Raw genomic sequence first — 144,179 nt, forward strand, 5'->3', positions numbered from 1 at the left:
AGAAGACGGAATCTCACATACCAGGACACACTGGGGAGTCCCAATACCATTTCCAAGTAGCAGAGGGAGGAGATCACTGTGCCCAGGTTTTACTGGCTGACTGGGTCTCAGTTTTCCTGGGGTGTAGGAGGCTTCGACACTATCCAGAGATCCTGAGGGGAGGGCACAGGAAGAGATATTTTCACTTCCCCTAAAATGATGTTCTAGAACTTCAGTGACCTCACTGCCTTCACAGAGCCTAAATTTCATAGTAAAAGTATTACAGAAGGCATTTTCCTTTCTGACATTAACATAATTCTTTTCACAAGGAGCTCTTTAAACTATGAAAGAATATTTCAAGGTAACTATGTCATGGCAGAATTCTGATATGTATTAGGAAGTCTGGACAGGCTTTCAAAATTCTGATCACCTGAAAACCTCGGGAAAATATTCTGAAATCAGATCCCAGGGGCTCCAGGTTTATTTAAAGGGAAAAACAAAAAACAAACACCAGTTAAAATACAGACTAAAATAATAATAACACAATATTATGAATAACTATAAAGTAATAAAATTAACAAAAGAGGTAATAGGAATACATCCTTACAAAAATGTATTGGCAGAATAAGAAATAGAACCCTTACTCTATGTGTATTGACATAAAAAATGTCTACTCCATAGTGACAAAAGCAAGATGCAGAAATATATTTACAGCGTGATGCTAGTTTATGTATTTATAGTGATGCTATTTTTAAAACATTTTTTACATTTATCTTTATTGTTGAAAGTATTATAGATGTCCCCTGTTTGTTTTTTTCTCATTGACCCCTTTCACACGGTACCCACCCCCCCAGGCCTTCACCACTCTATTGTCTGTGTCCATGGGTATGATTATATGCATATAAGTTCCCCAGTTAATCACTCCCCACCTTCCCTCTGAAATTTGTCAGTCTGTTCTATGCTCCTATGTCTCTGGATCTATTTTGTTCATTGCATTCCACATATATTAGATCACGTGATACTTATCTTTCTCTGACTGGCTTATTTCACTTAGCATAATACTCTCCAGGTCCATCCATGCTGTTGCAAATGGTAAGTTATATTTTTACAGCTATATAGTATTCCATTGTGTAGATGTACCACAGCTTTTTAATCCACTCATCTGCTGATGGGCACTTAGGCTGGTTTCAAATCTTAACTATGGTGAATTGTGCCGCTATGAACATAAGGGTGCATATATCCTTTCTGATTGGTGTTTCTGGTTTCTCAGGCTATATTCCTAGAAGTGGGATTACTATGTCAAATGGGAGTTCCATTTTTAGTTTTTTGAGGAAACTCCATACTGTTTTCCACAGTGGCTGCACCAGTCTGCATTCCCACCAGCAGTGCACGAGGGTTCCTTTTTCTCTGCATCCTCGTCAGCACTTGTTGATTTGATGGTAGCCATTCTGACAGGTGTGAATGTCATTGTCATTTTAATTTTCATCTCTCAGATGATTAGTGCCTTTGAGCATTTTTTTATGTCTCTTGGCCTTCTGTATGTCCACTTTGGATAACTGTCTACTTAGGTCCTTTGCCCATTTTTTCATTGGATTGTCTTCCTTTTGTTAAGTTGTGTGAGTTCCTTATATATTTGATATAACTTTTTTTTTTTTTTACAATGGAAAACAGTCTGGAAAACTATATACCAAACTATGAAAGGTAGTTACCTGTGGGGTACTACTTAGAACAGCAATTAAGTCAACTTTACATACTTTGTTGTTTCAAATTCTTACTTTTATTAAAAATACTAGAGGCCCGGTGTACGAAATTCGTGCATGGGGGGGATGTGTCCCTCAGCCCAGCCTGCACCCTCTCCAATCTGGGATCCCTCTCACAATTCAGGACTGCTGGCTCCCAACTGCTCGCCTGCCTGCCTTCCTGATTGCCCCTAACCGCTTCTGCCTGCCAGCCTGATCACCCCCTAACCACTCCCCTGCCAGCCTGATTGATGCCTAACTGCTCCCCTGCCAGCCTGTTTGCCCCTAACTGCCCTCCCCTGCAGGCCTGGTCACCCCCAACTGCCCTCCCCTGCAGGCCTGGTCACCCCTAACTGCTCTCCCCTGCAGGCCTGGTCCCCCCCAACTGCTCTCTCCTGCAGGCCTGGGTCCCCCCAAACTGCCCTTCCCTGCAGGCCCAGTCACCCCCAACTTCCCTCCTCTGCCAGCCTGGTCACCCCTAACTGCCCTCCCCTGCAGGCTTGATTGCCCCCAAATACCCTCCCTTGCAGGCCTGGTCCCTCCCAACTGCCCTCCCCTGCTGGCCTGATCGCCCACAACTGCCGTCCCCTGCTGGCCATTTTGTGTCCTCATGGGGGCAGCCATCTTGTGTTGGAGTGATGGTCAATTTGCATATTACTCTTTTATTAGATAAGATTCGGATGAAAGAAAAACTTGATGAAATGCATGGGCAAATTCAAACCACTGAAATAATCAGAAGAATATAGCTTTCCCCCTAGATACCAAGGAAAGCTTCCAGAAAGTATAGAGCAGAATTGGCTGGATTGAGAATCACACACTTGACAAACTCATGCTTTGACTGTGGAAACAGATGACGTGAGAAGATTTTGGTCCACTCCTGTGATCTGCAAGTGGCTAGAGCCTAGGATCTACCCTGAGTCACAAAACTGGGCAGCCACTGCCCCATGGTGTGGAGACTGCTTTCTCAGGTGGACAGGGATGTAGCCAGCTTCCTCACTTCCATCAACACAAGTTTTTCTATATTCACTTAGAAACAACCCCGATGTACAGCATAAGACCAGGGGTTAAAAAAAAAAACGGGAATGATGCATTGCATCTGGGCATGTGCAGCTTCCTCAAATAAAGCAGTGTGATTGGGGTGGGGGGAGGCTGTGCACAGGAAGAGCTTGCAAGCAGTGCATATTTCATGATCATAATGAGATAAAGAAGAATCGACTGCTTCAGATCTTCTAAGACCGGCATGCTCTTCCCCACAAGAACAATCCAGGAGTGTCCAAAACAATGGACGCTGCAGAGACTGAGCTGTAGAGGCTGGACACACACTACTTCCTTAACTTTACATAATTTTAAAACTGACAGGAAGACTTTACCAGTATTCACAGGGACAATACAAGAGACAGGGCTCAAATCTGGGCACAATAAACTACCATCTAGTTGCTGCTCTAGGAACAGAATTCTCCTATTACTCTGGGTTCCTGTCTAGCATAAGGCACATACAGCACCACTGGGTAAGTACTAGTGTTGATGGAACTCTTGTTCAAAACTGAAGTTAAAAAATAAAATTAATGATGACAATGTAGGGTGTCCAGGAAAAAGAAAACAAAAGAGAAATAGCCCATCATGATGAAGCTTCACAGTTCCCCCTCCTTACTTTGGAGACAGCACAGGTTGACGCTGTGAGCCTGGGGCACCGTTTGCCCCTACTCTTCTAGACCCGGTGCTTCCTGCAGGCAGAGAAAATGTCTCTCCCCCCTTTGTAGCCCAAGCATACCAGCAACACTGAAACTTATCTGTTCAATTTATGTCTTGAACCAAGTTTAAATCCCAAAAACAACAGCATCAGTCTCTTTTCATTGTCTCAAACAAGCTGATAATTCGGTGGTAGGGAAGATGGGTAGTTAGGTCTGGAGATGTGCTAACATGCTCAGAAACTAGAATTTAGAGTTATTATGAGCAGAGGAAATCACATATTCAATTATTATTTGCAAATAAGATGTTAAAAACCTTTTGGTGAGTGTAAGGAAACACATCACTGACTCCTCTCGCTCCCAATGTTTCAGATGTTTAAGGCAGGACTCATTTGCAGAAAACCCCAGGCCAACTTTTGCTCCAGAATCCTCAAGTAGTGAACAGTGCAACCTCTGGAGAGTACTGACTAGCATTTAATAATTGTATGAACAGAGACAAGTCAGCTCATCAATCAAGCCTTCGTTTATCAGGAAAATGGGTTGTTGTGAAACTCAAATACATGTTAAGTGCTTAGCACAGTACCTCGTGCGTAGAGTCCTACATATGTTGTACTGATATACCTGCTTTGATTCTTTGCTTCAAATCATGCCTAAGTTCAAATAGGGCAAACAAATGAGCTGAATTATGTGCATTTATTCACGATTGAACTAGAAAAATCTGTATCTCTCAGTCTTTAGCAAAAAATATACATAAATGTACACATATATACAGCTATATAGAGTAGTTTAAAAAATTGCATACTCATGATTTTGTTTTCTCAGTTGTTTTAACATTATTTAATGAGTTGAGCAGTCTGTATTTCTCCTCTTCGTTCTGTGTTTTAAAGATATCCGAATTGTTGGAATTTGTCAGATCTAAGAATTCCTGACAGTAATGATTGTGCTCATTATTCTTAGTAGCATACATCGGCAGTTCACATAACACACGGTTAGTTACAGACTCATAAATCAAGTTTATAGAAGTGGTAGGTAAACATAGTAAAAAAAAAAAGTACACCACATTCCCAGCACCCAGATACACTAAAGGTGAATCTGACCACTTTCTTAAGTCGGGATGAAATAGAATGACTTCTAATATCATAAAGAGAAATAAGCAATCAAGGCATATCATTCTGGTCTAAAAAATGGATTTATCCTAAATTGGTCAATATCAGCACCCAAAGAAAGCAATTCTACCACTTGCACTTGAAGTAAACCACTCTTTAAAGTACACCATAGTGAGGAGGATCCAAGATGGCAGCGTAGGTAAACACCTAACCTGCTGCCTCGCACAACAATTTCAAAACTACAACTAAAAGACAAAACGTCTATCACCCAGAACCACGGGAAAGCTGGCTGAGTGGAAGTTCTGCAACTAGAAGGAAAGAGCAAACAGCATTGAGGGGTGCACAAGCGCGGAAAAGCTGAGGTACGGAGACGCGTGAATCGGGAGCACTGCTGTTTTCAACCCGAAAGGAGATAAGCTACTGATTACTCCGAACTCGTTCCTGGGGAGACGCGGGGGACCCAAACTCCTACCGGGAGAAGCTGGACTGTCTGCCGTGGGGTCGGAAAGTGAGGGAGGCTTGCTTGCAGGGCTGTGCGCAGGAATAATTGTTTACTGTGCTGGGGCGCGGGACACGGGGACACTGTCGGAGACACAGAGCCTACTTCTGGCAGCCATCGCTGTTTGCCACGCCCTAGCCTAGTGACGCCCTGAGACCCCGCCCCGCACAATCTACAAACCCACCCAAGCTCCAAGCAGCGGCTTTAGCATATGAATGGTCTGCCCTATTGCAGCTTAACCTAGCAAACTTGCAGCCCCGGTCAGACAGCTCCAAAACCTCCAAACCCCAAGCAAAGAGGAGAAAACTGTAGTTCTCGCTGTAGCGCCTGCTGGGTGGCCTCAGACAGTAGCTGACCTGCACCCCATTGGAGATCCAGAAGCCAGTGTACCTAGTGGTCAGAGTGAGACACCAGATTTCAACTCTTCACATCCATAAGTGACACATTCAAGAGGCAGACTCAGTGAGCACCAAAGCCCCACTGAAACAAGTCCTGCACCATAAGCGTGTCTCCAGCGCAGCAGTTCTTCCATTATAGACACAGCGGGTCCTCACAGCCAATTGGCCTGGAGGTCAATTCCTCCCAGTGTACCAACAGCAATCAAGGCTTAACTACACCAAGACTTTGCACTCAGCCCACAAAGGGGTGTACCAAAGGCGTCCACCTCAAGTGATTGGGGAGGCTGAGCTACTGGCCCCTATAGGTCACCTACCACACAAAGCCACTCCATCAACACAGGGAAGCAGCAAAATGCGGAGACAAAGAAACATGTCACGAATGAGAGAAATGGAAGAAAGCAAACTACTGGATGACATAGAATTCAGAACCACATTTATAAGGTTACTCAAGAATCTTCTAAAAACTGCTGAGGAACATGGTGAGACCTTTAAGGATCTTAATGAGAATGCCAAAAAAATGGAAAAGGACCAGTCAGAAATTAAGCATACACTGTCTGAAATAAAGAATATACAGAAACTCAACTGTAGATCAACGTACCCCAAGAATCAAACCAAAGATCTGAAATATGAAGAAACAAAATAACACCCAACCAGAAAAACAAAAAGAAAAAATCCAAAAATATGAGGATAGTGTAAGGAGCCTCTGGGACAACTTTAAGCGTACCAACATCCGAATTTTTGGGGTGCCAGAAGAAGAGAGAGAGCAAAATATTGAAAACCTATTAGAAGAAATAATGACAGAAAACTTTCCCTACCTGGTGAAAGAAATAGACTTACAAGTTCAGGAAGCACACAGAACCCCATACAAGAGGAATCCAAAGAGGACCACACCAAGACACATCATAATTAAAATGCCAAGGGAAAAAGACAAAGAGAGAATCTTGAAAGCAGCAAGAGAAAAACGGTTAGTTACCTACAAGGGAGCACCCATACGACTGTCAGCTGATTTCTCGGCAGAAACTATGCAGGCCAGAAGGGAGTGGCAAGAAATATTCAAAGTGATGAACAGCAAGAACCTACAACCAAGATTACTCTACCCAGCAAAGCTATCATTCAGAGTTGAAGGTCAGATAAAGAGCTTCACAGACAAGAAAAAGCTAAAGGAGTTCATCACCACCAAACCAGGATTACATGAAATGCTGAAGGGTGTTCTTTAAGAAGAGGAAGAAGAAAAAGGTAAAGATAAAAATTATGAACAACAAAATGACATCAAATACATACCTACCAACAAGTGAATCTAAAAATCAAGTGAATAAAAAATCTGAAGAACAAAATGGACTGATGAATAGAATAGAATCAGGGACATAGAAAGGGAGTGGACTGACAACTCTCAGGGGGGAGGGGGTGTGAGGGGTGTGGGAAGAGACTGGACAAAAAGCTTACACCAATGGATGAAGACAGTGGCAGGGGGTAAGGGCATGGGGTGGGGTGGGGAATCAGGTGGAGGGGAGCTATGGGGGAAAAAAAGAGGAACACCTGTAATAATCTGAACAATAAAGATTTATTAAAAAAAATCATGGAAACAGAAAGTCAAGTGGTGGCTACGAGGGGCTGGGAGTTGATGCGTAATGGGTATAGAATTCCAGCTCTGGAGCTCTGTTTCACAGCAATGGGATGACATTACCACCACTGAACTGTACACTCTAAAAAGGTTATGATGATGAATGTTATGTTGTGTTTTTTACCACAATAAAAAAAAAGAGAAAAAGAAAAAAAATAAAGTACACCATGGCTCATTGGAACAAGCGTTTTTTTGAGAGGTATTTGTTTAAGCAGATCCCTTTGTACAAAACTAAAACAAAACAAAACCACTATCCACTACATATCTTGAACTCAGTCAAAGCTCAGATTTCAGGTAAGGGTATCTTCTAATCTCATAACCATGCTAAACTCAGCACTGCTGATCTAAAAACCTAGGCAAGAAAGCAGCTCAACCAGGGATGGGAGATGACAGAGAAATCAGTGGCAAAACTAAGGGAAAGTGACTTTAATGCAGGGAACAAAACAGCTTCTCCGAAAGGTCTACGAATAGAAAGCGAAAGTCTTTATTTATTCGTTGTCTCTCTTTCTTTTATAACCCTAGCAGCCATCATACTGGATATTTCTCAGTAACAGGAACATTTTCAACTTACAACAAGGTGTTAAGATAACACAATGTCTATTTTTTTTTTTAATTAAATAGTGGTTACAATGGAAAATAAACTACTGAGCTAAAACTTTTACATGTCTATAGCAATCTCATAGAAAATAATAATGTTTTTAAAATTACAATATTTTACATATGCTAAGTTGAATGTCAATATTAGATAACATCATCTGCAACTGTGGTGTCAAAAATCTGATAGCAAATTTGCTGCTCCATTCCACTTGTGACATTATATGACTTGATGAAGCATTCCAACCACGGATATGTATCTACAAAAAAAAAAAAAATGTTACTTACCCATTAAAATTAAACAAATAACTCTGGCATATCTAAGCATAATGCTTAGCTAGAAAAATTAACGTATTTAATTTGAAGATAGAAAAGTAAATATACTTATCAAATGTAATGTTATCTACTCCTCCAAATTACATATGTTATTATTGTACAGTGATTCTGACTAATTTGAACTTTTTTCTAATAGGAAAAAGAAATGTGGGATTTTCAGAATGTCTGATAGAGAATGTTATAAACTACCTCATTCCGAATTTTTATTCCTTTTTTTCCTGCTAATTGCTTACTAATCTGTTTTATTTATTTATTTACTCTCTTGGTTGACTGCAAAGAAACAGATCGATCCTGAATTTCTCGAATCAGTTGAACACCTTACATTTATCAAGGTAAAAGTACAGGTACCAGGTACTGAGTCAAGGCAAAGCTGGCAGCCATCGATGCCATTTCCAAGCTTTGGTTATGACCACAACAAGTCTATTTAAACATCTAGAAAAGTTTCTGAAGGTTTCTTCAAATTTGAATTTGAAAGATATTTAACCTAGTCTTCAATATTGGTGAGTGTCAAGCAGGACAGGGACTATAAATAGGTAAAATATTACTGAAAAACAATTTTGAAGTATGTATCAAAAGCCTACCAGACCTGTGATTTTTGAAATGGCAGTTTTATTTCCAGAAATCTATCCAAAAGAATCTAAATAGCCGACAAAAATTAAAACTGCCATAAAATAAAAGTATGTAAGTTAAACTTTGTTACAAATGTATAAAAAACTATCTTTGTAGAATTGCTATAAAATGTGTAGAATAACCAGGGAAAAATAAAGCCTGATTAAAAATAACGTATAAGCCCAGCCGGTGAGGCTCAGGGGTTGAGTGCTGAACTATAAATCAGGAGGTCATGGTTGGGTTCCTGGTGAGGGCATGTGCCTGGGTTGTAGACTCGATCCCCAGTAGGGGCTGTGCAGGTGGCAGCTGATCAATGATTCTCTCTCATCATTGATGTTTCTATCTTTTTCTCCCTCTCCCTTCCTCTCTGAAATCAATAAACATATGTTTTTTTAAAAAACTATAAAAGTTAAATGAACAGTTAAATCTCTAGCTGGTAAAATTTGCTACTGATGGAAAATTATTAGAAGGGTCAAACTGTCTTAATATGATTTAGATTTGCAAGTTTCAATGTAAATACAGATAATGGCCACAAAAGGAACACTCAGTGGCTTTCGGTAAAATAATCTATACAATTTGACCTCAAGATTTGATTGATGAATCAAATGTTAAATCAAAAGCAACTAAAGCTGCTAAAAATAATTAGTAAAATAAAAAACTGTAAAATCTGAAAATAGTTAATACTGAATAGAAAATTTATCAATTAATTAAACTGGCTAAATGGAGTTTGTTATAGAAAATGTTTCTTATAAAAATTTCCTCCCTGTTAATAAAATTTCAAATAAAATATTTGTATGTATAAACAGAGTGTCAAATGTGCTTATGCTCAAAACTGCCTCCCCTTTATTGTATTTCAAAATATTTTAAAAAACTTTTCATTTCAGGAACTATGATTCATACCCATTTTATAGCTGCCACTGTCTTCATCAAAAGGTGGATCATACACTCATCAAGCACTACTTAGTAATTTATTTGGATTCACATTTCAAAGTTTGCATACCTCTAAAAGTTCATAAATTAGATATATGCTGGTGCTATTTTTTTAAAAACAGAATGAATGGCAAATACTATGGCTTACCAATTTTTTTTCCTGGAGGGCAAAGCATATTCATGATCATATCCATACTTTCCTGAAGGTAATCATTGGTTAGGATTTCTGATGCTGGAATATGGAAGAATTTGTCCTTAAAAAATTATAGAAGGAAATGATATCAATCTTTAATTCAAGTTATAATTAATATAAAAAAGGTGGGCAAAAGTAAGTTTACATTTGTACTGACATTCTTTTGAGTTAATAAAGCTATTGTAATAATCATAATCCTGCATATCTTTTTCCATAGGAACTGTAAACCTACTTTTGCCCACCCCTGTATTTTAATACTATCTAATTAAAATAATCTAGACTATGTCACTCTATCAAGATTCCAGAATTCATAAATGACAGTGCTAGTCTGAACTCTAAAATCTGATTTACTTTCATCTAATAACAGATTTGAGATATACAATTGAGTTAAATGGCTCTGACTTAATAATAATCAGAAAACAGGGAGGCTTACTATCCGCTTAATAACATATATTGAGTGCCAAACAACATGTAAGTATTAAGTTTAAGAATATAACATATTTATTTAATTTTTTTCCTCTTCTACTAGAATATAAGGAGGAAAGGGATTTTGCTTGCCTTGCTCACTGCTATGTCTTTACCACAAAGAATAGTACCTGGCACATAGCAAGTGCTCATTAAACATTTATTTAATAAATGGATAAACAAATTGTTTAGGCAGGAGGAAAATTCTCCACCTTACCCCAGATTCTTTCACAATGTGCGTAGTAAAAAAAATGATGTTACCAGCCTCTCCCTTGGCTTCTGCGAGGTCATCTTTAAACCCTGGGATGTCATGCCTGATAGGAGTGCCCTTATTTGCTGGGGACACGGGGTCACACTGGATAGTCTAACAATGTGAGTTTGTGTCATGTAGTATTAGCTTGACCACTGCGGGGGGCTGGAGACTGAGAACAGTCACGTGTACATTCATCCACAACTACGTGATGGGACTCCAGGAAAAACTCTGGACACTAAGGCTCAGTGGAGCTTCTCTGGTTGGCAATACTCCATATGTACCCTTACACATTGTTGCCAGAAAGTAACTCTGTCCGCTGTCTTCTACAACACGAAAGAGGACAAATGAAAGTGCCACATTTGAAACTTTCTTGGATTCTTCCCTATGCACCTCTCCCCTTGGATATTTTAATCTGCATTCTTCAGCTGTAATAAACTATAATGGTGAGTAAAACTAACAAGCAAAATAAAGAGATTCATAGATAGCATGGGGTGGAGGTGGGTGCAGCTGGGTATGGAGTGTGGAGAGATTGAGCAAAAAAGAAAAAAAGATAAAAAACTCATGAACATAGACAACAGTTTGGTGACTACCAGGGGGATGAGGGGAAGGGGAGGTGGAAGAGGGAAAAAAATAGCTTTCAGTAAATTCTGTGGGTCTTTCTAGTGAATTATCAAAACTAATGGTGGTCTTGGGGACCTCTGAACTTGTAACCTGGGTCAGAGTGAGGATGGTCTTGTGGAAAGTTCCCTAGCTTCCCCCATGTAACTATCTCCCTACCAACGTAATTGTGTTCCTCTAATATGAAATGAGGAGGCTTAAGAAGCCTAGAGAATGCTGATAGTTAATGCCTAGAGGGTGTGGCTACACTCTGCCTTTTGCTCCTGGAACAGATTTCTGGGTGGTATAAAAAATGACTCTCCTAAAACTCCTATTCCTCAATTTTTCATTATTTGGACATTAAGATTTATAGTATAATATCAAAAGAGAGATAAACACATAGACAATTTAAGATCTATGCACTCATATTTTTTTCTACATTGCCTTAAATCTTGTTAGTAATAAAGCAGATATGAATAAATATATTAAAATTAAAAAATATATTTTTAGTTAGAAATATCTTCATCACCTGTTACTTACAGAATCCATGAGATAAGCTTCCAATACTCCTGTTCCATCATCAAGAGTGAATGTCATCACAAACACATGTTGAAGGGGTACAATACCCAATACTAGTGAAGGGAAAAATAGATGACATGATATGAATTCGTTTTTGGAGAGTATGTACCTGTTAATTTTGTTTACTGAAATAATTTAAAAGAGAAAGAAAAACATATACATACTATATCTTTTTGTTTTCTAATATCAACATATTAAGCTCATTTTAGAACATTACAATATACCTATATAGAGGCAATGACTTATAAACAACTGTATTTTTTGACTAAATATTAATATACCTTTAAAATGAGTTGATCTTGAAAACATAAAAATTGATTAATGAAATACAATTTATTTCGTTAACCTTATGAAAGACAAAAATAAAGTACCAGAATGCTCTGAAAAATAGCCTGCAGTTCAATATTTATGATTATGTAACATGTCTCTCCCCTTTGTACTACAGGCATAGGGATCACTTATTTTTTAAGAGACATCATCAGGTGAATGGAAAAAAATGTCGGAATCTGAGATTTCATAATTTAGTAAGATGAAGAAATTAATGAAATAATAAATCATATGAAAATTTACAAGTTAAATGAAACTCTTTGTGTTTGGAAATGGAAGACATTCAATGTTTACAGAATGGAATAAACAGAATTAATTAGGGGGGCAACTAAGAACAAATTAGGGCATACAGTTGTGACAGTGATTGTTAATACAGAGAAATTGATTTTTAGGATTTGAGGGGTCTCAATAGGTTAACACTGTGAGCTAAAACCAAGAAATATGAACACAAAACCTACTCTGAGGGACCATACAAACAAACAGACAACTGCATTAGAATAGGATAGGAAGACCACGCTGTCTGGCCAGAAGCTCATGTGAAAGTAACCTGGAATTTCACTGGACCACAAACAAAATAAGAGATAGTAGTATCATATAGCTGAATTAAAAGAGAAGGAAAACAAAACCAAGTATACAAATTAATATAAAAATTAATATCTATACAGTAAGTTCTTAACATTATCAACAGGTTCTTGGAACTGTGGCAAAACAACATATAATAAAACCAATTTTACCAGAGACTAATTGATATAAACAAGAGTTAAGTTCCTTAGGCATCTCCTCAATATTACAAGCAAATGACAATGAACAAAATGATGTTATTCAAGAACTGGCTGTACAATGAAATTTTCCGGCCAGTAGAGAAGCAAAGTGTCCAATTTTAGGGAAATACAAGTTTTGTTTGTATTCTGAATTGGCCAATATCTGCAGCCCTATTTCCAGCTTTGAATGCTAAACTTTGAGGAGAGTATTGGTAAAGTGAAATGTTTACTGAGGAGGAGAAATAAAATACGAAGGGATGTGGGAAAGTAAAGGAAGTGAGATGCTTGCTTGGACAAATAAAGACTAATTGAAGGCTCAACAGATATTTTCAAATGTACAAAGTCTGTTGATCTTTGGAAGAGGGAACAGATATACTCTAATTCTAATAAATAGAATGTGGCCCAGGTTAAAATTATAGGTAGGCACAGTTTGCCTCACTATCAAAAACTGCCTAAAAATTAAGGGAATATGTTGCCTTGCAGTGTAATGAGTCCCCTGTCACTGAAAGAGTTTTAAGCCAAGGCTAGGCGACCACAGTTAAACATGTGAAATAAAAAGATAATTGTTCCAGCTAAAGACTTGTATTGGGCAAAAAGTTGTATTAGCTACCGGTATCTCGAACACTCTTTTAAATTCAAGGTACTATGAGCTGAAGAGATTTTTCAGAAGTTGTATTTGTGATCAATAATTAATACTAAAACCAATTACTGAACATTAAAATAAGAGTAAAAGTTACAAGATACTGGCAGATGCTTGAAAGTTAAGTTTCCAAATATTTTAAGCATTTACTTTATACTTTTATTATAATCACTTTGCTCTGGTTTTACTATAACCACAAATACTGAAATATAATCAGTGAGATCACCTGACACAAAGAGAGTAAAAATTGAAGGACATAGAAATTTAGCTAACCTTCTGCCACAGAAGAAGGAATCCATGATGTTTTATCAACCAGATTATTTAGATTTTGTATTGGTCTCAAACTAGAACACCTTTTACATCTGAAATCAATAAAACAAAAACAAACATTTTAAAATAACTTATTATATTACTTATTACAACTCATTTAATATTATAACATTTTTGCTGTTCGAGTATGCACGTTTTAAAAAATAAACAAAATAGCATTGTCCCTCCTATATTGTGCATATGACAATCAGGATTATTTTAAGAAATAAGCTTTTAACAATAGAAGCAATAAAAAAGAAAGTATAGTTCAGAATCCCATATAATAAAAGCCCAGCGACCAAACTGTGGAACGACCAGAACGACCAGTTGACCAGGTGCTATGACACGCACTGACCACCAGGGGGCAGATGCTCAACGCAGGAGCTGCCCCCTGGTGGTCAGTGTGCTTCCACTGTGGCCGATCCCCGCAGGCCACACCCCCCACCAGTGCATGAATCCTAGGCACTGGGCCTCTATTAAACCAATAAATTGAGAATAAGAGAGGTTGCAGGTCCAGATTATTAATTAATTTGGCTGATTTCCTTATTTGGTAAAACAAAAATGTTTAAAGAGATAATCTTTAAGAACTTTCATTTTATGGCTCTGTGATCAATAAATAATAGCCAAGGTCTTAATATGAGCAAAATATTGTGACTACAGAAGGCTGTATTAGCAACATTTGGGTATTATATTCAGTAAGTACATATTTATAGTTTTATAGTTTGTGATGCCTAATACTATAGTTATTCTTCATAACATAAATCAATTTAAAACTATACAATATTCTAAAATTATACATTATTTAGTATATTTTGTTTACTTATATACAACATATCTAAAGTAATTTTTATTATATAACATCATAAATTTTAGGAGATAAAATATGTATTTAAATTAAAACATAAAAATCAATATTCAAGAGGTTCATGCCTTTTTATTTGCAAGCTGGGGGAAAAGAGAGGGTAACAAATATCACCTCCTACCCTTCAAACAAATCTAAGTTCTATGTTGTTTTTTAACAGAAAAAGGCAATTGAAAGAAATATTATTGCCTTAAAAATGGCAATATTAACTTTAGACATTGATAAAGCATACAAATAAAAAATTAGCATGCAAATGAAAAATTAAGGGTAACAAATAAAAACTAAATAGAGAATTCATTACTTTTGATATAGTGAAAGAGAAAAATGGAGAAAATTAAGAACATTTTTTATAAATCAATTCCATAGAATATTGAAGAAAAAAATAAGTAAAATAATAGGAAAACAGTAATAGTATAGGTGAAAAACAACATAAAATGTAGAAATAAAACCTAATTATATAAAAAATTAACATTTTAAACTCATCTATTTAAAAATAACTAAAATCTACTCATAACTATTTATTCACGAGACCTACTAAAAGATAACAACAAAGGAACATGAAAGCAAAGGGGTGAGAATAAGATACCAAGCAATTACGAACTGAAAAAAATCCTGATACAATAATAAAAATATAATAAAACCCAAAAATCTTAGGGCAAAAAGTCATGAGTAGAGATGAAGACATTACAAAAGGATATACCAAACAACGAATTCACCAGAAGTTTAAACACTGAACCTGAATGATGCTCTCAAATACCTAAAGCACACATTGACAGAATAAAAGGTCACAAACCCACAATCACAGGGTACATTAAGCACACTAAGAAGTGATTAAACAGATAAAATTACAAAGGAAAAATAACACAGTTTTGAATATGATTAGCAAGTCTGTCTAACGAACATGACTACACACTAAACATAACTATTAAAGAATAAAAATTCTCTAAAAGTCTATGTAATATATCCAAAATCTGAATGGACATATTCTAGGGTAAAGCAAAGCTAAACGAATCTCAAAAAATCATTATGAAACGCATCATACTATTTGGTTATAAAGTCATCTAACCAAACTGCAAACAAAAACATGGCACCTGAAATGTGTGTGTAAAATTTTTTAAAGAATTCATGGGCCAAAAATATCATAATGGGAATTATGAAACATTCAGCAGTGACAAGAAAAACACTACTTATGAATCTTGGGTTAAAGCAATGGCTATTTTTTTCCTAGGAGAAAATTATAGACTTAAATATAAATATTAAAAAATACATTAGAATTAATGAATTAAGGTAACTGTTCAATTAAAAACATTTGAAAAAAACAAGGAAACCTAATGAAAGGAAACAAATAAAGAAAAGAACAATAAAAAATAATAGAGAGCAAACAACAGAAACAAGAGCTTGTTGTTTTGGCAAGAAAGGCCAAGAAAAAAAAAGGTGAAAATAATATGAAATGAATTAAAAAATGGGCAAAATGGATATTTAAAAATTATCAGAAAGCACTATGAACAATTGTACGTCAATAAATTTATACTTTAAAAATAAATGAATACTTCTCTAGAAAAATTTAATTAATAAAATAGATTCAGTAAGAAACAAAAATCCTTAAAAGATATGTAACTGTTGAAGACACTCAAGCATTAGTTTAAAAACGCATCAGATCCCGAAATCAAAGTAAAATTTTATAAAGCTAATAAGGTTTTGATAAACATTTTGGTAAACATGACTATATTAATATTTTAAAAATCTGTAAAACAAAAGATACCAGAGTTTAAAAGGTACAAGACAGACCAGAAGTTTCTGAAATAATTAACTGACAAAAGATTAATATCTCTTACACAAAAATAATTCTGAAATCAGTTAAACACACAACCAAAACCGAGACCAGTAACTCAAAAGAAAAACAGGTAATAAAAGATGTAAATATGTAATTCAAAGAATAGAAAACTAAATAGCCGATAAAAAGGAGGGCTGTTTACACTCACTAGTCACCTAGGAAATGCAAATAACAACACCATAGATAAATACTATTTGATGCTCATCAGAATAGCAGAATATCAAGTTAGACCAACACTAAATGTTAGAGAAAACCTGGGGGAAAATGAACATTTTACACACCATTGATGGGACCATAAAATGTTACTATTATTCAAAGAACAATTTGATACCTTCTACTAAAGCAGAAAATATGCATACTACTAATTCCAATTCTAGATAAATTTTCTGGCAAGAACTTACAGTAAGAAATTTATTTTATATCATGACACAGAATACCACATACATGCACAATTGAAACAAAGGTTTAGAAAACAATACTGACTCTTACTATGTAAAAAAGGTCTTCGTTATCCTTCTGACTTATTCCATTTTATACCATACCACACCATACCATTATATCACATCATGTCATTTACAAAAGAAATGCTGACCATCAACAAATGACAAGTGCTGGCAAGGATGTGGAGAAAAGGAAGTGCAGACTGGTGCAGCCACTATGGAAAACAGCATGGTGTTTCCTCAAAAAATTAAACATGGAACTACCATTTGACCCAGTGATCCCACTTCTAGGAATATATCCTAAGAAATCCAAAACACCTATCAAAAAGAATGTATGCACCCCTATGTTTATAACAGTGCAATTTACAATAGCTAAGATCTGGAAACAGCCCAAGTGCCCATCAGTAGACGAGTGAATAAAAAAGCCATGCTACATTTACACAATGGAATACTATGCAGCAGTAAAAAGGAGTATCACTTACCCTTTGAAATAGCATGGAGGGACCTGTAGAGTATTATGCTAAGCGAAATAAGCCAGTCAGAGAAAGGTATCATATGATCTCACTCATATGTGGAATCTAATGAACAAAGTAGATCCAGAGACAAAGAAGCATGGAACAAACTGTCAAATCTCAGTGAGAAGGTGGAGCTTAGGTGGTTGGGTGGGAAGAGATTAACCAAAGAATTTGTACGCATATATGCATAATCCATGGACACAGACAATAGGGTGGTGAAGGCCTGGGACAGGGGGTGGGGCAGACTAGAAGGTGTAAGGGGGGGGGGAAGGGGAACATATGTAATACTTTCAACCAAAAAGATTAAAAAAAAAAAGAAATGCTGGGCATGATCCAACTGATACTATGACAAAGGAAATATGCAAAAAATATATAAAAGGACTTCACGTAACATTTCTGTAAATGTAATACATGAAAATAATATATACCTATTAATAGGAAGATGAGTAATAAACCATAATATATCCCATATGAAATAAAATACCGTATAGATATTAAAATACTTAATCTACATGCATCAATATGGATAAATCTTTCAAATAATATTGAATGGGGAAAAAAAACCAAGTTGCAAAAGGACTGTCATAGTATGAAACAGTTTACATTAATTTTAAAAGCAAAATAATATGCTTATTCCTTACAAGTTCACACATATATTATACTAAGAGAATAAAAACATTGATGAGAGGAACTGACTCCCAAGTTTGGGAAAGTAGCTACTTCTAAAAAGAAAAAGGAAGGAGAAGACCTAAAAAATATGTTAAAGCATTTAGATTTATAAGTGGAGGATATGTAACTGTTTATGATATTTAATTCTTGATATTTTTCTGTAGTTAAAATTATTTTTTCAAAATTAAAAAGAAAAGTCAATAAAAAGATATGTTGGCTTTTGCTGACATCAACCAAAGTAATGGAAAATCTAAAAAAAAATGTCTTACAAGTTAGAATGTAAGCATAATATCCCAGTTTATGCTGAAAATGGGGGAATATTGAAAGCCTTAACAGAACTTTTTATTTTAGAAATCTAGTAAGTGAAGGATATTCCAAAGCTTAATAACTAATATTGTTTTTTCTGGTTCGAAACTGGCCAAAGTGACTGATACTAGGAAGTGTATTAAAAGAGAGGAAGAGGAGAGAAAGAGCAAGCGAATGAGGATGGGCATGTAAAAAAGAAAGAGAAGGCCCATGTTAGTGACTTATTAAAAACAAACAGCCCTAGCTGATTTGGCTCAGTGGATAGAGCGTCGGCCTGCGGACTGAAGGGTTCCAGGTTCGATTCTGGTCAAGGGCACATGCTCGGGTTGCGGGCTCGATTCCCAGTAGGAGTCGTGCAGGAGGCAGCCGCTCAATGATCCTCTCTCATCATTGATGTTTCTCTCTCTCTCCCTTTCCCTTCCTCTCTGAAATCAATAAAAATACATTTAAAAATAAAAGAAACAAAGAAAATTTGATAAACTTTTATTTATTATTATTTTCTAAATCCTTACCCAAGGACATGCTTGAGAGAGAGAGAGAGAGAGAGAGAGAGAGAGAGAGAGAGAGAGAGGAAGAGGAAGAGAGAGTGAGGGAGAAACATCAATGTGAGAGAAAAACATCCATTGGTTGCCTTCTGCACATGCCCCGACCGGGAATTGAACCAGCATCCTTTTGGTGGTGCACAGAATGATGCTCAACCAGCCACTCTGGCTGGGCAATAAACTTTTAGTTTTGAACTAATTGCTGGATAAATCTTGATGAACTTGACTCTGAGGTCATGAGTCCAATGAGAAATATAATTAAAAACACAGGGCACATCAGAGTAAAAATAGCTATAACCCAGGCTTTAACTCAGTGGTACACTAGTTCCAACTTATACCTGAAGTTTGATATTTTGTATATGGAACAGAACCCAGGACAATCTCCACATGCCTACCAATGACTTCAGCAGTCACAATCATAGTGATATCGTGACTGCAGGATGCAGTTTTCAGCTGAAAAATTTACATATTATACCAATGAACAACAATGGCTACAAATACAGGAGTACGCAAGGGGGAGGGCTGGTATACGATGTATTCTATAATTTAAGGTTCTCAAAGCAGAGCATTTCCAAGATGATTGTTTCATCAAGTGAAGGAAAGGAGATGTTATCCTCACTACTTCCTTCCAAAGGTAAAAATCTATTTCGAGTGCCTAATGTATTCTCATATGTTCCAATTACTCAATGGCAACTAATTTGTAACTTTGTGCCACAGAAATTCTGGAATTCAATCACTTAACGTTGACTAGGCTGCAGCTCTGAACCTTTCTCTGTAAGTAGTTAAATCCTTGTGAAAGCAAACAAATGATAATTACTCTTTGGGTAGCCTTATATCTAGCACATTGTAGGCACTCAATATATATGCTATCAAATCAATAAATATGTATGAAAAATCTAGTACATATAAATTGGATAAATTTGTATTCAGTAAGTATCCACTGACTATACAGAAACATGTGGGTAAAATAATAAAAGTAAAAATTACTCTTGAAGTATTTTTAATTTATAAAGTTCCCAGAATTAAAAACATACCCATAGTGATGTATTTTTCCTTGGATAAGGAATGGTACTGAAAGGTCAAGCAGTTCCAGGTCTTCATGGCCAGATCTCACAGGGATTACACTATGAAACTTGTCTGCGAGTTTGTAGATTTCACTTAGTGTACCTCCTATTAAGAGAATAAAAAAACCCTTCAAGTAGCACAAATATAATGTAGGCAAAATGCAAGGTATAATAAAAGAGAAAAAGACAAAGCCATGAATTTAGAGATTTAATACATTTATACATTCATTCTGAGAAATGATTTGTAAACTTAGGTTCCTACACAGAAACCACTGAACAGAAATGCTGAGACTTGAGCAAAATATAAGGCTTGTGAAATTTTAATCATCTTCTTAAATGTATATAAGTTGCTCCTGATGCCAGAAACACTTGGTTTCAAAGAATCAAAAGAATAAAATTGAAAGCCAAAGTACACAGGATTCTCATTATTAAATTTTCTATTACTCCTAATGTTTAGGCAAGTTCAGTCCTGAGTTTGAGATAAATCTTTTAACTTTCAGGTCAACATTACATTTAAGTAAAGATGCATAGTCCATGTAATATGAATTCATGTATAGTGTTGGTTCATTTTTCCTGGGAAAACCATCTCAATTACCTCAATTCTATGACAGGGTGAGCATTAAAACCATCACGTTGGCTGAGAAGAAACAGTATGCCCGATGGTGCACCATTATTACAAGGCAGCATTTTCGGGGAAAACTCACACCTCTTGGTACCTTTTCTGGTGTACTTTTTACTTATATTGATAATTTTCCTCTCTAGGGAAAAAGAATATTATTTATAAAAATACTTTGTGTATTTCCTAAAATCTGAATAAAATCAGTAACATTAAAATTCAATCGTGATGGGAAGCACTTCTGGCATAGCTGACTAAGGATGTCCAAAAATACACTTCTCCATAAAGACAAAATGAACAATGGCAAAACTGTCAAATTCAATTCTTCCAGAGCTCTAGAAATTCACCAAAGGCTCGCAACAATGCAAGGATATTCCCCCATCCCTCTGTCTGCAGCTCTGTGGGAACTGGGAACCACAGCTCTGCCAGGTCACACTGCAGTTAGGTGCTAGCCTCAGGTTAGGCAGGGCTACAATACTCAGAAACATAATAAAATAAAAAATTACATTTTGATGGAACCCTTTTATATCTTAAAGTGCTTTCAACATACACTTTAAATCTTTGTAAGGTAAAGTGCTCTTGCTTTGGATGTACTTATTTACTTAATAAATATTTACCGAGAGCCAGTTATATGCCAGGCATACTATGCCAGGTGCTGAAGATACATAGGTTAAAATAAACATGTATCCTGTCCTTAGGGAGCTTACATTCTAATAAGAAAAAACTTTTATGAACAGACAGATAAAACACAAATATAATACAAGAAGAAAAGTGCTCTACTGGAAATACAAGCAGTATGTAATAAAAACCACTCAAATCTGGCTGGTCAATCGGAAAAAGGGCTTCAAATGTATTAAGTGCTCTTTAAATATTCCAATGAATTGCTAAATAAAGGGAATTATTGAATTTACTTCTGAAGATGTACTAGAGCACAAATTCTCAGAAGAGCAATGGAGTGACAAAAAGGCACAGAGTAATATACAGGGTTTAGGAATTGCCACCAGTTCAGTATGGCTGGAGAGTGGTGGGAGCGGAGACTGAAGGTTTGTGGCTGAGTGGTAAAGATAGGATCAGGAGCTAAAGGGACTTTGTAATTCAAGCTCCCTTTGGCCTTCAAAGCCACCTTGGCTTCAGCACAGAATTGTGGGAGGCAGTGTAACACAGGAGGGCCCTGAGGCACACTGCACACCCTCTAGTTGGCTCTGCAGGACAGTTCTTACAAACCTCATAGGACCACGGCTTTATTTTTATAGCCTACAAATACTCTGACTCCATTTTTTTGCGTGCATGTGTCTGTGTTTTTGTTTTGAAATCTATCTCCTGGTACAGATTAAAATATTGCTAATGGAATAAGATACCACATTTCACTCATCAAAGTAGCCAAATTCTTTAAAGTGCTAGTACATGATCACGTGGGTAGGGAGCAGATAATTGCCTACACCACGCAAGCATATGCAATTAGGATAACTTTACTGAAAAGGAACTGGGCAACATTTACTTAATTACTGTGCCCTCATAATTACACTTTATCCAAAGTTCATCACAGAGTTACTATGCCAAACAACGGAAAACAATTCGGTTCCACCACTTACCACTTACATTGGGAAAAACATTTAACTTCTCCGCAGTTCAGTTTTCTCAAATACAAAAATGCCAGCTTATAATAGTACTAAATGTATAGGATTGTTGTAATGATTTAATTATTACACAGAAATTAAAATAGTTTCTGGTACACTATAAATGTATTAAAATGAGATGCTCAGGAAAATGATAAAATGTGTATTCTAGATATACCTATTTTTCTAAAAGGGTTATGTATTGCTACAAAATAAATGCAAAAATGTCAGTAATAACAATGATCATAACCCACTGTAATAAAGAGCATTCATTTAATGCAACTACAGATTTCTATAATGCAAATTAAAGATGTTTTCCTTTTATTATGGAATATTCTTAAGAAAAAAAAGTCTCAAGGAAAATAATGAAACTTTAAATTTAGCATGGGAAAAAAATCTGTGGTAAATATATTAGATAAAAATAAGACAAAAGTGGAAAAGCAATGCAAAAACAAATAAGACTCAAATTTTCATTTTTTAAAAACATCTTTACTTGTCTCAAGGTCCCGTCTTTGGTTAGATATCAATAGATGATACCTATTTCATTTTACTTTTATGAAGCGATAGTGACACCCAGAGGCCAAGATAACAGCAACTGTACATCACAAGCAGCCTCTCAATTATTACTCACCTTGATAATCAGCTTGGATCTGATTAAAATTACATGCAAAAATTCAACAAAATAAGCAAATGCAAACACCCACGTTTAACGTACAATTTCAAAATGTCATTCAGGTAAGTTTATATATGTGTGTATGTATATATTTGAATCTAGTTGTTATTGATAATATATTCCATTTTATGAAATTTAAATTAACAATATTTTAATATGTCCTCGGTTGCCCCTAAAATATATTTAACAATTAGAGAAAGACATAAGAAAGCTGTAATCTAATAAAACAATAACTTAAATATCTTACCTTCTATCAAAATTAGACAGTCATTTGAAAGTGGGAGAACACCATTATTTTTCACAAAGTGAACAGCTACTTGTCGTTCTCCCTGATCTTTAGTGGTCCAGACTTTCGAATCATATAATAAGGTATTTTGTAGTTTGGTATCAGGAGTTTTAGTTGTGTTCTCTAGCAAAATTCGATCCAAATCACCTTCGTGCAGAACTTCCTGCCTAAAATAATCAACAATGAAAAAACACAAAACATTTGGCATAAGCTTGGAAATTCAAATTTTACAAATTATCCGATCAAAAAATTGTTTATGTGCTAAAGAGCCAGCTACTTATTTTAAAATATGGAGATAATTCACTTTCCTGATTAAAGACTGTTATTCAACAGAAAGATATTTGTATTTCATGGCTAAGTAGCTCCTTATCAATAATTACATTAACCACCAGCAACTTCCTTGCCTAGTTTTGTGATATCCAGGTTTTTAATTGTAATTATTTCTAGCACCAATTTGTTCTCCTTTGTAAGGAATGCTCAACTTCCCCGTGGGATAAGAAAACGCAGCAGTCCCTTCTTGTCTTCAGTCCACTTACCACCTAAGAAATCTCAAAGTCATGCGGTAAAGTATGCCTGAGTAGAAATGGCATGATCTGGAATCAACCAGCTGTGTAACTTTACGTAACACCTCTTAACCTTTGTGAGGCAATTTCCTTATTTGTGTAAAAAAAAAAAATGATCAGAGAGGAGGATTTTGTTTCACAAAGTTAAGCGATTTTACAGAATTTGACAAACTATCATTTGATAATGTTTCAAGAACTATCTAAAATCTGTTTGATATTTTAATTCCATCTATTATTTAAAATTCAAATGGGCAGAAAACAGTCCCCCCTGTCAGTTAAGAAGACATGATAAAAAATCTCTACAAATAGTATTACATTTAGATTTTAGAGGCGACTATACATATATTAGTGTTCACGGAGGCATACTAGTGAACACAAACAATATATAAACACACAAATATAATTGAGATGCGTATAGTATTTATACATCATATATTTAGAGGGAAGATTGTTGAGCTAATAAGTACACATTCATTCTAATGTGTTACACATTTATATGTTTATCTATATATATAAAAATCTAATATGCAAATAGACCAAACAGTGGAACAACCGATCGCCATGACGTGCACTGACCACCAGGGGGCGCACATGGAACATGGCAGGCATTGACCATGGCGGGATGGTGGAGCAGGTGAGTGGGGGCGCCAGACCAAGGCAGGGCACTGGGCACTGTCATTGGGGCGAGCCTATGGTGGTTACTGAAAATTCTTTGCTCCCATGTGCTGTGGTCCCACCCGGCGCTCGCACCTGCTGCTGGCACCTGCCACTGGTCTCAATTGCTCAGCATCATCAGCAGGTATGAGCCACGGCTTCCAGCCCCAATCACCCCTGAGGGTTTCTCCACCTCTCCCTGCTCCTGAGGGGCAACTGGGGCAGCAGCCACTGCTGCTGGCGCCAGCCCCAATCGCTCTGTGCCGTCAGTGCCATAAGTGTCTGGGAACAGCAATGGTGGGACAGGGGCTGCCTGCAGACAGGGGACTGGGTGCCACAGTTGGAGAGGCAGGGCGGGGGCGTGGAGGATGGGCAGAGACCTGCCCCTGTGCCCACCGCAGCCTCATGGCCTACAGTTCCTTTCAAGTGCTCGAATTCATGCACTGGGCCCCTAGTATTATAATAATTGATGTTTAGAATGAAGACTTTAAGGTACTGAAAAATTTTCAATTACTAACAAGAATTTAAATTGCATTTACTATATTGTCATTATTAAACAGGAGAGAAATATTTCCAACAAGACTTCCTATTTTAAAATTTTCAACTAACCAGAAGTCTTTTCTATTTAAGAATTTTAGTTGCTTTGACTATTTGGGGTCTTTTATAAATCTACACAAATGTGATGATTTTTTTTTCTATTTCTTTAAGAAATGTCATTGGGATTTTGACGGAATTACATTAAATCTATATGGGCATTTTAACTATATTGATTCTTACAATCCATGAACATGGAATATCTTTTCAATTCATTGTGTCTTTTTCAATCTCTTTTAATAATGCTCTGTAGTCTTCAAAATATAGGTCTTCCATGTTTTTTGTTAAGTTTATTCCTAGGTATTTTATTTTTTTGTTGCAAATGCAAAATAATTGTTTTTTCCATTTATTTTTCTGAAATTTCATTGTTAGTATATAGGAATGCAGTGGATTTTTGTACACTGACTTTGTATCCTGCAACTTTACTGTATTTAAGTATTGTTTCTAATAGTTATTTGGTGGAGTCTTTAGCGTTTTCTAAGTAAAGAATCATAAAATCATTTATTTTAATAACAATGTCATCCTAATAAATTTAATTTAAATAAATAAAAAGAATTGTAGTAGTTAATGGTTTATTTTTAAGAATATTTTTGTGACCAATGAGTAAGTCTCCCCAAATATTTTAATAGTTTATTATTTGTCTGCATTTGACAGAGCTACTAAATTGAATTTCACATCTAAAAATAGCCCCTACTTTTATTTGTTATTACTAAGAAATATCAGAAGGATTTACCTTCTAAAAATTTAGTATTTTCTCTTTAAAAATGTTAGCAATCTATCAAATATAATGCAGAGAATCACAATTTACTCATTTCCAGGACTTAAACTGACATATATGAAAACATATATACATAAACATTATGAAATGAAACTTGTGTTATTATGGAAGATACTTACATTGACTGACAGTTAGGACAATAAAGTTTAACAGACTGAAAGAGTCTTCTGGGTTTATACGATCTCAATTTTGCTCGGATGCGATATCGTTGGGGAGCTTTTTGTTTCAAAATAGCACATAGTGGGGTGTTCTCCAAATATTGATGATCTGTAAGTACTATAAAGAAATTTCAGATTAAGGTAGAATAATCTATGAGAATAGTAAGTATATCCATGATATGAATCTCATTGAAAATATATCCAAAAAATCCAATTAAATTGTATTGTTTGTCAACCTTGATAAGATTTTTCCACATTTATCATCATCTCCATCTGTCTTTATCTCTGTCTCTCCACATATACAGGGTGTCCCCCCCAAAATGTATGCACATTCTAACAGTTGATATTGTGTGCATACATTTTTCGGGGGACACCCTATATCTTACAGATACATAATTCATTTATATGTGTGTGTATATATATGAATCCTTAGAGAATAATTTCCAGGCATCACACCCCTTTATCCCTAAATATTTCAGTGTGTATTTCACAAAAACAAGACTTCATTTACACAATACAACAGACTTTATTCAAACTTCTCCAATGGTCCGCTCATAATGTTCTTATTCAGCATTTTATTTCTGGGTTGAGAATCCAATCATGAGCCATGCATTTCATTTACTTTTCAAATCTCTTTAGACTCCTATCATGGTGAAGAATGGTTCCTCAGCTTTTTTCTGTCTTTTATGACATTGATGTATTTGAGAAGAGGCCATTTATTTGGTTGTGCCTGCCTTTTCTCATGATCAGATACAAAATATGCATTTTTGGCAGGAATATTACTATACAAATAATATTGTGACCTTCCTTCTCAATGTATCACATCAAGAGGCATAGGATATCAGTGGTTTCTTTCCTGGGGATTTAATTTTGTTGGTTAAGGTGGGGTTCAACAGATTTCTTGACTATAAATTTATTTTTCCCCTTTTTAATTAATAAGAAAGTAATTGGGAAAATACAAACATCCCAATCTTATTAAACATTAAAGATTCCACTAGTTTAGGACACACTGGCGATTCACAAATAAATCAATTACTATCATGGTTGCAAAATGGTGTTTGTTTGTTTTTCCTAGCTTCATCATTCCTTTTATGTTCATTAGTTGCCATTCTATTTTTAATAAGAGCTTCCAGACCTGGTTGGTGCTGCTCAGTGATGAGAGTGTCATCCCCTGCACCGAAGAGTATTGGGTTCGATTCCTAGTCAAGGGCACATACCTGGTAGGTTTGATCCCTGGCCCTGGCCAGGGTTCCTGTGGGAGGCAACCAATCAATGGGTCTCTCTCACACAGATGTTTCTCTCTCTTTTTCTCCCCCTTCCCACCGTCCCTCCCTTCCAGTCTCTAAAAATAAATGGGAAAAAAAAGTTTAAAGAGTTTTCCATTCAACTTAATTTGTTTTGTTCTTTTATTTATTATCCACATGAGCTAGTGGATTCTACTTTACTCAATAAGTTCTATTCCATCACTAGTATGTTTTATTTTGATGCTCAATTTGAACAAGATTTGACATGTTCCATCATTAACTGAGAATTTCTTTTCTGGGTTTCATTTTATGCTAGTTAGGAAGAGGTAGAGGAATAAAAGATAAATATAGATATGTTTTTGCCCTCATGGACATCTGCTCTCAATATTTAATAGAAATGAATTTGTTGATATGTGTAAGGACAGGTTTTAATATGCTCACAATTATGCCGTATTTCAAAAATGAAACATGGTCGTCTTACTTGTAGCTGATAGTTGTTGACATCTTTCTACCTCATACAATGATACTGATCCAGAGCCTATAGGAAGAAAAAGGAATAGGGAATTAAACAGTTTTAAAATCCATTAAAAATTTAATGAGGCATTGAAAACTATAAAACATTGCAGAGAAACTGAAAAAATTTAAACAAATAATAAAATATGCCATGTTAAGGGATGGGAAGTTTCCCAAGTTACTCTGTAGATTCAATATAATCCTAATCAAAATTGCAGATTAACTGTAGAAAGAGACAAGCAGATTCTATTACTTAGGTGGAAATATAAGAATCTAGAACACATCTTGACAAAGAATAAAATTGGAGAACTTATACTCAAGATTTAAAGACTTGCTAAATTAAGACCATATGGTACTGACATAAAGACTGACGAATATATCAACAAAATTAAATAGAAAGCTCAGAAATAAAACCACAGTTACATGATCATTTTATTTTTGATAAAGGCAGCAAAGCAATCCAAAGGGAAAGCACAACTCTTTCAACAAATGAGGCTGCAAGACTGGAAATTAGTGTGAAGAGAAAAATTGCTTTATTTATAATATTAGTAGGCATTGAACAGAAAGCCCAGAAATAAATCCACCTTTATACCATTTGATTTTTGACAAAGATGCCAAAGCTATCTTACAGAAAAACAAGCAGGTGATACAACTGTAAATTTGTATTTTAAAAATGTCTATCTCATATAATACTATTAGCATTAAGAAGGAACAAACTACTGATACATGCAACAATCTATATATATATAAAAGGCTAATATGCAAAGTGTCCCCTCGGGAGTTTGTTTGCTCGCTATGATGTGCGCTGACCACCAGGGGGGCAGCGTAGAATGAAGGAAGGCAATGGCCGGCAGCTGGCAACCAGGGAAGGAAGGCCCCGGCCAACAGCTGGAAGGTCCCGATTGGCCCTGATCACCAGCCAGGCCTTGGGACCCTACCCGTGCATAAATCTAATATGAATATAAAAAACACAGTATATACAGGGTACAAGTAATTCATTTATTTAAAGTTCTAGAAGAGATGCAGTTAATCTAAGGTAGAAAAATAATCAGAAATTCTGGGGTGAGGGTAGTGATGAGGATTCACTGGGAAGAAGCATGAGGGAACTTTCTGTGACAAGGATAATGTTCTAGATTTTAAGAGAGATTAGGTTACACAGATTTGTGTATTACTGAAAAGTCATGAAATCGTACACACAAGGTGTCCATTTCATTGCATATAATTGTACCTCAAAAATAAAAAAAATCCTAAACAAACACTAACTCTAGTTAATGATGTTCATTCTGAAATGTTTAGGAGGTATACTAGGTCTGCAACTTATTTGAATCAAAAAATAATATGGATTGATAGATTAAGAAAGATAAATGACAGAGCACATAGAGTAAAAGGTTAACTTGAGAAACAGGTTATGAGAATATGAGTGCTCATTGTAAATTGTTTCAACTTTTCTGTATGTTTAAAAATTTCATTATTTTGGAAAAATACAATGTGAAGGAAATAAAGGGAAAGGTGGATAAAATAATAAACTTACTAAATTTAATAGGATGACTTGGTGAGCACCATAAAATAGAATTTTAATTCAACAAGAAAGCAAAAGTAGTGAACAGAGCAATAAATTTGAATTTTAATAATACTTTCTAAAATGAAGAATTTAACACTTCAAAAAGTACCTATATTTTGTAATTACTCTTCCTTACATTCTATTATATAAAACCAGAGGCCCGACGCATGAAATTTGTGCACGGGTATGGTCCCTAAGTCTGGCCTGAAATCAGGGCCATCTTCCCAGGCTGCCTCAGCCAGCCCCACCCCCCTCCGCCACCCACCCCTGGTTCCCTATTCACCATTGGGCAATCGGAGTCTGCAGGCCAGGGAAAGGGACCAAACGGCTGGCCTGCAGCTCCTGCGTTGAGCATCTGCCCTCTGGTGGTCAGTGCACATCATAGCGACCAGTTGTTCCACCATTCGGTCGATTTGCATATTACCCTTTATTATATAGGATAGTATATTATGTTATTATAATTTAGGGTCATCATGTATAATACTTGTCCTTCTTCCTCAGCATTACTAATAAATTACATAAGAATCCATGACAAAAGAACTTGAATGGACATGCTAAACTGGGAAAGTATAATTTCAATGAATCTTACCTGATTTCTTAATAAATGCCATTCTGCATGAAGTAAAAACAATGGCTAAAACCTTAAAAGTAGTCAAGTAATGAGAAAATCTGTGTAAAATACATACATGGTCTCTCATAAACAAAAATGATAAAGAATACATAAAGAATCCAACAGGAAATCCGATAAGGGATAAGAGCTGACAATTCAAAGAGGGAGTAAAAAGGGCCATTAAGTATATGATAAACTTTTACGTGTCCGGGTTCAAGATGGCTGTGGAGTAGATGAAAGCAACACACACCTCCTTCTGACACTAAACTGGATTTACAGCTAAAATTTAGAACCATCAACCTGAATAAACAACTGAAGGGCACTTGAACAGGAGTATAACATCCAAGGATTGAAAAAAATAAGCTACACTGAGTCTGTTAAGAAAGGTGGAGACACGGAGAAGGCTGGTCCCTACACCCAGGTGCAGGGGCTGAGAAGTTGGAGGGATATCGTGGCTGCAAAAGTCTCCCCTGAGGAAAGTGGGGTCTCAACACCGCACCAGGACCCCAAACCAGAGCACCAGGGCCAGGAAGAAGAGCCTACATAGTATCTGGCAGCAAAAATAAGCAGGGACTTTGTCCGCTGAAAAGAGTGGGGAGGTTTGCTAGAATACCAGGGCCAATGCACTGGGGCTCACTCTTTGGCACTCACCCAGGGCTCTGATAGAGGGAAGGAGACTCAAGGCATAGGGAAGCCATAAAGAGAAGATCTGGGGGGCACAGCTATGGAGATCTGGAAGGTTGGCTACTGAGGTGCGGGTCCTGAATCAATATCCCACACCACCCTCAGGCGCCATCTTCCAAGGTCGAGCACTTATATTCTTAGAGCACCAGCTGGAAAAAGTGCACAACCCCATCCTCCAAATACTGGTGACACCACCCTGCCAAGACTGAGTCCAGGAGAAAGGACTGTTGGCTGCATCCAACAGGGACCCGAGGTGCACTCTTCTTCTGGAGACACTATAAACTGACTCAGACAATCATTGAACTGAGTGGCTTTGAAACAAGGGCCAATCTTTCCCCCTTCCCACAGGTTAGGCAGGCGCCACCCCCAATGGAAGACTCCCATGCCAGGGTCACAGGCAGCAGGCAGCTATGGAGCTAGGGGGAGGCATGCATTTGCAACCCTCTCCCGGTCCTGTGCCACTCCCAACACAGAGCTGCCTTGATCTGCATTCCAAAGTTCTGCTGGACACTGGCCTGCCAAGCACAGTTCTTCAGGGGGAAGGAAGCACAACTCAGAACTGGGACATATGGCTTGACCCCCTCCGAGCCTCCTGTTGGGGTCTCTGGTGGTGTACTGCTGAGCTAAGTGAAGGCAAACAGCGCACTCACTTCCCACGGCACATTGGTGCTATCCCCCACCCCCCACCAAAGGCTTTCTTGATCTCTATGCCCAAGTCCCAGTGACCCTGTTCTGTCCTCCTGAGCTTGATCCTACAGTGAGGACTTCTACGTGAACCTGCAACACACTCCTCGTGGGGGAGCTACAGTTGAAGACTCTGGAAGAGACTGCACAGCATGAGTCTGGAGTAGGGACCACATTCTCCCCATTGAGTGTAGGAGCATGCTACCCCAAACTAGGGGACCCATTAGCCCTGTCCGCCTACCTGGTCACCTCGACCCACCAAGCTTGAGCCCTGTGGAAGGCTCAGTGGGGCATGGCCAGCTTGGGCCCATTCTACAGCCTTTCTGCATAAGACTCTGGAGGAAGTCCAGGCAACCTTGAAGGGGAGCAAATTAGCCAAAGGTAGATGCAGATCTCAGGGAACCTCGACCTTTTATTTATCTGACCCCAGCTCAGAGCTCCAGGAAGCTGACCCGTTTATACAGATTAGCCCTCTCTGGCAACCCAGGTCCAGTAGATGCAGACGCAAACAGTAAACAGCCTGGTAGCACTAGACAGGCAGACCAAAACCAGTTACATACAATGTCTGATAGTGACCTGTACCTGAATACCACTCAAGTGGACCTAGAACCAACACAGCCAGTGGTGGGATTCAGACAACACCAGAGTTCAACTCAACCAGCCACACAAGAAACACACCCAAAGGAAGATTCTGGCAGGCACTAGACCCTGCTGGGAACAACTCTGCCTCAGAGGGCAGCCCTATACAATGTCTCACACAATGATTGAGGTTAACCCTTAGAGCCACCCAGCCTGAGGGGTTAACTCCACCCACTAAAGGGCCAACAGCAGTCATCAAGATGCAACTAAAACAGGGATGCATATAACCCATAAGAAACATTCCTAGAGCACTTAGCACAGGTGATCTGGAAGACTGTGCCTCTGAGCCCAACAAGACACCTCGAGACTATACCTGCACAGCAGCTTACACACCATGGTCAGGGCCAAGCCTCAGTTAGCCAGCCTGAGGGTCGATCCCACACATGAACGTGCCAAAAACAATCAAGACCTAATTACAAAAAGAGGGCCCAAATAACCCACACAAGAGACATTCCTAGAGTGCCCAGCTCAGGAGATCAAGGAGAGTGCATCATGGGGTCCCACAGCACACCTACTACAGAAGGCCACTACACCAAGACTGGGAGTCATAGCAGTTCTATATACTATATAAAACAAACACAAAGAGACAGCCAAACTGGGGAGACAAAGAAAAAAACCCTAAGTAAAAGAAAAGAAAAAAATCAAGAAAAAGAGCTAAATGAAATGAAGGCAAGCAATTAATGAGATATAGATTTCAAAGTAGCTATAAGGATGCTTAACAGCATGAAAAATGACATAGAAACCATGAAAAACAATCAGGCAGAAATGAAAAATACCATAGCTGATATAAAGAATACATTAAAAGAAATAAACAACAGGTTTGACAAAGCAGAGGATCAAATCAGCAATTTGGAAAACAAAGTAGAAAAAAATCATCCATTTAGAGCAGCAAAAAGAAAAAAGAATTAGAGAAAGAGGATACTTTAAGGGAACTTAGGGAAAACATGAAACTTAACATATGCATCATAGGGCTTCCAGAAGAAGAAAGCAAGCCAGGGATAGAGAATCTATTTGAAAAAATAATGACTGAAAATTTCCCTAACCTGCTGAAGGAAAAAGTCATGCAAGTTCAGGAAGCACAGAGTCCCAAACAAGATGAAATCAAAGATATGCGCACCAAGACACATCATAATTAAAATGGCCAAGATTAAAGACAAAGAGAGAATCTTAAAGGCAGCAAGAGAAAGACAATTAGTTACCTACAAGCAAGTTCCCATAGGCTGTTAGCAGATTTCTCAACAGAAACACTTCAGGCCAGAAGGGAGTGGCATAAAGTATTCAAAGCAATGAAAAGTAATGACATGAAACCAAGATTGCTCTATCCAGCATGCTATCTCTTACTAGTAAATTCAAAAGCAAAATAAAGAGCTTTCCTGACAAAAAAAGGCTAAGGGAGCTCAGTACCACCAAACCAGCGTTGCATGACATGCTATAGAAACTGCTTTAAGAAGAAAAAGAAATAGAGAGAAGAGGAACATAAGCATAAAGAAAAAAATGGCAATAAATAAGTACCTACCAATAATAACTTTAAATGTGAACTTATTAAAAGCTCTAATCGAAAGACAAAGTAGCTGAATGGATAAGAAAACTTGACCCATATATATGCTGTCTACAAGAGACACAACTCAGAACAAAAGATTCACAACATAGGCTGACTGTGAAGGGATGGGAAAAAATATTCCATGCAAATAAAAACAAAATAAAGCCAAAACCGGTTTGGCTCAGTGGATAGAGCATCAGCCTGCGGACTGAAAGGTCCCAGGTTCGATTCCGGTCAAGGGCATGTAACTTGGTTGCGGGCACATCCCCAGTGGGAGGTGTGCAGGAGGCAGCTGGTCGATGTTTCTCTCTCATCGATGTTTCTGACTATCTATCACTCTTCCTTCCTCTCTGTAAAAAATCAATAAAATATATTTAAAAAAATAAATAAATAAAGCTGGGGTAGCAAAACTTATTTTTGACAAAATAGACTTTCAAACAAAGGCCATAACAACAGACAAAGAGGTTCACTACATAATACTAAAGGGATCAATCCAGCAAGAGAATATAACCCTTATAAATATATATGTACCTAATATAGGAGCACCTAAATATATTTTTAAAAACTGGTGGTAGACTTTAAGGGATAGATCAACAGCAAAACAGTCACAGTAGGGGATTTTAATACCTCACTGTCATCAATGCATAGATCAACAAGGAAACAGTGACCTTAAATGGAACACAGGATCAGATGGATTTAATTGATATTTATAGAACATTTCATCTCAAAGCAGTAGAATATACATTCTTCTCAAGTACACATGGAATATTCTCAAAGATAGACCACATGCTAGGACACAAAATAAGTTGGGGCATTTGTAGGAGGAAACCATTCAATGTATTTCTGTCACATCATGTTTCTCTCTCTCCTCTCTCTCTCTCTGCTTGTCTCTCACTCTTCTCTCTCCCCACTCCCCTGCCACTCTTTCTAAAAATCAATGGAAAAAAATATCCTCACTCCTTGGGTGAGGATTAAAACAAAAAAAGAGACAGATATAAGAAGATATTAAAATAGAGGATTAATGTTGATAAAACCATTTTACTTGGCAGAGATTAAACTGTGAACGTTAAAAATTGTCCTTACTTGTTGGAAAGCTGTCCTCACATTCCGATTGATATATACCATCTGAACTCTGATTGGTTGTCAAACTTGCACATTCTAAAGCCCTATAATTGGAAGACTGTACGTTAAAATCACACGAAACAAAGTTAATATGGTCAGTTTAGCTCTACCCATAGAAACCAAGAACTCACTAAAATTGCATAAAAAATTCTGTGTGTGTATGCATTTCTCCGTAGAAGGTCTATATATCTGGAGTTCCAAGGGTCCTCAAAATTTAAAAAAAAACATAAAAAACTGAGTCTAGGAAGATACAAGTCTAACAGTGGGATGGTGAAATATTGTGAACAAAAATAAGTTGGTAATTTAATAGATAACATTCTTAGTCAGAACAATCTCACTCTAGATCCAAGAAAATAAAATATTATAATATGATAAAGTAGTGAAACTCATATAAGATTATTAAAATAGCTAATTTAATTGATTTTAAAGTAATTGCTTTCAATATTTTAATATTTAGAAAATATCTACATCATTTCAATGTACTGATTGGGATATTTTCTATATCTCTTTGAAGATATGCAGATTTACTTTTATTTCTCTAGAATATTGGTCAAGTTTCTGTACAGAGACTAGAAACACATCAGGAAAAAGAACTGCATGTATCTAGCAGGACTTAGGGTACTACTCGCTTTTTGGAAACATCTAAAAGTTTTAAAAATATGATACCCTAAAACACTTCTGTTACCTATTTTATCAGCGACAGGCACTTTAGAAAGGCCATTGTTTTTTTTCATAGCAGGATCAAGTATGTTTAGAATGCTAGATATGTTTGCAATTTTCCAACTTGAGCTAAGCTCCAGTTTCCACTCTTTGTTGCTGTCCTGGGAAAATGTGGCAAATGACAGAAGAGCATATGCGCAAGAATAGACAAATAAAGGTAAGTACATACTTAAGTGGAAACCTTTGACTATATCCCCAGCTCTGCTACTATTTAGTTATTTGAACCTATGATCACTTGATTTATTTCATTTGGTTCATCTCACTAAAAAAATGGATAATGCCACAGAAGGCTATGAGGATCAATTACAAGGAACCTTTTAGATTCCCCCTTACCATCCCAGAACAGTATTATCTTAAAAATCTGCTTATTGATACCTTATTTACAATTTTTAAATAGATGTCTAATAAGCCTACTTTTTCAGTTGATCCACATCAGAGTTGCTTTCTGGCAAGACTCTGATTCCCCGACCATAACTGGTACCTCCATGGAGATGAAACTCTAGAGCTAACAATGTTGCCTGGTTCTTCGAATTCACTGATTGAAGTTTGGTATGAAGGCTATAAATTCTAAGAAAGCTTCCGACCTAAAAAGAGATTATTGATTTTTTTTTTAGAAAATGGAGAAAAATCAAACAATTTCTAGTACTCAAAATATTTAACAACCATATGGGGTACAGACCAACAACCAGGGGCACTTTAAGAAAGGTCAATAATATACCAGAAAAGACACTGGTATGTTATATTGGTAGGCTGTGTACTGAACATCAGCCCCAATGACACCGTATCAAACCCAAAATGTGTGTGTATATAAAGTATGTATAACATATATATGTTGAAAATAAGTCATATTTCTACTTCAGCGATATTAAAGTATGAAAGATTGAGTCTTAGCATTGATAAATGACCTAAATCAAGCCTATGCCCTCTATTTGATTAATAAACCTATCTGATTAAGGCTCCTGAAAATAATTTGTTTTAACTACTTTAATGTAAGATTTAATTAAATCTGATCACTAAAACACTCATTATAAGAATATTATAAAATAATTTAAAATCTGCTACTATATCAAAACAATACATCACCTATTCCACAAGTTCTATGAAAACTTTTAGATTAAACCAATTATAGTTTGGACCTAAATGTTCTATAGTTAATTTCTATGGTTAAGTTTTGTTAAGCATAATCTTAAAAATACCTTCAATTATAGAGTGTTTGCTATGCTTTTAATGTAGAAGACTTAAAATGAGGCAGATGGAGATTGTTTGTCAAAGAAATTGACACCCACCAAAAGAAGAAACTATATAACCTAAATCACATTTATATTTATAAAGAGTTATAAACAAAAGGAGTTACCAAATAGGAAATTTAATTTATTTGCATAAGACAGCACTCTTGATTGCTGATGATTGCAGGAATACAATTCTCTTTTTTTGGTTCAAGTTCAGAATTGAATAACAGTGGTGAAATGCTATGCAACAGCAAAGCTATATAAGGGGGAGTATAAAAAAGATGAAGCCCTGGCCAGGTGGCTCGGTTGGTTGGAGTATCATCCTGTACACCAAAAGGCTGTTGGTTCCATTCCCAGTCAGGGAACATACCTAGGTTGCAGGGTGGATCCCCTATGGGAGACAACTTCTCTCTCTCTCAAAATCAATAATCCTATATAATAAAAGCCTAATATGCAAATCAACTTAACGGCGGAATGATCGGTCACTGTGACGTGCACTGAGCACCAGGGGGCAGACGCTCAATGCAGGAGCTGCCCCCTGGTGGTCAGTGCATGTGGGAGCGCCGCTCAGCCAGAAGCCAGGATCATGGTTGGTGAGTGCAGCAGTGGTGGCAGGAGCCTCTCCCACCTCTGTGCAGGCGGGCGGTAAGGAGCGAGGGGTCCCGGACTGCGAGAGCCCCAGACTGTGAGAGGGATGTCAGGCCTAAGCTGGCAGGAGAACATCCCCCCAGGGGTCCCAGACTGCGAGAGGGCACAGGCCGGGCTGAAGGACCCCTCCACTCCCCAGTGCACAAATCTCGTGCACCGGGCCTCTAGTAAATAAATAAACAAGATGAGATAGTAAACCAATCTCCCATCTCTGCTTACTGCTGTCTCAGTTAATTGTATTTCTCCTCACCACCCTCTGGATTTGATGGAGGGGAGAAGTGGGAGAAAAAAGTAAGGGGGGATAACCCATCCTCCCAGAGGCTACTCCTTCATCCACAAGGGCCTTTTTCCCATCCAATAATGGATTTTGTGAGGAGGAGGTAAGGCAGTTAGTTTTTTCTTCTCTGACTTCTTCTACTAACATCTACATCATGGCAGGGGAACAGGGTGGTCAGAGAAGGAAAACATAAAAAGAAAGAAAAGAAAAAAAACGGAACTGATTTTCCTCATGATATCTAAAGTAAGATACTGAAACAAAATATAAAACAGTCTATTTCTATTTCTTTTTATCTGACTTTTCTGAACATTTATTATAATTGATGGTTCTTTTTTTAATATACATAATACATCAGTACAGTACACGTAAGTCCCACAAAGGACTTAAAGAAGGCCAAAACACAAGGAGGAAGACAGCATATCCATAAATAAAAATTTCTACATTATAAAGATAATTTCTCCTTGATTAAATAAACTTTAAAAATCAATGGAATGTAGATTAAAATCCCTAATGTCTTTTGTGAAATGTAAAAAGCTGCTCTGAAAAATGTATATAAAAGTGAACAGAGAAGTTAATTTTGAAGACAACTGGGAGCGGGGTCTTGACTTATGGAATATCATCCTATCTCAATGGTCAGCAAACTGCGGCTCGCGAGCTGCAGTTTGCCGCTCTGTTGACTAATGAGTTTGCCGACCACTGTCCTATCTAATAAAAGAGTAATATGCAAATTGACTGTCACTCCAAGACACAAGATGGCCGCCCCCATGTGGACACAGATGGCTGCCACAAGATGGCCTGCAGGGGAGGGCAGTTGTGGGCAGTTAGGAGTGACGAGGAGGGCAGTTGGGGCAGACCAGGCCAGCAAGGGAGGGCAGTTGAGAGGGACCCAGGCTTGCAGGGGAGGGCAGTTGGGGGGGACCAGGCCTGCAGGGGAGGGCAGTTAGGGGCGATCAGGCCAGCAGGGAGGGCTGTTAAGGGTGACCGGGCCAGCAGAGGAGGGCAGTTGGGGGAGACCAGGCCAGCAGGGAAAGGCAGTTGGAGAGGGACCAGGCCTGCAGGGGAGGACAGTTGGGGGGGATCAGGACAGCAGGGGAAGGCAGTTGCGGGGGACAAGGCCTGCAGGGGAGGGCAGTTAGGGGTGACTAGACTGGCAGGGGAGGGTAGTTAGGGGCAATCGGGCCAGCCAGGGAGCAGTTAGGCATCAATCAGGCTGGCAGGGGAGTGGGTAGGGGGTGATCAGGCTGGCAGGCAGAGCGGTTAGGGGCGATCAGGCAGAGACAGGTGAGCCGTTGGGAGCCAGAAGTTCTTGATTGTGAGAGGGATGTCTAACCGCCCGTTTAGGCCCCAGTGGGATCGGGCCTAAAGGGGTGGTTGGACATCCCTCAAGGGGTCCCAGATTGGAGAGGGTGCCAACTGGGCTGAGGGACAACCCCCCCCATGCACGAATTTAGTGCACCAGGCCTCTAGTTTTAAAATAAAGGTACAACAATTAAGACAGTCTCATATTAATGCAGGCATACGTATGAACATAGATAAATCCTAAAAATATCATGTCAAAAAAAAACAACAAATTACATAATAATAATATACAATATACACTTTTCAGACAAAAGCATATAAAAGTATAATAAACTTGGGTATTCATGCCTACATGTTAGGATATGTAGAAAGAGAATTTTGAGGAGGAAAAATGAGAATAAACAGAGATACACAGAAGGTTCAGTATGTAGTTTTAGTTCTAGAAAATTCAAAGTACCTAAAATAAGTGTGTCAAAATATTTAGAAATGTTAAGTATGAATGGTAAGCACATCAATGTTTACCATACTATCTTCTCTATTATTATATTTCAAAATAAAACAAAATTTAAAGACCAAGAGAGAATTTATTTATATAAATAAAGATGACAAATTGTCATTTCCAGAAATTCCTTCTGGAGGCAGCATTGTATTTTTATAAGCTTACTAAATATACTAGGAAATATGCCAGATGTCCTATTATTATGGACAAATATTACTTAATCTTGTCGGGAATGTGATAAGATTCCAGAAATACAAGTGATGGTGTCAGAACCAAACAATTATAAAAACTACTTTAAAAATTGTTACAAAAGCCCATTTCAATGCAGAAACATTAAAAATAAAGTAAAGCAAGTACAGGTATTAAGAAATCACTATCCCTTTAGAAATAATTTGAAGATTCCTTATAAACTCTCATGAATTTCACTTTAGGTTTAATATTTTTAAAGATCTGTACATGTCCAAGTTATATCTCTTGAGTCACTGAAGGCTAAACAAAATTATTACTATGTGTTTTATAATTATTTTTAAATTGTGTCAGGATAAGACTGAGGATTGAATAGATACTGTTTTAACTTCCAGATAAAAGGTTTAAAATATCAGTTTGTGTAAAATGCTTAGACAATGAGTTAACCTAAAAACAACATATATGAAAAATGTTATGAGCAACTTATGCTGTAAAAAATGTGTTATAAATAGAAGTCAATTATATTTATTTTACAATTGCTTTAACTGTCCTCTTTATTTAAAAAAAAAGAATAACACATTTTTTTTTTTTTTTTTTTTTTTTTTACTGTACCTAAACAGTAAAAATGTGTTCCATGTATTTCGGTATAGAAATGGAATTTTAAATAGTTATCCCCAAGTGTTGATAAGAATTCATTTGTATCAATGTCATCTGTCTTAATTTCTTAAATTAATCTGAAATGGTTGATATAGAGGTTGTCTCAGAAAAATTTAAATGTGATATAAATGTACATTTATAAAAGCCTAGAGTTACATTACTTATACACAGAAAAATTCTCTTCTTTTTTCTATTACAATGCAGATAAATGTCATATCTTCAAAAAAAAAAAAAAGCGCTCAATATTTAATTGTGTGCTCACAGCACCCTCTAGTGGCTGAGATGAAGCAGACAAAAAGGGAGAGGGAAAAACTGAAAAAAAAAAATTCACATACTCATTCACTCATTTACCAGCAAATACTTTTTTTTTTTTTTTTTTCATTCTTTACTACATGGAAAGCACTGTGCTGGGTGCTGCTCAGGACATGGATAAGGAAGTCAGGACAAGTGAGGGGAAACAGAAAGACATATAGAAGCAGCATAGGGAAAGATAGGGCATTTGAAAACATATCTATAATGTAAATCATTTTCACTTATAAAAGAAATCTATATTTTTAAAAGATTTTAGCACTAGCTTTAACATTACATTTTTTAAAAATAAGCAAATCAATGTAGATAAAATGAGGGAAAAGCATCAAAGATCTATCTCCAACAGTTAATTTTCTCTAATATGTCAGAACATGAATGTATACACATGCATAAAGGAGTAAGAAAGTGCAGTAGTTATCACCATCCTGGACCCTGACTTAATCTAATTTATTGATTTGGGTTGAGTGGGCTTTATTTGTAACACAATGTGCAAATGGAAATATTTCCTCCTCCAAAAACATGTATTTACAAAGGAAAACTGGGCACTAAAATCAGTTCTAAAAATTGCAATTCACTTTTAGTTTTCTTCCTATAAGTCGGCTGTATAACTTTGTGTAAGTAAGCTGTGACCTAACTCCCTAAAGGTGGGATGGGAGCTATTTGCAATAAAGAAAATCATTTCTTTATACTGGTTAAGAGGATTGGCTCTGGAAACAGTATAAATTCAAATACTGGCTTCAACCAAGTAGCTGTGAATTCTTGGGCTTACTCTCTGAGTGTGTCCGTTTTCTCATTTGTAAAATGGAAATGATGACAGTTATCTACTGCACAGGATAAAGCTAAATACAGATGAAGTGCTTAATAAACTGTACTATTATTATTGTTATTATTAATGATGCTATTCTTTGCTGGAAAGAACACTTGCAAATAAGATATAAAAAAAATAAAGAAAAATGTTCCTTAAAATAGATTATTACTAAGCAAAAACTACCATATCTAAACAGTATGTTTTCCTAACCTATGTCCCCAAAACAGTGAGCAAATTCTCATAGCCTGTACAGTATACACACACAAATAGACATTCAATTTATGATGGTAGAGATGGATTAATAATTTCTTAAACTAGTATGTACAAAGACTAGATTTTTTCAAACCGAAAATTAGCAAAGCTTAATGTTTAAATTTACAAATATTTTATAAATTCTGTCATTTTAAAGCAGTACATCGTACACAACAAAATTTTTCTTTACTATTTTCATAGTAATATTGCATATAGATTTAAGATATTCAGGAAACATTCTTTACTTTGAAAAAGCTGATCAAGCCATTATGTTTTAGTACACTAATAATTATTATGAACATATATTTTACAAATTAAATATTAAAAAATATAAATTTGGAGTTAATTTCTAGACCTCAAATATCATCCACAAATGTGATTTACCCCATTTATAAAAATAAAAATAGCAAATAGATCGCTATTCAACATCACCTTTAGAGATTTTGCCACTTGAACATGGTTATCATAGACTAAAATGTCTATTGCCAGGTTCTGCAGCCGACGGATGTGACTTAAATCACCATGAAAAACAAGGTCTTGTACGCAGACTCTCCAGGATGGAAACGGGGTCCTGGTGCCATCCCATACCTGCCGGAAGAGGGGAGAGCAGTTTAATGACCTTTTTGTAAAACCGTGGAGGCTAAAAGAGTTTCACTTGCTGGCAATATAACTTAAAAGTAATTAACTGTATCTTCCCAAATATCTGCTACACTTTAAATATAATGTATACCCTTTTCTGACTGTAAAAGGACTACATATGAAGACGTAAAGAAAAAAGTTCAAACTACTATGACCATAGAAAAAAGGAGTGTTGAACTTTATACTTTTTTCTTCTATGTATTTATGTCTTATTATTATTTTTTAACAAACTAACATTATATTCTGTTTTTCATTTCTTAGTATATTTTTGAGCAATTTATCAGGAAATTTAAATATTCTTCTAAAATATAATTTTCAATGGCTTCACATTATTTCCTGGTATGGATGTACACAAATTTATTAAACCAATAACCCCTTTATTGGTCATTTGAGTCGTTTCAAACCTTTCATACTATTTCAAATAATTTAGCAATAATTATCTTACATATATAAACTTTTATGAGTACCTCTGCTAATATTCTTAAGTATAAATTCCTAGCTTTTAGGAATGTTTGTTCAGTTTGTTTTGATTTGGAAAAGGCCTTTAAATGTACTGACAGGACTATTTTGCTTATGTTAGATGTGATAAATACAAATGAATAAACATCACGGGTGCTGGAAAAGGAAAAGGGATGTTGATTGCTATGTAAGGTGCACTCAGATAACGATGGGAACAGGCCACAGGGCCAGCATGTACTGCCCCATCCTTAAGACAAGAGTCAGCCCGTGCTGTGCTGTAAAAGGGTATGAAGTGGGAATGCCTCTGCATGTCAGGAGTTTGATTTGAATAAAAAACACTATATTTCTAAAGAGATGATGTCTGCCAATGTCAGGTTACCGAGAAAGTACTGAGTAATGCTGGTGACAGTGCAAGTTTCTAATAAACAATTGTGGGTTTGTGTCACTCATTCTGATTTTGTTCCCTAACTAATTCAAAGATGCAGGACAATTACTTGGGGAGCAGTAATATCATATGGCACAAACATTATTCTACATGTGGAATTTGTTCCATTTTGCGTAGACTGTTTTTGTGATTTTAAAATGTCTTTACAGACCAATCCACAAGTCTTTTGAGGGAGGAACTGAGAGGGCACAGTGTTGCTATATTGCTTTTATGCTCTAGTTTTAATTGCCTAGAAATCAGACTTTTAACAACCTTTCTTTACCAATTTGAAATGTTATTTTTATCACATTTTGAATTACTATAGGTAAAAGACCGTTCCTGAGGCTTCTAATCCTTTCCATTGATCAGTCTTACTATAACTGTAACATTTTTAAATATCTGATATAGAGCTCCCATTTAGCTTTCTTTGGCAAGTCTTTCTTGTTTTATTCCTGGTCATTTAATGTTTCTAATAAACTTCAGAATTATAATCAATTTAAAAAAAACAACAATGTGATTTTAATTAAAAATCTTATTTTATTTAAAAACACTTTAGTAGAAAAATCAAAAATCTTTTGTTAGTTCGAGTTTTCTTTAAAGCTCCTCAGTAAAGTTTTCTTCACAGAAATTCAGATATTTCTTACATGAACTTTCTTATTTTACAGTCATTGAGATTTTGAAAGATGTTTTTTAAAAATATATTTTTATTGATTTCAGAAAGGAAGAGAGGGAGAGATAGAAACATCAATGAAAAAGAGAATCAATCAGCTGCCTCCTGCACGCCACCTACTGGGGATCCAGGTGGCCCCAACTTTGGCATGTGCCCTGACCTGAATGGAAATGTGACCTCCTGATTCATAGGTCCATGCTCAATCACTGAGCCACACTGGCAGGACTGAAAGATTTTTGTTCAATTATCTGTTCTATTTATTTTTTTAAATATATTTTTATTGATTTCAGAGACGAAGGAAGAGGGAGAGAGAGATAGAAACATCCATGATGAGAGAGAATCATGGATCGGCTGCCTCCTGCAAGTCTCCCACTGGGGATCGAGCCCACAACCCAGGCATGTGCCCTTGACCGGAATCGAACCTGGGACCTTTCAATTCACAGGCCAACGCTCTATCCACTGAGCCAAACCGGCTAGGGCTATCTGTTCTATTTACTACTGATATGTAGAAGAGCTATATTTTACTAATGTTTTAAACCACTTAGCTCACTGAATAATTTTATTAATGCAAATAGCTTTTTAGTTTATTGTTGGGGTTTTCATATCTTGTGAGTACTAGGCACACATAAATGATATTTGCTTGTGAATACTAAGCCAATAGCATGCATTTACATATTCAGAGCATTTAATGTGTATATAAACATGTGCTATTATCAACTTCAAAAACTTCACATTTTACTCAAAGATTTCTATCTTCACCATTCCTTAATATGGGCAAGGTATAAATGATAATAATGCTTAACCCCAATATTGGTCCAAGAACTACTGCAATCCATTTCCTTCCCTACTGTTCCAAAGAGCCAGAAGCTAAAGTAAACCCACAGGAGTAAGGAAGGCTGAAGCAGTGTTTGTTTAAATGCATCCTGCCTGGGATGGGTAGGTGAGGATAGTATCAGACAACTGCCTTCTTCAAAAGCTATTCATGATTAAACAGGGAGAGTGGCAAACAGAGACTAGATGGGTCTTATGGCACTTTTTTAATTCTGTTGATTTAAAAACGTAAGAAGAGCAACAAACACTTCAACACCATGACCTACCCAGGAAGCAGGCAGAGAAATGACATGAGAAGAGAACGTGACATCAAAGGGACAAGAAAGTAAATGAGAAGGCTACCTTGACAAGGAAGCAGAAATATGCATATGTAGAACTGCAACTAAAAAATAGTAGTATTTTTAGTACTAAAATAAAAATACATATTTTATTAGTACTAAATAAATATAACAAAGTATACTACATTTAAAATGTAGATCTGATAATACTCTTTTTCTCTAGACATACAGGATAAAGAGAAATGCAGGAATAGAGTTGCATGAATATCCAGGCTTATCAGAAATGGTAAGTTAGAGTTAAAGTTCATCATATAACACACAGTATATAATTATTCCATCAGAATGCTAAACCGTAAGTACCTTATAGACATGTAGGTGATACTAATTAATAATTGCAATTATTTAAAAATATCTACCTTTAGAAGAAATGATGCTCCATCCACTTCAGCTTTGCCCAAGAGCTGACAAGTCAGGTCAAAATACTGCATCGACTGAACATCACACAATTTTACTAATGTTGAAGAAGGTGAAATATGAGTAGATGCCCAAGCACGTAAGGTTTCTACCATTTTGTGGTCCTCAGTTGTGAAGTTAAAATACTTGCTCGAAGTACGAGGTATAACAGGAGCCCCCAAAGTTCCCTCAAATGTCAAAGACGCAAAGCCAGAGCTGGTGATACCTTGGGTCTCATTTTTATATACTTGGATCTAAGAAAGGGGGGCAAAGTAGAAAACAAAACAGAAACACATAAACTGCTTACTGATGCAAAACCTGGGAACTGAAAATCTGAAAGATTATAAAGCCTTGTCAGTATAGTTAACAGAGGACATAATTCTTTAGAATTTCATTTAATTAGTATATGAATTTTAAAATCAACTGGGCTCCATCAAGATCCGCAAACACCACGTAAACTGTAAAACACTATGCAAAATATATTTCTATTTTCTACAGGACTAGGTGTTAGACTCCCTAATCCTACCAAGCCTGTACTTTTACATTAGGTTTAAGACAGAATTTACAAGTGCCAGTTATTTATGAGCATAATAGAGAAAACTAGAACACCTAAAATGTAAGTTCGAAGTGAATTAAATGCAACTAAGGCTAAGGTTTCATCAGCCTGAGAGAGCTGAGATATGCCACTTTAGCTTTCTAAATGTTCAAGCTCAGTTATTAGATGCACATGCATTTATGATACATATTTACAAAGTAACCCTTTGGTGACCTTGTGAAATGCTCCCCCATTCTGATCTTTTGTAAACTCTGTTATTAATAGTTATTTTATTTTTTACTTACTATTTGCTTGGTATATCATACCTTTTCTATAGCTCTGCTTCCAACTTGTTTGCATCTTTATTTCTTATAGAGCTATATTTGGTTCCTACTTTTTATCAGTCAATTTTTTTCTTCCACAAGAAAATGTAGTAACTATTGATATGGTTATATTTAAGTCTACTATCTTATTTTCCTTTTACAATTTTTTTCTATTGTTTCTTTCCTGTCTTATTTTGAACAATATGTGTCCCATTGACTTCTCCTTAGCTATGGATGAATCCTAACATCTCAGTCAATTTGAAACACTTTCTCTTTTCCATTTCACACTTCCCACTTGTCCTATCCCATTTTACACTTTTTACTGAAAGTATAATAACCTCTAAAGGTAACAATCTTTCAGTGGCATAATTCCGTTTAACCATCCCACCATCCTTTGTGCTGTTGGTGTCATGTTTTTCTACATGTTTTACACACTTCACCTTCCAAAATAATTGTTTTCCTTTTAAATAGCCATATGTATTTTAAATTATAGGAATACAAAACACTGTCTTTCGTATTTGTTCATTAACCATTTCTTTCTTTTTCATTCCTCTTTGCCCTGAAAACTTTCTTATAGTGAAGACATGCTACCTATGGACCCTCTCAATTTCATTTATATAAAAACTAGAGGCCCGGTGCACGAAATTCGTGCATGGGGGTGTGTGTCCCTCAGCCCAGCCTGCACCTTCTCCAATATGGGACCCCTCGAGGGATGTCCGACTGCCCGTTTAGGCCCGATCCAGGTAGGATCCAGCCTAAACAGGCAATCGGACATCCCTCTCACAATCCAGGACCGCTGGCTCCCAACTGCTTGCCCGCCTGCCTTCCTGATTGCCCCTAACCACTTCTGCCTGCCAGACTGATCACCCCCTAACCACTCCCCTGCCAGCCTGATTGATGCCTAACTGCTCCCCTGCCAGCCCGATTGCCCCCAACTGCCCTCCCCTGCTGGCCCGGTAATCCCCAACTGCCCTCCCTTGCTGGCCCAGTAACCCCCAAATGCCCTCCCCTGCCGGCCTGGTCACCTCCAACTGCCCTCCCCTGCAGACCTGGTTGCCCCCAACTGCCCTCTCCTGCAGTCCTGGTCGCTCCCAACTGCCCTCCCCTACAGGCCTGGTCACCCTTAACTGCCCTCTCCTGCCAGCATGGTCGCCCCCAATTGCCCTCCCCTGCTGGCCTCGTTCCCCCAACTGCCCTCCCTTGCAGGCCTGATCCCTCCCAACTGCCCTCCTCTGCTGGCCTGATCGCCCACAACTGCCCTCCCCTGCCGGCCATCTTGTAGCGGCTATCCTGTGTCCACATGGGGGCAGCCATCTTTGTGTGTTGGAGTGATGGTCAATTTGCATATTACCTCTTTATTACATAGGATTTTTATCTTTATGGACATATTTTTACTATTCATCTATTCTTAGAGAAAAAGTACTGATAGATCAAGAGAAGTAATTCCCACCATACAATATAACACACCTGGAATATTGTGCTCATTTATAGGTATCACATTGACCATGAGGGACACAAACAAACTGAAGAGTTAGAAAAAAAAAGACAAACAAGATAATGAAGGAGTTGCATGGAAACCGATGTAACAGGAGAAAAAGATGAGGGACTAAAATGCTTAAAACCTAAGGGACTGAAAATATTAAAATCCTAAAAAACTGATTTAAAACACACACATACTACTTAATAGCTTTACATCAAAGGTTTTCTTATATTTAATTATTTAACTGTTAGCATAACTTTAAAATTATCTAAGTATCTGTTCACATTTTAACACATTTGATGAACTTGTTTTGATTTTATACTTAATTTCTCAATGCTTTCATTGTACCGGAATTAACACAACAATCAGGAATGAATAATATAATCAATCTCCAAATCTTTGTACACTTTTGTTGTTGTTCACCTAAGACTTTTTAAAACAAAGTTCTGTATTCATGGAAAACATTCAAAATATCGATCTATATTTAGAAGCAAGAAGACAGAGCACAACCAGTAAGAATCATAGCATCTAACACATTTGTATGGAAGAAAGGCAGGCAGCTTGCTCAAATAGAGAGGTTTCCTAATATACATTATTTGAAGTCTGATACAATTTACGTTTCTTCTCATCTCTTGAAAATGCTTGATATCATCTTGTAACAAAGCAACCACATAATTAGTGCTAACTAGTTTTAGTGAATACAGTGCTCTCTTAAAAAATGTAAGTTCTAGACAGTATGAATTATACCTTCAGCCTGTGAAAGCGAACGATATCTCCATTTTTATAAATTATTGGAAGGCTTTCATAATTTCCACTAAAGAGCAGGCAGGTTAACTTTACATTTGTCTGGTCCACAATTGTAACAACCGAACAATAATCTGGAAAACACAAGAATATTTTACCTGACTTTTATTATTTCAAAAGATTTCAGTTCAAAATATCAAACTTTATGCCTTTACATATTCTAAGAATAAGATAAAAACACAGAGGCATTTTCTTTGCTCTCAAAATGCACTACAAAATTATTTTACAAGTGTTTCACAAAAACTAAATTTGGTAAAACAAAAATTAAAATCTTACTTAATATAACTTATCTCAGTGGTTGACAAACCGCGGCTCGCAAGCCACATGCGGCTTGCGAGCCGCAGTTTGCCGCTCTGTTGACTGAGTTTGCCGACCACTGACCTAGACATTTTTTCCATGAACAACTTAGTTGAGAACTAAATTTATTCCAGATGGAAGATGTTTGAGAACCAAGGCCTTTCTGTACCACAATAGGTTAAGCCAGTGGTCGGCAAACTCAGTCAACAAAGCGGCAAACCACGGCTCACGAGCCACCGCAGTTTGCTGACCACTAACTTATCTGGAGTGGCAATAACTTTATATTACGTCCAAATTTAAAATCATGATTCAGATAAAAACATTCAATATAATATAATTTATAAAATAAACAACTATAGAGTGAAAGCAAAAGACTAAAAGATGTTTGCAACAAATCTGAAGATGAGTCAATATACTGCATAAAAGTCCCATGAGAACTGGTTATAAAACCTGGATTTCACAGTAAATATGTAATTCCAATGAACGAACAATACATTGAAAATTATATAACAAACTCAAATGGGAAATGATTAGTTACTTCTAGGAGTTTACACACTACAGCAAGAAATATTTTATATAATTTAAACTGGAAAACAATTAATGATACTTGAGTTGCAATGGAAACAATAACTTCAAATATTGTTGGTAGTAAAATTGCAGCATATGCTGCTTTTTAATATACAAGTTTCAGAAAATTGCACTCAAAAAAATATGTTGACTCGTGTCCTTCGCAAGAGCCTAGTAATTACAATATCCTATCTAATAAAGAGGTGATATGCAAATTGACCATCACTCCAACACACGATGGCCACCCCAATGTGGTCAAAGATGGCCACCCCCATGTGGACACAAGATGGCCACCACAAGATGGCCAGCAGGGGAGGGCAGATGTGGGACCAGCCCTGAAAGAGAGGGCAGTTGGGGGCAATTAGGCCTGCAGGGGAGGGCAGTGAGGGGCAATCGGGCAGGCAGGGAAGGGCAGTTAGGGGGGACCAGGCCTGCAGGGGAGGACAGTTGGGGGGGGGACCAGGCCTGCAGGGGAGGGCAGTTAGGGGCAACCAGGCCTGCAGGGGAGGGCAGTTGGGGAGGGGGGGGGACCAGGCCTGCAGAAGAGGAAAGTTGGGGGGGGGGGGACCAGGCCTGCAGGGGAGGGCAGTTGTGGGGAGGGGACCAGGCCAGCAGGGGAGGGCAGTTGGGGTTGACTAGGCCAGCAGGGGAGGACAGTTAGGGGTGACAGGGGAGAATAGTGGCTACCAGGCTGGCAGGGGAGGGCAGTTAGTGGTGACCAGGTCAATAGGGGAGGGCAGTTAGGAGCAATCAGGCCGGCAGGGGATCAGTTGGGCATCGATCAGGCTGGTAGGGGAGTGGATCTGGCTGGCAGGCAGAAGCAGTTAGGGGAAATCAGGCAAGTGAGTGGTTGGGAGCCAGCAGTCCTGGATTGTGAGAGGGATCGGGCCTAACAGGCAGTCGGACATCCCTTGCGGGGTCCCAGATTGGAGAGGGTGCAGGCTGGGCTGAGGGACACCCCCCATGCATGAATTTCGTGCACTGGGCATCTAGTAGAGATAGAAAAGAATAACCCAGAACAGTGACGGAAAGGGAGAGGAGAAGGAAAGAGAAAAATAAAGGGCAAATAATATCAATATATTTCAGGAAGATGGAAAAATAAGTGGTTAAGGGATAAAATGAACTGGCTATCATCAATAAAACAACAAGTGCTGGCAAGGATGTGAAGAAAAGGGAACCCTTGAGCACTGTTAGAGGGATGCAGATTGGTATAGCCATTATGGAAAGCAATGTGGAGGTTTCTCAAAAAATTAAGTATGGAACTGCCTTGTGATCCAGCCATTCAACTTCTGCAAATTTATTCCAAAACACATAACTGAAAGAATATATGCACCCCTATGTTCATTGCAGCTTTATTTATAACTAGAGGCCTGATGGACGAAATTTGTGCACAGGGGGGAGGGAGGAGGTGTTCCTCAGCCCAGCCTGCACCCTCTCCAATCTGGGATATCCTTCTCACAATCCAGGACTGCTGGCTCCCAACCGCTTGCCTGCTTGCCTGCCTGATTGCCCCTAACCGCTTCTGCCTGCCAGCCTGATCACCCACTAACCACTCCCCTGCCAGCCTGATCGACACCTAACTGCTCCACTGCTGGCCAGATTGCCCCTAACTTCCCTCCCCTGCCACCTGGTTGCCCCTAACTTCCCTCCCCTGTAGGCCTGGTCACCCCCAACTGCCCTCCCCTGCAGGTCTGGTCCCTCCCAACTGCCCTCCCCTGCTGGCCTGATCACCCACAACTGCCCTCCCCTGCCGGCCATCTTGTATCCACATGGGGGCAACCATCTTTGACCACATGAGGGCGGCCATCGTGTGTATTGGAGTGATGGTCAATTTGCATATCACTCTTTTATTATATAGGATAGCCAAGATTATTTGAAAGCAGCCCAAGTGCCCATCAGTAGATGAATGGATAAAAAAGCTGTGTTACATTTACACAATGGAGTACTACTCCACCATGAAAAAGAAAAACGTACCCTTTTGTGACAGCATGGATGGACCTGGATAGCATTATGATAAGTGAAACAAGCCAGTCAGAGAAAGACAAGTACCACATGATTTCACTCAACTGTGGAATCTAATGAACAAAATGAACTAATAAAAAACAGTGACAGACTCAGAGAGCTGGCTGACAGCTGCTGGGGGGCTGGGGTCCAGAGTGGAGAGATTGAGCAAAAAAAGAGAACTCATGGGCAAGGACAACAGTGTGGTGATTGCCAGGGGAAGTGGGGGAGGGAGGGAGATAAATGGTAATGGACAGAGACTTGACTTGGGGTCAAGTCATATTAGTGGGCCCACAGCCTGATAGACAGCTCTCTTCCCACCCAACCTAGGCTGACACTTTCAGTCAATACCCTATGCAAGTACTAACTGTCTCCATCAGATTTCCCATGCAGGAAAGATATCAAGTTAGAAGAATAAGCTACTCATATACAAATGTCTACAACCCCAAATAAACCATATTTAAAATGTAAAGACAGCAATTACCAGAAAACAAAACTGGAAGGAAGAAAGGAAGGAGGGATAAGGGACAGAGAGAGGGAGGGAAAGAGGAAGGGTGAGAAGAAGGGAGGGAAGGACGGAAGGAAGGGAAAGAGGGAAGGAAGGGAAGGAGGAAAGGAAAGGAGGGAAAGAAGGAAGGAAGGGAAGGAGGGAAGGACACTGGGAGGGAGAGATGAGTAGATGAAAGCAAGATTGGAGAGAAAGGGGAAAGAAGTGGAAGGGAAAAGGGGGAAGAAAGGTAAAGAGGGAGGATGAAAAACAGAGAACATAAAAAAAAACTTAAAAATAAAAACAAAACCTTAATTTAAAAAGAAAAAAGATATTATATGTTCATCTCTTGTTATACTAGCAGGATCCACTGAAGCCAAGTATAGTTTCTGAGTTTCCTTTTTTAGTAGTTCCAACAAATGTAAGGAGGTTATTTCATGACATTTTTTTCTATCTTAGCAGTCTGCCAAAGATCACAAAAAAAAGACAAATTTTACTTTTTAAAATAGAAAACACATTCTTGCTTGCCATTGTCATATGGCTCTACCATACCTTTTTAAAATCTAAGATACATATGGGATCTTAGTCATCTGTTCCTTCATGTGAAGTTTGTCAGTATATTAAATCTAACTTTATAACTACTTTCCTTGCAGGTACACACACACACACACACACACACACACACACACACACACACACACACACCAGTTCTATTCAATTACTGAGCTGCAGGCCCGAAAAGACTTACAATAGCAATATTCTTCAAAATATCATCTACCTGCTGCCGAGCACACTCTCTGGGATGGCATAACTAAACATAAGGATGCTCTTAGAATCCCCTAAAGTTATCTATAAAATAATGAGGAGCTTCAAAATAAAATACCATTTTATATACTTTGATTTTGTATTTAAATATGAATATACTTACAAGAAGGAAACAAAATTTCAGATTCAAAAAACAAGTGTCATTTAAAAAAATCTAATAATTTGCTCTCAAGAACAATACAGACAAGTAGCAATCTAAATGAAATATTAGCTTCTGAGTTCTCTCAACGGCGTTAGATCCATGTCATGAGTGGAAAACAAGGTAACCATTTATTTTTGAATATTTTTTACTGACTTTAGAGAGAGAAGGATGGAGAGGAAGAGAGTGATAGAAACAATGATGAGAAAGAAACATCCATCAGCTGCCTCTCACCAGGAATGGAACCAGTGACCTCCTGGTGCATGGATGACATTCAACCAACTGAGCCACACTGGCCGGGCACAAGTTACCCATTTTAACAAACACTAAAAAGGCAAACTACTAAAGTAAGTTCTATTTAACTACTCTAAGAAGTGTTCTACCAAATACAAACATACATACATAATCCTTCAACAATGACTACATAAAATGAGAATATTTATTTCCCAGGATTCACTTTTTACTTAGTCCCAAATGAAGAAAAAATTAACTTGTGGAATTAGAGACAACTTTTACATTTTAATAATAAAGTCAAAAGGCTAAGAAGGTTATAGTCTATTTTCTTGATAGCTAACATCAGCAGGGAAGGTAGAAACAGTAAAAAGACCTTTTAATAAGTATTCTTACTTTACCTAAAGAGTACATAATCTCTAAAAAGATATTCAACCTTTACAGTACTGACTTTAACTACTTTAATGCATTAGTAAGACCTCATATTTAAACTGTTGACAAAGTATTTAACTACTTTAACGCTTAGGTAATACTTCATGTAACTTGATATAAATATGGAAAAGATAACAAATGATAAATTAAGCCCTATGCTCTGCAATCTTGAGCAATTCACCTAATTTCCTCAGTATGATTAAGTGTAAATTGCCTTGGAGTTTTATTATAAGAAAAAGTTGATAGTACATCTAAGCAAGGTCCTTAATCAAAGAATCATCCATGGAAAATTATGTAACCCACATAAAAAATACCTCCTGAAAGCTGCTTCATCATTTTATCTACTATAGCACTGCTTTTAAACTAATCAGTATTTCGGCTACAGCTTTCTGTTCGTATAAAACTTTATTGAAACATTCAAGTAAAAGCTATGATGGCAAATCACTGAATCAAGGTCATATTATATGCTACAATCTTTGTTTCACAAGGAAGCATCATACAACACATATAATAGCACTCCCTTTAGTAGGCTGGTGTGAGGTTATATAATTTCCCTTTGTGTTTTTATTATATTGCAAACGATCATGGGAAGCAGGAAAGAGAAGGAAGCATGATCACTATGATCTTTTGATATATATAGTGAAAGAGATTAAATAAATAGGTATGTAGGTACACAGATAGGTATTCCATGAGTTCATAGTTCATAACCGTTATTCTGAATTACAAAGACGAGCAATGGTCTCTATCTTCACAAAGGTTGTATTTAAAACAAGAAAGACCAAACAACAAAAATATATTTAAGATACCTATAGAAGTATAATGATATTCAGTAATAAAAATTGATACCTGCTACAATATGGATGAACCTCAAATCATATGCTAAGTGAAAGAAGCCAGAAGCAAAGACTATATGTTCTGTGAGTCTTCTATATGAAGTATCCAGAAAGATATACAGACAGAAAGAAAATTAGTGGTTGCCTAGGACTGTGGATGGAAATGAGGATTGACTGCAAACAGAACTGAGACCTTGGGGTATGGTGTTTCTTGTGTATGCTGTCCACATGCATCAAAATAAAATTCAGTCTTCTTGGTTAAATCAATTAGCATCAACCACCCAAATCTCAGCATTGAAGTTTTGCTAGCATATCTTGTTAACTATCATCTCCTCTTCCATTCTATTTGACATTAAAATCAGACCTTTTTTTAAACTTGGAGTTTAACTGTAACTTCAGAGGGAGCAAATATAAACACAGGCACGCTACTGTCTGAATCCTTCTAAAATGTGATGAAAACCATAACCATGAATGAAATCAGAGGTCAGCAAACATGGCCTGTGGGCCAGCTGCCCATTGTTATAAAGTTTTATTGCAATATAGCATAACCTGTACCACTTCTAATTCCACATTTATACAACAGAGAGGATACTACATCACACTTAGGGCATCCTGTAAATATAAACAATAATCAATATGAAAGACATAACAGAATTTAGTAAAAACTAAAATATTATTTAGAGGGTCATGCCCCAGAAGAATACAGGCAATATGAATTACACAGAACAAAATGTTTCATAAACAACTGTAGTTTAGTACTATGTAACATTTCTAAACTCCTTTTAGTCTTAATTTTATATTTTAAAAGTTATCATTAGCAGAAGGTGGGAGTGAAATTAGTCCCTCATAGAGAAAAATCTTCCTCATGACTTTAGAGACTCTCATGGTTTAAAAGTGGTTCAGTGGTTGAACATTGACTTATGAACCAAGAGGTCATGGTTCGATTCCTGGTCAGGGCACATGCCCAGGTTGTAGGCTTGATCCCCTGTGGGGGTTGTGCAGGAGGCAGCTGATCAATGATTCTCTCTCATCATTGATGTTTATATATCTCTCTCCCTCTTCCTTCCTCTCTCTGAAATCAATAAAAACATGTTTTCAAAGTGTCAACAGGTTAAAAATCACCCAGAGAACAAATCTACTGTGGGAAAAGGACAATTAATAAAATTTTCATCAGAACTTCAAAATCATTTGATTTAATTAGTATTTGTACGCATTCACGGCTTTCAGAAAATTTCTCAATAATCTCATAAACATAAATTAAGCTAGACAGCATCTTATTAACAGGCAAATCCAATCAGTTGCTAACTTCCACTGATCTTACTTCCATATCTTATTTTACAATCATACCTTTTTCTTTCTTCTCAATGTCATAGCCCAAGTTCATGCCCTCTTTTTCTTAATCATGTCATTATACTAATTTCTTATTTGTGTTCCTTTATCTCCATTACTTCCTTTCTACAATGCTGTCAACTATTATTTTCTTTCAGTTTTATTATTTTCTTTCAGTTTTGCACTCATCTCCTAAAACATCTCCCGGTACTTTCTATTCATACAGAAAGAAGTATCTAGCCAGGAATGAGACTGAACACACCTTGACACTAATCTATCTCTCCAAATATACTTTCCACAATTACTCTTCAAGTACTTTATATTTCAGACAAAATGAACTTCAAATTCCTGGTAAAAATTCCGCAGTGCCCTATGTATATGCTTTCTTCATACATTGTGTGGCCTGAATTTATTCAAGTCAAATCCTAGCTCTATCACATCAGTGACCTTTAGCAAGCCTCTTAAATTGTCTCAGATTTTTCAACTGTAAAATGGGAGTAACAATAAGAATCTAATACACCAGGGTTTTGTGAAGATTAAATGAGATAATACATTAAAAATACTCTTACAAGTGGTATAATTACATGTAATCTTCAAGGACTCACACATTCAGAAAGTCCCTTCTCTCCAATGCCTTCTCAGATCCCCACAACTACAAGTAATCTTCCCCTTTTGACCTCCGTATTGCACTGCACTTTTATCTTCTCTCACAGCAACACTACTTTCTACCTTGTACGTCTTTTTTAAATATAACTTAAACATAAAGAGTTTAATACACACCTCAGATCCTTTCTCCCTTAAATAGCTTGTAGATAATATTATTCAAATTTCAACATGCCCTATTTCCTTGAAAATGGAAGTAAAAAGTTATAGTGATATACTCAAAGTTCAAATAGTAGATTTACTTTGGTCCAGAATTTATCACAAATTGAAGATAACTTTGTAAGGGTTAATGTGATTCAACCAGCAGAATGTTCTGATTATTAAATTCGTTTTCCTAAGAAAGATGGAGTACATGAACCCCAAAACTCAGACTCTCCTTCCAGTCTTAGGAAGAAATAAAGCAGTAAAAGATAAATCTGCAATTTCTAGTGTAACTACTGTAAGAATCTTTCTTTAAAATTTTCCATAATTATACAAATAACTCTAAAAATAGATAACGGTATGTGAGTTAAATGTTAATTTGTTCACACATTAAACACTGAAGGCCTGATATAAAGATCGTGCCAGAACTATAGCAGGGAGAGAAGCTAGAGTCAAATACGTAATTAAGTCAGTGTGATCAGTGCACTAACAGGTACTTTGGGAGCACACAGAGGAGCATCTAACCCAGAGGCATGCTACACAGGGGTGCATCTAACACAAAGGCATGCTGGGATGGGGTAGGGGTGAATAAAGTATGGTTTAGAGTAGGATTTCTCAACCTCAACAGTACTGACATATTGGGCTGGATAATTAATTCATTGTTGGGTGGGGGGTGTCCCATGCATTAAAATATATTAAGCAGTGTATCTGGTCTCTATCCACTAGATCAGCTGTGGGCAAACTACGGCCCGCGGGCCGGATCCGGCCCATTCAGCTGTTCTATCCGGCCCGCGGAGCCAAAAGAGTGGAGGGTTCTCTTGCTCTCCCCTCCGCTCCTTTACTTTGAATTTATATTAGTTCACACAAACACTCCATCCATGCTTTTGTTCCGGCCCTCGGGTCCAGTTTAAGAACCCATTGTGGCCCTCGAGTCAAAAAGTTTGCCCACCCCTGCACTAGATTATACAGACAGTCCTCAGGTTACATTGGACTCGACGTACGTGGTTACGTCGCCATCTCCCATCCTATCTAATAAAGAGGGAATATGCTAAATGACCCTCACATCATCGCAAAGATGGCGGCGCCCACAGCCAATAAGGAGGGAATATGCTAATTTACTGCCATGCCTTCAAAGATGGTGGCGCCCACAGCCACAAGATGGCAGCACCAAGTCCCCTCAGCCTGCCCCATGCACCTGCCTCCAGAGTACCCCCATCCCCTCAGCCCCCCAGCTGCCCAGGGCTGGCCCAAGGTGCAGGCAAACCTTGGATGGTGGTTGCCCAACCACCTAGGGCTCAGGCAATCCTTGGATGGTGGCTTCCCAGCCGCCCAGGGCTGGCCTGAGGTGCAGGGAAGCCTCAGATGGTGGCTGCCCAGCTGCCCAGGGCCACCCGAGGCTCAGGTAACCAGGGTCAGCTGAGGCTTGCGCTGCCGGCCGTGGCAGCAGCAAAGGTGTGATGGGGCATCACCTTCCCCTAATTGCTGAGTCGCCTCCTGCCCCTGAGGGCTCCCAGACTGTGAGAGGGGGCAGGCTAGGCTGAGGGACCCCCCGCTCCAGTGCATAAATTTTCATGCACCAGGCCTCTAGTTTATTCAAAAAAAAAAGTTCCATCATTTTGTGCTTTATGTTTTTTTATTATTTATTTACCACAAGTAAAGGTCAGGAACTGTCATCTTTCTTTTAAATTCTTTTTACTGTCTCACTTCATTACTGCTGTGTATGTGCTCCACGTGAGTGACATAGATGCTTATGTAGGTGGGTTCCGACTTATGGCGAAAATTGAAAATTACGTTGTGTTTCGCCGTAGGAATGGATCTCCAACATAACCCGAGGACCTACAGTATCTGGTATGTACATAGTACTCAATAAATGTTTGTTAAATAAATTAATGTATTAACAAATAAACAAAAAAAATATCTATGTATTTATTTTTGTTTTAATTGCTATATATTAAATCAAGAATGTCTGTAGTGATTCTGATATTAACTGGCTATTCAAATAAATAAGTATGAACATACTACGGATCAGGAGTTTGTTTGCAATGTGGAACTCAAAGGGTGGGGGACATGAACCTTTGATAGTGTATGCTTAATTTTTATGCATGTATGTGTATTTTTCTAGAATAGGCTCTATAGTTATCATCACATTTTCATAAGGATGCAGGACTGAAAAATGGTTAAAACTGACACTATACTTTCTGTCCGGAAGACAAAACAGGCTGGGTGCTTAATGTGTTAATCCCATTATATTAAACTAGAGGCCCGGTGCACGAAATTCAGGCACTTGGGGGGGGTTGTCTCTCAGCCTGGCCTGTGCCCTCACACAGTCTGGGATCCCTTGGAGGAGAGGCTCCTGCCACTGCCGCTGCATTCACCAGCCATAAGCCTGGCTTCTGGCTGAGCAGCGCTCCCCGTGAAAGTGCACTGACACCAGGGGGCAGCACCTGCGTTGAGCATCTGCCCCCTGGTGGCCAGTGTGCATCATAGTGACCGGTCATTCTGCCATTTGGTCCATTTGCTTATTAGCCTTTTATTATATAGGACTAAAGGCCCAGTGCACAAAATTCGTGCATTGGGAGGGGGTCCCCCCTCAGCCCAGCCTGCACCCTCTCCAATCCAGGACCCCTTAAAGGATGTCCAACTGCTGGTTTAGGCCTGATCCCAGGAATCGGGCCTAAACCAGCAGTTGAACATCCCTCTCACAAATCTGGACTGCTGGCTCCTAATCACTCACCTGCCTGCCTGCCTGCCTGGTCGCCCCTAACTGCCCCCTCCCCCTTGATGGCCTGATCGTCCCTCACTGCCTCTGCGTGCTGGCCTGATCGCCCCTCACTGCCCCCACTGCCAGCCTAATCACCCCCAACTGCCCCCCCGGCCGGCCTAGTCACCCCCAACTGCAACCCCCGGCCGGCCTGGTCTCCCCTAACTGCCCCCCCTGCCAGTCTAGTCGCCTCTTACTGCCCCCCTGTGCCGGCCTAGTCACCCCCAACTGCCACCCCCCGCCGACCTAGTCAACCTTCACTGCCCCCCTGCCAGCCTAATCACCACCAACTACCCCCCCTGCCGGCCTGGTCACCCCCAACTGCACCCCCTCCACACCGGCCTGGTCGCCCCACATGCCCCCTCCCCTGCCAGGCTGGTCACCCCACACAGCTTGCTGTTCAGTCATTTGGTCGTCTGTTAGTAACCCCCTGCCAGCCTGGATGCCCCACGCAGCCTACTCGTTCAGTCGTTTGGTTGTCCCTCACTAACCCCCCTGCTGGCCTGGTCGTAGGCAGCCATCTTGTGAGGGCGTGGGGGTCCATTTGCATATTACCGCTTCATTATATAGGATTACTGATAGAGGATTTACTTCTGCCAATTTGCTCATTGTTTTCAGTCTATCTTGTAGCTCTTTTGTTCCTTGTTTCGTTACAGTCTTCCTTGTGTTTCACCTTATTCCTTTCTCATTTTCTTTTGTGTATCATCTATAGTATTTTCTCTGTGGTTACCAAAAGTTTACATAAAACAATTTATAGTTATAATAATCTATCTTCAGCTGATAAAAAATAAACTTCTATCATATATAAAAACTCTACACTTTTACTCCCCCACATACACACTTGACATTATTGATGCCACAATTTATATCTTTTAATATTGTGTATCCATTAACTTATGTTTACTGGTAATTATTTTTTATACTTTTGCTTTTTAGCTTCTAGGCTAGATTTAAAAGAGATTCACATATCACTGTTACAGTATAATAGTATTTTATATTATCTATATTGATGTTTTTATACTTTCATGTGCTGTCATATTGCTGTTTAGCATCTTCTTCATCTAAAGACCACATTTATTTTATAATTAAAAATAGCAAAAAAAAAATACACGAGTGTTGGTTGGCAATTATAACTTGAGCTTCTAAGGCAGGATACTGAAGCTGTATTCCTGAAATCAATAAAGCAGCGCCAGTCTATTACATTCTTGACCAATTTTAATACCTACCAGTTCCTTTGCTTAGATAAGGAGGCTTAAAGAACTTCACAACACCATAGACATTGACAACCATGCCACCTTTGAGTTCATTCAGCGGTGTGTATGTATAACGTGTTGCTGGAACCTGAAGAAAGACAGTAAATAAGTCAATATTAAGTATTTACATTTTAGAATCATATTATGATCAAAGATGAGTCACCTAACCACATTTTTTTTCTTTTGAGTGTCTGAAAAGAGGCTGAAGCTTGAAAAAGGAAATGTTCAGCTTAAAAGGTTGCTATAAAAACCACTAGTATTCTTAGGAATAACTTTGATCATAAATGTTATAATTTGTACACAATTCTAAGAAATGACATTTAAAAGATTCTGGTTCTGGTTTTTAACCCTAAGTAATATCATTTCAGAACATGTGGGAAATAGATTTTATTTTGGCCTAACTAAAGCCAGGTTTTAATTACAAATGGTGTAAAGACATTAAAAATGGTAATGAACAATGAAATTTTCTGAAATAACTGTATATAAGTTTGGAAAGAAAAGGGAAAGTGATTCCCAAGGATAAGTCTACATATTTGTCAAACAATCCATAATAAAAGAGTTCAAACATCTGGTCCTATTACCCACCCAATATACTATCTTAAGAAATATCTCCCTAATGTATAGATGAATGACAATATCTATTTTGGTCATCTAAGTAATGTATTTGTTAATTCATAGCCAACAAACAACTTAACTATAATCTGGCTTTCCATGTAAATAAGCCATGCATGTAGCTTAGAAAAAACATCAGCAGATCTTCCAGACAACAGAATAACCAGGTATTAATTACTAGGTAAATATATACCTTGAATAGAACATCAGATATCAAAAAAGTAAAGATTATGTTTTCCCACTGTATCAAATACTACTTCAAAGTCAGATTATAAATATACATATATATTCATGTGTGTATCTATAGTTGTGTATATGTGGGTGTATGTACCTGTTCTAAATTAAAGTAAATATCATCTTACCAAAGACATTGACTCTGTAGAAAAATCTATTACAGATTTAACATAAACCTGAAAAGAAAACCAGAAAGGGTTTATTTGTATACAACAACTTTAAATGAGATTACAGACCTTTATTTTATTTATTTATTTATTTATTTTAATATATTTTATTGATTTTTTACAGAGAGGAAGGGAGAGAGATAAAGAGTTAGAAACATTGATGAGAGAGAAACATTGATCAGCTGCCTCCTGCACACTCCCCACTGGGCATGTGCCCGCAACCAAGGTACATGCCCTTGACCGGAATCGAACATGGGACCCTTGAGTCCGCAGGCCAACGCTCTATCCACTGAGCCAAACCGGTTAGGGCTACAGACCTTTAATTGTAGTAAAACTACACACTTTAACTGTATGTAATATTCAAACGCATCACGGTGGCATAAAGTTATGGCTTTTAAATTAATAGTGACATGTGCAAAGTTGTCTAAGCTAAGCTTCAGTCTACTTCATTAATTTTAATATCACAGGACAACTCCTAGCCCAATAATGCCCTGTGCATACTAGAGAGAAACAGGCAGATGTTGGCCTGTAAGCACATGGCTTGACCCAACTCTACATGACAACTTTCCTCAAACAGGTAGTCTGCAAGTGTGTGTGGGGCGTGGAGATGGGTCTGGAGGAGGGAAAAAGTGAAGACAAAGAGAATGAGCACCTTCATAAAAGAATAAAATAGGAGGAAATCAGTTTTACCTAAGAAGGGATACTTGATCAACTTAAAAGTGCAATTCAATAGATCATCAAAGAGGCTGACAATATAATTGCAAAGAATAAGATGAAGTCTAGAGTGCCTGTGGAGTTTCAACATTTTCATCAATAAGTAACTATCTTTAAGGGATTTTTCTTTTCTACATAGAGTCATCTAAACATAAAGTCAGGAAAAAAAATCTATTTTTAAAATTTAAAATATTAAATTAAAATAATTCAGTCAGACTAAACTGCAGATTTATAGAAGCACTACTTCTATTCCATCACCTTGCCTTATTAAAACTATAACTATAACTAAAAGTTACACACTTACATAAACAGTTGACTTGAAGTCCTCAAGTGCTTTCAAAAATAAGCAGTGTTCACCATCTTTGCTTGTCGTAGGTGAAGACAAAACAATAAAACCAGCCACTGCAATGGTATCCTACATTAAAAAAAAAAAGTTTCCATTATCAAAATATCTATAATTTTTTAATTTTTTATTATTTATAAACAGGAATCATTGCTATAAAATGGAAACTGGTTAGCTGGACTTGTTTAATGCTTTCTGAATATAAGACTAAGCCTACCACCTCCTCTAAAAGGGTATCAACAGTATAGCCATAGATGATATAACATCCCACTTCACAGACGAAGAAAACACTTTTATTTATTTAATGGGACTTCAAAAATCAATGTTTATCTCAATTTATGTCAATAAGTTTGTACAAATAAACAAAATGAAGACAAAACACATGATCCAACAGTGTTATGAGTGGAATTTAAATGAAACAATCTCAGACTTGAGAAAGACATCTCAGTACAAAAACTCCACATTGTTTCAAAGCTAATATATGTGCCTACAAATTCAGGGTATGAGACATAAGACATTTCCATTTATAAACTATTACTGTTTATAATAGCAGTAAGAAGTCACTCTCCATTTAGTCCTGCCTACCTTATTCTACAGTTGAATTGTCTTATTTTCCAAATACTAAAACATACATACTCAACAAGTTCTGTCTTGTTGCATTACATATATTTTATTATCTTACTCCTCTAATTTTATCACCCAAATCTTGAAATAAAAAATTCCTGGGCTTTTGGCAGCTTCCTTCAATAATCTTAATCTCTACCAAGTAGAAGCCTTTTGTATAGAAGACTTTAGCTTTGCACATACAAAGTCTGGTTTCAATTCCCAGGATTCTATATTTGGATCCATTAACTAGGCTGTGAGCATCTTGAAGACAGCCTAAATATTTACAGGGCTTGGCACACAGCAGGCCCTCCATAAACAGTTTGTGAGTCAATGAAAGGATCTTATATTGTCTTTCTAAAACCTCTAGTCCTATCCAGATATTTCAATTCTGCAAATTTTCTTCTTACTCTATGTTTCCACCATATTTTAAAGGGGAATAAAATAAACAGTAAGATTGCTTCTGGAACAAATTACTTTTACAAACTGAAAAATATGCAAGGCTTTCAATTTATTATCTCAGACCAGTATGCTCTGATTTAAATGAAAAATTAAGATTTTAGTAAAAGATTTAAAGTTTAATGAAACTTTCTTGGCTCTGAGAGAAACCTTCACCCTTCCTCAGCATGGAAACAGTTAAGAGGCCACCGATGCCCTCTTTCCCTGAAAGAATTCAGAGCCAAGATCCTTGAGGGGATGTGTTAGGCCAGTGGTTGGCAAACTCATTAGTCAACAGAGCGGCAAACCACGGCTCACGAGCTGCATGTGGCTCGCAAGCCACAGTTTGCCAACCACTGGTCTAAATAAATAGGCTATGTTCCCAGCCCCACGTGTGATCCTGAACAATGAGCTCCTGCTCTTGAGATGGTTATTAAAAGTATCATTTTTGCCATGGAGAAGAAATAAAAATAAAGTTTAATCAAACTAACACAGGAAGATAAATAGAAGTAGGTGAATCACTGGCTTACCAGTTCTAAATTCTCTTAAAAGTATAAAAAATAACCTAATTCATGTTATTTTCTATCTTACTTTAAAATGTCTTAAACATAAATACTATATGAAAAGAAATACATTAGATGCAAGTGTTCAAGGTAGAGATGCACATTTTTCTTTCTAGTTTTCTGTATAATCTCAATTTTTAGAATGAGAATTTCTATTATGATGGAGAAAACATTTCAAATGAAGGAAATAAATCACTACAAGCTGAAGATCAGCAGTCATAGGAAATATTTATTATATTTATTATATTTATAAACATCCTATATAATAAATAGGTAATATGCAAATTGACCGTCACTCCAATACACAAGATGGCCACCCCAATGTGGACACAAGCTGGCCGCCACAAGATGGCCAGCAGGGGAGGGCAGTTGTGGGCGATGAGGCCAGCAGGGGAGGACAGTTGGGAGGGACCAGGCCTGCAAGAGAGGGCAGTTGGGGGCGATGAGGCCTGCAGGGGAGGGCAGTTAGGGGTGACCAGGCCGGCAGAGGAGGGCAGTTGGGGGTGACCAGGCTGCAGGGGAGGACAGTTGGGGGGACCCAGCCCTGCAGGGGAGGGCAGTTGGGGGGACCAGGCCTGCAGGGGAGAGCAGTTAGGGGTGACTGGGCCGGCAGAGGAGGGCAATTAGGGGCGAACAGGCCTGCAGGGGAGGGCAGTTGGGGGGGACCAGGCCTGCAGGGGAGAGCAGTTGGAAGGGAAAAGGCCTGCAAGGGAGCGCAGTTTGGGGCAACCAGGCCAGCGGGGTAGGGCAGTTAGGGGTGACTAGGCTGGCAGGAGAGGGCATTTGGGGGGGACCAGGCTTGCAGGGGAGGGCAGTTGGCAGGGACAAGGCCTGCAGGGGAGGGCAGTTTGGGGCAACCAGGCCAGCAGGGTAGGGCAGTTAGGGGTGACCAGGCCGGCAGGGGAGGGCAGTTAGGGGCAATTGGGCCAGCAGGGGAGGGCAGTTAGGGGCGACCAGGCCAGCAGGGGAGGGCAGTTAGGGGCAATTGGGCCAGCAGGGGAGGGCAGTTAGGGGCGACCAGGCCAGCAGGGGAGGGCAGTTAGGGGCAACCAGGCTGGTAGGGGAGGGCAGTTAGGGGCAATCGGGCCGGCAGGGGAGCAGTTAGGCATCGATCAGGCTGGCAGAGGTATGGTTAAGGGGTGATCAGGCTGGCAGGCAGATGCAATTAGGGGCAATCAGGCAGGCAGGCATGCGAGCTGTTGGGAGCCAGCAGTTCTGGATTGTGAGAGGGATTGGGCCTAAACGGGCAGTCGGACATTTCTCGAGGGGTCCCAGATTGGAGAGGGTGCAGGCTGGGCTGAGGGACACCCCCCCCCCCCGTGCACAAATTTCATGCACCAGGCCTCTAGTGAACATATATTTGAATATAACTACATTAGAGGCCCTCAGTGATCTCATTCCAACCGACCTTGCATGCTCTATCTCTATACAGTTCCATTCAATACTACACACATCGGATTCTTTTACATATCTACTGCTTTTTTACATATATTCTTTGCTTATTCTGAGGACCCACAATAATAAATAGAATTTTTCTCCTTTGCAAATACCTGATCCTATTGATCTTTTAAAGTTTGGGCTATAAATGCTTCTTCCCAGTGAGGTCTAGAGTAGATTTTTGTCCCTCTTCCAGAAAAATAATTATTCTCTGAACTCTCCTATGCAGCTTTCAATATTTTTCATTTTGTGTGTTATTTGTAAACTTTTATTATTGTTTTTAATGCCCTTAAAACTCTTTAAGATCCGTGGGACTGCCCTAGCTGGTTTGGCTCAGTGGATAGAGCATCAACCTGCAGACTGGGTTGTGGGCTCGATCCCCAGTAGGGAGTGTGCAGGCGGCAGCCGATCAGTGATTTTCTCTCATCACTGATGTTTCTATCTCTCTCTTTCCCCTCCCTTCCACTCTGAAATCAATAAAAATAAAAATATTTTTTAAAAATCCTTGGGACTAAGAATAATGTACTATCTGTATAAGCCATACTAGTGACTGGCAGAGGCTTCTTTTCTGTTCATAGTCAGTGCTCAACAAATAGCTGCTGAATAAATTAATTAATACTGGTAAAAACTGAAGTACAGATCTAAACAAACAAGAAAAAAAACTGGTTCTTAGGCTTCAGTTCCCATAAACTTACAAATCATAATGGCTTTTAAATTAATTCACATACACAAAGGATAAGAAAGATAAGTATATAATAGGCAGTATTAGTATTATAAACATCATTAGATTGAGTTGAAAATTAATTTAATATGCATTATTTTAAGTTCTAAGCTTCTGAGAAAAGCACACTGAAGCTGTTCAAACAAGAATGGGAATTACAAAGTTCAATGTTAAGAGTATATTCTGTGATATCAGAGTAGATGTTTTCTCAATCTGCTAAAAAAGTATTAGGAAACCAGCCTGAGAAGAATGCCATGCTACTAAAAGTGATAAGGCTTTATCAATATACTAGAGGCCCGATGCACAATTTGTGCACGGGGGGTGGGGGGCCCTCAGCTCGGCCTGCACCCTCTCGAAATTTGGGACCCCTCGGGGGATGTCCGACTGCCTGTTTAGGCCCAATCGGGACTGCTGGCTTCTATCGCTCGCCTGCCTGCATGCCTGATCGCCCCTAACCACTCGCCTGCCTGCTTGATCACCCCTAACCACTCGCCTGCCTGCCTGCCTGATCGCCTCTCAACCACTCACCTGCCTGCCTGATGTCCCCTAACCACTCTGCCTGCCTGCCTGATCACCCCCACCACGGCGGCTTTGTCCAGAAGGACGTCCGGAATGACATCTGGAAGGTCGTTCAGCTGTCTGGCCTAATTAGCATATTACACTTTAATTATTATAGATGTGCATGAATATTATAAAATGTGAAAACATTATCTGGTCTAACTGAACTCTTTGAACTAACATGATACTCATATATCAGCAAATGGATCTTTTCCCATTTGTGTCTGTACTACCCTGTCACAGTGCCTTAGAAAGAGTAAGCCCTTGTCATTAAACAATTTCCTATTTAGGTTAGCCTACAGGAATATTTCTACAGCAAAGCAATCGCAGAGAAAATGAATGAAATCACTACAGGTCTTTTTAACATTAACAGTGTTCTTGAAAAATCAAGAATTAAAAGGCAAAAAATCAGATAACTTATTTCCACATTAACAAATATGGTTTTCACATACTTCCTAATAAAGAATGCATTCAGCAATGAAAATAAAAAGCAAATAAATTCAATAACAAAAATGTAAACAAGACCAGTGTATTAATTTGCTCATTTTCAATAGACGATAAATTAAAAATTCTCAGGCACTCTTAGTGAGGAGGGACAGGACACAGACAATATGAAACAACTAATAACCACCCAACAAAAACACTTATCTGACTTTAACAGGCATTAAGTAATTTTTACTACACTGATCTTGCACGTTGTGTTAGGTTATCATATTTTAAAAGAGAGAAAGTACAAGGACCTGACATCACTGATAGTGTAGTGATTGACAGAAAATGTTTCTCTAATATAAAAGATATATTTCATGAGTATTAGCATTTTTTTTGGATTATGTAACACCAAGGACATAATTGGTATATATGTAATATCACAAAAACCAAAATCTTAAAATGGCCCTCAAATCACTATATAATCTGACTAGAGGCCCGGTGCATGAAAATTCATGCACTGGGGGGAGGGAGGGGTCCCTCAGCCCGGCCTTGCCCCCTCTCACAGTCCGGGAGCCCTCAGGGGTGGGAGGTAACCCGGTGATCAGGGGAAGGCGACGCCCCATCACACCTCTGCTGCTGCCACTGCCGGCAGTGCAAGCCTCGGGCAGTCCTGGGTGGCTGGGCAGCCGCCATCTGAGGCTTGCCTGCACCTTGGGCCGGCCCTGGGCGGCTGAGGGGACTGGGGGACTCCGGAGGCAGGCGTGCGGGGCTGAGGGGGCTGGGTGCCGCCATCTTATGGCTGTGGGCGCCGCCATCTTTGAGGGCGTGGCAGTCAATTAGCATATTCCCTCCTTATTGGCTGTGGGCGCCATCTTTGAGGGCAGGACAGTCAATTAGCATTTCCCTCCTTACTGGCTGTGGGCACCGCCATCTTTGTGATGGTGTGAGGGTCAATTAGTATATTCCCTCTTTATTAGATAGGATGTCCACCCATCTCACTAGCTACATGTTGTGTGTCTCACTCTGGAATTGCACCTTCTCATACTTCTTTAGCATTTCAGGATCCTCACTCAGGGCCTGTACAGTAAATATGCTGTTCTTTCTTTCTTACTGATTTGATCCATTCTCTCAGTACCCCTGCTCTCATTTTTTCTGCTACTTTTCTCATTCTACTCAATCTTCTCAGTTACATATTACATCTTGATAAAATAATTAATTCCATATTATTTAATTCCACTTTTCTCCATTAAACACTGTTCCATAATGGCAAGGTCCATAATTGCCTCATTCAGTTAAGTCTCTGACACTTAGCATAGTAGAGGACAGAAAACATTCAACAAATGTTTAGACAACCAAATGTATTACCAAACATATGAATGTAAATATAAATAGAGAATACCTGTATTAAATCTTCAATAAGCTAAACATACTACCAACCTTACTTCATAGCATCTTAGCATCTTTTTCAGAAAATAAGAACCAAAAAGGATAAATGAGTAGCCTAAGGTCACATACAGCTAATTAATTATAGATCAACACAAAAATCCAGATCTCCTGACTTCCAAGACAGGCACTACTCTACTTCTTCTCTCACAACAAAATCTTACAAGAATGAGAAAAATTGATTAATAAATGTCTACTTTTGACAGTTGTAATAAAATATTTTTAAAACTTTCAAAATACTTTGGAAAAGTCTTTCCTCGTATTTTATATCCACATATTAAATGTTCAAACTTACTTTAAATAAAAGCTAAAACTAGAGAAAAAGAAAAAAGGGGTCTCACACTGAGGAAGGTAAAATGAGAACATATGTATTCCAGCAAAATGTATCATTAGTCTAGCAAAGCAAAAATTAAACTTTTGTTAAAAAATCTTTTTTAATGTTTTAAGATATTTGTTGTATTCACATATAGAGCTAACCTTAAGGGCCGAGCACGAAACAAAGAAAGGTGCAGAAATCAAAACAGAAAATTCATTGTTTTGTGCAGTATGTTTTACCTTTGATTTGCAATAATCTTTAACCTTAATACTATAAGCTCTGAATTAAATAGCCTACTTAGGCCTCCAAAAGGACCAGCATTTGTGGATTTTAAACCAGAAAGAATTTAAAGTAAACTGTGACCTCAGTCTTCTCACCATTATATTTTAAAAAGGAGAAATCTTACTTACCATTGTTAACATCCTCTATTACCTGACAGGTACTAATTAGATAGTATAGTTCTATTCTATTCTAATGAATATCTATTTTTAAAATTTCAATAGAAGAAAACACTTTTCTCATGTTAGGTAAAATACTAATATCTAATATATAGCATATATTTTGCAGATGCATTATACATGTTTTGCTAATTCATTATATTATAACCTTTAATATTATTTCTCAAATAAAAATTTAGTATTAGAATCTTAAAGGATAAAGATGGAAATGTATTTAAAATTAAGCAAACAGATTCCTAACATTCAAAAACATGTAATTACTTTCAAAATCCTCTTCTAAGATATCCAAGATATATTGTGGGAAAAAAAAAGCAATTTATAAAATATGGATAGATGAAGTCACTTGGTAAAATATATACGGATACAAAATTATGTACATATATGCGTATATAGTTATCCATATATATACACACATATTTATAAAAGCTGAAAGGATACCAAAAAAAAAAGAGAGAGAGAGAGAGAGCAGTACAATGGGACGAGGAAATGGGAGTGTGTTCAGAGGTAGCGGGGCAGCGTCTGCTTTTCTGGTTATACCTTTGCACATTGCTTGAATGTTTTCAAAACTATGATCACATAAGAACAATACTTAAGCCAAATATTTTCAAGACCTAATTCAAGTCCACTATATCTCCCTGAGACATGGAAAAAATACATTTATGGAGATAGTTTCTCCACTTACTACAGGTTTTATAGCAAATCTTAGGCTTAGAATGGTTATTTTCAGAACAGTACTAATGACCATCACCACAGGGGATTAATAAAGGTTACTATGTTTATCAAATAATAGACATATGGAAGCACTTTGCAATTTGTGAAATTTCATACAAATGTAATACAATATTCTTAGTAAAAGATTAGAAAAAAAGATGTCATATGTCAAAGATTAGTAATAGAATATTTTTAGTAAAAGATTCGAAAAAAAACTGGTTAAACTGTCCAGTTGGTGTGACTCAGTGATTGAGCATCAACCTATGAACCAGGAGGTCACAGTTAGATTCCTGGTCGGAGCATATGCCCGGATTGTGGGCTCGATCCCCAGTATGGGGTGTGCAAGAGGCAGCGGATCAATGATTCTCTCTCATCATTGATGTTTCTCTCTCTCTCTCCTTCTCCCTTCCTCTCTGAAATCAATAAAAATCTATTTTTTAAAAAATTAACTGCCCACAGATAATGTTTATTTCATAACCCTTAATTCTATTCCATTGATATACATGTCCTTATGCCCCTTCCATACTGTTGATTACAGTATCTCTTAAGTTTTATTAATCATGAAACATGAGTCCTGCGAGTTTATTCTTTTTTTCTAGATTATTTTGGAATTCAGGGTCCCTTGAAACTCATTATGAATTTGAGAACTGACTTTTCCAGTTCTGAACAAAAAAGTCATTGAAATTTTTATAGAAATTGCATTGAATCTATAGATCACTTTAGGTAGTGTTGACAGCTTAATATTAAGTTCTCCTACCCAGGAATGCATGTCTTTCCATTTATACAGGTCTTATTTTATTTTAGCAATGCTTTTTAACTTTCAGTGTACATGTCGTAAATTTATTCCTAGGTATATTATTTTTTTAGATGCAATCATGTATGGAATAATTTTCATAATTTCCTTTCCAGATTGTTTATTGTTAGGTGTATAGAAATCCTACTGAGTTTTGTGTGTTGATCTTACACCCTGAAATACTGCTAACGCATTTATTAGTTTTAACAGCTTTCTTTTGGATCCTTTGGGATTTTCAAACATAGGATCATGTTATGTTGTACTTTTTCCTGTACAATTTAGATGTCTTTTTGTTTTGATTATGAACAGGTGTAGGATTTTATGAAATGCCTTTTCTGCATCAATTAAGATGATCATTTCCTTTTTTCCTTTGTTCTATTAATATGATGTATTGCAATGATTGATTTTCTTATCTTGCACTCCTAGGATAAATACCACTTGGTCTGTGTGTCTTCTCCTTTAATATGCTGCTGGGTTAGTTTTGATAGCATTTTGATGAGGATTTAGCAGGCATGTATTTTTAAAACAATTATAAGAAAATATTATAGCCCTTGCCAGTGAAGCTTGGTGGTTAGAGTGTCAGCCTGCTAACTATAAGGGATGTGGGTTTAATTCTCAGTCAAGGTCACGTACTTGGGTTGTAGGTTTAATCCCTGGCCCTGGTTGGGAAGCATGTGGGAGGCAACCAATTGATGTGTCTCTCTCGCATCAATATTTCTCTCTGTCTCCCTCCCTTCCAAAAATATATTTGGGTGAGGATTAAAAAAAAAACAAAAAAAGAAAGAAAGAAAACATTACAAACATACAGAGAGCTACTGCTCATATTATCACTTAGTAAAAAATTTTTTTTTAATTTGAGGGTAAATGTATATACAGATTTACCCTCAAATTAAAAAAAATACTGAAATACTGCTAACTCATTTATTAGTTTTAATAGCTTTCTTTTGGATCCTTTGGGATTTTCAAATATAGGATCATGTTATCATGTTATACTTTTTCTTTAAGACATTCTATTGAACACTAAAAATTAAAATGAAGTAAAAGGAAAAAATGTCCCTTTTTATGTCAATGCTGAGTTTTACTAATCTTAGGGTTGCTGCGATTTTAAAGATGTTGCTTCTTTAAGTATCATTCTTTTACATACCTGCAAATATGTAATGAATTTCTAAAAAAAAAGTCTACAGGATGAATATAGCATCATCAATAATTCTAAATCCACTTCTAAAATGATAGTAATATGAAAATATTTTACCCCTTCAGAGAAAACTTTTGCACAGTCCTTTGCTAATTTTCCAAAAAATAACACATTGATGGTGTTACTCTCTGAATCTGAATTTTCTTGTTCTAGAGAAAAACACACACAGAAAAACACTTATTTGATATAGCAGTTTTATACACACAAGAAAAGTGATGGCAACTACATTCTAAAAACAATAGTTATGCTCTGACTGGAGTGGCTCAGATACTTGGGCATAGTCCTGTGCACCAAAGGATTGCTGGTTCTATTCTGGGATAGGGCACATACACAGGTTGTGGGCTGGATCCCTGGTAGGGGGCGTTCAGGAAGCAGCCAATAGATGTTAAGCTCTCACATCAGTGTTTCTCCCTCTCTCTACCTTTTCTTTACTGTCTCTCTAAAAATCAGTTAAAAATATTTGAAAAAATAAAAACAATGTAATTATAAAGAATAATTAAAATGTTTACAATTCAATTTTGGTTTACTACTTTCATTTCAAAAACAATGAAGAGAATGCTACTGGGCACAAAAACCAAAACTATAACAAGTTTCAAGTAGAATATGTTCTATAAATTTCTGTAAATATCACATTAATATCTCCTAATGACCACTTTCTATTTAATTTCCCATAATTACAATCAAAAGAAACTGAGCAAGATATTAATTGTTCCATTTTTATACAATATAACAATATCACCCCACAAATATTTACTTAACTTCTAGTAACTACCGTTTCTGGCATATTAAATTTTAATTTAGACAAGTGTGGTCTTCTCCCCCAGCGCCCATATATTGAAGAGTAAAAGAGCTGTGTAAAGACCAAGCTATCTGTAATTTTGAAAATAAAAATTACTTGGGTATAAGAAATAAACATTGTACAAGTCACCTCATTTGGATTTTCTAGGCTTTGGGAAAGAATCTCCAAATCTTCATTCTCTAGGAATCACTTCCTATAACCACTGAAGCAAGGCCAAATGCTAAGACTCAATTATATCACTGTATAAGTAAAATTGCGCTTCTGTGTGTATTTATCTGTGTGTGTACATTTATATACAAAGTTACCCATTTGTATATTACAGGAAAAAAGTTAAATAGAAATGATCTTATATACCTTGTAGTCCAATCTTCAAAATAGGTGTTCTGTTTCCACCATAGGTTAAAGGAGAGATATGTGAAAGTTTTCCCTGAAATGAGAGAAAAAGAATTACACAGAAAAGTCAAAAGAGGTTATTATAACACCAAGATATAAGATTGGAATCATTTTTTAAAGGTAATAGACTTTCATCTTTCAAGAAATCAAAGTACTATGTTTAAGTCAGTATTTTTAAGACATGAAAATGATTTATGTAGAGAAAAATAAGGGCCTAAAAATACTTTCGTTCATAAATTAATTTCTTTTTTTGTTTGTTTTTTATTGTCTTAAGTTTTACATATGTCTCCTTTTTCCCCTGACTGATCCCCCGCCCCCCACAACCATTTCCACCCCTGAGGGCAAGCCCCCACCGCTCCAGTGTCTATGTCCATTGGTTATGCTAATATGCATGCATACAAGTCCTTTGGTTGATCTCTAAACTCCCCAGCCCCCCATAAAGTAATTTCTTAATCCTATTAGTTAAATATTACCAATTCCTCATTTGATATATAAAGATGAACTAGCTCAACTTCAACTTTATTTTAGCCTATAAAACTGTTTTCTACTAACACAAAAGATTAAGAGTTTGCTCCTAGAAAGAAATTAAAACTTATTAAGGAAAAATTTTAAAGTACAAAATGATAATCTCATAAATAAGGACAGTGTAGACAAATCAATGGACTAAGGCACAAATACAGTTTAGTCTTTGTTCTGCTTCTATAACTAAGCAACCCTGTCAGTAAAAAAAAGTTATTTAATCAGAGTTTCAGAAAAATAAATTATTTAATCTGGATAGTTTTTATCATTTCTTCTACCTCTAAAATTTAATGATTCTATGAGCAAATATATTATAGGGCTCTTTGAAAACTTCCACACAGAAATATAATTGATTTAATAAAGTTTAAAAATAGATCCTATCATACATATCTCCTAAACTAATATTCCAACTTTGATATAGCCAACAACAACAAAAACAGCTCTGTTCATAAGTCAATCTTACTTAAAAGCATCAGAAAAAAAAAGAAAATATGACTGTCGGAAGCACAAAATGATTCAGCCAAAGTAAAGGTAAGTAGCTCCACTTAGGAGGTAGAAAGCTGGAAAGAATGAGAAAAAGTGGAACAATGAACAAATTCACAATTTTTCTTGACCCACCAGAGCTGAAAACAGAAAGCAACCAAATAATCAGAAATCTAGGAAAAGAGAAGTACCTCCAATGAGAGATGAGAGGCAAGTATCTATATGGAGAATATTGATTAGAAGGGCAAAACCAAAATGTAGCCTTATTTCTCTTTTCTTTACTCTTGGACTCATAATACTGATAAGCCTCTCACCTACATCTCATCATTTTCTCCTTAGTCCAGCCTTGGGCAAACTACGGCCCACGGGCCGGATCCGGCTGTTCTAGACGGTTCTCTTGCTCTCCCCTCCGCTCCTTTACTTTGAATTTATATTAGTTCACACAAACACTCCATCCATGCTTTTGTTCCGGCCCTCTGGTCCAGTTTAAGAACCCACTGTGGCCCTCGAGTCATAAAGTTTGCCCACTCCTGCCTTAGTCCCTAACTTAAAGGTGCAATAATGAAAATGAAAAATTCACTAAATATGCATAACAGAATATTGGATATGGCAGAAAAAAAGGTTCAGTGAACTTGAAGATAGATCAATAAAAATTACTCAATCTAAAAATCTCTCTCCACCAAAAAAGAAAAAATGCTGAAGAAAAAGAGAACTGTAGGACACCAGCAAATACCCTAATATACATACATGTAATTGACATCCAGAAGAAGAAAAGAGTAATAATGACAGAGGGAAAAAATTCCAAGGAACATCCTATTTAATAAAAGCCTAGCGACCAAATAGCGGAATGACCAGAACGAACTGTCGACCAGTTGCTATGATGTGCACTGACCACCAGGGGGCAGACGCTCAACGCAGGAGCTGCCCTGATGTCAGTGCACTCCCACAGTGGGAGTGCCATTCAGCTGACCGGGATGAGCAGGGCCACAGCTGCTCAGCTGACAGGGATGAGTGGCACTCCCATGGCGGGCCGATCCCCACAGGCCACGTCCCCCACCAGTTCACGAATCCCGTGCACCGAGCCTCTAGTTAGCCAATAATTTCCCTAACTTGATGAAAAACATGACTTATGGATCCAAGTAGCTCAGTTACTAAGAAGCAGGAGAAATTCAAAGAAAAACTACACCTAGACATACAACAGTCTAACTACTAAAAACAAAAGATAACTATTCTGAGTTATGAACATTCTTACCTGGACATATTTCTTGCTATAATCACAACCTAGCTGTAGGGATCTGAAATCTATTTTGTGTAGTTTATTTAGCGACTCAATTTCAGGCACCCCATTGACTTCTTTTATTAATTCCAGTGGCATATCAGATCTGCTTTACAGTGGCATATCAGATCTGCTGTCCAAAGCAAATTCAATCAGGGAAGTTGATATCTTGATGCTGAAAATACAGAGACCAGTGTTTTATACAAAATGTAGTCAATATCTGCTTTAAGCTTTTATGTCTTAGTTTTGCTTTTCTTTTTCTTTTAGTTAGTTGTCACTGTTGGCGGACGAGAGCTAGAGAATGAATTATGCTATAATTTTATTATAAGGATCAATATACATATTCTTCTAAATCATTGAACTTAACCCCCTTCTATTTGCTTTTGTATTTTATTTTTTTAAATTAAATCTTCATTGTTGAAAGTATTACATATGTCCCCTTCCTTTCCTCATTGACTCCGTCTAGCCTGCCCCCACCGCACACCCCAGGCCTACACCACCTGTGCCCATGGGTTATGCATATATGCATACAAGTTCTTTGATCTCTTCCCATCCACCCACCCAGTCTCCCCACATCTTTCCTGAGGTTCCACAGCCATTCCTATGTTCTATGTCTCTGAATCAACCTTGTTCATCAGTTTATTTTGTCCATTAGATTCAACATATGAATGAGATCATGTGATACTTGTTTTTCTTTGACTGGCTTATTTTGCTTAGCATAGTACTCTACAAGTCCCTCCAAAATATCTCAAAGAGTAAGAGATCCTTTTAAACACCTGTATAGTATTCCATGGTATATGTGTACCACAGCTTATTTATCCACTCATCTACTGATGGGCACTTGAGCTGTTTCCAGATCTTAGCTATTGTAAATTGTGCTGCTATGAACATAGGGTGCACACATTCATTCTGATTGGTGTTCTGGGTATCTTAGGATATATTCCTAGAAGTTGGATCATTTAGTCAAATGGGAGTTCAATTTTTGATATTTGAGGAAACTCCATACTGTTTTCCACAGTGGTTGCACCAGTCTGCCTTCCCATCAGCAGTGTATTAGGGTTCCCTTTTCTCCACATCCTTGCCAACACTTGTCATTTGTTTATGATAGCCATTCTTATAGGAGTATGAATTTTAAGTTGTATGAATTCCTTATATATTTTAGATATATATAAGATATATACACTAAGTGGCCAGATTATTATGATCTCTGAACGCATAATAATCTGGCCACTTAGTGTATATCCTATATAATAAAAGGCTAATATGCAAATTGTCCCCTCGACCAGGAGTTTGACCAGCAGGCAGGTCGGCCAATCACCCATGTCCCCTCCCCCTGGCCAGGCTGGCCGGACCCCAGCCATGCACGAATGCATGCACTGGGCCTCTGATATATATACACTGAGTGGCCAGATCCCTCTCACAATCCAGGACTACTGGCTCCCAACTGCTCGCCTGCCTGCCTTCCTAATTGCCCCTAACTGCTTCTGCCTGCAAACCAGATCACCTCCTAACCACTCCCCTGCCAGCCTGATTGATGCCTAACTGCTCCCCTGCCAGCCTGTTTTCCCCTAACTGCCCTCCCCTGCAGGCCTGGTCACCCATAACTGCCCTCCCTTGCAGGCCTGGTCCCTCCCAACTGCCCTTCCCTGCAGGCCTGGGTCCCTCCCAACTGCCTTTCCCTGCAAGCCTGGTCGCCCTCAACTTCCCTCCTCTGCCGGCTTGGTCACCCCTAACTGCCCTCCCTTGCAGGCCTGGTCCCTCCCAACTGCCCTCCCCTGCTGGCCATCTTGTGGCGGCCATCTTGTGTCCACATGGGGGCAGGATCTTTGACCACATGAGGGCAGCCATCTTGTGTGTTGGAGTGATGGTCAATCTGCATATTACTCTTTTATTAGATAGCATAGAGGCCTGGTGCACGGGTGGGGGCCAGCTGGTTTGCCCTGAAGGGTGTCCGGGATCAGGGTGGGGGTTCCCTTGGGGCGTGGGGCGGCCTGGGCAAGGGGCCTGTGGTGGTTTGCAGGCCAGCCACGCCCCCTGGCAACCCAAGCAGAGGCCCTGGTATCTGGGGTTTATCTTCTACAATTGAAACTTTGTAGCCTGAAGCGGAGCCAAGCCTTCTGCTTGCTCCGTGGCGGCAGCCATTTCTCTTGGGATTGATGTATCTTCTATAATTGAAACTTGGTAGCCTTAAGCGGAGGCCTGGGCCGGCCAGGGTGTGCGGAAAGCTTGGCTTCCTCCATCGCCAGTGGAAACCCTAGCCTCCTGCTCTTTCCAGCTCCGTGGCTGCCGCCATTTCTGTTTGGGTTTATGTATCTTCTATCATTGAAACTTTGCAGCCTTGAGTGGAGGCCTAGGCCAGCAAGGGCAGGTGGAAAGCTTGGCTTCCTCTTTTGCCGGGGAAACTTAAGCCTCCCTCCTGGTCTCTGTGGCCGTAGCCATCTTGGTTTGATTCATTTGCATATTCGCTCCTGATTGGCTGGTGGGCGTGGCTTGTGGGTATAACAGAGTGATGGTTAATTTGCATATTACTCTTTTATTAGATAGGATAATAAAGGCCATACTTGACAAACCTACAGCCAACATCATACTCAAGGGGCAAAAACTAAAACCATTTCCCCCTAAGAACAGGAACAAGACAGGGATATCCGCTTTCAGCACTCTTATTCAACACAGTACTGGAAATCCTAGCCACAGGGATCAGACAAGAAGAAGGAATAAAAGGCATCCGAATTGGAAAGGAGAAAGTAAAATTCTAGTTATTCACAGATGACATGATATTGCACATAGAAAAACCATAAAGATTCCACCAAAAACTTCTATATTTAATAAATAAATTTGGCAATATAGCAAGATACAAAATTAGTACCCAGAAATCGATGGCATTTTTATAAACCAATAATGAATTCTCAGAAAGAGAAACTAAACAAATAGCCCCATTTATCATGGCAACACCAACAACAAAAATAAGATACTTAGGAATGAACTTAACCAAGGAAGTAAAAGACTTCTACTCGGAAAACTACATGATATTGAAAAAAGAGATAGCGTAAGATATAAACAAGTAGAATATACCATGTTCATGGATTGGTAGAATCAACATCATTAAAATGTCCATACTACCCAAAGCAATCTATAGATTCAATGCAATCCCCATTAAAATACCAATGGCATATTTCACAGATCTAGAACAAATACTCCAAAATTTTATATGGAACTAAAAAAGACACCGAATAGCTGCAGCAATCTTAAGAAATCACAATACCAGATATCAAGTCATACTACAAAGCCGCTGTAATGAAAACATCCTGGTACTGGCACAAGAACAGGCATATAGATCAATGGAATAGAATAGAGATTTTAGTTTTGTATTTTAAAAAGTACTTCTAAAAGCCAGTTTTAATATCTGTGAAAACTGAGCGAAGAATAGCCTTTACCACCATGCTTTGAAATGTACAAGCTACTGGGCATGGAAAATTTTGGCTTCATTTTTTAAATCCCTTTGACAGTTTTAATAGTGCGTAGGCAAACTGTACTACCAAAAGCAAATTACTCCAAAATATATCTCCAAAATATATCTGTTGGCTCCTCCCCCGCGCCCGTATACAATCAAAAGAAATGACTACTGAACTGATGTTAACGTGTGCACTGTAGGTTCAATCTTATTTCTCAACACTCTTAACTGGGACAGTCACTAGCGTCAATAGTTATAGTTGGTGTGTGCGCGCCACCCTTCCCCCAAGCCAGCAGCGCTCCGTGCGGGCGGGGACAGGGACCAACCCCTGAGCCGCTCCCCAAACCCCTGCGGGATGCTGAGCACCGCAGGCTCACGCAGTGACACGCACCAAGAGCTTGTCTGCAACAACTACGTCACCTCTGGGTCCAAACTAAATCAGCCTCTTTATTATGCCAGTTCAGGTCCCAACCCACCTTGAGCCCACACAACAAACTCCAAACCTACTCAGAAACTTACCGCGTTCCAGAGCAAAACTCAGCGTTGAGACCGGCGCGCCTGTGACGTCACTTGCTCGCCGGCGGCGTAGCTCTCACGCATGCGTGCTCGGGCCCTGGGACTACATCGCCCTTCTCTCCCGCGCCCGCTGAAGACGGCCTGACGGTTCCCAGCGTGTCCGTTGCCCTGGGAGTGTAGCGGAACACGAAACGAGGCATGCGGCCCGCCGGCCGCGAGTTTGACATACTTGGCCCAGAGACCGGGGCGGGGGGGGGGGTTATGGGGGGTTGGGGTGGGAGGGGAGGAGGCCGGACCGTAGCGTCCACTCGGATTCCCGCCTCCTATTAGCTCCGCCTCCCCTTAGCTCCGCCCCCGTCAGTTCTTGCGATCGAGCCGGAAGCGCCCGCCGGGGAGGCGGGAGCTGATTGTAATTCCTGTGACTAATTAAAAACTATTCCAAAACCTGGGCGGGATCAGGAATTCCGTTTGCTGGACTGGAGGCTTCGGTGGGCAGGGCGCTTCTTTTAACAGCCAGTTCTCCCACCCCTACCCCTACCCCCAGTAATGGCCCAAGTGTACATTCTACAAAGAAATCGTTCCAGCAGTAAGGCTGTGTGCAGACAGGCTTGATTGACCTCTTTACTGGTTCAGAGGGCAATGATTTTGTGTAGAATTAATAATTGCTCACCGCAGACCAAAAGCTGGCCAGGTATTCCTTGAGCTAAAAGGACTTATTGGGGAGGGGCAGGAAGAAGTGCAACTTAGTCCAGCATCCAGGACTAGCCACATGCCGAGCTAGACCTTAGGAAGCCCTTTCATGCAGGGGAAGAGCATGTTGCTGGGAGGGAAGTGCAACCATAAAGTTCGGTTAGAACCATAGAGTTCTTCAGGGCATTCAAAACTGGCCTGGGCTGGGAGAGTCCTCCCTCAGGCCCTGCACTTTCCAGCCTTGGTTAAGGTCTCTCATAAATTTTGACAAGATCCTATTAAATGTGAATCTTCTGCCAATTTATGATTCGTGCCTCTGATCACTTCAGTGAAACCAACAAGTGCAAAACAATAATAAAGAATTACATAGCCCTAACTGGTTTGACTCAGTGGATAGAGCGTTGGCCTGCGAGTTACGGAAAACCGAAGAAGAACAAAGCAACACTTAGAGAGATGGAGTTACATTTATTACGCGCGGATCCAGAGGAGAATGTCTCTCAAATTCTGGGCCCCAACATGCAGGAATTATCCCTATTTATATGTTTTTACCTTCTTTGTCTCCCAAATATGGGGTGTTTCCGGCCCCTTTTGCAAGTTCTTAAAGAGCCCGTATGTGCTGGGGCCTCGAGACCTCAACCAGAGGCGTGGCCTGGCACCAGCACTGATAACCTTGTCTGGGGAAGGTTTAATGGCCTCTCTGAAGTGGGAGTAGTCTTAGCAAGCAAGAATTTACAGAAGCCAAATAGCAGGGCTAAAATTTCAAATAGCAGTATTTATATAAGATGGATGCTTCATGCAGACTGAAAGGTCCCAGGTTCAATTCCAGTCAAGGGCATGTACCTTGGTCGCAGGCACATTCCCGGTGGAGGGTGTGCAGGAGGCAGCTGATCGGTGTTTCTCTCTCATTGATGTTTCTAACTCTCTATCCCTCTCCCTTCCTCTCTGTAAAAAATCAATAAAATATATATATATAAAAAGAATTACATAAATATTTTCAAAGCTAATTTGAACTAAAATATCTGCTGTAAATACACATTTGCAGGAGGAAACAGCTTTTAAAGTAATTTTTTTTCAGCAGGAAGCATTAGTTAGGTGTTAAACTATCTCCCCTCCCACCCCTGTATTTATAGACCCTGCATGAATTAGCAGTGACAAGATTTTTTTTAAAAGAGAAAACTATGCTTAGATAAATACTCCTCTTCCTATCCTGGCCTCACTCAGCTTAGAAATAACTGTTCCTCCCTCCTAAGAAAAGACCTCCACGTGGATCTTGATAGTTTCATTTTACCTCCATCATCAATCATATTGTCTTTCAGCATATCTTCAACTGCTTTTTTTTATTCTTTGGCATCAGCATTTAAACACATTCTTCCACAGCCTAAGCTTATTAAAGGGAGAGAGAATTGTTTACTATTATTTGCATAGAGTTTCTGCTGTGCCTGGTACATTGTAGGGCCTAAATATTTTGAAACTGTCCATCAAGATCACTGAAGTGTTTTTATTTTGCTACCACATATTCTTAGTTTCCCTCTTATCCTCTCTCAACTTAATCTTTTAACGTTTTTTCTTTTCCTTTATTTACTCTATAAATGTTCGTGTTCTAGTATAATGAAGACATCTAACAAAAGTGTCTATAACTGCTTTTATTGTGATTATTCTCATTTCTCTAGGACTAAACAATTCTTACACATCCAAGTAAATTTCAATCTTGTTTCTTCTTTAGTCTCCTAATTAGTGGCAGAGGCTGGGATGCATATGGCTCAAGAACCTATATTGCTTTCCCTAAGATTAGCAATTAGTTTGTCCTACAAATAAAGAAAATTGAACATGAATATACAGTACAATTTAAGATAATAAGAGAGGGAAAAAGAGATTGAATCAATTACATAACACATGGAAGCCAAAACAATCCAGTACTGTTTTTCTATATCTATTGAAACAGCATTAGAGTTACTTCAAGACAATGCAGTAACTATTAAAAGTTATAATTTTTAAAGATGTAAAGAAAATCTTGATATAATCTACAATGTAAATAAGTTTAATTTAACAAATAGTTAAAATGAGATTCTCACTGCCCTGGCCAGTTTAGCTAAGTCAGTGGTCGGCAAACTCATTAGTCAACAGAGCGGCAAACCGCAGCTCGCGGGCCACAGTTTGCCGACCACTGAGCTAAGTAGTTAGAGTGGTGGCCCGAAGACCAAAAAGTCATGGGTTCAATTCCCAGCCAAGGGCACATACCTTGGTTGCAGGTTCAGTCCCCAGCCCCAAACCAATCAACATGTCTCTCTCACATTGATGTTTCTCTACCCCTCCGTTCCCTCGCTTTCAACCCCCTCCCCTCTGAAAAAAAAAAAAAAATCGGAAAAATATTCTCAGGTGAGGATTAAAAAAGAGAGCGAGAGATTCTCACTGATAAATAATGAGCACCAGAAGTGCAAAACTTCTCGTTTCCTTCAAATCAAATGTAGCCCTTCCTCAGGAATCCCAGGGGACAAACCAAACACCAGGGGAAGAGTGAATGGTTCTCTGGAAAGAGAAAATAAAAGACTAAAAGCCAACTTAGCATAATAGGGAATCCCAATGCGTAAAGAAAGGCATGGACTAAGAAAGAAGGAACAAGATTTCATTGTGCCATGTGATACCCAAGTGCCTCATAGTTTGTAAAAGGCACAGGGTTGAGATAGGCTGTCTCAACAGAGATAAATTTTGATTAAGTTATATCAAAGATATGTTGAGAAAGAAAAAAATGCATTCACAAACACTACCATAAGTGTTAATTCAGAAAAAGTTTCTCTGACAAGCTTATAGGAAAACATGAAGATCTCCAGGTGCCTATTTAAGAACCACATTGTCTAAGAAAATGGTTGGTTCTTCAGGTTTCTCTTAGAGGTGAGTAAGAGATAAAAATTGAGAAGGAATCATCACAAGGCCAGAGGGTATGCATGATTCTCAGAAGAGATGTCCCTCTCTGATGCCTCTGCTGTTCCATTCACCCATTACAAAAAAAATGTTTTAACAATATAAAGTTATTGTTCTCACAGTAACGAAGTAAGGAACTTGGTTTATGTTCAGATTGATAAAAGAATAATTGAAGTAGCATACACATAGAAGGAGATGAAAAAAATAACAGGAAAAGGCTTGTTGGAAATTAACAGACATGAAGGATAGATTTAACAAAGATGTTTCAGCTTCTTAACACTGTAGACATAGGGGTTTATGTCTTAAGCTTAGAGTCCCTGTTTTCTACATGCCCTACATTTTTAAAAATTATGTTTTTACTAGAGGCCCGGTGCACAAAATTTGTGCACAGGCGGGGTCGTGGTCTCTCAACCCAGCCTGAACCCTCACCAATCTGGGAGGGACCCCTCAAGTGATGTCTGATTGCCCGTTTAGGCTGGATACCAGTGGGATCGGGCCTAAACGGGCAGTCGGACATCCCTCTCACAATCCAGGACTGCTGGCTCCCAACTGCTTGCCTGCCTGCCTGCCTGGTTGCCCCTAACCGCTTCTGCCTGCCAGCCTGATCACCCCTAACCACTCCCCTGCCAGCCTGATGGATGCCGAACTGCTCCCCTGCCGGCCCAATTGCCCCTAACTGCCCTCCCCTGCTGGCCTGGTCACCCCTAACTGCCCTCCCCTGCCAGCCTGGTTTCCCCCAATGGCCCTCCCCTGCAGGCCTGCTCCCCCCCAACTGCCCTCCCCTCCTGGCCTGGTCATCTACAACTGCCCTCCCCTGCAGGCCTGGTCACCCCTAAATGCCCTCCCCTGCCAGCCTGGTTGCCCCCATCTGCCCTCCCCTGCAGGCCTGCTCCCCCCCCAACTGCCTCCTCTGAAGGCCTTGTCTTCCCCAACTGCCCTCCTCTGCCAGCCTGATCACCCCTAACTGCCCTCCCCAAGCAGGCCCGGTCACCCCCAACTGCCATCCCCGGAAGGCCTGGTCACCCCTAACTTCCCTTCCCTCCTGGCCTGGTCCCCCCGCAACTGCCCTTCCCTGCAGGCCTGGTCTCCCCAACTGCCCTCCCCTGCAGGCCTGGTTGTCCCCAACTGCCCTCCCTGGCAGGCCTGGTCCCTCTCAATTGCCTTCCCCTGATGGCCTTATCACCCACAACTGCCCTTCCCTGCTGGCCTTCTTGTGGCGGCCATCTTGTGTCCACATGGGGGCAGTCATCTTTGACCACATGGGGGCAGCCATCTTGTGTGTTGGAGTGATGGTCAATTTGCATATCAGGCTTTTATTATATAGGATTGATTTCAGAAAGAGGGAGGGAGAGAGAGTAACATCAGTGATGAGAGAGAATTGTCAATGGGCTGCCTCTTGACCCCACTGTGGATCAAGCCCGAAACCTTGGCATGTACCCTGACTGGGAATCTAACTGTGACCTCCTGATTCATGAGTCAATGCTCAACCATTGAACCACACCACCCAGGCCATGACCTACATTTAATACCATGAGAATATGTCCAGAAAACTTCATACAAAGAACCTTATTTCTATGTAATCTTAAACTAAAAAATTGTGTTGATGGTTTGGTTGCTTTGAAAAGATGATGGTCCAGCTCTAAAAGATGGAGGGCACACTAGCATATAGCAATTAGTCTGATATTTTTCTCTTTCTTTCCCTTCTTTTTTATGAGAGATCAAAAATAGGCACACTTTAAAACCTTTATAATGAGTAGCTTTAAATAATAGAAAACACATTAGCAGGTTGCATGCTTTTTAAAATTCATCATCATTATTAGAATATTTAAGACCATTTACTTTAAATTCAAAATGCATTTTTAACTCAGAAAGACATTTTGAAACTTTGTTGGGTGGTTTTATTGCTAGTTTAAATAGAATCTGCATTTATTCATTATGTTCATACTAGTACAGTTTTTCAGGAACTGGAAAAGTCAACAGGAAAGAGTTCTCTTGATGAAAATTGAGGGATTTTATACATTTTTCAATTATGTATGGTAACAGTGAAATTTTCTATGTCTAAATGACAGTTTGTCTTTTCTCCCCACAATTGCCCATCAAAGATTGTGTGTTGTTAGAATGATAGGGTTATAGCTACTGGATTAATTAGAGAATAAAACACCATTTGTGTTGGCCCTACTTTTATTTAGTTCTCAATAGTAAAAAATTAGTCCAGGATATTTTTCCTATGATTAAAGCTGAATAGAAATGATTACCATATAATCACATTTGTGAAACTTCATTTTAATTAGGGTATATTCAGCCCAGAGTGCAGTGTCAGAGCCTAGCATAGACTAAGAAATGGAACAGATGTAGAAAAACCCTGCTATTCCTGCTTATTTTCATATTAAGATGGTGTGAAACAGGACTAATGTCTAGGGACATGTTGATTTAACAGAGATTTATGACTCTATTAAAATAAAAGGAAATGGTGAAAAGGAATTTTATTCTATTTTTTCCTGTCATTTATATCTTACCATCAAGAGTTTTTCATGTATGCCAATATCTGCTAATTTTACTCATATTAGACTTACAGATACTAATAACATTAACCTTGATCAATCTCTTCCCTAATTTTCCCTTATATTAGAAATGCCTGTTTTCTTTCCATTTCTCCCAGGTATTCTGTATATCAAACCCTCTATTTCTCCATCAGAAAAATCTTATATTCTTTCCCACAGTTACAGATTTGAGAATGAGCATATGACCAAATGCAAGCTGGGGAGAGGTGAAGAGATATTTGCTGGGTCTTCTGAAAGAGATTCATTCTCTCTCTCTCTCGCTCTCTCTCTCTCTCTCTCTCTCTCCACTTGACAAATCAAGTAAAACAAACAAACAAACAAAAATCATGTAAACCAATTACTCCTGCCAACCACTCTATGACAAAACACACACACACACACACACACAACAACAACAACAACAACAGATTTAAGATGAAGCCAGTCTGTGGTAACTGAGCAAAATGTAAAAAAAAAAAAAAAAAAAAAAATCATTCTCTAGCCAGTTTGGCTCAGTGGATAGAGTGTCGGCCCGAGGACTGAAGTGACCCAGGTTCAATTCTGGTCAAGGGCATATACCTTGGTTGCAGGCTCCTCCCTGACCCCAACTGGGTTGCATGCAAGAGGCAAATAATCCATGTGTCTCTCTCACATGGATGTCTCTCTCTGTCTCTCCCCCTCCCTATCACTCATTTATAAGTACAAGCACACCTAGAAGATATTGTGGGTTCAGTATCAGACTAGCACAATAAGACGAGTATCACAATAAAGTAACACAAATTTTTGGTTTCAAGTGAAAATAATAGTTATGTTTATATTATACTGTAGTCTATTAAGTGTGCAATAGCATTGTCTTAAAAAAACAATGTACATACCTTAATTAAAAATACTGCATTGCTAAAAAGTTCAATATGTAAAAAATGCAATATATGCCCCAGCCCAGTGGTCGGCAAACTGTGGCTCGCGAGCCGTGGTTTGCTGCTCTGTTGACTAATGAGTTTGCTGACCACTGCCCTAGTCAGTTTGGCTCAGTGGATAGAGCGTCAGCCTGTGGACTGAAGGGTCCCAGGTTTGATTCCGGTCGAGGGCACATGTCTGGGTTGTGAGCTAGGTCCCTGGTAGGGAGCATGCAGCAGGCAGCCAATCAATGACTCTCATCATTGATGTTTCTATCTCTCTCTCTCCTTCTCCTTTCCTCTCTGAAAGCAAAAATATATGTGTACTTAAAAAATTCAATATCTGAAAAGTGAAATAAAACGAAGTATGCCTTGATTTCTCTTTTTAGCCAGTTGTATTTTCTGCATCTTAAATCCGCTGGTATCTGACTCTCTTTGCTTTTCCACTTTTCATTTCCAGTTTCCCCCTTCTATTTCAAGGGCAGATATAAACTTAAAATAAGGGACAATTCTCCACATTGAAAATAAGGGAAGAAACTCTCCCTTGCCGCTTTTCTTAGAGAACTTACTTCAGAAAATGTGTAAGTTCTTTCTCTGCCTTTTTGAAATACATATAAATCTTTTTAGAAACTAAATAATCCTCCTAACAGCTTTATGAAGTAGGCATGTCTCTCCAGGAACTGGGAACCATCACTCACCCCTACCTCTCTGTTTCTGTGGGAGGGTTGAAGAAAACTACCTCTAGTCATAAGTATATGAAAGTTTTGTTTTTCCTTTGGTAATTGACATGATTATCTATGGTTAGTTAATTGGCTATATGTTGCCAATTAACTAACCATAGATAATCATGTCAATTACCAGGTAAATTTAAATATGTTTTAATTAGCTTTAGAGAGATAGGAAGGGAGCAAGAGAGAGACTGAAACATTGATGAGAGAGAAACATTGACTGGCTGCCTCCTGCACACCCTGATTGGGGATCAAGCCTGCAACCCAGGCATGTGCCCTGACCAGGCATGGAACTGGCAACTCCTGGATGCATGGGACGCCATTCAATCAACTGAGCTGCTCTAGCTGGGCCATATTTATTAGTTCAGTCTAAACTTTAATAGTTAATTTTGGCAACTATAATGTGGCTGGTAAATTTTAAACCTGCCATTGGCTAGCATTAAAATGGAAACCCAAAATGGCATCACTTATGCTAAAGCTCATGCTAGCTACCAAACCTAGATGTAAAACCTGACCTAATTGCTGCTCCCAGAAACAAAATCTTTGTCAACCAGTCTGGAATTTCTTGGTTAAGTACCAGTAAAGTAATCTATCTATGGGGCCATCTCCATCCCCTTAGAAAGAAGAGGCAATCTGCATGGTAAAAACCTTTGCCACTTTCTTCGCCACAAAAGAAGATGTCCTGGTCAAAAACAATTTTTTTTTTTTTTTGCCCTACCCTATTCCTATAAAATCTGCCCATTTTCTACAACCCCTCCGACAGCCTTCCCAGTTGCTAGATGGGATATTGCCCAATTTATGAATCACTTAATAAAGTTAATTAGATCTTCAGGTTTTCAGAGTTGAATGTTGCTTTTTAACACTGGACCATAGAACCTCTAGTAAAACAAATTCCTCCAGTTTAGACTTGGCATTTCGATGAAAAAAATGTCAACATAGGACTTTGTTTTTTCTGGTTTAATTTTATCTGGATAGGATTAGCTCATTTTTTCTAACAGGTCTTTATGAAGATGTGTTATACAAACTATTAGCTATGCTCTCAGTTCTACATTATTAACAAATTTGATAAGTATGCTATTTTTTAAAATTTTCCTCTGGATGAAAGATTGACTTGTATTAGTTATTCTCTAGAACAATCTAACTTCCATAAAGATAGCAGACATCACATAACTGAAAATGGTTTTTAGCTACACCTGATATAATAACACATTATTATATCAAGTATTTATTGAATTCATATATAGTATATGTTAAAAGCAAGAAAATGAGACAAAAATAAAGTTGCTTATGCTAAGCTCCAAGTCACCAAAATGAAACTTAATCACAGTCTCGGCTCTCCTAGCAATGGGTTCTGAAAACAGTCAATCAGAAATCACCTGATCGGCACTAGTAAACCTCTGCCATCCCCTAAAAGAAAGTAACTGCAATAGTCAATCCACCTTTTGCCTAGTAGAATTTCCTTCGTTCTGCTCCCTTCTGCCTATAAAAGCCTTTTATTTCGCATAGCTCCTCAGAACTTTATTCTGTCTGCTAGATGGGATGCTGCCCAATTATAATTTAATTTTGCTCAAATAAATTTAAAATTTTAATTTGTCTCATTTTTCCTTTTAACAAGTATTTATATGTTCCAGGGATTGTTTTAAAATGGAAATATCAACCCAGTCAACATTTATCATAGCTCTGTGAGGTGGTACCATTACCATTCCATTTATAGGTGACTAAACTGAGGTATAAAATGGTTACATAATTTACCCCAAAAAAGTCTTAGATTGTCAATAGTAAAGCCAAGATTTCAACCTAGAAAAAATCTCACTGCAGACTCTGTGTTTTATAATGAAGTCAAGTCCTGTTCTATCCCAATGTATAACTCTGTAGTTACATTGTAGTTTTATTATATGATAAATGAATTCAATGTTATTATTATTGACTAGTGCCCCAGTGCACTGATTTGTGCACATTGAAGGTGGATGGCAGGGGATGACTGGGCAAGATGGGCTGGACACACCCTGGTGCCAACCTCCCACGGTTTCTCCCCGGCTGGCCACACCTGGGGCAGCACTGCAGCTTGAAGGGCATCTGCAGAGTGAACAGATCCCTCTGGCAGGTGGTGTGCCTTGGGCTGAAATTGGCTCTCTGACATCCCCCAAGGGTTCCCAGATTGCGAGAGGGTGGTTCTTGGGTGACGCACCCTGGACTTGGGCTCCCTCCTCTCTGGTTCTGGGGTGTGTCACCTGAGAACCGCCACTGCCAAGTCACTGCAGCTTGGCAGCTCCTTTGTTGAACATCTGCCCCTGGTGGTCATTGCACATCATAGCTATTGGTCAGATGGTCAGATGGTTGCTTAGCCTTTTATGTGTATACCAGTAGTCCAGTGCATGAAATTCGTGCACGGGGTGTGTGTCCCTCAACCCGGCCTGCACCATCTCCAATCTGGAACCCCTCGGGGATTGGGCCTAAACCAGCAGTCAGACATCCCTCTCGCAATCCAGGACCGCTGGCTCCTAACTGCTCACCTGCCTGCCTGCCTGATCACCCCTAACCACTCTGCCTGCCGGCTGGCTTGCCCCCAACTGCCCCCCCTTGCTGACCTGATTGCCCCCAACTGCTCACCCTGGCTGGCCTGCTCGCCCCCAACTTCCTCCCCTGCCAGCCTCCTTGCCCCCAACTGCCCCCACTGTGGGCCTGCTTGCCCCCAACTGCCCCCCCTTGGCCTGATAACCCCCAACTGTCCTCCCCTCTGGGCCTGATTGCACCTAACCACCTCTGCCTCACCCCGCCACCATGGCTTTGTCTGGAAGGACGTCCGGAAGATCTCCCGGAAAGTCTCCTGGTCTAATTAGTATATTACCCTTTTATTAGTATAGACTAGAGACCTGGTGCACAAATTCGTGCATGGGTGGGGTCCAACCAGCCTGCCCTGATCGAGGCCAATTGAGGTGTGTGTGGGGGGGCTGATTAGGGGTGGGGTGGCTGGGGGGAGGGGCCCTGGGCGGTTGGCGGGCTGGCCCCACCCCCTGGTCAAAGTCCAGTCAAACTCCTGGTCAAGGGGACAATTTGCATATTACCCTTTTATTATATAGGATAGATAACATTTTTGTCCTCATAGTATAATGCTTTATCAGTTTATGCTCAGAAATTTATTTTACTAATTATCTTCATTAGTTCTAGAGAATCCATTTTTTGTTGTTGACATTATTATAGATGTCCCCCATTTACTGCCCCCTCCTTTGCCCACCTCCACCTAGCCCCCCTTCTTTATCCCCTGGTCTTCACCACACTATTGTCTATGTCCATGGGCTATGCATCTATGTTCTTTGGTGAATCTCTCCACCTTCCTTTATTCAGTCCTCAGCCCCCCTCAGATCTGTCAGTCTATTTCATGTATCCATGTCTCTGTATAGTAGTTAAATAGCATAGCGGAACCTACAAAAGATTCTGAGAAGTAAAAAGTGATTTAATTACATTTCTATAATTGGATCTGAGGATTATTGTTTTGGAATAAAACTGCAAGCACTTACATATTTTTAAGTAAACACTTTGTTAAGTTAAGTAGAGGAACTTCCTCCGTCTCTTGGTGTTCCACTGTTCTAGGCTCTGACTTTAAAGCCGCTTACAGGAAGCTGGTGCTTTGTCAGCAGGAAGGCTCTCTGCAACCACAGGGCTAGATGTTTTATATTATTTGATAACTTAAATCTTAGCTTGTGAAAACAGCAACATCTACAGTGAGAAGAGTATTCCCTCCTAATTTGTTCTGTATAACTGAGTTCATGTGAAATTTTAAAGTAAATCAGCTGAGAAGTGAAGATATTTTTAAATAAAAATGTCATATTTATTCTCAGCTCTTATGTTCAACCATTATCTCATACTGATCATCAAAATTTTTGTGTGAATGCACATATTTCGGAAAAACTCAGGTATACTATAATACTAATGAGAATCTATAGAAAATTGAAATATAATAAGTGACAAAAACTTATACATTGTATTTGACATTGTTCTTACAGTTCTGCTAATTTATTAAAAATATTTTAAAGAATTATTTTAGGACTAATTTGTAATTTTTAATGTCTAGGAAATTGTCATCATTTTCAAAATCTCTGTTGAGATGGATCAGAAAATTAACTTTGAATTTGTATCTCTCAAATAGGAGAAATGCAGGTAGTTATACCTTTTCCCTTACCTTAACAAAAAAGTTCTGAGGTAAATATAGTGATGTTTTTTTCTGTCATTTGGGGGGAGAATGGCATTTTTTATTTATCTAACCAAGACACTATTGTATCATATATCTTTTATAAAAATCCTTACATTTATTTTATGGCACTATTGTTATTTGACTTCAAATAACTCAAAGGAAACTCTTAAATAATATCTCTATATAAAAGCCTAAGCAACTGAACAACTGGTCGACTGGTTGCTATGATGTGCACTGACTACCAGAGGACAGACGCTCCATGCATAGGATCGAGCTCCCTTCTGTCTGGATCAGGCCAAAACCGGATATCTGACATCCCTTGAGGGGTACCAGATTGCGAGAGGGCACAGGCCAGGCCGAGGGCAGGCCTCTAGTGGATAATATAAAAACAAATGAGCTACAGAAACAGATATGCTAAAAATAAAAAAATAAAAATCACACACTTTGACCTAAATGTGAAAAATTTTTCCCCATGAAAATAAATGTTCTTTGAAAGTTAACTAACATAATAATAAAACATAATTTCTAAAAATTTTAAAAGATTTAATTATGAGAAAATGAGATTGACATCAATTTAGACATGCAACAGAGTAAAATAAATTTTTATGAAATAAGCTCACACAGCTAAGGCAGGCTATGTCAGCTGTTAATCTTGTTGAGAAAGCATCTGTTTAAAGCTTCATTCTACAATATGGAACCTAAAGAATTATGATTGGGAAAGCAGAGTTTGCCACCCAAATATGCCTCTTTGAGATATTGATTATTTTAAGCTGGTTACTTTTCTTTTTTTCAATCCTCACATGAAGATATCTTTTTATAGATTTTAGAAAGAGAGAAAGAAAGAGAGAGAGAGAGACATTGATGTGAAAGCAAAACTTTGATTGGCTGTCTCCTGTATGCACTGCAACTGGGGATTGAACCTACAACCTTGGTATGTGCCCTGACTGGGAATTGAACCCATGATCTTTTGGTGTATGGGATGATGCTCCAACCAACTGAGCCACACAGGCCAGGGCTAAGCTGGTTACTTAACTTACTTTTTTTTTTTTTAAGGAATTTATTGATTTGTATTAGCAAATATCTACCATAGAAACCCTGAACAATAACAATAACAACAACAAAAACATTAAGGGGGAAAATCACTGGAGAGAGTCAGCATAACAGTGGTTAAAAACATGGGCTCTGGAGCCAAACAATCTCAGCACCATCCTTCCTACCTGTGTCCATAGGTCAGTTTCTCAACATTTCTGCCTCAGGTTCTCCTTTTGTAAAACTGGGATAATAATAGCACCTACCTCATAGAACTAAGTGGATCGAACACATTAATAATCGAAAAGCATTTGAAACAAAGCCTAGCACATGGTAAGTGCTGTTTGTGTTTATAAAACAACAGAAAAATTAAAAATTAGCTGGATTAATTCATTCATGGGTCTTCCCAGTCCTTATCCATATACAATTTTAGATGTTATAGTAGATAAGGATATACAACTCTATGTCCTTGTTATTCCTTCAGCTTATGTACTCTGATGCAGTGTCCATGATTATGACTTATAGTGATTGCTTAAAACAAATTACAAATGAATGTCCAACAATGATGCCCTAGCCTATTTGGCTCAGTGGATAGAGCGTCAGCCTGCAGACTGAAGGGTCCTGGGTTCGATTCCAGCTAAGGGCAGGTACCTAGGTTGCAGGCTCCTCCCCAGCCCGGGCTCTGGTCAGGGCTCGTGCAGAAGGCAACCAATCAATGTCTTTCTCTCACATCGGTGTTTCTCTTTGTCTTTCCCTTTCTCTGAAAATTAATGGGGAAAAAAAATATATCCTCGGGTGAGGTTTAAAAAAAAACAACGAGTAATCCATAGACACAAACACACTGTGTTATTAAATGTCACTTTTTGTCCCAATACATCAGTGGCATTCTTCTAGGAAGTAACCTTTCTACCATTAGTAATCTCATTTACTAATTTGCTAGGTTAATCTCAATCAACAGGAAATATCCCATTCAATGCTACTTTTTTTCTTAAATTTAGACTGAGTATTCCATATTCTATTCCTTAAAAGGCACTCCAAACCTTCCCCTTATAATAGCAAAATCTGTAAAGACTCAGGAAGTTTTGACCTTTCCACTAACTGCCTAAAAGAATTTCGATAGAGGACCTGCTCCAGGAAAGGAGTCATCATAAATAACTATAGTTTAATGTAAACTATGTATGTTAGGGAGGAACCTAGCCAGGCCCATTTGATCCAAGTCCTTTCTGTGACCCACAGTTAAAGATAGACCGGCAAACATTTGCTTTACATCTTTACATGAATTGCCTTCCCGCCCTTTGGAGTCCATCTGAAATCACAATCCTTCTTTCTCCTTAGCTCAAAACAGCAGATAAGCTTCAACTTCCCCATGGTCCTCATATTCCTATAGAACACCCATATGTACATACGAAATTAAGTGTGGTTGGTTTCTCCAGTTAATCTGTCTCGTGTCAATTTGGTTATTAGATCAGCCAGAAGAACTTAGAAGGGTGAATGAAAATTATTTTTTCTCTCCTACAATGCAAAACCAAATATCTATTTTGATAAGTTGGAAGTATGCTTAACTGAGATTAATTTTTACCCCAAACACAAGTTAAAAGATATATAAAATAGAGCAAAATTTTACATTCTGTAGACATATCCATCCGCTCCTGTCAAAATATGGTTACACAATGTGGTTACGCAATGGTCACTACAGTTATGAGGTGTATATCTTAGCAATTGTTCTACTTGATGGAGTAAACTATATCTATAAATTCATACAAATACCAAGCACCTTGTGTATCTTGGTTTCTGCTTATCTTTTTTCCTCAGTAATCCTCATAGACAGTTAATATAAATACCTACTTTCTGACTCTAGCCAGGTTAAAAAAAGGTAATCAAAGCTGTGTGGTTAGAAGATATTTTGGATCTACGTGAAATCATTCATTATTTTGTAAGAAGACCTCTGATTTGTAATAAAAGTTTTGTTGAAATATTTATTTGAAAAGAATCAGTTTTGTTGTTAAAATACTGATTTATTGCTTCTCAAAATGTATTTGACAGCATACAACACAGGAAAAGCTTTCCAGAAACAAAGAGATTTAAAAATTCTTTATTGTTTAAAGTATTACATATGTCTCCTTTTTCCCCCATTGACCTCTCCCCGGCCACTCCCACCCCCAACAAATATATTTTGACAAGAAAATTTGTAATGTTTAAATTTTCAGTGTGAAAATATATCTCTTACCTGAACTTTCAAAAAATACATATGTTTTTATTGAGTTGAGAGAGAGAGAAAAACATCAATGTGAGAGAGAGAGACATCTCTCGCATCCAGACCAAGGGCCAAATCCACAACCTGGGCATGTGCCCCCTGACCAGGAATGGAACCAGCATAGGGTGACGCTCAACCAACTGAGCCACACTGGCCAGGACCATACCTGAACTTTTAAAGTAACATTGTCATCACTGTGAATAAAAGAGCTTTAAAATAAAATATTAGGAGTGTTAATTTTATTGCTTCTTCACTAGAAAATAGAAGATGGATTTCTATTTCAAGAATTAAAAGTAAACATTCTCAAGATTATTGTGGTTTGTTGCATCATTTCTATGCATTAATAATTGAAACTGGGCGCTGGTTTGGCTCAGTGGTTAAAGGGTTGGCTTGCAGACTGAAGGGTTGAATGAAAGATTCTCAGTTAAGGTCATCTATCGCAGTTTCAGGTTCAATTCCTGGCCCCAGCTGGAGTGTGTGGGAGGCAACCAATCAACGTGTCTCTCTCACATTAATGTTTCTCTCTCTCTCTGCACCCTCCCTCTCTTCCACTTTCTCTCTTTAAAAAAAAAATGAAAAAAGAAAATCAATGGAAAAAGTATTCTTGAGTGAGGATTAAAAAAATTGAAGTTGGTGTGTTCCCCATAGCTAATTAATTTTGGAGTAAAATAGTTACAAAATTTCTCTAAACTCTTTTTTTTCCTCTGAGACCTTAGAAACCAATTCTTTAAATCATGCATTGCCATGCTTTATTGCAGTGAGGGAGGGAGAACATTTAGAAATTGCTTGCTACACTAGAACATATCATGTCTTCGTATTTGAATAAATAGCTTTACCTTCAAGTAAATAGAGCCCTGTTTATAATGTAAAATGATGACACTGATTTCTTTTTATTTCAAAATCCATTTGTAAATTAGTCACTTAGAACTTTAAATGCATTTTTCTCCCCTATGTAGATAGTAATACTATAGTGAGTGTTAAGTAACACCCAAGATAAGTCATACATACATGTAATCCAATGTATAACTAACTAATAACAAAATTCATATAATAATTTAAACTATTAAATGGCTACTAACTTATTGCAGTTACCAATATCCTCATTTGGACTACCTAATTTAATCCTGATAATGACTTTGTACATTCAACACATTAAAAATTTAGTGTTTTTATATTAGAATTTAAGACATTCATGTTCTTGTTTCTATAGGAAAATACAGTCCATATTTATACTTTCCCAACTGTATTTGAATTTTTAATCCAGGCCTTTAAAGTTGTCAAACAAAAACAAATCAATATATTTGAATTCTGCTTCTAGCAAAGACTGTAGAAAAATATGTCTATCCTCATAAAAACTTTAAAAAGATGGATACATTGTAGCTAAAAATAATCTATATACATAAACATATGCAATGAACAAAAGAAAATCTAAAGTGTTTTAAAACAACACAATTAACAACACAAGTTGATGCTGTACATCTAGGAGGTGATGATCAAATTTAGAGATGGCGTGCATGCCCAAAGACTTGAGTTTACATGTTCTGGCACAAAAGATGAAACATTTGGGGCATATAAGATATGAATTGGAGCTAAGGCCCTTGTACAAATCTGGAGTCATCTGGTTTTTCACTTTTGGTGAAAAGGGGGTTGCAAAATACTAATCTAAATCAAATCATCATGTGTCTGTTCAGTTCTCTGGGTAGAAAACACAAACATTTCATGCGAATTCACAACCAAGTGTGTGCCATGCCAGGGTTGAAGCCTGATCTAGACTACTTGTTTATATGTGTGAACCTTGTCTGTACGAATCCTGAAATAGAAATGTAAGTATTAATATTGGTACTTGTGTTATAAGGATAGACATATAGGTAAATGGAATAAAAGGAATAGAATTGAAAGTTCAAAAGTAAATCCATAAAATTAAGGACAGTGATTTTTAATGATGGTGTTGTGTTAGTTAGGATTCTCCAGAGAAAAGGAATCAATACTATGTGTATGTATGTGCATGTGTGTGTGTGAGTGTGTGTGTGTGTGTGTGTGTACACAAATATGTGGGGGGGAGGGATGAAAGAGAGAAAGAGAGATTTTTTGTTAATCCTCACCCCAGGATATTTTTTCCATTGATTTTTAGAGAGTGGAAGGGAGGGGGAGAGACAAAGAGAGAAACACTGATGTGAGAGACACATTGGTTGCCTCATGCACCTACCCAGACTGCCCTCCGATCGAGCCTGCAACTGAGGTATGTGCCCTTGACCAGAATTGAACCCATAATCCTTCAGTCCACAGGCTGATGCTCTAATCATTGAGAAAAACCAGCTAGGGCTAGAGAGATTGATTTTAAGGAATTCATTCACACAAGTGTGGAAGCTTGGCAAATCCAAAATTGGTAAGGTAGGTCTCCTACAAACTGGAGATGCAGGGAAAATTGAAGTTTGAGTCTAGGTGCAATCTACTGGTAGAATTCCTTTTTGCTAGAGGGAGATTGTCTTTGCTCTATTCAAACCGTCAACTGATTCGATGAGGTCAATATGAAGTGTAATCTGCTTTACTCAAAGTCAACTGATTTAAAGGTTAATCTCATCCAAAATCTCCTTTACAGAAAAATCCATAATAATATTTTATCAAATATCAGGGCACTGTGGCCCAACCAAGTTGACACATAAACTTAACTGTAATAGGTGTCAAGGCAGTTCAATGGGCAATGAGGAGTATAAAGATATGAACATTAGACTTTGTCAGGTTAGGTTACACATATTAGAAATTTAAGGGGAACCACTAAAATACAAAAAAAATTATAACTTCCAATAATTTAGAGCAGAAAAAATAGAATGAAGGCACTTGTTCAACCCAATTGAGGACAGTAAAGTAGGAAAAAAAAGCACAAAAACACAAAGTGAGGTAGCACAAACAAAAACTGAAAACAGACAATAAGTAATAAACTTGACCATTAAAAGAAGGAAATTCTATGACTGGATTATAAATTTCCAGCTATAAGCTATTATAAAAGGCACATCTAAACTAAATGATATGGTACACGTGAAAGGGTAAGAAAAATTATATCTCTAATAAATATTAACCAAAATAAGCTGGTGTAGCTATATACCCTCAGAAAAAACAGTTTAAGTCAGAAAACAATAAGGTGAAAGAGGGTCACTATAAATGATAAATTTAAAAAGTGCTCACTAGAAAACAATGGTAAGAAAAAAATCTAGAACTCCACTGTTGAGTATTTATGCATGTATAATTCTCAAAATGTTTAAAACTAGAATAGGCCTACTTCAGCAAACTTCTTTTTTTTATTTCTTGACATCTCACCTTGGAAGTTTAGGACATATTTCTTTCACTAAGACTTCCAGTATTGACTTTTCCCAACCCTTTCCACCTTTGCTTTTGCTCTTATACAGTATATTATATATTGAATATGATGGAAAACCTCACAGGAGCTTTGCCTTTTATATGCTTATAAGTGCCATGTATTCTTACAACTATTATAAATAAATAATCATCATAATCTTGGGATGAAAATAAAACATAAAAATGTCAACTTTTCAAACAAAAATGAGTTACCTTCCTCTCTTTAACTATACCTTAGAGACGCATTCTTGTAAAATTCTAGAAACTCGTTCAAGTATATATTTAAGTTAAAAAAAATAATAATGCTATATCAGCCTAGAGTGAACAGCAATAGTTTGCCTTATTTTAGCACTGAAAGTCCTGTTTCCCAGGAAACCCTTCAGTCTCAGGCAAACTGGGATAGTGGGTTGCCCAATAATATCACTCTTCTGTTAAGAAATCTAAAGCACAAACATCTTACACTTTTTATTTAATATTTTATCTAAGTAAAGTTTTAGGCAAAAGATCAAAAGTTAATATCCATAATGAAGAAAAAAACAGTAATTCTCCTTAACTAGAGTTCTTTATTTCTATTGTTAAAAAAGAAAATGTTTACACTTTTGTAGCCTAAGTATCTCTTTATAATTTGATTGAATATAGGGCATCTTATTAAGTAAAAAATTTTCAAAATGGTGGAAAATTGATTTTTCCCTTAAACTAGTATCAGTTGCCAAGAAGTTTCTGGTATTTCTAAAATTTTTATTAAGCATTCTAGAGAAGTACACACTTCTTTTCAGGTACTACAATCTTTGTTAAGTTGAAGAAGGTGAAGGACTTATGAAACTATTCACCAATTCTTAAAAAGAATATTTCAAAAACGTTTCATAGCTTTTGATTTGCTTATATTAAACAGCTAATTATTTTAGCAAGGAAGTGATTGAAATAGACTATGGAATTTACAGTAAAGAGAAATATGTGATTACAATAGGATATATTTCCATAAGCAAATGATATAAATCTCTCTGTTATCTGAATTATAAAGAAGTATATTTTCCATATTGTTGACTTGTAATATTTAAATTTTCTCATGTAGTCAAAATGCTTCTGGGAACCTAATATTTTCTCAAAAATGTTCATCCATTCACAAAATTATGTACTAAGTGTCTGGATTTCCAAAGAGGACCCTACCTTTAAGGGATTCATATTCTGTTTTAACTCGTAAGTAAACATTAATTTATTAAAGTTGAATATAATGCCCTGGCTGGTGTGGCTCAGTTGGTTGGAGCATCGTCCTGTACACCAAAAAATGATGGGTTTGATTTCAAGTCTGGGCACATAGCTTGCAGGTTCAATTCCTGGTTGGGATTATGTAGGAGGCAACTGATAGATATTTCTCCCTCACAACAATGTTTATCTCTCTTCCTCTCTCCCTTTTTTCCTCTAAAATCAATTAAAAACATTTAAAGTTGAATATAATATAGTTTTACATGGAAGGTGTTATCATTATAACAAGAAATAAGTTACTAAGATGTATAGCAAAAACTTCAGAAAGGATTTGATGCTTGAATTAGATTTTGAATTCATTTATTCATCCATGAATGCATTTATCAAAATTATTAAGCAACAATTTTGTTCCAGGCACTGTGCTTAGTGCTGACTATCTATATAATAAAAGCCTAAGCGACCATTATGGCAGAACGACCAGAACAACCAGTCTCTATGATGCTCACTGACCACCAGGGGGCAGACGCTCAATGCAGGAGCTGCCCACTGGTGGTCAGTGCGCTCCCACAGGGGGAGCGCTGCTCAGCCAGAAGCGGAGCTCACGGCTGGCAAACACAGTGGCAATGGTGGGAGCCTCTCCTGCCTCCACGGCAGCGCTAAGGAGCAGTGAGCCAAGTGGTAAGGAGCAGCGAGCAGGCGGGCAGTAAGGAGCAAAGGGTCCCGGACTGCAAGAGCGATGTCCATCTGCTGGCTTAGGCCCGCTTCCTGGCAGGCAGACATCCCCTAAGGGCTCTCGGGCTGTGAGAGGGAGTAGGCCAGGCTGAGGCACCCCACCCCCCGTGCATGAATTTCATGCACCAGGCCACTAGTCTATATATATAAAAAGCTAATATGCAAAGTGTCCCCTTGGGAGTTTGGGAGACCAGGAGTTCGATTGCTCACTATGATGTGCGCTGACCACCAGGGGACAGTGCAGAACAAAGGAAGGCCCAGGTCAGCAGCCAGAAGGCCCTGCCTAGCCATGATTGCCTGCCAGACCTAGGGACACTACCCATGCATGAATTTCATGCACTGGGCCTCTAGTAAATTATAAAAAGGAAAGAGAAGCTCCTAACATTATGCAGCACATATTCTATTAGGAAATAGAGTCAATAAACATGTTCCCAAATAAATAAAATACATTAATAACAGATGGTGGCAAATGTTATCAAAGAAATAAGCAGGTGATATGAGAGAGACAATTTGAGAGAGTTTAGGAATAAATAGGAGTTGTTCGGGCAGATGGGGTGGGATGGACAAGGTCATGCCAAGGAACAGATTCCTTCAAGCTGTCTGGCTTCCTTCTACAACACATATTTGGCACTTCATATCAGTGGTCAGCAATCTTTTTGGATTTCTCTTGGTAACTGACTGCAAAAATAAATCCTAACATTTTATCCACCACATTCTAATTTGTTTGTAACATTTCACTCTTTGACCTCATGTCCTTTTTTCCTGTTTTTTTTTTTTTTTTTTTTTTAATTGCTTTGCTAAACTTTTTATTTAATACCACTTTCCTGCCAGCAACTTTTCCTTGATTCTGATTCCTATTCTTTTCCTGGTATGACCAGAGATAAAGTGAGTCAGAAAGTAAGGGATGAATATCAAACCAAAAGAGCCAAATCTTCTATAATTTCCAGGGTAAAATATGCAGGAGCAGGAAAAGTTAATTAAAATAAAGAACAGATCTGGAGAGAGGTGAGCTTATGTCAGAAGGAGGAAGAGGAAGGGGAGGAAGAAGGAAGAGGAGGAAGGTGAGGGGGAGGAGGAGGAAGAAAAAGAATGGGAAAAAAAGGAAAAGAAGATGGAGAAAAAAAAGAAAAGATCAGAGCAATTATAGATATTTTGTCCAAATCAGGTATGAAACAACCAAAGTTCTACCTTATTGGATATAAGTATGGGAGTGAATGAGCCTCAGACAAAGATCCATAGTTTTTAGAAACCCACCAACTCTTTGGCGTCAACAATACTGCAATGAATTTGGGATTTCGTTTCTGGCTTTATATGGATTATAGAAACGATGAGCCTAAGCATCCTTTACCACAAGAATGCTCTGTCAATGTAGATCTGTGTTTTCTCTCTTTCTTTTAAATGAAAGTTTTTAATGTGGACATTATTGCAGCAGACTTCTCCCAAGATCTGTGCTTTTTCCATGCTTCCTCTGTGAAGTCCACCCAACACATTTATAATCTGCCCCAACAAAAAATAGAGAGGTAGCATGTGCAAAGCATGAGGCTTATATTGCTGTTGCCAAAATGTCTGCTTTATAACCAAGACCTACAGAGAATGATTCTCTTTCACATGGACTCTGCTTGGGCAACTTCTATTAATAGCAGTTGCTTTGACAGAAGAGCTGGCAGTTTGTTGTGTTTTTAATCTTCACCAGAGAATACATTTGCATTTTTTTTATTCTTTTGTGTTTTTGTTGTTGTTGTTGTTTTAGTTGTTGTTTTTAGAGAGAGAGAGGAAGTGTGTGGGGGGGGAGAGAAATATTGATATGAGAAACATTGATTTGTTTTCTCTCATACATGCCCCAACCAGGGATCAAACCCAAAACCTATGTACCTACCCTGACTGGGAATCAAACCCGTGACCTTTCAGTGTATAGGACAATGCTCCAATCAACTGAACCACCGGTCAGGGCAAAAGTTGGCAGGTGTAGACAGTACTTATAAAATCATTATGTTTCAAGGTAATACCATCTTAACTGTTATAAAAAATGGCCTTAAAATGAAAAAACAAAAGCTACTTAAATAGAAGTGCTAAATGTTCCACAGTCTCACTGATGCTTGTACTACTTTTTCACTCTCTTCGCTGTTAGTTTCCTAACTAATGAGGTAGGGGAGAAGTTCATTTGGAAATTGTCATTTCCTTCACATGCTTAAAAGGAACAAAAGTGTCTGTTAAAAATGAGATATCTTGGTTTTGTGCCCAATTATCTCCTCCTTTCACGTAGTGTTAAACTAATTAGTTCAGTACTATTATCCTACTGTCAGATCTAATTTAATTTGATTAATTTCATCTCCACCAACACCTTTCCATAAAATAGCTTATTATTTGTTTTCATCAATAATTTGTCATAGTGACTGCTCTTATATTCAGGTTACTTATATTACTTACCTCGGAAGATTAAAAAAAAAACTGTAAATGAGTTTTTATTACATAACTTTTTGTGTGTCTTCAAGTATATTTCATTTTGACTTTCTAAATGAGGGAAAATAGTATAGATACATGAGATTTTTTTTATTACAAACCTAAAATTGTTTTTAATACATTTCCACTGATCAATTAACATTATAAATATCTATCCTGATTATTTCTTTATATGATATTTAAAAATCACATGTGACTATGTAATCTGAGATATGACAATTTAGTAGCCAATTGAATTTTGAAAATTGGTGTTCTTTTAAAAGTGAAAAAGGCATGGAAGAAGAATTCTGTACTGAGCAATTATGTGGAAATATTTTCAAGGATACTTAGAGTTATTTTTGCGAATGCAATTTACTTCAAATGCTGGCAGAAATACTAATGTGTCTATGTAAAAAGAAATTTATATTTGAAAATATTATCAAAGTTTTTCCTATTTGGTTCAGATCTGTTCCCAAATGTGCCCTAATTCTCTCAGTGCATCTCAATAAAGGCATTTGCCAAAAGGATAAACAGACATGACTCCTAAGACAACTAATTAATTATTTTGGTCCAAAGAGGAATGAAGTTGTTAATCTATCAGTGACTCTTTCTCTGTGTTTGGAGAATTCTTGGCTCTCTTGATTGCTGTAAATGTGCACTCAGGATTGGCTTAATGTAAGAGGAAAGCAGAAGTCTCCCTAGACTACATGGCTTTAAGATATTAATTCTGGTCCAGGCTTAAATATCAAGGACTGAGAAATCAGTCCTTTGTGCCTGAAGAGAATAAAAACAAAGACTGTGATGATGGGATGGAGTCTGTGGGAGTTGAAGAGCATCCAGGTCACCTAAAATGGGGAGGCAATTTGACCAATAACTGGTGAACTTCAAATTTTCTAAACTTATTCAAATTTTGTTGTTGTTTTATTAATTCCCACCCTAGCATGTTTTTTCCACTGACTTTTAGAGAGAGTGGAAGGGAGGGCAGGAGGGAAGAGGAGAGAGAGAAACATTGATGTGAGAGAGACACATCAATTAGTTGCCTCCCAAATGCACCAGCAATTGGACCTGCAACCCAGGTATGTGGCCCTACCAGGAACTGAACCCATGACCCTTTGGTGCATGGGCTGATACTCTAACCACTGAGAAACACGAGCCAGAGCCAGATTTTATTTTAGAATTAATGTTTAACTTTGACAATCAGGACATAGGAAATTCATTAGGGTAAAAGTATGTTTATAAGGAAGACTATAGATTGTAATGCCAGAAAAAATACATCTTGCCCTAAATTGCAGTTTTAGCTTGGAATGACATACTATGTCCTATTCCAATGATTGTTATGTTGTATGGCAAAAAAAAAAAAAGTGTGATTAGTACTTTAGGCATGTAGGAAAGAGCCAGTCTATAGTGAATACTAGTATTCCTAAATGTTCCCAGTGTTCATAGTTTATGGCTTAATTGTTCATAAGATAAAAAACAATGGAAATAACCCAAATGTTCAACTACAAGGTATCTTTTATGGATGAGTATAGACACTAATAAACATGCAATCCTTTGGAAATGTTCTAATATATGAAGTGAAAGATTGAGTTATAAAAGAGTAATTTATAGACATGTCTTAAATACATTATGTAGGTGACATAGGATATGCCACAAGGATTTCCTCTTCAAGGATAGATTTGTTGCTCACAGGGAGCGTGCTTGGCAAACAGCCTCCAGCAGGTCCTTCCTTCATGGTCAGCCCAGCTTCAGAGAGCTGCTTTGCCTGACCTCACGCCCTTCCCGGGCAGCCTACACACAGTTTTTGATGCAGGTCAGGGTATAAAGGACCCAACATAAAACACTATGAAAGGTAAAGTAATACTTGGTCTAGAAATACTTCTAGGTTAGTTGAAGCTTTGTCAGATCTGACAAAGTTTGACTTCTTCCTTTACCGGAACCTGTTTTCCCCTCCCTTTCACTGAAAAACATCTTTCACACCAAACTCAATCTCAACTTCTGGAGAACCCAACTGCGGTAGAACGCCCCCTCCCCCGGAGATGCCATGTTGTAATCCCAGGAACCTGGAAATATGCTACCTTAGGTGGCAAAAGGGATTTTGCAGATGTGATTAAGTTAAGGATCTTGAGAAGATGATTCGGTGAGGGCAATTTAATCACAACAGCCCTTATTAGAGGGAAGGAGAAATATCAGAGTCAGACAAGGAGATAAGACAAAACAAAACAAATCAGAGCAAAACAAAAAGCTGGGGTCAAAGCCAGAGAGAGATTTGAAGATGCTAATCTGCTAGCTTTGAAGACAGAGGGATGGGTCAATGAGCCAAGGAAACCAGACAGCCTCTGGGAGGTGGAAAGGTGAGGAAATGAATTCTTCCCTTGAGCCTCCAGAGGGAGCATGGCCTGGACAACACAATTTCAGCCCACTGAGATCATTTTGAGACTTTTTTGTTGTTGTTAACCTTCACCTGAGGATATTTTTCCATGGATTTTTAGAGAGAGTGGAAGGGAGGGGGAGAGACACAGAGAGAGAAACATGGATGTGAGAGAGACACCTCAATTGGTTGCCTCCCCCCCAGGCCCAGATCAGGGCCAGAATCGAGCCTGCAACCCAGGTACATGCCCTTTACTGGAATCAAACCCAGGACCCATCAGCAGTAGGCTGATACTCTAGTGACTGAGCCAAACTGGCTCCTTTTGAGACTTTTTACTTTCAGAACTGTGAAATTATAAATTTTTCATGGTTTAAGCACTAGCTTTGTGAAAATTTGTTACAGCAGCCATAGGAAACTAATTCACATACAACATTTCATTTTGTTCAATATGATATTTTTTTGGTGAAAAATTATTTTTCACAGGAAAAAATACTGAGAAAGTGTAAGGTATACAGTATTTATTAATGAGTAATATTTTTCCTTATTTTGTTTATATGCTTTTTCAGATTTTCTACAATATATATTTTTTCTGTAATATGTGAATTTTTAAAGAATGGTTTTCATGATTTTAGTCAAAACACTCAAAACACTAATAATATATATTATTATTACTTTTTAGTTAAAAGTAATAATAATATATATGCCAGGTGAAGGAAGGCTTACTCTTGCACGAATTTCGTACATCAGGCCTCTAGTGCTATCATAAATATCCTTGTACCTAGATTCTTATCTACTAGCTCTTTATAGCTTGTAGGATAGATTTTTCAGAGGTAAAATACCTGGGTAAATTCCTGAGTAGATAATTTATATAATTTCATTCCTAATAGGTGTTGTAAGATGCTCTGTTAATGTGGTGTTAAAATTCAAATTTCCATTAGCAATGCACAGGACCACTCATTCCTCCTGGTGCTAGTTTAGATTTTTATAGACTCAGACACAAATGACATGAGGGAGGCTTAGGGACCAGGCAGAACTTGCAGTAATGGTGACTTGAAACTTAACCCAAGATTGTTGTCTGGGAAGTGTTTGTGTATCTCCTATTTCTGATCGAGATTGGTCCTGAGAGCAGGAGGTGGGGCTGAGGCTGTTGGATACTAGCCTGAGCCATATATATGTTGTGCCATCTTTCCAATCCCATCTCCATTTGGTTCCCTCAGCCTTAACTCTGTTGCATAGGGATATACTCCCCTTGTCCTTCTTCAGTTATCCACAGTTTGATTTTCTTCTGTCTGAAATGTTGCCATTATCTATTTTCATATCTGTGAGAAGATGAAATCACAGAATTTTAGGGAAGAGGATATACAACCTTCCACCTAATCCAGTGTTCATTGCTCTTCTCCTTATTTGTCCTTTCAGATCTAAAGTTAAAACTATATTTTCTGGGAAGCCTTTCCTCATTCTTTCAGCTGATGTCATTTTCACTTCTATTGAAATCTTTAATATTTCATTTGTACCTTTTTCCCTCTAATTAGTTTAGTACAGTAAACACCTTACAATTTAGCCAGCTTCTAAATTGTTTGCTGAAAGAATGAGTTGCCCTTATATCCTTTTTATAAAACCCCCATTCTCCTAAAACAGTATTTTATAATGAAAAGAAATGTAAATATTTATTGAATAAAAAGTAAGCCTGTGTATGGTATAAATGTGAAGCCATTTGCAATTAAAGCAAGCAAAATAAACAAAATAACTAAATCCCATTAATATAGACAACAAGATTTGAGAAGTTTTTTGTTTGTTTGTTTGTTTGTTTTAAGTGAGAAACAAAGGCAGAGAAAGCCACTAAACCAAAGCTGCAGGAGCAAGGGTATGTTTATCTAGAGTAAAAAATTCTAATAATTTTGAATAGTCCTAAATTTCTACTAATGATCTTGACTGCCAGCCGTGGGCAAACTACGGCCCGAGGGCTGGATCCGGCTGTTCTATCCGGTTCTCTTGCTCTCCCCTCTGCTCCTTTACTTTGAATTTATATTAGTTCACACAAACACTCCATCCATGCTTTTGTTCCGGCCCTCCGGTCCAGTTTAAGAACCCATTGTGGCCCTCAAGTCAAAAAGTTTGCCCACCCCTGGAACTATTTGTTATGGATTTAATTGTGTCCTCCAACAACAACAAAAAAAATGTTGAAGTCCTAATCCTCAGTACCTTAGAATGTGCCTTTATTTAGATCTAGAGTTGTTATAGATATAATTAATTAACATGTAGTCAGTCATTCGGGAGTAGGGAGGGCTCATAATCCAATAAAAAAGTGTCCTTCTCAGAAGAAGAGAGGCGACAGAGACAGACACACAGGGGGAGCACAGTAGGATGATGGAAGCAGAGATTGCAGTGATGTATTTACAGGCCAAGAAACAGCAAGGATTGCCAGCAGCCACCAGCAGCTGAGAGAGAACATGGAAGCAAGTATTTCCTTCAGGGTCTCCAGTTGGAACTAATGCTATTGACTCCTTGGTTTTGGACTTCTAGCCTCCAGGACTGTGAGAGAAGACATTTGTTTTTTAGAAATCCCTCAGTTTGTGGTCATTTGTTATGCAGCCCTGGAAAACAAATACATCATTCTCCTCCCTTATCTATTTTTTCACAGTGAAAATTTTAAATTCAGTGCTTTTAATAAACTGAGTGACAACTGGTATTTGGGAAAAGCTGAGAAGTGGGAAACCATTATTTGTGATTGCCTCTTCAGGTAGTGGGTGGAGAAGCCCCCACAGAACTATAATGAAGGAAGTAGAACACAGATGAACGTGGCATGTCCAGGCCAGAGAAGGATCTAATGTTGGGTAAGTAGATAAAAGAGACAGAGCCGTGCAGGTGTCTAGGTTCATGTAAGTAACCAGCACCAGGGTGATCCAAAGAAACTGAAGCAGCAGGTAGGAGATGGATTGGCTAAAACATGATGAATCAGAAATCTTAATCAATTGAAGGAGCAAAGCCAATGTAACCTGAGAACAGAGATGCAGAGCCAAAATAATGGAGGGAGGAAAGGAAAAATTCCTGAAGCCGAGGCCTCCCCTCATCCCAGGCAGATTCCTTCATTTTGGTCTCACACAGATGAGTTTCAGTCCTGACTAGCTCTTGCTTGGCTGTCCAGAGGTGTTAGAATCTAAAAGCAAATAGCTGGCTGCTGTGGGATTGCCAGAGCAGGGTGTAGACACAGTTTTCTGGCAGAGGTAGTTCTTATATTGATAATTTAAGCCAGTCTCTTCATAAAATATTAACATTACAAGGCTTAGTGAGAAGATGTTAACTGCTGAGAGCCGCTGGTGAGATCTGAGCTCCTGTTGGACTATAACTCCAACATAATACTTTTCTTTTAAATCAGCAGACACAAAGGTACTGACTACACAGGAAAATTCAGAATGTTATTGTGTAACACCCTGCAGTTACTGCACAGGAAAAAAGTATTTCTCATTTGAGCCTAGCATCTGGAACTCCATGCATATAAAAAAAAGTGGCAATATCTCATGCCTCCAACTTTAATTTTCAGCATTCAGAGCACAGTGAGTGAAGTTTTGCCCAGAGAATACTGTAATTCCAAATGAGAAGAAAATGAGTAGTGCTGTTGGGCATGAACAAAATAGTCCCCCCTCCCTTCCCTGATCTCCAGCTTTTATTTCTGCAGTTTCAGTTACCCACAGTCAACAAATATTAAATAGAAAATTCCAGAAATAAACAATTCATGGGTTTTAAATTGCATGCATTCTGAATAGTGTGATAAAATTTCACGCCGCCCAGCCCTGTTCAGCCCGGGACGTGAATTGTCCTTTGTCATGTGTCTCCACATTGCATATGCTATCTGCCGATTAGTTACTACTTAATAGCCATCTCGGCTATCAGATCCACTGTTGCGGTTTTGCAGTGTTTGTGTTTAAACAGCCCTCATTTTACTTAATAATGTCCCAAAGGCGAGAGTAGTGACACTGACAATTCAGATATGCCAAAGAGAAGCTATAAAGTGCTCCTTTTAAGTGGAAAGGTGAAAGTTCTTGACTTAATAAGGCACTTTATCACCTCACATCATCACAAGAAGAATGGTGAGTACAGTATTGAAAGAGAGACAATATTCACATAACTTTTATTACAGTATATTTTTATCATTGCTCTATTTTATTGTTATTGTTGATATTCTCTAACAGTACCTAATTTATAAACTAAACTTTATCATAGGTATCCTATGTAATAAAAGGCTAATATGCATATTGTCCCTACAGGCAGAAGTTTGACTGACCAGGAGTTAGATGTGCGCTGACCACCAGGGAGCAGCACAGAACATGGCGGGTGTTGGCGAAGCGGTGCTGGCAGTGGGCTGCAGTGGAGGCACTGCAGGCCCCGATGAAACCAGGACCGCAGTGAGATGGTAAGCGGGTAGCATCAGGGTAAGGCGGGTGCAAAGGGAGGCCCCAGCAGGTGGCGGCGGCAAATAGCTGGGGGAAGGGTGGCCCTGGCCGGCAGCCGGCAGCTGCTAGGAACCCTACCCATGCACAAATTTCATGCACTGGGCCTCTAGTATACATATAAGAAAAAACATAGTATGTATAGGGTTAGGTACTATTCACAGTTTCAGGCATCCACTGGGGGTCTTATAAAGTATCTTCTGGGGATAAGGGGGATTATGTATATGTTGCCATAGTCAAGCACCAGGAGATAAATATACAGGGTGAGTCTAAGATGAATTTTTAAAGATATGTTACTGTCCTAGAATAATATTTAGGTGCTCAAATGGCAAAGTAGACATGTGGCAGAGACCCCAAAGTATATTTTCCCCCATTTGTATAAAATCAAAATCAAGGTCTGCAAAGACCTTCTGAGTTTTTTTTTTTTAAATAAAGGATATTTTATGTAACATTCTTTGTGATTTCCTAATCTTCTTATTAATTCATTTAAATCCCATTCACATGTCAAATATAAATGGGTACAAGGTTATTAATATAATTTCTGTACTCTAGGAAGAGACTGGCTTAAATTATATGTATATAGGGAAGAGACAGATGCATAAAAACTATAATTTATGGCAGAATGTGATGAATCAATTCAGAGTCAAACCAAGGTTTATACATGCAAAAGAAAGGATAATTATCACTAGGAAATCAAAGGTGTTTCCTTGAAAGATATGGAACTTGAGCAATTTGACTGATCCTTAAAAGTTAGCTAAGGCTTCAGCAGGCAGAGGCAGAAAGCAAGGAATTCAGGCAGAGAATAGGAGTGAATTGTCAGTTAATGGTAAACCAGGTAAGTTGACTAGAGTGGCTGGAATTTAGGGAACAGGGAGATAAGGCTGGAGAGGCATATGAGATCAAGATCACAGATGTTTTGGAATGCTGATGTTAAAATAGTTGGATGATATTCTTTAGGAAATGCTGAATCATAAAAAAGTTTAGTGGGTAATAAAGTTTTTGTTTATTTTAATACTCACCTGAGGACATGCTTAAAGAGAGGAAGAGGAGAGAGAGAGAGGAGAGAGAGAGAGAGAGAGAGAGAGAGAGAGAGAGAGAGAGAGAGAGAGCCATTGATGTGAGAGAGAAACATCTATTGGTTGCCCAATGTGGATTGAACCTGAAACCTAGGTATGTGCCCTGATTGGGAATTGAACCTGCAAACATTCAGTACACAGGACAATGCTCAACCAACTGAGCCACTAAGGCCAGGCTAGAGTTTTTTGTTTTTTTAAAAAATCCTGTTCTATTAAACTATGTCTACTATACAACTATTTCTACTAGTTGTATGTCTACTAAACAAGTATTTCTTGATCTCATTACCAGGGTAATAGTTTTAGTCTGCTTCCAGAGAATTGCTCTTATTTCCCTGTTCTCTGATAGCTTTTCTCTTTTCACTTTTTACATTTGGTGCATGAGCTTCTGAACTACAGTGTTTGTATTGAATTATTTGATTAAACCATAAACTTGTATTTGTATATCATCAATATTTGTTTCAAATCTTGGCAAAAAAAGCCTATCTTGTGGTAAAAATTTGGCATGAGTGTCATTCCTGTTCCATTAATGTTAACTGAATGCTTCAAAATCAATCTGAGTCACTTTACTTTAACCTGATTTTTAGCATGAGATCCACAGAGATCATTCATCTGGCATCAAAATATGATGTAGCAATAAGATAAATGAATTGACAAGTATTCCTTAGAGCAACTTTATCCACTATTTCTTGAAAATAGTTTTGACAGCTTGTTAAACATTTTCTTTTCAAACAGTCATCATATGACTACCTTCCTCAAACTACCTGTACATTCACATCCATTCAGGCTTAAAACCGAATCAATGTCTCCTCATTTGTTTCTAGTGTTGAGAATAAGAATTGCTCAATTCAGAAAATCCTGAAAGGTGACATGGACTAATGGATTGAGCAACAAAAAGAAAGTTGAAAGCTTGAGCATCTATTTCTTGTTTGTTTCCCATAGATTTGTAATATAACGTTAGAGGCTTTTACTTCACTTCTGTCTATATTCTCTTATCCATCTCCTAAATTTCCTCTGTGGTATTTGCCAACTGTCATTAAGAAGATAATACTGATATATAAATTACAATCTATAGAGGAGAACATTTATAAAATCTGGGGAAAATATTTATTGAAAAAACATTTACCCTATTTGTTTTTCCCTGAAGTTTTAAGTTCTTACATCATGATTCATTGTACAACTCCAAATTAAACAGAGCTCTCATTCACTCTTGTTAATGTACTTGTCACATTTTAGTTTTTAAGGTCTATCAAAGTAAAATGTTCCATGAAGTTCAGTCAAGATGGTAGCATAGTAAACACAGTACTTGCTGCCTCCCAAAACCACATCAAAATTTACAACTAACATACAGAACAACCATCATTCAAAACCACCTGAAATCTAGCTGAACAGAAGTCCTACAACTAGGGAATTAAAGAAGAAGCACAATGAGACTGGTAGGAGGGTTGGAGACCTGGGGCGAATCATAGAACAGGCTGGTTCCACACCCACATGTGGCGGTTTAAAATCAGGAGGATTATCTTGGCTGTGGATTTTCTTTCCCCCACCATGCATCCAGAACAGGATTCCAGTGCCAGGCAGATAAATTCCCACAACTGGTTTTAAAAATCAGCAGGGATTTGGCTGAGTGACACAGAGGCTGTGGGAGTCCCAGGCAGTTCCTCCTAAAGGGCCTGTGCACTGACTTACTCAGACTCACTCTCTCTGAGTCCAGCAATGGAGCAGCAGCTTGAAAGGAAACGGGGACATTTTGGGAGGAACTAACTTGTTTGGAATAAGGGCAAGAGCTGTAGGGGAACCTTTCTACCAAATCAAAGTGCTAGCAGAGGCCAGGGTTCCTTTGCTGAGCCCCCTACCCCCACTCCGCCCTCTCCCAGATGCACTGGCCCCCCGAGCTGACTGACAGGCACCATATTTGAATCTCCATCAATTTGGCTCACAATTTTTGCCTTGCCCTGATGACTCCCTGAGACTCCACCCCTCCCTACTTGCAGGCTCATTCAAGCCATTTCCAGTGGCTTTTCCATACAACTGGCCTATTTTGCCTCATGCTTTGGACTTTCCTAAAATCTCTCAAACAAGCATAAGCTGGCTTCAGCATGCCCTATATGTCTCAATAAGTGGTCCCAGGCCTGGCACTAGTAGCAGCCCACCTGGTTCACAGCTTGGCCTCTCCTGGGCTCATGCTGGGTGGCCCTGGACAGGGCACAGGCATAGACTGACTTTGCAACTCCTGGGATGCTCTAGAGCCAGTGCATCTGGTAGTCAGCTTTGACCACACTGGATTACAACCTTACCACCTCCACAAGTGATACACACAAGGGGCTGACTCAGTGAGCACCAAAACCCCACTGAAGCAAGTCCTGCTCCATAGAGTTGGCTCCTGCACAGTAGCTCTTCAACTGTATTTGCAGTCAATCCTCACAACTTATTGGCCTGGGGGTAAATCCCTCCCAGTGATGCCAATCAAGGCTCAACTACAATAGGACAGTACACACAGCTCACACAGGGGCACATTGGGAGTGTTCAGCTTAGGTGATTTGGAAGGCTGAGCCACTGGGCCCTGCCAAACACCTACTATATAAAGCAACTCTACCAAATCTGAAAGACATAGCATATATACCTAATACAGAGGAACAAATACATGGAAGCAGCCAAAATCTGGAGACAAAGCAACATGTCACAAATGAAAGAACAGAAAAAAAAATCTCCAAACCCCTCCCCCCAAAAACCTAAATGAAATGGAACTAAGAAAACTACCACATACATAGTTCAAAACAATGGTTGTAAGGATGCTCAAAGAACTTAATGAGAACTTCAAGAAACTTAGTGAGAATGTCAATGAACTTAGTGAGAACATTAATAACATAAAAAAGGACCAGTCAGAAATGAAGCAAATACTAACTGAAATAAAGAATAATTTATGGGGAATAAACAGTAGAGTAAAGTATGCCTAGAATCAAACCAAGAATTTGGAATATAAGGGAGCAAAAATCACCCAATCAGGAAAGCAAAAATAAAAAGAATCCCAATATATGAAGATAGTCTAAGGAACCTTTGGAACAACTTCAAGCATACCAACATTTGCATCAGGGGGTACCAGAAGAAGAGAGGAAGCAAGAAATTAAAAACCTATTTGAAAAGATGATATAAAACTTCCCTTACCTGGTGAAAGAAATAGACATAAGAGTCCAGGAAGAACAGAGAATCCCAAACAAGATCAACCCAAAGAGGCCCATAATAAGACACATCAAAATGAAAATGCCAATGGTTAAAGACAAAGAGAGAATCTTAAAAGCAGCAATAGAAAAACAGTTAGTTATCTACAAGGGAGCACCCATAAGACTGTCAGCTGATTTCTCAACAGAAACTTTGCAGGCCAGAAGAAATATTCTAAATGATGAAAAGCAATGACCTACAACCAAGATTACTCTACCCAGCAAAGCTCTCATTTAGAATTGAAGGTCAGATAAAGAGTTTCAGAGACAAGAAAAAGCTCAATGAGTTCATCACCACCAAATCAGTATTGCATGAAATGTTAAAGGATCTTCATGAAGAAGAAGAAGAGAAGAAAAAGAAGAAGAGAAGAAGAAGAAATAAAAGATAAAAAATATGAACAAGAGACTAACCAAAGAACTTATATAACTTATATATGCATTACCTATAGACACAGACAATAGGGTGGTGAAGGCCTGGGTTGGGGCAGGAACCAGTTGGAGGGGGCAATGGGGAAACAAAAGGGGACATCTGTAATACTCTCAACAATAAAGGTTTTAAAAAGTGAAATGTTCCATATGACACATTATTTCATTGAATGTATTGGGGTGACAATTCTTTGAGACAGAAATGAAATCTAAGCTATTTCTAAAGAAAATTGCTTCTACTACTTGCTCTCTCATTCTCTCCAATTCTTTGTCTCTTTCATTCTTGAGAATGATTATAACAATGTTTACTTTCATAATAAAATGACCTTACCCAATTTTGGGGCATATATCTTTTTTACTCTGAATTTTATTGGTGAAATTCTTATTTAGCAGTTCAATTTCAATTTTTGAATATGCATGAAAAATGACAGATTCAAAAGAAATTTTAATACAATTCAATTCTTACTATCATAGGAACAATTTCACTTAAGTTCTACTAGTACATGCATATCAACCTACCTTTTTTGTTGGTTTTAATTATCACCCAAGGATATGTTTTCCATTGATTTTTTTTTTTTTTTTTTTTTTAGAGAAAGAGTGAAAGGGAGGGAGGGAGGGGGAGAGAAAGGAACATTGATGTGAGAGAGACACATCTCTCACATCCATTGGTTGCCTCCTGCATGTATCCCATTGGGGTCGGGAAGCAGGCCTTCAACCCAGGTACGTAGTCTTGACTGGGAATCGAACCCATGACCCTTCAGTGCACTGGTTTACACTCTAACCACTGAACAACACTGGCAAGAGAGCATATCAACCTATCTATAAGAAACAAAATCGCTTATGTTATATCAGTAAAAATTTAAAAAGAATATCTGAAAATAAAATAATTTTTCAATTACATAATGCAATATAAATTTTTATTATTAACTATTATAATTTTAAATAATTTTGTTTCAAGTTTTTTTATTACAGAAATAAATAAGCTTAAAAACTAGCTACCTGCCAGAATTAATTTAAAAACCAGGAAAATAAATAAACAAGAAAACACAAAATGTCACAAGAGTAAAAGGTGGTCAAAAGTAGCCATTTAGTCCTCTCAACTGAATGATAGGTGACCACTGGAAATGGATTTGCAAGCTTTGATGTAATTATTTATGCATTAATTTCATCCTAGCCTTTTAAGAAAACTAATGGCAAATACTCCTTTGCTGTAATAAGTAAATTATTTCTTTCTCATTCCACTTATTCATAAATATATTGAGTCTGTCTACCTGAAGTAATATGATTGACTTTTACATCAACATAGAAAAATTATAACACTTCTGACAGATTTGGCTTATCTTCCTCACGGTGAGCGTTAGAAAACTTAAAAACCAATTCAGTTGCCATCTGGAGAGTAGTTTTCAAAATAGTTTAGACACTGAGATCTTCAGAAAATATTTAATGCTCGGTAACAGAAAAACTCTTGACTTTCTTTGAATTTGAAGTAAGTATCCCAAAAGAAATGGATCGTTCACAAGATTTTGAGCATTTTTTTCTGCATTTTTATTGTATTGTATTATCCTTGCTTGAAAACTTGGTAGCTTGTTCAGATTTCAGAATTTCATCACTATTTTCTTTCAGGGATGGAAATGTATGTCTATCAGCAAATAAAAAAAATAAAACTCTGACAAAAGGTTCGTCACCTCTGAGTATAATTCATTGTCATCTTCTCTCTAAAATCTATGAAAATCCGCCGAAACCGGTTTGGCTCAGTGGATAGAGCGTCGACCTGTGGACTGAAGGGTCCCGGGTTCGATTCCGGTCAAGGGCATGTACCTTGGTTGCGGGCACATCCCCAGTGGGTGGTGTGCAGGAGGCAGCTGATCGTTGTTTCTCTCTCATCGATGTTTCTGACTATCTATCCCTCTCCCTTCCTCTCTGTAAAAAATCAATAAAATATATTTAAAAATAAATAAAAAAAAATAAAATCTATGAAAATCCAACACAAAGATATTATCCTTTTAGAAAATAAAATAATTCATTCTGAAGATGATTCACCTTTATTGTAATTGAAACCTGCTCATTTTTATGTATCCTAGAATAAAAATAATTAGGTTGGTGGAATTCTTTGGATCTCTAATGCTATTCACTTAAGCTGGTCTTTGGATATAAAATTCCTCTATGTTACATTTTCTAAAGTTTTTAAAAAAGAAAGTTCTCACAGGATAAAAGGATGGCATTATAAGTAGAAAGATCAGCATATCATAAAGACAAAAGCACAATACAATGTTATTTAAAGACTTTAATGCCTGTGACAGTACTGCATACACATCAGACACTAGATCAAAGCTTGTTCAACAAATGGATAACCTTTGAATAAAACCTTGTGAAAGGATAAAGTCGGTGATGTGTGGGCAGGCTAAACAGTCACCTCAGATGGTGATGAAAGAAAAATTGAATTTATTTAAAGAAAAAGAAATGGGAGATGGGGATATCCAAAGGGAAGTGCTACACAGAGAAAAGGGGGCCTTTGAGACAGGTTCAGGGGGTTAGCCTGGGACGAGCTGCCGCTGCCTATTGCTCCCCTGGTTGCCAGTCTTGCGGGGTCCCTTAGGGGTTGGTGGATATGTGCCTATGGGGAAATGGCACGGGCTTGCTCCTTGGAGGGATAGCATACATTGGGTCCTTTGTCCTGAGCGTATTTATCTCTTTCTTGCAGGTGGAAATCTTAGGGGAGGTCTTAGATGAGGGTCTTAATAGACTCTTCATTCGCTTTCCAGGTGTGCTCTTTCAGGTTCGTGGTCTCCACTGATTGGTTGGTGCCAGGGCAGGGGGTCATTAGTCAATACCTGCGCCTGAGGCAGCCATGGCACCACTTGTCTGGTTTTGTTGCTTTTCTTGGCCTGGAGCTGAAATACACTGAGGCCTAGATGTTATGTTTAGGGAGGAAAAGGTCAGGGGGTCTAAACCACCTGACCAGTGATATATTAGGGGAGGATAGGTTACCCTGAGGATGAGGTTCTTTTTTCCCAGCTTTGCCCCTTGCTAGGTAGGCATCTGGGGCTTTCTGTCCTGGTGAGTTTCTGCACCTGGCACATTGTCCTTGCTCTGCTCATGTCTAACACTTTGCATTTAATTATTATTTTAAAAAATATATATTTTTATTGATTTCAGAAAGGAAGGGAGAGGGAGAGGGGATAGAAACATCAGTGATGAGAGAGAATCATTATTTGCTGCCTCCTGCATGCCCCCTCCTGGGGAATGAGCCCGCAACCCAGGCATGTGCCCTTGATTGGAATTAAAACCAGGACCCTTGAGTCCACAGGCCGATGCTCAATCCATTGAGCCAACCCGGCTAGAGCTGCGTTTAATTTTTAAAACTTTAGTGTATTTAATGTGATAGTAAATTATTTTATTACATCAGCTGTCCAGATGATTTTATTACTCTGCCGAGGAAAATTTCTCCACAAATAAATTTATTTTATGACATACAGGTTATGAAATGATCATACTTGGAATGTATTAAATACATAGCAATGAAGATGAAAAAACAATAGTCATTTTCTAAAAAAGATCTTTTAAACTAATCCGAATAGTTTCTCTTTAATTTTAATATTTATTTAATATACTATTACAAAAGCTTTACTGGTACTCTAAAGTCTAAATTAGGCAATATTTCTGTTATCTGAATGGATAATCATGACAAAAGTTTAAGATAATAATGATAAAGGAAAATATTATATGTAATAAAGAACCCTTATAATTAGCTAGAATGAAAAGAAGTAACATAACTAAAGGATATAGAAATTATTTTCTATTCATAGATAAAATGTGTTGGCCATGTATTTTTCAATATTATATCCAATTATAGATCCTTTTGTGTCCATGATGTTCTTTTTTACATACCCTTTATTTCAATTATGTTTTATTATATATTCCCATTAACATATAGTCACTTAAAATTTCAGAATAAATTTACCTTTCTTAAAAAAGCTATCAGATTACTCACTTTATAGAACATAACTAAAGCATTTTATAGTTTAATAGGACTTAAACACTATTTAGCTTAACTCCTATATTCTCTCGCCCTTTTCTTCAATCCACAGTTTGCATATAGGTAAATTGAGGATGTATGAAGGTCACACTATGATCAGACCATTCATTCTGTTTCTTTCCAGAATTGGAGCCCTTAAAATATCAGTACTTATGGTGAGATACAAGTCCTCTCCAGTAAAGTTTTTCCATTAGTTCTTTTCAATCTCTGTGTGATTAGGAAATCTGGTTAAGGGGCATCCATAAAATTTAAAGGATATGTTTAGGACTGCACATGTACTATGCTTGTACATGAGGGCCAGGATCATAAATCAAACCTAAGACTCTATATCCAGTACATTTTTCACTGGATCACACAGCTTTTGGTCTAAATGTTCATTCAAGCCAGAGATAATTGGCATGCTGGGCAAAAGGCGAGGGAGGTTATGACCAAAATATGTAAATGAGCACCTGCTGAAGACCACCAGAGCCATCTGCTTCTTGAATTCTCATACCCATTTGCTTGCTTTTTTTTTTTAGGTTAGCTTTTCCCCTCAGTTATTCAGGATGTGGAGGGAGGGCCACATTCTCTAATTAAAGGCTTGAAGGTATTAGCAATTATTGAGATCATATCAAAATGCACTTGTCAAAGAAGTGCCTGCTTGATTTAGTGAACTAGTGTCCTAAAATGCTTGACGTGGGTTATTCTTAAATTGTGACTTATGAAACTAATTCAAGTTGAATTTATAGATTCCAGAGTCATTCTTTCCAGCATTCATTTCAGCATTGGTTATCACTCCGATTTATGATTCTAGACCTCAAATTCCAAGTCAAATCAGTGTATTCAGTCAATACCTTTCCTAGACATTAGTGTCTAAAAACATTCCCTTAGTAGATCATTCAGTTGATATTAACATTATAAAAGTAAAGCATAGTCACATAAAAAATTGGAAATATGCAGAAAAATGGAAATAAAGAACAAAAGACACAAGTAATCACTACCCAGACACTGTTGTTCATTTTAGGTATATATGTTTTCATTGTGTGTGTGCATAATTTGTATATAAATTTAGAAATGTAAATAATATCAGGAGTATATTATTTATTTATATTAAGAACATAGCCTAATAATCTCAGATGTAAACATTTTACCATTTAACAATATACTATGAAAAATGTATCCCATCGTCCATTATTACTCTACAACATAATTTTCTAATGGCTGCATGTGTTTCATTTAACCGATGAGTCATGATTTACTTAACCATTCCCCTTCTGTTTAATATGTAGGTTGCTAACATTATCTTCATCCCAATGAACTTTTATGAAAATCATTACATATAAATCTTGGCATACTTATCTAATTATTTCTTTAGGAAAGCTTCTCAAAGTAGAAATTGCTGGGTCAAAGGAGAGTAAACTTACTCCTAAAAAGATACTTTTAAAGACTTATGTCTGTTAATAAATTTGAGGTGACTTCAAAATTCACCTCATCATAGTCACCATTCTTGAACATTTACTATGTATTCAATACAGCTCATGTGACAAGGATTTAAAAATTTATTTGGCACAACAAAACTTTTAGTGTTTGCTATTATGATTCATAACTTACTGCTTTGGAAGAATATAACAGATTTTAATAATTTATTATATTTTTAATATATTTGATCATGTAAGCAGTATGTATCCTTATCTTTTATGTGAGCTGGTTTCGTAAGCTTTAACTTAATACTGTTAATGCTTTGGAGATCTTTTATTTTCTAACTAGAGGCCCAGTACACGAAATTTGTGCACAGGTAGGCTCCCTAGGCCTGGCTGGCGATCAGGGCCAATCGAGGCCTTCTGGCTGCTGGCTGGGGCCTGCCTTCCAGTTCTGGCCAGGGCCTCCCTTCCCCAGCTGCTGGCTGCTGGCAGCAGCCTTCCTTCATTCCACGACACCCCCTGGTAGTCAGTGTACATCATAGCGAGTGATAGAACTCCCGGTCTCCTGGTCGAGCTCCTGTGGGGACACTTTGTATATTAGCCTTTTATATATAGAGATGTAGAGAGGCACAAACTAGAAAATTATCCTGCCAACTTACTAGTGACAACTTATGACAAGGACCTTCTTTCAAATAAAATTGTGAATACAACTACTTGCTACCATTCTTCGTATTATTACCTTCCTCTTTGGCTATGATCTCTAAGCAAGATGGATAATTCATAGCCACATACTCATTAAGAACTTGTGCATAAAGTCGTTCTCTCTCTGAATCAGACACTTGAAAAACAAAACTGACTTCTAAAGAAAATTGATGAGAATTAATTCTACTTCCAAATAAAAAGTTACTATACAGGAGAATTTTGGGGATGGTTAAGAAGTCGATATAGTTAAAACTAGTCATACTACATAATATATTACATGTGGGGAAAGTAATGTGGTGCATCACATATTCAAGACTATGCAACATCTCATTAGTTGATAATTCTTTTTTGACTAATGATACAGGACTGGACAGAAAAAGAGTTTTGGAAATATGGTGTTTCAATATTAAATTAGTTTATGCAAATCAATTCATTCAATTTTTAGTTTTTATGCTTCTAGTTGAGTCTTTTATTCCTCTGTGTTAGAGTGTTATATTAGATATCTGTGCTTGTCAATGAATGATGATACTTAATAGTGCTGTTGTTTTTACCAATAATAATATTTTAACAAGAATAAAGTAAGTATGCTGCCCTTTCTATACATGGACCAATAATGAGAAACAGATGCAATAGATAAGATTCTTAAGCATATAGCTAAATTATGAAAAACAGGTAAGTTAATTTAAGTCTACATTCTCAAGAATATTATTTATTTACAATTGCAGTTAAAGGGTCACTTTTTAAAGATAATTTGAAAGAGATAAATATATTTTGAAACAATTATCTTGAGATTTTACCTTTAATTAGCATGTTTCTCTAATTTAAAAAAAGGATTTTTACATTTTGGAGCAAGTCTTACATTTTGTAATCCTATATAATAAAGAGGTAATATGCAAATTGACCATCACTCCAACACACAAGATGGCCACCCCCATGTGGTCAAAGATGGCTGCCACAAGATGGTCGGCAGGGGAGGGCAGTTGGGGGAGACAAGGCTTGCAGGGGAGGACAGTTGGGGGGGACTAGGCCTGCAGGGGAGGGCAGTTAGGGGCAATTGGGCCAGCAGGGGAGCAGTCAGGCATCAATCAGGCTGGCAGGGGAGTGGTTAGGGGGTGATCAGGCTGGCAGGTGAGCGGTTGGGAGCCAGCAGTCCTGGATTGTGAGAGGGATCCTAGATTGGAGAGGGTGCAGGCTAGGCTGAGGGACACAAACTCCCCCACCCCCACACGAATTTTGTGCACCAGGCCTCTAGTCCTATATAATAGAAGAGTAATATGTAAATCAACTGAACAGCTGAACAACCAGTCGCTATGATGCTCACTGGCCACCAGGGGGCAAACGCTCAACTTAGGAGCTGCTCCCTGCTGGTCAGTGTGCTCCCACGGGGGGAGTTCCACTCAGCCACAAGCCAGGCTGACAGCTGGCAAGCAAAGTGGTGGTTGCAGGAGCCTAAGCCGCAGTCGGACATCCCCCAAGGACTCCCAGACAGTTGACGGGCACAGGCCAGCTGAGGGACCCCACCCCCCTGAGTGCACGAATGTTGTGCACTGGGCCTCTAGTTTGTAATATTATTTAACTACAAAGTATACTTTTCAGGTTATTTTCAAGACTTTCAATAAAGCTCTAAACTTTTAATAAGAGTAGCTTTTAGTTTGATTATCTAGACTTGTTAACCGACTGGCACTGGCAGTGTAGTGAAAAGCTTTCTAGGCTTGGAGAGGGAAAACATGCTCTTAGGCTCACAAGCCAAGAGACACTTTGGCTCTCATCAAATTGCTTTTTAGAGCGACACTGAAAACAACCAGTTTGCTAGTGTCACAAGCGTAAAAAATCGCATCTTTTAATTCTGCAGTTTAATTTCAGTTTTCCAAAGCGTTCAGTGAACTTTCAGCTTTGTTCAGGCTACCTTTTTATTGTGGAGGGATTTCATCTCTCCCCCTCGCTATTAAAATTTCTCTTGATATGTACAAGCAAGTATGTACAAGCAAATATGATGAGCTCATCTCTTTCCTAAACTACTTTTTCATTACCTTTATAGCATAAAAAACAAAATTCATTTTCACCTTTTATCATATGTGCCACTCATATTTTTAGTTTAGTACTGGAAACCCAGGGGTTTCATCTTATTTTTAACAACACTGATTTTTAAATAATGCCAGACTTATCAAAAGATTTTGGACCTTGTAAAATAGTTCACCAGAATTGCGAACAGCATGCTTTCTACTGAAACCTACTGAGCTTGAAGCATCAGATATACAAGACCTCTTTCATGGAGTGCCAGCTGTGAACCCTATACTTTCATATCCCCAGCAGTTGGTGCAGTCATGGAGAATCACAGAATAGCTAAACTGGGAGGGATTTTAAAAAATCATTTAGTTGCAAACATTTTGGCATAGTACAATGTAACTCTTCCCAACTGCCATCAAACCACAGTTTTAAATTCTCCTAAGTACTAAGCAACCAACAAGACTTATTGAATAAACTAGTTATATTTCTTGTGGGTCTAATTGCTCCTACTGATACTGTTGTAATAGACCCAGTTATTAATTAACTGGAAAGGAGCAAAAAGAAGGCCAAATAGTATAGGCATGTCATTTGTGCAGCTTTGGACGGGGGAGGAAGAGATGCACGCCTAGGAAAGACTGGGTGAAATAGGGAAAGTACTTACCTGTTCATCACACCTGGGAAGAGGTCATTGGCCAGAGCAGGCATGGGCACTGCAAGTAAGGAAAGATTTGAGATGCTTAAGCTCCTAAACAAAGGAGTTTGCTCTCTTGTTTGCTCACTCGTGACTCCTGGCTTGCGGAGATCTCATGCTCCTGCATTAAGCCACAGATAGGTGGACCCCACACACAGTGGGCTAATGGGCTGCAACTAGCCTGATGCTAAACCGACCCAGTTCCACCATGGAAGGAAAACTTTAGATGCTGGCCTTGCTTCTAGCTCTACTGAATCCCCCGCTGTACATCTTCCAGGACTGGATTAAGGGAAATGGGACTTTGGAAACCAAAGGATGAAATTCCACTAAAATAAAGCTTTCTACCACATTCCATCCTTCCATGGGGGCCTCCAGAAATGCTTATTTCAGTGGTACTCTAAGGACCCAACTCCCACCAGCAGTGGAGAAAGGCAATCAGTACATTTCTCCAGTAACACTCCTACTACACTTTTAAATTTTTAAACCACATTATGGCTTCCCTTTGCACTTAGTTTGATATCAAACATTGTTAACATGGCCTGTACACAATTATATGAAGGAGATGATTTGTACCAGCTTGCATGAGTTAAATGTTCAATAATTTTGTGAGCTGGTTATTAAACTCAGACATTATTTTGAAACTTACAGACAGTATTATATAAACTTAAAAATTAAATACATTAGATTTGAAACAAAGGTAATAAAGACTCAAAACTCATCACTTCCTAATTATTTGACTACATTTCACTAGTATTTTGAGGTTTACTCTTATCTTATACCTGTTGTGTCTACATAATGTACCACATAATAATGTGCTACTGTGCAGCTCTTCTCAACTTCACATTTAGTGATGACACGTTGGTAGCTTGAAGTTGGTCATGGTGGAAGTATTACCTTACAGAAATTGGTAAATGCTAGAATCAGGATTAATCAGAATTTGACTTACTATTTTTTTTTATTGTAGAATCTTAAGAAAGTGATAGAAAAAAATGTTAATAATGCAGATTGAAAACTATCATGTATGTAACTGTTACATTTTAAATATCATCACAAATTAGGTAAATATTCTTCAGATTTGGAAAACTAGTAGGTGATTCAACAAAAAAGTCCCTCATGTTATTGACCAACAATTGTGATATCAGAGATATATCTTCATTGTTTCACTTTCATCTTATTTGCTAATAGAAATAAAAATACCAACCAACGTTATGTTGAAGCTATGCTTGTTTGTTAATTGCAACCATAGATTAGCTGTGGACATAAGAGTTCAGCAAAAATCAACAACAAAAGTGTTCTGTGAGAACCAATTGGTTATATGGCATTTATAGCAAACTGCATTTTATATGTTATTATTCTTTGTAAATTGTGTGCATATTTTTAAATTTCTCCCTGGGAGCCAATTCAGAAATCTGGCATATAAGCACAACACTGCCCCTACCTATATTTAGCTCCTTTCTCCTGCTTCCCTCACCAATTTTTAGGCAAATTGGTTAGCTATTTCACTTCTTTAAAAGTACTAAGCCTTTTTTTTGGCCTCAGGCTTATTTTACAAAACCCTCAATCCCATCCCTCCCCTGCCCCCAGAGACTCTTTACTCCTCCATATCTAGCCAACATCCACTCATCCTTAAAGTATCAATTCATATCAGTATAATAACATGCTTTAGCACTTGCAACCTAGAGACAAAAGAAAAAACAAAACTATCCCTTTTCTTGACCTCACTTCCTATTTTAATTGCATCATGTATTTTGGTATCATTGAGAGCAACCCTTATAAATAAAGCTATTTTTTCTGTCTGTATGTCTGACTTCATTCTCACTTCAACCAACTCCACTTGGGCTGTCTTCCCAGTCATCAATGAAATAGATCTTGTATATTTCCCATTCTTGGTAATTCTTCTGTCTTTATCTTATGCCATTTTTTCAGCAGCATTAGATGCAATTAACCAATATTACCTTTTTGAGCCTCTTTATTTTCTTGACTTCCTTGCTACTATACTTCTTTGGTGGCTGCTGCTTCTCCTGTTACTTCTCTGGTGATATCAGAACATTCATGTACCCCAGGTAACAAACTTTAGCCTTTTTCTCTTTTTTCCTTACCCTTTCTCCATAGATACTTTCATCCAGTTTTGTAGCTCTACATACCATCTACATTCAGTTTAACTCTGAATACCACAGACCTCCAGATTATATGGTATGTCCTCTTGCATCTATCAATCTAGATATCTTAATAGGTTTTGCAGGTCTCTATCACACAGTCTTCTTTCTTCTTTTTTTGAATAACTCTTTTAAAAACACCAAAAAACATTGTTAGCTCAAGGGCCAAAAAAAAAAAAGAAAAGAAAAGAAAAGAAAAGCCTGCAATTGGCCTGCCAGCAGGAGTTACCAACCCTGCTTTACAAGAAGCCAAGAAGAGGTGAGAGAATAAACAGAGTCATGAGACCAGATACTAAGACAAGCTGCCCCCAGGTCTGGGGGATGAATCTGCAATCACCCCAATATTTCTGTCACATCATTGCTAGTTTCCCACCCAATATTCATTCTCCTCCTCTTTCCTATTAAGTTAGCATAAATTTCCTCAGCTAAAACAATATGTCCAATGAAAAATACTGGTCTTCTCAGAATCCCATGGAGGTAACATAATCACATACATAGAATTACAAGAAGATATATGGAAAGTATGCAGTGGAATTTCCAGCAATTTTTGTACAGGTATAAGTATAGCAGTCATGCTATGCCTCTGGATTTCCATTTATGTGAGTCAATTATGTCCTTACTGTTTAAGTTTTGCTACTCAAAAAGTGATCCATGAACCAGCTGTGTTAATATTGTCTGAAGCTTATAGACATGAAGAGTCTTAGGCCCCAGCCCAGACCAACTATAGCACAATCAACATTTTATCAGAACTCCAAGGTGATTAATCCTATATAATAAAACCCTAATATACAAATCGACTGACGGGCGGAACGACCAGCGGAATGATTGGCCGCTATGACGTGCACTGACCACCAGGGGCAGACGCTCAACATTGAGTGTCTGTATTGAGTGTCTCCCCCAGCCCCGCCACCAGAGGGAGGCGACCAGCGGCTGTGATGGGGGTGGGGGCGGCCAGCGGGCAGTGCCTAGTGGCCAGCCAAGGCGGTTGCCGGGGGGTCCTCCCCACTGATCGCCCCATCTGCTGGTCACCCCACAGATGGCCCTGACCTGCGGCCAGCCCTAGCAACCCTACTATATATATTGGGAACTGTCTCTTAGATTTAAAAATTAAAACCTGGCAAGGCTACTCTAACACTGAAAAAACAGGATGATGCAGCGATGACATGCATGGACTCTGGCTTGCAGATTTTGTGGTCAGCCCTGATTCTGACACTTATAATGACAAAGCCAATTACTTAACTTCTCTCTGCTTCCATTTTTCCACCCATAAGATGGGGGAAAAGGTACTACTGCCTCAGAGGGATCATGTTATGTACTACTTTTTATAATGAGGGCAAAAAAATGTAGCTGCCCATACACAGCAAGATGCCTTTCACTGTATGAAAAGTATGGTCACTGGTGCATGCAGCGTCCCTGATCGCAAGAGGAATGTCCGACTGTTGGTTTAGGCCCGACATCCCCTGAGGGGTCCCGGATTGGAAATTTACCAGTTTACATTCACTTCTTTCCAGATACTGGTATTGACTTTTATTAGTCTTAGTAATTGATGGTCTAAAAAACATTATTTTCCCCTTTTATTTTCATGAGTATTTGAGTGAAGTTTGGGTATACTTCATGAATATAGATAACTAAATACATTTTTAACTAAAGGTTCTAGGGGCCCTTTATTATTTATCTTTCAATTCTCAGTACCTAGTATACCATTTGTTTCATAATCATTGTTAAAATGAAAAATTTTGAATATAGGCATTGTAACGTCAAATCTGTCTTTTACTACATGGAACTAATATGTTATTAATTTTGAAATCAGTTGAAAATTTTTTTCATGGTTGACATCATATTATCTTACCAGGATCCTCAATTATAATTTGACTTCTAAAGCTTCAAAGAATATTATGAAAAACTTTGTAAAAAATATCGTCTTTTAATATAATAGATATTTACTGTGCATCTAATATATGTGGGGCCTTATGCTGGTTGAATAAGATACAATCCACAATGTCTGCACTCAAAGAGATCCTATTTAGTAGATAAGATGGACATCATAAGCCTATTTTTAAGCATACTTTTTATAAAGGCAGTAGATGTAAAACATGAATGGAGTAATTAACTTTGTGAAGATCAGAGAAGTGGAATTAAAGGATGAGACAAGTGGAAATAGAGGTTATTGTAGGCAAAAGAAAGGCATATTCAAATACACCAGTATTTGATGTACTAGTATTTGGGATTGGGGAGACTGTAAATAGTTTAGAATTGTTTAGCAAAGTGGAAAGGTTAGGAGCGTAGACTAAAGAGAATGCTGAGTCCAGATCAGGAAAGACTGTGTATCATATCAAGGAACTCTGACTTTATTTAGCTATCCAAGTGTTATTTACTTGGACAGGAAATCTACTTCAAAAATACACAAATCCTTTCTGAAACAAGTTGAAATTACAGTAGCTTGTGCATTCCTTCTTCTGTGGAAATCATTTACAAAGACAAAGGGGGTCCTATGAAATGTCTTGCTCAGCACAGAGAAGCATTCTGAGAACAATAAGGAGGTGGATTGGATGACAGATATGAAAGCTATACTTTAGCTGTGTGAATGGGGAGGTGGGCTTGAATGACTTAAGGGCTAGTAAGATCAACAGGACTTCTTTTATAAATCAGGGCTTTGATCTAACTTATTTACTTATATTTAAGAGAAAAGAGGAAGTTTTAAAAATAACTATACCTATCTCTTATGGTTCCATGACATAATCAGTAGAAATTAGATTTGGTCATATGTATTATTTAACTTTACACATGTAAAAGTTATTTATAGTCTCTTTAGTGAATTATACTTATACACATATTAAATAAAAGGGAAAGGGATACTGCCTCACAAACTGACATAATGAATTTATACCTTTTATTGAGACTGAGAAAAGATGCCTGCTTAACTCATTCACTTTATATTCAATGTCATATTCATGTATAGTTTTACACTTTCTGAAATAGTCTAATGTAAATTGGCTCCAATTTTATACAGATCATATTAAATTAGTTTTGGGGCTCTAAAAGACTTTTTAGAACTTGACTGAGACCTTTACCTGCTTTTCTTCTGATCTTTATCTATTTACCTACATTGTAATATTTACAGTTTTGATTTTATAACTTGGCTGGTTGGTTAGAGAAATACTTCCCAGTATCTTTTACATGATGGCATACCTAGAAAATGATATATGTATATAGACAGTACATAACAGCTGCTTGATTTAGGAGACCACAAGTCAGGTGCTCAGCCTACATACCCTATCACACCACTCTGAAGCTAGAGAAAATTGCTATCTCCTCACATCCCCACAGCTCATTCATACTCGTTGGAATTCTCTGAGTTATGAAATGGAACTTAAAGAAGCCATGCTTATGGGATCGACTCCTGTATTGTTCAGTAAGTATTTTGATAGTATTTGGCATAGCATATAGCAAAAATGCCAATTGGCTCAAGGAATTGATGCTAGGGGTCACATGGGGATCTTGCAACATGGTATACATAACTCAGAACAACCTACAATCATTATAGAGAGCATGGCTGAAAGCACATGTTTCATTGATGAAGATTCAGAAGTCTTTGATAGGATATTATAAATATCCAATCCTACCATTTCATAAATAAGAATACTTGAGATTAAAGAAATTGTGTGTCTTGACTAGAAAGTAAATGACTTGAAGAGAGGTTAAATGACTAGACTGTAAACTTTATGAACTGCTTGGTAGAGTGCATAGCACATGGCATAAGTTTTTTTTTTTTTTTAATTTTGTTGAGTGCATGAATGAATTGGCCAGAGTCACACAGGTAATGGCAGAGTCAAAGGAGAATTACAGTCTTCCACCTCCCAGCACAATGACTTGATTCACTGTGTATAGACAGTATGTCACATTATTATCAATGTTCTGTGAATGAATAATTCACCATGTGGCACAAGGCACACAAGGTCATGAACGTATGCTAGAATTGAATATTTTAAGGATTTTTCTTTCCTTCTGTTTTGTAGCTGTTCCTATCCATCATATTCATAAGTCAAATGTGAAATATTTGTGTTGCTATAAAGCTATATTTATCTTAATATACTTTTGTAAATATAGGCAATTTGAAAATCAGCAAAGTTTACCCTATATGAGCTTTCACAAAATTTTTTCTCTGCCAGTTACAGTATTTTGTAATTTTCTTCAGTAATAGAATGTATTCAGGTTTGTCTTTATTTCCCATTAATTAAATGATGAAAGATAAAAGTTTAAATAATTAATAACTGATGTATCCTATATGCAAGCATTCAAATCGGAAAGAGCACTGTCACTGAAAGGTTATGTCACTCAGAATTTATTAAATATTCATTAGCCTCACCTTAGTGAAAGGTGTCTTTGTTTACATATTTGCAGATTTGCATACACATGCCCTGAACAAGATTTCAAAAATGTTGTGATCCTATGGCCACTTTAATTATGAATAGATTAGAGGCCTGGTGCACGAAATTCATGCATGGGGAGGGGGTGTGTCCCTCAGCCCAGCCTGCACCCTCTCCAACTGGGATGCCTCGAGGGCAGTCGGACATCCCTCTCACAATCCAGGACTATTGGCTCCCAATCGTTCCCCTGCCTGCCTGCCTGATTGCCCCTAACCACTTCTGCCTGTCAGCCTGATCACCCCCTAACCATTCCCCTGCCAGCCTGATCAACACCTAACTGCTCCCCTGCTGGCCCGATTGCCCCTAACTGCCCTCCCCTGTAGGCCTGGTCACCCCAATTGCCCTGCTGGCCCGGTCACCCCTAACTGCCCTCCCTTGCCAGCCTGGTTGCCCCTAACTGTCCTCCCCTGCAGGCCTGGTTGCCCTCAACTGCCCTCCCTGCAGGCCTGGTCCCCCCAACTGTCCTCCCTTGCAGACCTGGTCACCCCAACTGCCCTGCTGGTCCAGTCATGCCTAACTGCCCTCCCCTGCCAGACTGGTTGCCCCCAACTGCCCTACCCTGCAGACCTGGTCTCCCTAACTGCCCTCTCCTGCTGGCCTGGTCACCCCTAACTGCTCTCCCCTGCTGGCCTGGTTCCCCCCAACTGCCCTACCCTGCAGGCCTGGGTCCTCCCCAACTGTACTCCCCTGCAGGCATGGTCGCTCCCAACTACCCTCTTCTGCCGGCCCTGTCACCCCTAACTGCCCTGCCCTGCAGGCCTGGTTGCCCCCAATTGCTCCCCCTTGCAGGCCTGGTCCCCCCCAACTGTCTTCCCCTGCAGGTGTGGTTGCCCCCAACTGTCCTCCCCTGCAGGCATGGTCACCCCCAACTGCCCTCATCTGCCGGCCCCACCACCCCTAACTGCCCTGCCCTGCAGGCCTGATCACCCCCAAATGCCCTCCCTTGCAGGCCTGCTCCCTCCCAACTGCCCTCCCCTGCTGGCCTGATTGCCCACAACTGCCCTTCCCTGCAGGTCATCTGTGGCGGCCATCTCGTGTCCACATGGGGGCAGCCATCTTGTGTGTTGGAGTGATGGTCAATTTGCATATTACTCTTTTATTAGATAGGATATTTGTGAAATCTTTACCAAACGTGGTCAATTTTTTTTTTCTACTAGGTCCTTTATTAAGGTTCAATATACAAAGTGACAACAAGACAAGGCAAATGAAATTCCAGTTTGGGTACCTCCACCTCCCTCCCTTGAATCCTGATCCAGTGGCTGCTAAAGCCGGAAAGGACTTGGGGTACGGTGTCTGGTGATGGGAAAAGCTGGTGTGGTTGTCACTTCCCACAACCTGAGTGAGATTCTACTCCTCTAACTAAACGGTTTTTACCCACTTTTTGAGAATTGTATTTTACTGAAAGACCCCAGACTTAAATTCTTTGATGAAATCTTTGTGAATCTTCATGCAGAAATCCTTTACAGTGGCCCTAGGGTAAGGCAGCACCACTAGCAATATATATGTCATCTGTTAACTGGCCTTTGGGTTTGGTATAAATCTTCATTAGTTTGAAATAGTGCCATATATTTTCCAACAGGTCTTCAAAAGTCCAGTGGTGATGGGCAGAAATGGCTAAATAGTGAGGCATCTTATCGATCAGTGGTCGGCAAACTGTGGCTCGCGAGCCACATGCGGCTTGCGAGCCGCGGTTTGCCGCTCTGTTGACTAATGAGTTTGCCAACCACTGTTATAGATAATAGCCGATTCCTCAGTGAAGATCTGATCAATCTTACTTAATATACACATCTTAGGGATATACACTGTTTTCTTCCATTGCTTTAATGAGGTCATCTGATGCGGCATCCCTCCGCAGAGTCACTTCAGCACGATGAAGGTAGTATTCAACCAGGATGCTCTTCACAGTTTCAGCATCCAGCTCACTCTGAGGGCAAGTGGCCATGAGATTCATGCCTCCTTTATCCTTTTATTTACAGCCAGTGTTAGGTGGTTTGCTGTGCAAGTGAGTGTCAAGGCCTTTCAGCTCATTTTCAATGACGTTATGGCCTAAGATCTTCAGGACATTCAGAACAATCAAGATCACGTTATATGTTCAGGTCACTGCAATGACTTGACAACCTCTACTTTTCCCATCTCTGGCATCCTCACTGATACCTGGGAAATTCAGGAGCTGGCACTTGGTACCTGATGAATCAGACACAGTGGTTAGAGTAGTGAGGTCATAGACTGCTGCCATATCAGAATATACCCCCACCAGGTGACTGACTAGTGTTGACTTCCCCACATGAAAATCTACAAACCCTATTCGAGCATCACCTGTGAGCCTTATGTGCCCCTGGGTGGTGGGCTATGGCCTTATTCTTTTGAGTCCCAGCCTTCTCCCTTCCATGGTCCGAGGCTACTGCATTGCATAAGAGAGTTACTTCCTGCTTCTCATGAGAGTGTTCCATGGCATGTGGCTTTCCCCAGCATTAGGGACAGCATGGAGTGGACTCTGCCCTCAGCCAATCTTCCTTTTTTTTTTTTTAGGGTTTTCTGTCACATGATATAGATATCTATTGATTTCAAAGAGGAAGGCAGAGGGAGAGAGAGATAGAAACATCAATGATGAGAATCATTGATTGGCTGCCTCCTGCACGCCACCTACTGGGGATCAAGCCCACAACCAGGGCATAGCCCTTGACCAGGAATGGAACCTGGTGACTCTTGCGTCCTGGGTCAGTGCTCAACCACTGAGCCTCACTGGCTGGGCTCTGTCACATCTTGATTGGGCATGGGTTAGGACATTCCGTGAGGGCGCCTGTGTGCGCAGCGGTATATTGTCAAAAAACTACACTACCCGCCGAGGAAAACAAAGCAGGAAGACGACTTCATTACCAGGGCTTCCACCTGCAAGCCAGAACACTCAGGCCATGGGTGCAATGAGCTCTGAGTTGCTTTACAGTCTAAAAGGGTTCAATGGAGGTTGTTTGGCTGCTTTGATTGGCCGTGGAGGGGTCGTCTTCTTACCTGGCTCAGGGTAGCTCCGTCAGGGGAGCAAAGGCTTGAGCTCAGAGATGCCATGAGCAGACTTGGCGCCCGGGGGGTGGCCGGTGCCCTCTGTGGAATTCTGAGAAGAACTGTACATTCCTGCAGTTTCTGTGAGGAAAGGCTACGTTTTGTTTTCCTTGAATACGCCTGCTTCAGCTAACTCCATGTCATCCCCAACCTAAGTGATGCCATTTTTGTTCTGCTATAAACTATCCTATACACATACCTATACACTTTGCAGGAGGCCAGAGCTCTGGTGGGCTGGGAGGTCAAACTCTTGTGCAAGAGGGTATTAGAAAGAGACAGGTTCCAGAGGATGGTGGCTTCGGAGGCGGTGGCCTCCCCATGGTGGGAGGCAGCTCTGTCTGAATGTCAGGGTGCAGCTGATAGTGCGGGAGACCCCAAGGGCTGGGGCAGAACAACCTCGGTTTCCCCCCCACCAGCTAAGGTCACTGCTGTCCAGCCCTAGCCCCAAAGTAGGTCTGTCAGTCTCCATTGGCAGGGAGGGGCCCTAAAGACCGAGTGCTCCAAGGGATCATTCCTTGGCCCTCTGCAGAGTCCATGACTCTTCATCTTTCATGATAATTTATACTGATCAAATATTTGGAGGAGGAATAGTAAGTTAAATTAATGATTATCATAAAATTCAGTATGTCATGTTATATAAACTATAGCTCAAGAATCACATTGATCGCTATGGCCAGAGCTTCCAGAACTACGTCGAATAAGAGTAGTGAAAGCGGGCACCCCTGTCTTGTTCCAGTTCTGAAGGGAAATGGTTTTAATTTATGCCTATTGAGTATGATGTTGGCTGTAGGTTTGTCATATAGGGCCTTTATTATGTTGAGGTATGTTCCCTCTATTCCACTTTGCTGAGAGTTTTTATTAAGAAAGGGTGTTGGATTTTGTCAAATGCTTTTACTGCATCAATTGATATGATTATGTGATTTTTGTCTTGCAGTCTGTTTATATGCTATATCACATTTATTGATTGGTGAATATTGTACCAGCCTTGCATCCCAGAATAAATCCTACTTGGTCATGGTGTATGATCTTTTTAATATATTGCTGGATCTGATTTGCTAAAATTTTGTTGAGGATTTTAGCCTCGATGTTCATCAGGGATATTGGCCTGTAGTTCTCTTTCTTTGTCATGTGTTTATCTGGTTTTGGGATTGGGGTGATGCTGGCCTCATAGAAAGAGTTTGCTTCCTCTTGAATTTTTTTGAATAGTTTGAGGAGTAGAAGTGTTAGTTCTTCTTTGAATATTTATAGTCAACAATCCTATCTTATAAAATGGTAATATGCAAATTAACCATCACTCCATCACAAATATGGTGGTGCCCATAACCACAAGATGGCGGCGCCCAGTCCTCTCAGTCCCCCCGGAGTCCCCCAGTTCTGGGGCTGGGTGGAGGGGGCTGGGTGGAGGGGGCGGCCACTGAGAGCAGGCAGCGTGAGTGGCCTGGCGGAATGCTTGCTTTGTTGCCCCGCGCCCAGCAGCTGATGGGCCTCTGGGCTGCAGAGAGCCTCTGGGCAGTAGGCGCTGAGCGGCCAGGCCCCACAGAGACCTACTGGCACACGGATTCATGTGCAGGGCTACTAGTATTGTAATAAGCATGTATGGTGTCAGATGGGTACTGATTTATCGGAGTGATCACTTTGTAAGTTATATACCTGTCTAACCACTGGGTTGTACACCTAAAAGTAATATAATATTGTATGAAGACTATAATTAAAAAATAAATTTTACTTGAAAAATTAAAAAAAAGAATCACATTGATGTGAATTCTACTGATGCCCCTTTCACCATTTCTCCACTAGGCTGTAGTGTCTACTAGCAGACACTAAAGTGGGGATTTAGCAATTGCCACATTGTCTATAGTTTTTCAGGTATCATGGAAAAGGAAAGGTTACAGAATTTAGAGGAAGGAAAATAACAATTTTACTTTTTAAAAAGTTTTTTTTTTCCTGAAAATTGTGTTATTTGACTATAGAGGAGTCTGGATTTAGTTGTGAAAGGGGTGGTTTATTCACATACAGAAAGTGGTGCCTTGATTAGTAGGAGTTAGTATGTGGTGACTTAGAATAAACTTTGTCAAAAAGCCCTTCATATTTGTGAAGGTCTCTGTCATTTCTTTACTGGAGCGTGGGGTGTGTTCATTTCATATGGTCCTCTTTATTCAGCATGTGGTAAAGTTTGGCAGGTAAAACAGAAACAGTGTATCATGTTTTTAGCCAATTTCTTAACAGTTTTTTTAGGACATACTTGAAGGCAAAATAGAGATAATGCAGACAAGATGATTCTGATGATGAGAGTAAATATGTAGCTTTTATATCAATGGAACAGAAGATCCCTGCATAAAAGTTATACAAATAATTGACACATTTCTGTTTGAAATTCATTAAAGATGTAAGAATAGAGGCATATTTATAAAATTGATCAGCATTCATCTAGCAGTACAAAATTAACAGCTAATATAAAATGGAGAAAAATCAGTATTCCAAAATAACTCGAGTTGGAAACAATGTGTTGCATTTCGTAACCAGTATTTACATGAAAGGTCCAGAATAGGCAAATTCATAGAGACAGAAAGTAGATTAGTGGTTAGCTAGGCCTGAGGAAAATGGGGAATTGGGAGTGACTTACTAATGATTGGCTTCTTTTTTGGAATGCAGAAATGTTTTGGAATTAGATAATGGTAATGGTTGCATAAATTTTGAAATATACTAAAAACCATTAAGTTGTACACTTGAAAAGGGTGAATTTTATGGTAAGTGAATTATATCTTGCTAAAAATTTAAAAAGGTATTTATGGTTAGTAAACTGGGAATAGAAGAAAAACCTATGAATAACATAAGGAAACTGACAGAGTAAATATTTTTTTATCTTGGACATAAAGCCAGGTGAAACTCTAGTTGCATTCTCATAAACTTGGGCATTAAAAAGAAAAGAATACAGATAGAAGTATATTATCTGTTTTTATTAAACATTGTTTAACTATTTGAACATGATATATATCATATTTAAATACTGGAAAAGAGAAGGCAGTATTATATTCAATGCAGTTGATTTGGATACTTATATAGAACACAAAGGATTTAAAATGAAAATAATTAGATTTAAAAGAATTCATAAAGGTGGCTAGATAAAATGAATTGTTTTAAAAAGTCAACAGCTTTCCCATATGTTATCAACAAACAAATATAACAAAATGAAATAGAAAGAGAGCTCATTTACAATAACAGCCTAAGTAATAAAATACTCAGGAATTAAATTCATGAATGATGTGCAAAAATGAAACCCTTATGTAGGTCTCAGGGATGGGAAATTGTAGGAGACCGAATGAAAACAATTTTGTGTATGTGCATATCTGCATTTTTCTAGGTAAAGAATCTAAAATTTCCATTAGATTTTCAAATGGCTTTAAGAAATAAGCAAGTTTACATATCATTGCCCATAGAACAGCAGTATCTAGAATAGTGTAATAGAATATATTAATATGTGGAAGAATAGCTTGATAGACAAATAAGTTGAAATAGACAGATGGAAGCATAGAGAAAACAAAAATTAAAAACTAGTATATTTATGTATTTTGTGTATGATAAAGGTGACATCTCCAATAATAGGAGACAATGGATTATTAAAGAAATATTTTTCAAGAAAACATTTATTCAGAAAAATAATTTTTTACTTCTTCCCATATATCAAAATTCATATTCATTGAAGATTTTATATAAAATTATTTCTAAAATATGTATTAGAAAAAATATAGGTGAATTTTTATGTAATGTATGAGTCTTAAAAAAGACCTCAAACAAAACATTTTTATTATTATTTTTTAAATAATATTTTTATTGATTTCAGAGAGGAAGGGAAAGAGAGATAGAAACCTCAATGATGAGAGAGAATCATTGATTGGCTGCTTACTGTATGCCCCCTACTGGGGATCAAGCCTGCAACCCAGTCATGTGCCCTGACCGTGAATCGAACCATGACCTCCTGATTCATAGGTTGATGCTCAACCATTGAGCTACATCAGCTGGGCAGCAAACAAACCATTATTTGCAATGAATATAAGAACTTCACATAGAGTATAAAAGGTAAATAGCAAATCAGGAAAAACATTGCAATATAGTTACAAGTTTTAATGTCATTAATACATAATTCTCTAAAGGACCTAAAAGAGAAAGATCAAAAGAAAAAAGTGACCATAGGCCAAGAAAAAAAACCAATTTCTCAGAAGAAATACTAATAACCAGTAGACATAAAATGTTCAATGAACTAGTATCAAAGATATTTAAATTTAATACTAAACACCAAGTGTTTAAACTGGAGACAGGAAATGGATCTTTCCATTTGTATACTGATGGTTGGGCTCTAAATTCCCATCATGTTTTTTTTTTTGAATGGCAGTTTGCCAATATCTATCAAAAGCCTTAAAAATGTGCATAAAATATGACCCATTAATCACTGTTTTCAGAATGTATCCTAGAGAAATAATTGCTCAAATACTCACAAAAGTATATTTATTTGAGAATTGTTTTTGCAGCATTTTTTATAATGGTGGCAATTTAAAAAGTATGAAGTAGGTTAAATGAGTTGTGGCTGTGGTGGCAGTCCTTTCCAAAAGTAGACATAACAATATTTCCAGTCCCACATGCTCTTTCTTAACCTTATCACTCCCCATTTACAATTTGAGTCTGTTTCCCCCCCCCCTCTTCACCCCCCAAACCTAGGCAAGACTCTCTCACTGAGTAGAATATGATCAAAGTGAAGTTGGGTGACTTTTAAAGATAGTATGACTATCCGCCTGGCTCTCTGTCTTTTGGGATTTTTCTCCCTTGAAACCCTTGTTGTTGTTTGGAAGCCCAGAGCACATGGCAAGGTCACGTGTAGGTGTTCCAGAAGAAAGCCCCAGCTAAGGTCGCTGCTGACAACCAGCATGTGCTAGTCAGGTAAGTAAATGAAATTTCAGATGATTCCAACCTTCCAGTCTTTCAGCCACTACAGCTGATTCTAAGTAGAGCAGAGACCAGTTGTTGAGCTCTTTGAAACTGCAGATTCATTAGCAAAATAAATATTGTTTTCAGTCAGTATGTTTTGAAGTAGGTTATTATATAGACTTAGTCCCTGGAACAATGTTTCATCTAAAACTGGAATATTATGAAGCCATTACAAATGCAAATATAGATGAATAAATAGGTATCTTAAGACTTTAAAGACATTTACAAAGTGCAACTTAGAAAAAGGGGGGATCATAAGAGTATATATAATTACTAGAGGCCCGATGCATGAAGATTCATGCAAGAATGGGCCTTCCTTCCCCTGGCTGCCGGCACCACCTTCGTTCTGGCCTGGAGCCACCTTTCCACCTTCCCACACTGCCCAGAGGCCCGGAGCAGATGGGGTGGTGTGGAACGCCTGTGTCATTGCCATGGCAATAACGCAAGTGTCCCGTCCCACCCCAGGCTGCTCAGTGCCTGTGTATGCAAATTAACCCACCATCTTTGTTAGGTTAATTTGCATACACACTCCTGATTGGCTGGTGGGTGTCGTGAAGGTACGGTCAATTAGTATGTTACTCTTTTATTAGGTAGATATATTGTGTGTGTGTGTGTGTCTGTGTGCACAAAAATGAATATAAATATCCCAAAGTCAACATAGGTAGAAAAAGAGGTTGATCAAGTATTTTCCAAAATTCCTAATTTTTCTTCAAGTAGATGTTGATCATTTGTCCAATAAGGATGAAACACATTTAGACTTAATTTAATCAACAAGTGAAGAACAAAATATAGAGAAACTTGGCTCAATAGCTGTTCATAAGAAAAAGACAGGTTTTTTAGTTGATTACAAGTTCAAAATCAGCCAATAGTGTGCTTCAACTGCCAAAATGTTAATGCAAACTTAGATGGCAATTACACAATTTTAGAGTCCGGAGGACTAGAGGCAATAGGGCTGTCATATGACACACCGAAGAGGTCACACTTCGTGATATCATGGATTAAGAAGCTCAGCAACTAGATTTCTTCCAGAAGAAACTGACCCAGATAGTGGTGGGGTCTAAAGCAGGGTTCTATGGGGACAGTAGAAACAACAGGGGATCCAGTTGTGTTAGAAAAGAAAAAGCATGCCAGGTATGTGTAGAGAAGTAGCGTTAGACTACATGTGGATAACTTTAGAGAGCAAGAATTAAACACTACAACTTCAAAGAGACAGATTTGGCTCAAAGGAAGACAATACTTCCAATTAAACTGAATTATTAAAAAATTGAAGGGACAGCTAACAGATGTAGTACCAGTCCTAGGCTCTGGTGTTGAGGCTCCCAGGTGTCAGTATGTTCAGATAGAAATTCTGAACTTCCAAGGAGGTCTAATTGGGTATCAATTAAGTCCCATCCCTGCCAAAATCTATGGACGTTTCTGTCATAATATCAGAGTCCCAGCAATACACTGTCTGGGCAGTGTATACCCAATAACAAGTCACGCTTTAGCATACTTTTTTTTTTAACATCCTGATTTTCTGAATTTCCAATCCTTGATAATTAGCACAGCTGACCTAAGTTTGTCAGTGATTGTCTCCAAATTACTCTGGTTAGCTATGGATAGAAGATTTTATAAAGTTGTTTAACGAAAAAAAGACACAGATCCCCCACCCCCTGTTTTTTTTTTTCTACCAGCAATGATGATGAACTAACTTAAATGGAGCATTTGAAATAAATAAAAATCATGTCCTCTACAGTTTTGTTATGATCCTTGAAATTTTCCTGTCATAAAAATTATTACTCTGCCCTCTCACTCTCAGCTTTAGCAAGGACTGATAGACACGAGCAAACTTCACCCTACCTTTGCTAAAATATAGGCAGGGGTCTCTTACAAACTTGATATTTGGGCCAAATGGTCCTTTGGTCTTGAAAACAGAAGGTGAAAGGGGTTATGAAATTAAGAGCATAGTCCCAGGGATTATATGGTTCTATTCCTTGACTTTCATCTAGATACATTCAAATAATTGGACCCAGCATGTGTCACTGAATCATAGGGAAATTTTATGTATCTAAAAATCATTAAATTTGGTTTATTAAACTGTACCTAAAGCAACCTTAAGCAGTTCTTAACCTACTTCAATCAAAATCTTATATAATAGCAGAGAAAATCTGTGGATAATATTCAGGAGAAAATAGAGATATAAAATAGATATTTAAATATTCCATTTACTGGAAACAATGTCTCTCTAGAATTTATCTAATAAAACAACTTAAGCATTTTTTGTGTGGAAATTTTAAAGACAAATTCCCACTTAGAAGATAAATATAAACAGAAGCAAAATAAAAAAGCAGAGATATGTGAATGCATGGTATTTTTAAAGTCTTTACTAGTCATTTGGAAAGCTTTCAAATTATGTTCAAGTGATCTTCATTGACTACTTACCACTAGTTGAGACATAAATCACTTTCAAACAAAATTATTCCTAGGCCTACACCATATTTAGCTAACTTTTGCTTCACTAGTTGTGAAAATTCCTGAACAACTTGGCAAATTGGTGAAATGTCCTTTTTCTTGCAGGAAATCCATATCATGGTATATTGGAAAGGAGGATTCGCATTGATTCCCCCTTGTCCCCTTGAATGGGAGCCATTCAGTTGGATCAATTAATTCCAACCAGTGACCTCTGTTCATTTGGTGGGCAGCCCCTGAATTATATTATCTTTTATTGATCAAGCACCAAAGAAAGCGTGATCTCATTGACAGATATGAATATGATATATACAAAATCAGACAATATTGCCTCTAAAAAACACCGACATTTTAGCTTAGTAATAGTGTCTAAGTATAAAGGACTGAAAGATGAACATGTAATCAAACATGATGATCCCCTCATTTTCCCCTGGGAGTAAACATTTACCAGAATTATGGATTGATCATTGGATTTGAGAGAATCTCAAGTTTGGAAGTAAAACTTGTAGTCATTATTGTATTGACTACTTGTAGTCAATGTATTCTCACACATTGAGAAATCGTGATCATGTTTTCAGATCTTGTTACCCTCTCTGCCTTTGCTCCATACCTAGTAATTTCACTCTATGGCAGATTGTAGTAATGGTGAAATTTATGGGTTTTAGGGTATGATGATCTGGGTCCTAACCCAGTGCTATCACTTATCAACTTTGTGACTTAGACAAGTTACTTAGCATTCTTAGGTTCTGGATGTCTTATCTTTAAAATAAGGATGGTACTCCTACCTCATGATTTTGTGAAGATTAAATAGTCTAATGCAAGTAACTCACTCAGGGAAAAGGCTCGTGGAGGCTATAGTGTAGGACTCAATGATTATAGCCAGTCTTGCTATTATCACTTTGACAGTATTTGTTGTACACAAAAGAATGAAATAACAATGCTTGCTATTTGCACTGATTTTGCTCTCCATTAGTTTATGTGTGATTGAGCAGGAATCTTCTGTGTACTCTGTGGTTGCTATTGTTTACTTTTATATACTTCAGCATTCTTTTTAGGAGAATAATGTGCAGTCTTGAAGACTGACTACATAAAAGTGGCATCTGCCCTAAGAAATTGTTCTAATTTACAGGAGCCAGGCATCTGAAATTTGATAAGTGTGCCACTACAAGAAGGATTTGTTTAATTTAGTGACACAAAGTTTACTTTTTCTAGTAAAAGTATCTCAAAGAAATCAAAAGAAAGATTTGTCTCTCCTTGGAAAATAATTTATACGTTATGATTTCTTTAGTTCTAAGACAACATAAATGTCATTTGGAACAAGAATAAGTGAAGAGTCCAGGTTCAGCTATAAACTTGTCAATAACATCAGTGGTTCCCAAACCTGGCAGCTCATCAAGATACTCTTGGAAACGCTAAAATAAAGGCTTCTGAAAAATCTTCGTCCATTGGGAACTGACTAGTTGCATTAGAGATGGGGGCCTGGTTACTAAGTGGACTAGTGGAGATCTTGCATTCTAGGCAGGAGGGAATAGGAGTACCAGAAGAGGACTAAAGCTAAGAACATGTCAAGTTATGAGACCCTTGGGGCTGGCACATTCTACCTGTTTCTCTGCTGCTCAGAATTTTATCCTGATTCTTCATTAATTTCCTTAGACAATTTGGCAAAGCTACAGACAAATTATTAATGGTCCAATTGTGGTTACTAATTTTGTAACTGCCATCAACATGTCCCCTGAAGAGTAAGAATCACAGGGCTATGAGAGTATTTTGCCCCAGAGGCAACTTGAGAAACCAAGAAGCAGAGGACCAGGAATTGCAGATATCTTCTATGTTTGACCAATATATTCAGTGTACATACCTGATTTAAGCCTCTACTTTAAAGATGCCTACTTCATTCTGAGACTATGAATGATTTGAAGGATTATTCTAACACAGAGATTCCATCTTAGACAACATTCCAGACTGTCAGCTCTTTTGTATTTTGAAGTCCTGATATGGCTTTTAAAGGAGATATTTAAAAAATTCTAAGACCTGTGTGTGAAGTCAGAAGCAGTAGTATAGCCTTGGATTTGTGGTACTTGGAAAGAAGCTGTGCTTTGTTTAGTTTTCCTCATTTCAGTAAATGCAGGGTAATCAGATCTTCCTGTGTGCCTGGTGTTGTAGAGTGCAAAATGACTATAATACTTGGCAGTAACTATCACCAAAAGGTGGAGCCTGATTCCTCACCTCTTAAATCTAGAGCTGGCCTTGTAATCTTCTTCTGAAACATTGAATGTAGTAGAAATGATGATTTACGCATAATATGAGTTATGAGCCCAGGTCTCAAAAGGTCTTATAGCTTCACCTTTTGTTGCTTGTAGAACTCTGTTGCCACCATGTGTGTGAGCCAACCTGGTGGATGCCTCATCTATAAAATCAACCCAACTTCATAGAGTTAATTTAGGATTAATTAGTTATCATGCATGAACTCCTTGAAAGGGCATCTAGCACGTGGGAAGCAGTCTGTGGCACATTTGCTCCCATACCCCTCGTTTGATAACAGCCAGACATATGAGTCTAGACTCAAATCAGAGGCCCTCTAGACAATTCAGCCATCAACTGGCCTTCTTCACTCTGCCTGCGAGCCCAGAGGAAATACTAGTAAGCTAAGAACATTCCTGTCAGACTCATAGAATCATGAGCTAAATAAATGTTGCTTAAATCCAATGGGCAGTATGCTATGTAGGAAAAGCCAACCTCTCCACCTGGAACAGTCCTAGTTTAGACCTGTCATCATAGTATAATTATTAGTAATGCCTCCTTTCACTCTCAAAACTACCCTTGTTTAGGTGTAAGTTCTACTACCAATTTAAGTAACTAGTGCCACCATCTAATTATTTGCCAAGCAAATTTTCCACTTAAAATTGTAAATTAGATAGTTATTTTCTAATAACCCCCTTAAAAGAATTCCTATGTCATCTATAATAATAAAGTGTAATATGCTAATTAGACAGGACGTCCTTCCAGACCAAGCTGCAACGGGCAGCAGGTGGGGGCTGAGGCAGAGGCAGCAGAGGCCCAAGGCCGCCGTGGTGGTGGGGGCCAAACCCCTTTAGAATAAAATTCCAACTCCTTTTATGATATCTTCTGGCCCAATTCCCACCTCTATAGATTTCACTCATGCTGTTCTCCCTCTTGTTCCACAGTCCGGGACACTGCCTTCTTTTTGTCTTTTTGTTCTGCAAACATGGGAAGGTGTGTTTTTTGTTTGTTTATTTTTAAACCTTCGGGACTTTGTTTTCCCTTCTGCCTGTCAAGTCCTTCCTCTTGATCTTCACATCTTTTAAGGTTCAGCTCAGTGCCACAACCTCTGAGAAGCCTTCCTTGACTCCACTACTAAAAGGAGCTTCACCTCAGCTTACTCACCACACGCTTTTCATTTCTATTATATAATTCATCACAAAATGTAATTAAAAATACACGAGTTCACTTGACACCCACCAGCAGTCTCTCCCACTAAAAAGTAAGCCCTTTGGGAGAACGGCATCCTAAGGTCTTAGGAGAGCACCTGCAGAGAGGAGCTAAGTCAGTATTTGGTGAATCAGTGCTGTGTGCTCAACTCTGGACTTAGAATTGAGAGGCCTGGATTTGAGGTTTTTTTCTCTTCTATGTCTATGGTGTTTTATTTTGCATAAGTTATTTATCCTTGTGGCACTTTTTTTTTGTTACCTTGAACATTTAGAAAATGGGATATTAAATGTGATAATGAATATAAGAGTGCAAGGTTGTTTGGAATGTGTTATTAAATATCAGCTATTGTTATTTGCCTTTATCTGGCCAAATGATGTGATCCTCTTACATCAAATATATATTTAAAATATTTTTAGAAAGATTGAGTGCTTTCATTAAGGTCCAAGGTCCTTGCTTGCCTGTAATTATCTCAAAGTGAAAAAAGCACTGCCAACCCCATCCCATCCTGTCTTGTATCCTGTGGGTTATTTATTTTTTTGTTGAGTGTGATTGAGCTGAAGGCAAAATAATAGTAGTGGCTCATCCTACTATGAGTCTTGTCTTCTGTAATTTATTTCATGTCTTTCATCTTATAGCTTTTTTTAAAAGCTCATTTTGAAACAGACATATCGATTAGTTCTCCTTATAGGTGCTTTTCATGACAACTGAAACAATATCTTAGAGTGATATCTCATCGTACCACCTCAATATAGCTTTGAAAATGATGAGATTTGCTCCTAATTTGATATCGAATGATTACAAAACTGGAATTATGGGTATCAAAAAGCCAGTACTGTTTTCAAAGAAATACTTCTGAATATCAGCACATGTAGATAGAATAAATGCAATTATTCTATTAATAAATAAAATGACTAATGTATAGTTATGTAATACAGTGGAAACATATTTCACAAGGGCCTTTTAAAATGAATTGATATGGCCCTAGCTGATTTGGCTCAGTGGATAGAGGGTTGGC

The 144,179-nt window shown here is 38.3% G+C and overlaps 1 protein-coding gene across 4 annotated transcripts; it reads right to left on the reverse strand.

Annotated features, from left to right (window-relative positions):
• Positions 1-7,492: 7,492 nt before the first annotated feature.
• POT1 (protection of telomeres 1) lies at positions 7,493-79,651 on the reverse strand. Of its 4 annotated transcripts, none has more exons than XR_013960491.1 (20): positions 79,305-79,651; positions 75,311-75,509; positions 73,018-73,090; positions 71,922-72,013; positions 62,161-62,271; positions 61,104-61,151; positions 60,103-60,217; positions 48,114-48,244; positions 44,992-45,282; positions 41,707-41,862; positions 35,525-35,694; positions 34,352-34,434; positions 27,519-27,575; positions 25,755-25,911; positions 23,008-23,213; positions 19,826-19,961; positions 13,588-13,676; positions 11,537-11,639; positions 9,648-9,753; positions 7,493-7,884 (listed from the first exon to the last, which is right to left on the reverse strand). XR_013960491.1 is itself a non-coding variant. In XM_080666310.1 (20 exons), exons 2-20 carry the CDS (start codon positions 75,431-75,433, stop codon positions 7,772-7,774), a joined length of 2,349 nt encoding a protein of 782 aa, XP_080522436.1. In that variant the 5' UTR covers positions 75,434-75,509; positions 79,305-79,651; the 3' UTR covers positions 7,493-7,771. The 4 variants fall into 4 exon arrangements, 3 of the variants coding, with proteins under 3 accessions (XP_080522436.1, XP_080522438.1, XP_080522437.1); XM_080666310.1 differs by having other exon boundaries at positions 11,548-11,639; XM_080666312.1 differs by lacking the exon at positions 75,311-75,509 and having other exon boundaries at positions 11,548-11,639; positions 79,305-79,637.
• Positions 79,652-144,179: the final 64,528 nt, after the last annotated feature.

This window comes from Plecotus auritus (genome assembly GCF_963455305.1).
Source record: "Plecotus auritus genome assembly, chromosome: 4".
NCBI lineage: Eukaryota > Metazoa > Chordata > Mammalia > Chiroptera > Vespertilionidae > Plecotus > Plecotus auritus.

Coding starts and splice junctions, on each gene's coding strand:
- POT1 (XM_080666310.1), bottom strand. CDS start 75,433: ATGCCACTGGAATTAATAAAAGAAGTCAATGGGGTGCCTGAAATTGAG. Junction 73,091..75,310: donor ATAGCAAGAAATATGTCCAG/GTAAGAATGTTC, acceptor CTCTCATTTCAG/GGAAAACTTTCACATATCTC. Junction 13,677..19,825: donor GGAAAAATACATCACTATGG/GTATGTTTTTAA, acceptor TATTGATTTCAG/ATGTAAAAGGTGTTCTAGTT.